Below are 144,179 nucleotides of genomic sequence, written 5' to 3'. Positions count from 1 at the left end.
CCTCTCAGAATTTTTAGCTGCTGAGGAAAAACTCTCTATATTCTTTGTTACACATCCAGGAACAGACTGAATAAGGCATATTCTGGATTCATATTTAGAAGTCTGGTTAATATCAATTGCAGTGACTATCACTTAGCAGTGTATTCATTAAAAAGATAAGTAACATCAGTAATCCCTCCCTTTGACCCATAGATATGTGTGTTACATGGGCACCAAGCATCATTGGTTGAGTCAATTGTATCATTGTAAATTTCTAACATAGTTTTAGAATTCTCAACATCAAGCTTAAATCCCTCCACAGCCCTAACCCTTCCTTACCTCCAAACACTCCTCCAACTCAACAGCCACGAGAAAAACTTATTGTCATGACAATGTATTACCGCCCTGAATTACATATAGATCCATTGAACTTTTAAATAAGACACATGTTTTTAAAACAAGGGCATCCAAGCAAAAACTGGCTGGAACTGCAAAGTAAGGACTTGCTAGAATTCCAATGTGGATTATACTCAGTCCCAGAGACAATGAAATGGCATACCCTGTCTCAAATAGCAACATTTCAAATGAATAGAGACAATCACAAACTGAACTGTAATTTCCTATGGAGACAATAGAAGCTGATTACCATCTCAGCAGAAATTATCTCCTGTGAGTTGTAGCCCAGACATGTTTGTTGTGTTCCCCTTCCAGGAATACACAAGAAAATGGGATAGTAGTCAACTGCACTTGATCTCCGTGTGCTAGTCTGGTGTTCTAGTCCTACCGCACTACAATGTGCTGTGAGAATCACAGCTGAGAAAACTCAACAAGGCATTCCTGCTGCAGATAAAGAGTCTCTCTCTCAGACTCCAGGAAGCAATTCAGCAAAGCAATAGTCAAAAAGGAAAGTAAAAACAACTCCTTTCAACTAACCTGCAGAACCAAGGATTTCCAAACTAACCGCTCAACTACTAAAGTCTGTGCCACGAGAATCACCCAACTTAATGGCCACAACGTTTCACCATAAGAACATAAGAACGTAAGAAATAGGAGCAGGAGTAGGCCATCTAGCCCTTGGAGCCTGCCCCACCATTCAATAAGATCATGGCTGATCTGAAGTGGATCAGTTCCACTTTCCCGCTCTCTCCCCATAACCCTTAATTCCCTTGTCTGTCAAAAGCCTATCTACCCGTGACTTAAATATATTTAGCGAGGTAGCCTCCACCAGTTCAACGGGCAGAGAATTCCAGAGATTCACCACCCTTTGAGTGAAGAAGTTCCTCCTCAACTCCAATCTAAACTGCACCCCCCCCCCCTTTTTCTTGAGGCTGTGCCTTCTAGTCCTGCTATCCTTTCTAAGCAGGAAGAATCTCTCTACCTCTACCCTATCCATCCCTTTCATTATCTTATACGTCTCTATAAGATCCCCCCTCATCCTTCTAAACTCCAACGAGTACAGACCCAGTTTATTTAGCCTCTCTTCATAGTCCAACCCCCTCATCTCCGGTATCAGCCTAGTGAAGCTTCTCTGCACTCCCTCCAAGGCCAAAATATCCTTGCGCAAGTACGGCGACCAAAACTGCACACAGTACTCCAGCTGTGGCCTCACCAGTACCTTGTACAGTTGCAGCAAGACCTCCCTGCTTTTATATTCTATCCCCCTCGCTATAAAGGCCAGCATTTGATTTGCCTTCTTGATCACCTGCTGCACCTGCAGACTGGGTTTTTGCGACTCGTGCACAAGGACCCCCAGGTCCCTCTGCACCGTAGCATGCTGCAGCTTTTCACTCTTTAAATAGTAATAAGAACATAAGAACATAAGAAATAGGAGCAGGAGTAGGCCATCTAGCCCTTTGAGCCTGCCCCGCCATTCAATAAGATCATGACAGATCTGTCGTGGCTCAGTTCCACATTCCCGCCCTCTCCCCATAACCCTTAATCCCCTCTCTTATCAAAAATCCATCAACCCGCATCTTAAAAATATTTAGCGAGGCAGCCTCCACTACTTCAACAAGCAGAGAATTCCAGAGATTCACCACCCTTTGAGTGAAGAAGTTCTTCCTCAACTCCATTCTAAACCGCCCCCCCTTTATCTTGAGGCTGTGCCCCCTAGTCCTACTGTCCTTTCTGAGCGGGAAGAGACTCTCCACCTCTATCATATCCATCCCATTCATCATCTTATACATCTCAATGAGATCTCCCCTCATTCTTCTAAACTCTAACGAGTACAAGCCTAGTTTATTCAGCCTCTCCTCATAGCTCAACCCCCTCAACTCCGGCATCAGCCTAGTAAACCTCCTCTGCACTCCCTCCAAGGCCAAAATATCCTTGCGTAAGTACGGCGCCCAAAACTGCACACAGTACTCCAGCTGCGGCCTCACCAATGCCCTATACAGCCGCAGCAAGACCTCCCTACTTTTATATTCAATCCCCCTCGCTATGAAGGCCAGCATCCCATTCGCCTTCCTGACCACCTGCTGCACCTGCAAGCTGGGTTTTTGCGACTCATGCACAAGGACCCCGAGGTCCCTCTGCACCGTCGCCTGCTGCAGTTTTTCGCCACGTAAGTAATAATCCTTCCTACCATTCTTCCTACCAAAGTGGACCACCTCGCACTTGCCAACATTAAATTCCATTTGCCAGTTCCTGGCCCATTCACCCAGCCTATCTAGATCCTTCTGCAGACTCTCCACACCCTCCGCACAATTTGCCATTCCACCAATCTTGGTGTCATCAGCAAATTTCGACACCATACACTCGGTTCCCTCCTCCAGATCATCTATATAAATGGTAAATAGCTGAGGCCCCAGCACTGACCTCTGGGGCACTCCACTAGTCACCATCCGCCAATCCGAATAGCACCCGTTGACCCCCACTCTCTGCCTCCTATTTGACAACCAATCCTCTATCCACGCTAACACCCTACCCCCAACTCCATGTCCCCTGACCTTCTGCAATAACCTCTTGTGAGGTACCTTGTCAAACGCCTTCTGAAAATCAAGAAAGACCACATCCACCGGCTCTCCTTTATCCACCGCCCTAGACACATAGAACATAGAACAGAGAACATAGAACATTACAGCGCAGAACAGGCCCTTCGGCCCACGATGTTGCGCCGACCAGTTACAAAACAATGACCCACTAACCTAAACCAATCCCTTCTCGTCCATAAACCTATCCACGGACCTCTTAAACGCCCCCAAACTAGGCGCATTTACAACTGCAGCAGGCAGGGCATTCCAATCCCTCACCACCCTCTGGGTAAAGAACCTACCCCTGACATCCATCTTATAACTACCCCCCCTTAATTTAAAGCCATGCCCCCTCGTGCTAGATTTCTCCATCAGAGGAAAAAGGCTATTACTATCCACCCTATCTAAACCTCTAATCATCTTATATGTTTCAATAAGATCCCCTCTTAGCCGCCTTCTTTCCAGCGAAAACAACCCCAAATCCCTCAGCCTCTCCTCATAGGACCTCCCCTCCATACCAGGCAACATCCTGGTAAACCTCCTCTGCACCCTCTCCAAAGCCTCCACATCCTTCCTGTAACGTGGGGACCAGAACTGCACACAGTACTCCAAGTGCAGCCGCACCAGAGTTGTGTACAGTTGCAACATGACGCTGCGACTCCTAAATTCAATCCCCCTTCCAATAAACGCCAAGACACCGTATGCCTTCTTAACAACCTTATCTACTTGACTCCCAACTTTCAGGGATCTATGTACACATACACCTAGATCCCTCTGCTCATCCACACTATTCAAAGTTCTCCCGTTAGCCCTATACTCAACACATCTGTTATTCCTACCAAAGTGAATTACCTCACACTTCTCCGCATTAAACTCCATCCGCCACCTCTCGGCCCAGCTCTGCAACCTGTCTAAGTCTTCCTGCAAACTATGACACCCTTCATCACTATCTACCACACCTCCGACTTTGGTGTCATCAGCAAACTTACTAATCCACCCAACTATACCCTCATCCAGATCATTAATAAAAATTACAAACAGCAGTGGCCCCAAAACAGATCCCTGAGGCACACCGCTCGAAACCGAACTCCATGATGAATATTTACCATCAACCACCACCCTCTGTCTCCTATCCGCTAGCCAATTCCTGATCCAATTCCCTAGATCACCCCCAATCCCATACATCTGCATTTTCTGCAGAAGCCTACCATGGTGAACCTTATCAAACGCCTTACTAAAATCCATATACACCACGTCCACTGCCTTACCCCCATCCACCTCTTTGGTCACTTTCTCAAAAAACTCAATAAGGTTAGTAAGGCATGACCTACCCGCCACAAAACCATGCTGACTATCTCCAATCAATTCTTTACTCAACAAATAACTATAAATCCTATCCCGAATAATTTTTTCTAAAACCTTGCCCACAACAGAAGTGAGACTCACCGGTCTATAATTCCCGGGGAAGTCTCTGTTCCCCTTCTTAAACAATGGGACAACATTCGCTAACCTCCAATCTTCCGGTACTATACCAGAGGCCAACGACGACCTGAAGATCAGAGCCAGAGGCTCTGCAATCACTTCTCTTGCCTCCCAGAGAATCCTGGGGTAAATCCCATCTGGACCAGGGGACTTATCTATTTTCAGACCCTCCAGAATATCTAGCACATCCTCCTTATCAACTGCAACACTGTCAATTCTACTCCCCTGCAACCCAGTGTCCTCCTCAGCTATATCCATGTCCCCTTGCGTGAACACCGAAGAGAAATATTGGTTCAATGCCGCTCCAATCTCCTCCGGTTCCACACATAACTTCCCTCTGCTGTCTATAACTGGCCCTAATCTTGCCCTAACCAACCTTCTGTTCTTAACATACCTATAGAACGCCTTAGGATTCTCCTTAATCCTATCAGCCAAAGTCTTCTCATGTCCTCATAGAACTCATAGAACTCCATCCTCATAGAACTCCAGCAAATTTGTCAGACACGACTTCCCTTTAACGAAACCGTGCTGCGTCTGCTCTATCAAGCAATTCCCCTCAAGATGCCTCGCTATTTCCTCCTTGATGACGGATTCTAACATTTTAATCCCTCCTACTATTATTTCTGCCAAAGTGGATAACCTCACACTTGCTAACATTATACTCCATCTGCCAGGTCCTTGCCCACTCGCTCAGCCTATCCAGATCGCTCTGCAGACTTTCCACACCCTCCACGCAATATGCTTTTCCACTCATCTTCATGTCATCAGCAAATTTCGTCACCCTACACTCAGCCCCCTCCTCCAGATCATCTATATAAATGGTAAATAGCTGAGGCCCCAGCACCGATCCCTGCGGCACTCCACTAGTCACCAACCGCCAACCAGAATAGCACCTGTTGATACCAACTCTCTGCCTCCTATTAGACAACCAATCCTCTATCCACGCTAACACCTTACCCCCAACTCCATGCACCCTAACCTTCTGAAGCAACCTTTTGTGAGGCCATCCCACTCCTCATCTACTCACCATCTACTCCTCATGGACAAGGCGGAGACTGATTTGTATATCTTTTCTAACTTTTATTTTTGGACTCACTTTTCATTCCTAAACTTGGAGTATGTGTGTTGCATTTCATTATTTTTAGTAACTAATTAACTCAATCTTTCTTAATTCGAGAAAGCCTCATTAAATTGGCTGCTTTTAAAATGTAAATACATTTGGACTGGAAAAAGGTGTCTGCGAGGGAAGGAATCTATTTTAGATTATTCTTGTAGCAACCAACCAAGGGGGGCCTGACCGACCATCCCCACCAGGAGCAGAAGAACGTGGAGATACCTGGACTAAAATCAGAACAAATCCTGGCACCTTGCTCAGGGCTCGATTGTAACAATAATAATAAAATGTAATAATAATAATTGAACTCTAATGTAACACCATGTCCCAAGGAGCTTCACAAGAATGTTATTAAACAATATTTGACACTGAGCCACTAGGCCAAGTCTGTAAAAATGCAGCTAAAGAGGTAAGTTTTGTGGACAATCTTCAAGGGAAAATGGGACCTAGACAGATGAAGGCACAGTTACAAATGGGAGAACAACTAAAGTCGTCCAGAGTCCAGAACTGGAGAAGTACAGATCCCTCTGTGGATTGTTGTTGTATGTCACTCTAGCTTTGGGATGATTACTGAGATGTTGGTACATTCAAACAGTAATTCATTTATTTTAAACAACTAAAAGGTTTAGTCCCAGATATCCATCGGCTCCTTTGAGGGGGAGAGATGACTGGTGGTGATTTAAGAACATAAGAACATAAGAAATAGGAGCAGGAGTAGGCCATCTAGCCCTTCAAGCCTGCCCCGCCATTCAATAGATCATGGCTGATCTGTCGTGGCTCAGTTCCACATTCCCGCCCTCTCCCCATAACCCTTAATCCCCTCTCTTATCAAAAACCCATCAACCCGTGTCTTAAAAATATTTAGCGAGGTAGCCTCCACTACTTCAACGGGCAGAGAATTCTAGAGATTCACCCCCCCTTTGAGTGAAGAAGTTCCTCCTCAACTCCGTTCTAAATCGCCCCCCCTTTATCTTGAGGCTGTGCCCCCTAGTCCTACTATCCTTTCTGAGCGGGAAGAGTCTCTCCACCTCTATCATATCCATCCCATTCATCATCTTATACGTCTCAATGAGATCTCCCCTCATTCTTCTAAACTCTAACGAGTACAAGCCTAATTTATTCAGCCTCTCCTCATAGCTCAACCCCCTCAACTCCGGCATCAGCCTAGTAAACCTCCTCTGCACTCCCTCCAAGGCCAAAATATCCTTGCGTAAGTATGGCGCCCAAAACTGCACACAGTACTCCAGCTGCGGCCTCACCAATGCCCTATACAGCTGCAGCAAGACCTCCCTACTTTTATATTCAATCCCCCTCGCTATGAAGGCCAGCATCCCATTCGCCTTCCTGACCACCTGCTGCACCTGCAAGCTGGGTTTTTGCGACTCATGCACAAGGACCCCGAGGTCCCTCTGCACCGTCGCCTGCTGCAGTTTTTCGCCACGTAAGTAATAATCCTTCCTACCATTCTTCCTACCAAAGTGGACCACCTCACACTTGCCAACATTAAATTCCATTTGCCAGTTCCTGGCCCATTCGCCCAGCCTATCTAGATCCTTCTGTAGACTCTCCACACCCTCCGCACAATTTGCCATTCCACCAATCTTGGTGTCATCAGCAAATTTCGACACCCTACACTCGGTTCCCTCCTCCAGATCATCTATATAAATGGTAAATAGCTGAGGTCCCAGCACCGAACCCTGGGGCACTCCACTGGTCACCATCCGCCAATCCGAATAGCACCTCTTGACCCCCACTCTCTGCCTCCTATTTGACAACCAATCCTCTATCCACGCTAACACCCTCCCCCCAACTCCATGTCCCCTGACCTTCTGCAATAACCTCTTGTGAGGTACCTTGTCAAACTAACCTGAGCATCGCCACACCTCAGGCAGGGGCAAGATTGAGAAGGCTGAACCTTCATTAATAACCTGAGCCAGTACAGGAATAGAACTCACACTGTTGGCGTCACTTTGAATCACAATCCAACCATCCAACCAGCTGAGCTAACTAGCCACCTACGTGCATCTGTTCATGATGAGGTGTTACATGGCTGAAGCCATGAGCATTCTCTTCTTCCTCGCCTAATCATATGTTCTCTTACATCACCATTATGGGAGGTGCTACTTCCCATACATTAACCTTTACAAACATCTCCCCGCAAGTCTCTAACATCACAGATTCAGTCTGGAGGCTTCACAAGTCTCCCCGATAGTGTCAGTTATCTCTCTCTCGAAACGCCTTTTACTTAACTTGGAAGGTCCTTATTTGGTTCTTTATAAACTTTTGACTCAACATCTGGTTGTCTGCTTCTCATTTTCAATGAATAGAAATGAGATTCTTTTGGTTTCCATGTAGAATATCTTGTGAAATGCAAAATAAATGTGATCTCAGTTGATTGTCATCTCTCTGGACTATTATCCTTTGTTCCTTCGGTTTAAATTCTCGATCTGGATTTGATCTGCTTCTTCTCCTTACTGTAATAGCTTTAAAAATTCATTAACAGGATGTGGGCAGCCTGGCTAGACCAGCATTTATTTCCCAGTTGCCCTTGAGAAGGAGGTGGTGAACTGCCTTCTTGAAACGCTGCAGTCCTTGTCTGAACCAAGGCTGTAATGAGGTCAGGAGCTGAGTGGTACTGGCAGAAATCCAAACTGAGTGTCAGTGAGTAGGTTATTGTTGTATAAATTCTGCTTGATAGCGTCGTCAATAACACTTTCCATCACTCTACAGATGTTCTAGAGTATATTGATATAATAATTGGCTAGATTGGACGTGTTCTGCTTTTCAAGGACAGGAGATATCTGAGCAATTTTCCACATTGTTGGGTAGATGCCAGTGTTGTAATTGTATTGGAAGAGCTTGGCTAGGGGAGCAGCAAGTTCTGGAGCACAAGTCTTCGGTACTATTGCCGGAATATTATCAGGGCCCATTGCCTTTGCAGTATACAGTGCCTCCAAACTGTTTTTGATATCACATGGAATGAATCGAATTGGCTGGAGACTGGCATCTGAGATGCTGGGGATCAGTGGAGGAGGCCGAGATGGATCATCCACTCGGCACTTCTGACTGAAGATTGCTGCAAAAACCTCAGACTTATCTTTTGCTCAGATGTTCTGGTCTCCCCCATCATTGAGGATGGAGATATTTGTGGAGTGTCCTCCTCCAGTGAGTTGTTTAATTGTCCACCACCAGCTGGATGTGGCACAACTGTAGAACTTGGATCTCATCCATTGATTGTGGGATGACTTAGTCTGTCTATCACTTGATGTTTTTGCCATTTGGTATGCAAGTAGTCCTGTTTTATAACTTTACCAGGTTGGCACCTCATTTTTAGGTATGCCTGGTGCTGCACTTGGCATGCCCGCCTGCACTCTCCATTGAACCAGTGTTGATCTCCCGGTTTGATGGTAATGGTTGAGTGGGGGATATGCTGGGCCATGACAATGCAGATTGTGCTCGTGTACAGTTCCGCTGCTGTTGGTGGCCCACAGCGCCTCATGGATGCCCAGTCTTGAAATGCTCGATCAGTTCACAGTCTCTTCCGTTTAGCACACTGGCAGTGCCACACAACACAATGGAGGTATCCTCAACATGATGATGGGTCTTTGTCCCCACAAAGACTGTCCCACCAATACAGTCAGGGACAGATGCATCTGCAGCAGGCTGGGGAGGAGGTCAAGTTTGTTTCCAGATGGCTTCTTCACCATGTGCTGCAGTCCCAGTCTAGCAGCTCTGTGCTTTAGAACCCAGCCACCTCAGTCTGAGGTGCATTACCAAGCCACCCATGCTGATGGGCATTGAAGCCTCCACCTGCTCTCTCCCCATAGCCCCACATCAATCCCCAAATAATCCCACTGCTCCACTCTCTCTCCATAGCCCTGTATTCATCCCCAAACTAATCCCACTGCCCCGCTCTCTTCCTTAACCTGTATCAATCCCCAAACTAATCCCATTGCCCCGCTCTCTCCCCTTAACCTGTATCAATCCCCAAACTAATCCCGCTGCCCCGCTCTCTCCCCATAGCCCTGTATCAATCTGCAAACTAATCCCATTGCTCCGTGCTGTCCCCATTATCCTGTATTCATCCCCAAACTAATCCCACTCCCCCACTCTCTCCCCATAGCTCTGCATCAATACCCAAACTAATCCCACTATCTCACTCTTTCCCCATAGTCCTGTCTCAATCCCCAAACCAATCCCACTGTCCCACTCTCTTCCCATAACCCTGTATCAATACCCAAACTAATCTCACTGCCTCACTGCCTCCCTAAAGTCCTGTATCAATCCCCAAACTAATCCCACTACCTCACTCTTTCCCCATAGTCCTGTATCAATCCCCAGACTAATCCCATTGTCCCGCTCTCTCCCCATAGCTCCATATCAATGCCCAAACTAATTCCACTGCCCCTCTCTCTCCCAATAGCCTGAATCAATCCCCAAACTAAACCCTCTGCCCAAACTAATCCCACTGGCCCCATTCTCTCCCCATAGCCACATATCAATCACCAAACTAATCCCACTGCCCTGCTCTCTCCCCATAGCCCCATATCAATCCACAAACTAATCCCACTCTTTTCATAGTTCCTGTATCAATCCCCAAATAAATCCCATGGCTCTGCTTTCTCTCATAGTCTTGTATCAAACCCAACTAATTCCACTGCCTGCTCTCTCCCCATAGCCCCGTATCAATCTCCAAACTAATCTCACTGTCCCACTCTTTCCATAGTCCTGCTTCAATTCCCAAATTTATCCCACTGTCCTGCTCTCTCCCCATAGCCCCGTATAAATCCGAAACCAATCCCACTACTCCGCATTCTCCCCGTAGTCCCGTATCAATCCCAAACTAATCCCACTGGCCTGCTCTCTCCCCAAAGCCCCATATCAATCCCAAACTAATCCCTCTGCCCCACTCTCTCCCCATAGCTCCCTATCAATCCCTAAACTAATCCCATGGCCCTGCTCTCTCCCCATAGCCCTGTATCAAGCCCAAACTAATCCCACTGCCCCGCTCTCTCCCCATAGCTTCCTATGAATCCCTAAACTAATCCCTTGGCCCAACTCTCTTCCTATTGGTAAAATTTCCCAAAAAGTATTGCTGAAAATCACCATATTAAGTTTGACATGGTTATATAAGGCGTTACTCAGAGAGGTAACAGTAACTCAGCCAGGGAGGCAGATTGCAACATGTGGGTTGTAGAGAAGAAGAGGTAAAATTAGAGAAAGGTTTTGGGAAGAAATTCCAAACACTCAGCTCTCATTCTGAGGAGGTAAAGCCAGGAAATGTGAAGCAAGAGAAATGGAGGAATGTACATGAGGCCAGAAAGAGTAAAAGGCAGACATCTTGGAGGGCTGTAGGGCTGGGGCTAGTTACTGAGATAGGGAGAAGTGTGGTCTTGTTGAGATTTGGCTACAGAATTGAATGGCTCTGTCAACTGCACTTCCCCGGAATTGTCAAAATTACATCCAAAGTAAGGTTTATTTATTTGTCACAAGTAGACTTACATTAACACTGCAATGAAGTTAGTGGAAAAATCCTGCAGTCACCACACTGCAGCATCTGTTTGGGTACACTGAGGGAGAATTTAGCACAGCCAATGCATCTAACCAGCATGTCCTTCAGACTGTGGGAGGAAACCAGACCACCCAGAGGAAACCCATGCAGACATGGGGACAACATGTAAACTCCACACTGACAGTGGCCCAAGCCAGGAATCGAACCCAGGTTCCTAGCACTGTGAGGCAGCAGTGCCAACCACTGTGCCACCGTGCTGCCTCTAATCTAGGTGATAAATTGAACATTTCCCCTTTGGAAGTCAAAGCAGATTGAAGCTCAGACAATCAAACTTTAATTACTCTAAATGACGTTAATACAAACACGGGATGGGTCCTCTCAGACTGGCTGCTCTACCAGGCTGGTATGAAATCTGAATTAAAATCACCTTAGAATCTCACTAGGCAGAGGAAGACAATTCACCTCATCCTTTCTGTGCTGCTTCTTTGAAAGAGCTTCTAACTCATCCCATCTCCCCATAGCACTGTGACCTTGTTTCTATTTTTAAGTATTCATCCAATTTCCTTTTGAAAGTTATGACTAAACCTGCTTGCTCTGTGCTTGCAGACAAGCTCAGTCCACATCACAATCACTCCCTGCACTCCCTTACCTTGCTTTCTTTACAGAATCCAGAATCCGAGATGGAAATGAGACAAAGTGACCATGAGGTGGCAGGAGCGAGCTGTTTATTGTGGAACCGCAGCAGAGACACACACACAGCAAACTGGGACAGCAACAGAGCTTTCTCAGACTGCTGGGCACTAAATGGCAGGTTTCACCAGATTGAGCCACAGATGAGCTATTCTTCATTGAGAGACAGCGGCTGTAATTCACCTCAGGGACTCAATGTGACACAGGCTGGAGCAATGGGGCTGTAGGAGAGACTGTGAGATATCAATATTCCCAAAGGCAACACCTGCGACAAGAGAAAGAGTTAACATTGGAGATCAGTGCCCTTCCATCAGAACAATTCTCACTAAAGCTCACTGGGAAGGAACATTGATCCGCTTACTCTCTCTACGGACGCTGCCAGACCTGCTGAGAACGTCCAACTTTCTCATTTTATTTCAGATTTCCAGTAGGCTGCTGTTGTGGCGTTGAGGGGGTGGGCGAGGGTGTGGGAGGTGGCAGAGGTAGTGTGGGGGGATTGGGGGAGAGGTGGGATGGGGGTGCTGGGACGTTGAGGAAGACGATGAAACTTATGGAAATCCCACATCATCAACAGCAGCAGGGGTTTTGTTTTGTGAGGATCAGCATCACCTGACTCAGGAGAAAACCACCGAAACATTGAAAATGCAGAATCTCCGGTATTGACAGGATGGGCTGAACGGTCTCCTTCTGTGCTGTATTATTTGATGCTTTAGTGCCACCTGGTGGTACTATGCAGCACCAGCATGATCCTGAGTTAAAATCGAATTGGAGCCTTAACCTATATCAGAGAAATTAAATACTTAAATATGAACAAGATTCGCTCATACTAAGAGGACATCATGGAGACTCCCCAAAACACTGGTAATTTTGGGCAGGCCACTGGTTTCTTTTTATTCATTCCTGGGACGTGGGCATCACTGGCTGGCCAGCATTTATTGCCTATCCCTAGTTGCCCAGAGAGCAATTGAAAGTCAACCATATTGCTGTGGCTCTGGAGTCGCATGTAGACCAGACCAGGTAAGGATGACAGATTTCTTTCCCTAAAGAACACTGGTGAACCAGATGGATTTTTCAGACGATCCGCAATAGTTTCATGGCCATCAGTAGATTCTTAATTCTAGATAGTTTTTATTGAATTCAAATTCCATTGGGAGATTCGAACTCAGGTCCCCAGAACATGAGCTAAATTTCTGGATTAATAGTCTGGCGATAATACCACTAGGCCATTGCCTCCCCCAGCACATCCATGTCAGAAAGTAAGAGAGGGCAGAGATGATGGGCACTGCACTGCGATGCAGAGTCGCAGCGGCTCCCTCCCCCCTACCCATACCAATTGCAATGCAGAGTGGCAGCAGGACCCCCTCACTACCCAGCCTGGCCCGGGCCCCAGACTGACCCCCCCTTCAGGTCCCACCCTGTAAGCCCCACTCACTTCAAGCCCAGAAACAAGTTGCCCACAAGTTAAGTGTGAAAGATCACAAGCTACCATCTACCATATCTCAATGGTGTTTGATTATGTGACTGAAACTGGTTCTCTGATACTAAAATCCTTTTATCCCAAAGCTCAGAAAAGACCCAGGGAAGTTTGCAGAATAACATCCACAAGGCCACTGCAGACAAAGGTGTGCAATCTTTTCCTTTTCAGAACCAAGAGGTTTAAAAGTCTTATCAAAAGCCTTCCAGCTTGATTCCAAATCTCAGACTTCAAAACAATTGGGCCTCTTGACACTTCAACTGTCTGACTTCATGACCTGCTGAGCATCATCACATTGAAGAAATCCTGATATTTGACCTCCAGCAATCTCAAATGATCACTACCATAATTCCAGAGTGGAAAATGCCTTCTTCTTCACTGGACTCACAGAGATGTGTGAACTGTTAACAATTCTTTTAGTTAGTATTTGTGGAAGGGAGCCATCTTCTTTAATCATATCTTTCTTGAGTTGGTGTTGTGTGATGGATGTAATGTTTAGATCTTTCAGGATGAGTGAATAAATAATCTCTTTTGTTTAAACCCATGAAGGACTGCTGCTGGTATTTTTAAATTAACCACACACTAATGAGATTATACAAAGGCATACATCTACTACTTCCAAAATAAAACCACGCTGAATGTAGACTGGATGGAAGGGAATTTCTCCTCCCTGCGATAACAGCCTTCCCTGCCTTACTGTACACAGGGGAGGAAGTTAACTGCTTGGTGAGTATCTGGTAAGTTGTTAAGATGTATTACATTCCTGACATTAAAATATTATACTGTCAAGAACCCCACCCACGTTAGATGTGAGAGTCTCCCAAAACCCAAAAACACAACTTGGTATGCTGGTTCTTAATCATTTGTCTTTCAATTTGATATAATGTGAGGAATGAGGAAACATCAAGACTTGTTGTAATCATTCAAACAAAATAATATCTATTAAACTGTAAAAAACATACAGTGAGAAAAGCAACAAAACAGAACAGAATTACAATTAACAATAATGGCTACACCCACAATATACCTGAATTAACCTATTCCCAAACTATCTACTTTCCTGGACTCTGAGAATATCTCTTTCCTAAGACAACACCCCAGAAGATTAACTCAATGAAGCAAATCCAGCAAATTATTACTGCATATGACCTGTATCTATATTTTTGGACTTTCTACTTCTGGGTAGTGTAAAACCTCTGCAGTTTAAAGCAGCAGTTTTCAATACAGAAGTTTGGTTTTGGAAGAATTCTGTTTCCAGCTGGATGCAGCTGGGATCCTGGTTGCTCATCAACAGTTCTTCTGCTCTACCAAACTCAGCCTCCTACGATATATGGCTTTGACTTTGATCTTGATCTAGCTAGACAATTAGTCCAAGAAACTGGACCAGATGCTGGGCAACACGACAGCTCAGTGACTATCACTGTTTGCTGTGCAGATACATGGATTTGGGCCGGTGTCTGTGGGAGTTTGCGCATTCTCCCCGTGCTTGCGTGGGTTTTCTCCGGGTGCTCCGGTTTCCTCCCACACCCCACAGATGTGCTCTTAGACTGATTGGTGTAACAAATTGTCCCTAAATTAGTCTTCCCTCAATGTGGAATGCCATAAGCATAGACAAGGGTCATGGGTGGAGAGGGGACTCATAATGTTAAAATGGCGGCACGGGCTCGTTGGGCCAAAGGGCCTGTTTCCTGTGCTGTGTTGTTCTTTGTTCTTTAAGAAGTCTTGCTTTTAGCATCTGTGTGCAACATGCATTCTTATTTCTCTAACTGAACTTCCACCCTTGATATTTTTAACTCCTGAAATTATATGTCCTATTGTTCTCCACTTCTATTATATGTGTTCACTTTGCAGCTAGGCTAATTAGCAGGTCAAAAGCTCTCAGTGTAACTGAACCATTCATCCAATTATTTAATCTTCATTTTATCCAAGGTGTTTGATAAAATTAACTGATGGTAAGAGAATAAGATGAAGAAAAGGAAAATAATTAATGAAATAAAATTATTAAATAGTTAATTAAAATGCATTCAGGATTGCAGGAAGGGTGATGTGTTGCAGCTACAGCAGGTGGGTATCCCTGAATGCTATTGTGATCCAGGGAAAACAGGTCTGCAGAAGTATCTTGGCTCAAGAAATTTCAGCTCAGTGTCATTAAGATAGAGGCTGAGCTGCAGGCTGAGATGCATCATTGAGGGGAGAAATTGCCTGGATACTTTGTACCAGAAGGTGGTCACACCCTTTAAGATAGGTTCCTCTGAATTGGGGGGTCAGTTATGAAGGACGGAAAGGTGTTAAGCGGATCAAAAGGGCAGGAATGCAAGAGTGTCAGCCTTTTCAATTGCCCAATAAGCCTGATGTTCTTTCAGCTTGTTTGGATAAGAGTGGGCTGCAGGATGGATAAGCTGACTGACCATGGTACTGTGGTAAAAGAAGCCATTTGAAAAGGAATGTAGTGACATGAGGGGGATTGACATTGTTCTCTGCAGCACAGAGCCAGAGTCCAAACAATTGTGTTGCCTGCCCAGTGCCAGCATCAAGGACATCAGCTCAGGGTTGTAGAGGATCTTGCAATGGAAGGCAAAGGTTCCAGTCATCATGGTCCATGCAGTGATCAATGACACAGGTAAATCTAGAAAAGACGTTCTGCATAGAGCGTATGGGGTTTACACTTCCCACTGTCTCTGAAAAGCAGCCAGAATGATTAAGGGCCCTACGCACCATGGACTTATTCTGTTAGGACGTTGACAGTGGGGGACTCAGTGATGGTAACTCCATTGACTGTCATGGGGTGGTGGTTTGAATATCTCTTATTGGTGATGGTCAATGCCTGGCATTTGTGTGGTGTGAATGTTACTTGCCACTTGTCAGCCCAAGTCTAGATATTGTCCACATCTTGTTGCATTTGAACATGGACTCCTTCAGTATCTGAGGAGTGCGAACGGTGCTGAACATTGAAAAATCATCGGTGAACATCCCCACTTCTGACCTTATGACAGAGGGAAGATCATTGATGAAGCAGCTGAAGATTGTTGGGCCTAGAACATTACCCTGAGGTACTCCTGCAGAGATGTTGTGGAGTTAAGATGACTGACCCTCCACAACCACAACCTGTGTATTGGGTATGACTCCAACCAGTGGAGAGTTTGCCCCCAATTCCCATTGACTCCAGTTTTGATAGGGCTCCTTGATGCCACACTCAATTGAATGCTCCCTTGGTGTCACGGGCAGTCATTCACGCCTGACCTCTGGAATTTAGCTTTTTCATCCATGTTTGAGCCAAGGCTGTAATGAGGTCAGCAGCTGAGTGTCCCTGGCGAAAGCCAAACTGGGCGTCACTGAGCAGGTTATTGCTGAGCAGGTGCTGCTTGATAGCAGTGTTGATGACCCCTTCCATCACTTTACTGATGATCGAGAGTAGACTGATTGGGTGGTAATTGGCCGGGTTGGATCTGTCCTGCTTTTTGTATACAGGACGTACCTGGGCAATTTTCCACATTGTTGGGTAGATGCCAGTGTGGTAACTATACTGGAAGAGCTTGGATAGGGGAGCAGCAAGTTCTGGACCACAGGTCTTCAGTACTTTTGCCGGGATGTTTCCAGGGCCCATTGCTTTTGCAGTATCCAATGACTCAAAAATTGAACTTCAGAAAAATTGTATGTTCATTTGCACTGTTAGAGGGTCAATACTGAGGAAATGCTGCAGTGTCAGAGGGTCAGTACTGAGGGAGTGCTGCATTATCAGAGGGTCAGTACTGAGAGAGTGCTGCACTGTCAGAGGGTCAGTACTGAGGGAGTGCTGCATTATCAGAGGGTCAGTACTGAGAGAGTGCTGCACTGCCAGAGGGTCAGTACTGAGGGAGCGCTGCACTGTCAGAGGGTCAGTACTGAGGGAGTGCTGCACTGTCAGAGGGTCAGTGCTGAGGGAGTGCTGCACTGTCAGAGGGTCAGTACTGAGGGAGTGCTGCACTGTCAGAGGGTCAGTATTGAGGGAGTGCTGCACTATCAGAGGGTCAGTACTGAGAGAGTGCTGCACTGCCAGAGGGTCAGTACTGAGAGAGTGCTGCACTGTCAGAGGATCAGTACTGAGAGAGTGCGGTACTGTCAGAGGGTCAGTACTGAGGGAGTGCCGCACTGTCAGAGGGTCAGTACTGAGGGAGTGCCGCACTGTCAGAGGGTCAGTACTGAGGGAGTGCCGCACTGTCAGAGGGTCATTACTGAGGGAGAAATGGCAGATGGAATTTAATGCAAGCAGCACAGGAAATTTCTGCAGCTAGAACAATTTTGTTGTGCTATGTACAATTTTGATGTCCCTTTTTTAGAAAGGATACAACTGTGTCGGAAACTATTCAGAGGCGGTTCATTTTAATGATTCCTGAGATGAGAGGGTTGTCTTCTGAGGAATAGTTGGACTGGTTGGGTCTGTGTCCATTGGGGTTTAGAAGGCTAAAAGAGAATGTTCTTGAAATATGTCAGATCTTGAGGAGACTCGACAGGGTGGACACTGAGAGGATGTTTCCCATTCTGGCAGGCTCTGGAACTCAGAGGCCACAGTTTAAAAATAAGATTTATTTTTTAGTTTATGGGATGTGGGTGTTGCTGGCTGGGCCAGCATTTATTGTCCATGTCTGAGGGCATGTAAGAGTCAACCACATTGCTGTAGATCTGGAGTCACGTGTAGGCCAGACCAGATCTAAAGGACATTAATGAACCAAATGGGTGTATCTGATAATCAACTCATGGTCATCAGTAGATGTTAATCGAATTCACCATCTGCCATGGTGAGATTCGAACCTGGGTCTACCAGAGCATTACTCTGGACTTCTGAATTACTTGTGCAGTGACAACACCAACACACCACAGCCTCACCACTCAGAGTGTTGTGTATCTTTGGAATTCTCTTCCCTGGAGAGCAGTGGGGTCTGCATCATTATATAATTTGAAGATAGATCCTTGGTTCGAGGGGGTCCATGAAACCATAAGACCACAAGACAGAGGAGCAGAATTAGGCCACTCAGCCCATCAAGTCTGCTCCACCATTCAATCATAGCTGATATTTTTCTCATCCCCATTTTCCTGCCTTTTCCCCATGACTCCTGATTCCCTTATTAATCAAGAAATGATCTGTCTCTGTCTTAAAGACGCTCAATGACCTGGCCTCCACAGTCTCCCGTGGCAACGAGTTCTGCAGATTCACCACTCTCTGACTGAAGAAATTCCTCCTCATCTCTTTTTTAAAGGATCATCTCTTTAGCCTGAGGTTGTGCCTTCTGGTTCTAGATTTTCATATTAGTGGAAACATCTTCTCCATGTCCACTCTATCCAGGACTCACAATATCCTGTAAGTTTCAATAAGATCCCCACTCATCCTTTTAAACTCCAATGAGTACAAACCCAAAGTCCTCAACCATTCCTCATACAAGCTCTTCATTCCAGGGATCATTCTTGTGAACCTCCTCCAGACCCTTTCCAAGGCCAGCACATCCTTCCTCAGATACAGGGCCCAAAACTGCTCACAACACTCCAAATGAGGTCTGACCAGAGTCTTATGCAGCCTGAGAAGTACATCCCTGCTCTTATATTCTAGCCCTCTCGACATGAATGCTAACATTGCATTTGCCTTTCTAACTGCGACTGAACCTGCACATTAACCTTAAGAGAATCTTGAACAATGACTCCCAAGCCCCTTTGTGCTTCTGATTTCCTAAGCATTTTCCCATTTAGAAAATAGTCTATGCCTCCATTCCTCCTTCAAAGTGCATAACCTCACACTTTTCCACATTGTAATCCATCTGCCACTTCTTTGCCCACTCTCCTAACCTATCCAGGTCCTTCTGAGCTCCTGCCCGCTTCCTCAATACTATCAGTCCCTCTACAAATCTTTATATCATCTGCAAACTTAGCAACAATGTCGTCAATTCCTTCCTCCAAATCGTTACTGTATATTGTGAGAAGTTGTGGTCCCAGTACTGACACCTGAAGCACACCACTGGTCACTGGCTGCCATCCTGAAAAAGATCCCTTTATCCACACTCTCTGCCTTTTGCCAGTCAGCCAATCTCCTATCCATGCCAGGATCTTACCCTCAACACCATGGGCACTTAACTTATTTAACAGTCTCCTGTGTGGCACCTTGTCAAAGGTCTTCTGGAAATCTAAATAAATCACGTAATAAAAGATTTTTTTTGGAGTAGCTTATGACAGAGCCTACTAGGGGAGCAGGAAATTCTGGATTTGATGATGTGCAATGAGGCAGACATCTTCCTTTGTCTAACTTCCTTGTTACCTCCTCAAAGAACTCTAGCAGACTTATCAGACATGACCTCCCCTTGACAAAGCCATGCTGACTCAGTCCTACTTTATCATGCACTTCCAAGTACTCTGAAATCTCATATTTAATAATGGACTCTAAAATCTTGTCAATGACTGAAGTCAGGCTAACTGGCCTATAATTTCCTATCTGCTGCCTCCCTTCCTTCTTAAACAGTGATGTTACATTAGCTACTTTCCAGTCCTCTGGGACCCTCCCTGTTTCCAGTGATTCATGAAAGATCACCACCAACGCCTCCACAATTTCCTCAGCCATCTCTTTTAGAACTGTGAGGTGTATTATATCTTGTCCAGGTGACTTATCCACCTTTAGATCTTTCAGTTTCCCCAGAATCTCCTTAGTGATGGCCATTACGCTCACCTGTGCCCCCTGATTCTCCTGGAGCTCTGGCATCCCACTGGTGTCTTCCACCATGAAGACTGATCTAAAGTAACTATTCAGTTACTCTGCCATTGCTTTGTTTCCTATTATTACTTCTCCAGCCTCATTTTCCAGTGGTCCAATGGCTATTTTTGCCTCGTCTTTTATATATTGAAAAAAAAACTCTTCCTATCTTCTTTTATATTACTAACTAGCTTACACTCATATTGCATCTTCTCCCCCTTTATTGCTATTTTAGTTGTTCTCTGCTTGCTTTTAAAGGCTTCCCAATCCTCTGGCTTCCCACTAATCCTTTGTACGCTTTTTCTTTTGCTTTTATGCTGTCCTTGATTTCCCGCTTCAGCCACGAATGCCTTATCCTTCCCTCAGCATGTTTCCTCCTCCTCGGGATGAATTTCTGCTGTGCCTCCCAAATAATCCCCAAAAACTCCTGCCACCCCTGTTCCACTGCCTTCTCTCATAGGCTCCCTTTCCAATCAACTCTGGCCAGCTCCTCCCTCATGTCTTTGTAGTTCCCTTTATTTAATCGTAATACCTTTATATCTGATTCCAGCTTCTCCCTCTCAAAATGCAGGGTAAATGCTATCATATTGTGGTCACTGCTCCCTAAGGGTTCCTTCACCTTAAGTTCCCTAATCAAGCCTGCCTCATTACACATCATCAAATCCAGAATTTCCTGTTCCCCTAGTAGGCTCTGTCATAAGCTGCTCCAAAAAAAACTTAAGACATTCCTCAGAGGGTCAGGAGGTGTCATGGGAGCAGGTAGGAATGTGACACTGAAGCCACTATCAGTGACTGGCAGAGCAGTCTGGAGGGGCTGAATGGCCTCCTCTTGCTGCTGATTGCTAGTTTGCTGTAAGAGTTTGGAGTTTGAAATGTGACAATGGGCGGATGGATGTTGTCATGTTTCCAGATTGGGTGGGAATGTATTTTGGGAAATGCAGATTTATTAATAAAAGCTGGTCAGGCGAACAGAGAATCTTTCAGATTTCATTTACAACCTGGAACTTGTTACTGATGTAAATCTGCTTTCAAATATCAGCTCTTTGAGATTCTTCATCTGAATTCATATCAAAACGGGAGTTAAATCAAGAATAATTTCAGACAGGATCTGCCTGAATCACATCTCAATTTCTCAGCAAATGGATGGGATTTCTTGGGGGTGAAACATATTGTTGCTGATGTTTTATATCCCGGACATTTCACAACAACCTTTGCGGGACTGGACTGACACCTTTTACATTCAAACCGGATGGAATTCAGAGCCGGTCCCAAACCCTTTCCTCGCCGCCACCCAACAAGCGTTCAGGAGGAAGATCAGAAGATTTGACACAGGAGGGAGAGCTGGCCATCTCTCCCCTCCCCAGCCTTGCTGCAGCTTCCCGGTTGCTGCAGGATCCGGCTGGGCAGCACTGGGATCGGGGCTGCCTCGGAAAGGGTCGCCAGTGGATCTGGAGTGGAGACGGATCTGGACAAGGGGGACCTGAAAATGCTGCAGGTAATTCGCATTTCACTGTGACCTCAGGCAGCACATTCTGTCTCACCCACCATTTCTCATTAAACCCGGTTCCAACTTTCCTCACCTCGTAATCTTCACAATTTGTGAAAGATTTCCACCTCCGGCTCCTTTGCTGACACCCAGCTGGGACCTTTGGTTCCGGCAGAAAAGCTCCGGCAATGTTTCAGCAGCTGGGAGGCATTTACAGATGTGCTGGTGGTGAGAGATCTATGGAGGGAGGGGGGAAAGAGGGGGTCCTTTATCCAGTTCTGGTGGGGGTTCAATAGGGGGAAAGGGGGCTGAGGGTCAGGTGTGTGGAGAGGAACAGTTGTGTAAGCAGCTCAGTAATTCAGCGTCAGTTGGGGGATTACACTACATTTGACAGCCAGCTTCAAAAGCAGATACAGGACCAGCGGAGCAAAAGGGTGATAGGTTTTCAAGAGCATCTTAAAGGAACAATAGGGAGCGACGGCAGACAACCTGCAGCCATGGAACAATCTGCCGTCCTGGGTCAACCTGCAGCCAGGGGTCGAACTACAGCCCGGGGACAACCAGCAGCCAGGGGTCAACCTACAGCCAGGGGTCAACCTGCAGCCAGGGGTCAACCTACAGCCCGGGGTCAACCAGCAGCCAGGGGTCAACCTACAGCCCGGGGTCAACCAGCAGCCAGGGGTCAACCTACAGCCCAGGTCAACCTGCAGCCAGGGGTCAACCTGCAGCTGGGGGTCAACCTACAGCTGGGGGTCAACCTGCATAGAGTCATTGAGGTTTACAGCGTGGAAACGGGCCCTTTGGCCCAACTTATCCATGCTGCCCCCCTTTTTTAAACCCCTAAACTAATCCCAATTGCCCACATTTGGCCCATATCCCTCTACATCCATCTTACCCATGTAACTATCTAAACACTTTTTAGAAGACAAAATCGTACCCACCTTTACTACTAGCAGCTTGTTCCAGACTCTCGCCATCTTCTGTGTGAAAAAATTGCCCCTCTGGACACTTTTGTATCTCTCCCCTCTCATCTTACACCTATGCTTTCTAGTTTTAGACTGCCCTACCTTTGGGAAAAGATCTGGACTATCTAGCTGATCTATGCCCCTCATTATTTTATAGACCTCTATAAGATCACCCCTCAGCCTCCTACACTCCAGTGCAAAATGTCCCAAGTCTATCCAGCCTCTCCTTATAATTCAAACCATCAAGTCTCGGTAGCATCCTAGTAATTTTTTTCTGCTCTCTTTTTTGTTTAATAATATTATTTCTATAATAAGGTGACCAGAATTGTACACAGTACTCCAAGTGTGGCCTTACCAATGTCTTGTACAACTTCAACAAGACGTCCCAACTCCTGCATTCAATGTTCTGACCAATGAAACCAAGCATGCTGAATGCCTTCTTCACCACCCTGTCCACCTGTGACTCCACCTTCAAGGAGCTATGAACATATACCCCTAGATCTCTTTGTTCTGTAATTCTCCCAAACACCCTACCATTAACCGAGTAAGTTCTGCCCTGGTTCAATCTACCAAAATGCATCATTTCGCATTTATCTAAACTAAACGCCATCTGCCATTCGTCAGCCTTCTGGCCCAATTGATCAAGATTCCGTTGTAATCGGAGATAACTTTCTTCACTGTCCACAATGCCACCAATCTTGGTGTCATCTGCAAACTTACTAATCATGCCTCCTATACTCTCATCCAAATCATTCATATAAATGACAAATAACAGTGGACTCAGCACCGATCCCTGAGGCACACCGCTGGTCACAGGCCTCCAGTTTAAAATACAACCCTCTATAACCATCCTCTGGCTTTTCTCAAGAAGCCAATTTTGCATCCATTTAGATACCTCACCCTGGATCCCATGACATTTAACCTTATGCAACAACCTACCACACGGTACCTTGTCAAAGACCTTACTAAAGTCCATGTGGACAACATCAACTGCACTGCCCTCATCTACTTTCTTGGTTACCCATTCAAATACTCAAACAAATTTGTGAGACATGATTTTCCACTCATGCTGACTGTCCCTTACATTTCTGAATGCCTGTAGATCCTGTCTCTCAAAATACCTTCCAACAACTTACCCACCACAGATGTGAGTCTCCCTGACCTGAAATTCCTCGACGTTTCCCTGCAGGCCTTTTTAAACAAAGGCACTATATTTGCCACCCTCCAATCTTCAGGCACCTCAGTCATGACTATCAATGATTCAAATATCTCTGCTAGGGGACCTGCAATTTCCTTCCTAACCTCTCACAATGTCTTGGGATACACTTCATCAGGTTCTGGGGATTTATCTACCTTGATGCACTTCAAGACTTCTAGCACCTCTTTCTCTGAAATATGAACATTCCTCAAGACATCACTATTTCCCCAAGTTCCCTAACATCCATGCTTTTCTCAACAGTAAATACTGATGAGAAATATTCATTTAGAATCTCATCCATCTCTTGTGGATCTGCACATAGATGACCTTGTTGATCCTGAAGAGGTCCTACTCTCTCCCTTGTTACTGTTTTGCCCTTTATGTAATTGTAGAAGCTCTTTGAATTCTCCTTTGTCTTATCTGCCAAAACAATCTCAAATCCCCTTTTTGCCCTCCTGATTTATCTCTTAACTCTATTACTACACCTGCTATACTCTTCGAGAGATTCACTTGATCCCAGCCGCCTATGTATGTCATGTGCCTCTTTCTTCTTCTTGACCAGGACCTCAATGTCCCGAGTCATCCAGGGTTCCCTACTTCTGCCAGCCTCGCCCTTCACTCTAAGAGGAATGTACTTACCCTAAATCCTGATTAAACCACTTTTGAAAGCTTCCCACTTGCCAGACGTCCCTTTGCCTTCCCACAGACACCCCCAATTTTTTGAAAGTTCCTGCCTGATACCATTCAAAATTAGCTTTGCCCCAATTTAGGATTTTAACTTTTTGGCCTAACCTATCATTCTCCATAGCTATCTTAAAACCAATGGAATTATGGTCACTGGTCCCAAAGTGATCCCTCATTAACACTTCTGTCACCTGTTCTTCCTTATTTCACAAAAGGGGGTCATGTTTTGCCCCCTGTCTAGTCAGGCCATCCACATACTGCTGCCCGGGATCAACCTGCAGCCAGGGATCATCCTACAGCCTGGAGTCAACCTGTCCACTGAAGTCAACCTGCAGCCCAGGGTCATCCTGCAGCCCAGCGTCACTCTGCAGCCTGGGGTTAACCTGCTGCTCAGGGTTAGTCTTCGGCCTGAAGTCAACTTGCAGCCTGGGGTCAACCTGCTGCCCAGGGTCACCCTGCCCGCTGGGGTCAACCTGCAGCCCCTGATCAACCTGCAATCTGGGGTCAACCTAAGGCCAGGGGTCAATTGCCACTCAGGGTCAACCTGCAGCCCACCAGAGTTCGGAGCAATTTGATTTGACTTGTTATTGTCACAAGTATTGGCATACAGTGAAAAGTATTGTTTCTTGAGTACTACACAGACAAAACATACCATTTATTGAGATGGGAAGGAGAGGATGCAGAATGTAGCTTTACAGTCATAGCTAGGGTGTAGAGAAATATCAGCTTAATGCAAGGTAGGTCCGTTCAAAAGTCTGGCAGCAGCAGGGAAGAAGCTACTCTTGAGTCAGTTGGTACGTCATTTGGGCAGTACAGTAATGTAGTGGTTAGTTCTGCTGTCTCAAAGCACCAGAAACCTGGGTTTGATTCCCAGCCCAGATCATTGTCTGTGTGAAGTCTGCATGTTCTCCCCATGTCTGAGTTTCCTCCCAGTGCTCCAGTTTCTTCCCACAGTCAGAAAGATGTGCTGGTAGTGCATTGACCTGAATAGGCACCAGACTGTGGTGACTAAGGGATTTCACAGTATCTTCATTTCAGTGTTAATGTGGCTTTACTTGTGGCTAATAAATAAATAAATTTTAATGTGTCCTCAGGCTTTTCTATCTTTTTCCCTGAAGGAAGAAGGTGGAAGAGAGAATGTCCAGGGTGTGTGGTGTCCTTAATTATGTTGGCTGTTTTGCCAAGGCAGCAGGAAGTGTCTAGACAGAGCCAACAGATGGGAGGTTGGTTTGTGTGATGGATTGAGCTACATTCACAACCTTTTGTAGACCCTTAGTGCATCTCACTCGCAGGGTTACCACATTCTGCTGGTTTCACTCCATGCACTTCTTTTCCTACAGGTATGTCTGAAGTGACTCGTATGTAAAGCAAGGGCAAGCAAAGTACTGATTGTTTATATTGACTGTGAGAGGCGTGCACTCCCTCCATGTCCAATGGAGCATAAATATTTCTTTTGTTTCTAACATTTGAAGTTGACAGTTGTATTAATACACAAATGATTAAGCATTTTCTATAACTTATGGACAAAAGGATGAGAATCTTAAAATTAAGGTGTTACTTATCTGGGAGTCAATATAGGTAAGCAAGCACAGGGCTTGGTGTAAATTAAGATACAAGCAGCAGAAGTTTGAATATACTCAAGTTTACGAAGGGCATCCCAACCAGTCAGACAGAGCGACATGAATACAAAATGAGCTGAAGAATAAGAAGCAAGGGGCAACAATCAATGGATATTTTTCAGGTTGGAGGAAGGTTTGTAGTGGAGTTCCCCAGGGAACTCTTGCTAATATATATTAATGATCTAGATCAATTTCAAAGTTTGCAGATGATACAAAACTTGGAAGCATTGTAAAGTGTGAGGAGAACGGTGTAGAACTTCAAAAGGATAGAGACAAGTTATGGGAGTGGGCAGATAGGCAGCAGATGAAGTTCAATATGGAGAAGTGTAAGGTGATGCATTTTGGAAGGAAGAACATGGAGAGACAATACAAAATAAGGGGTAAAATTCTTAAAGGGGGCAGGAGCAGAGGGAGCTGGGTGCATATATGCAGAGATCATTGAAGGTGGCAGTACAGGTGGAGACAGCAGTTAATAAAGTATATAGTACCCTGGGCTTTATTCATAGAGACGCACTGTACAAGAGCAAGGAGGTTATGCTGACCTTATACGAGACACCAGTTAGACCCCAGCTGGAATATTATGCACAGTTCTAGGCACCACACTGTAGGAAGGATGTGAACGCTTGGAGAAACTGCAGAAGAGGTTTACAAGAATGGTTCCAGGGATGAGAAACTTCAGTGATGAGGATACATTGGAGACGTTGGGACTGTTCTCCTTGGAGGAAGGATAAAAGGAAATTTGTTAGAGATGTTCAAAATCATGAGGGGGCTGGACAGAGTAGGTAGAGAGAAACTGTTCCCGCTCTTAAAAGGATCAAGAGTGAGAGGGCACAGATCTAAATGATTTGCAAAAGAAGCAAATGTGATGTGAGAAAAACCTTTTTCACCCAGTGAGGGGTTGGAGTCTGGAATGTTCTGCCTGGGAGTGTGGTGGAGACAGGTTCAGTCAAGGCATTCAAGAGGGCATTAGCTGATTATCTGAATAGAAACAATGTACGGGAGGACAGGGAAAAGGCAGGAGAATGGTACTATGACATGATGCTCATTTGGAGAGCCAGTGCAGAAACAACGGGCCAATTGGCCTCCTTCTTAGGAGCAAGAGAGTGGTTAGAGGGAAAATTGGTCCTCTTAGGGACAAAGGAGGGGAGCTATGTATCGAGTCTGAGGGAATGGGGGAGATCCTGAATGAATATTTTGCGTCGGTATTCACAAAGGAGAGGGGTTTGGTGTCGTGTAATGTCTTGGGGCTGTAGATCAGTGGAAGGAAATAGCCATTACGAGGGAGGAAGTGCTAAGGTTTTTAGGTAGCATAAAAACGTATAAAGCTCCAGGACCTGATGGTATTTATCCCAGGCTGCTTAGGGAGGTGAAAGATGAAATTGCTGGGCCTCTGACGCAAATTTTTGTCTCTTCCTTGGACACAGGTGAGGTCCCAGAAGACTGGAGGGTAGCTAATGTGGTACCGCTGTTGAAAAAGGGTAGTAGGGATAACCCTGGAAATTATAGACCAGTGAGTTTGACATCACTGGTAGGAAAATTATTGGAAAAAATTCTTAGGGATAGGATGTATGAGCATTTGGAGCATTGCGATCTGATTGGGGATACGCAACATGGCTTTGTTCGGGGGAGGTCTTGCCTTACGAATCTGGTAGAATTCTTTGAGGACGTGACAAAAACGGTTGACGATGGGCGAGCCGTTGATGTCATCTATATGGATTTCAGTAAGGTGTTTGACAAAGTCCCTCACGGTAGGCTGGTAGGAAAGGTTAAGGCACATGGGATACAAAGACAGGTAGCTAGATGGATTGAAAACTGGCTGGGCAATAGGAGACAGAGAGTAGTAGTGGAAGGGTCCTTTTCTGGCTGGAGGTCAGTCACCAGTGGTGTGCCGCAGGGCTCAGTACTGGGACCTCTCCTCTTTGTAGTATATATAAACGACTTGGAAGAGGGTGTACGTGGTGTGATCAGCAAGTTTGCGGATGACACCAAGATGGCAGGATTGGCAGATACTGAGGAGGACTGTCAGGTGACACAGCAGGGTATAGATAGGTTGGTATATTGGGCAGATAGATGGCAGATGGAATTTAATCCTGACAAATGCGAGGTGATGCATTTTGGAAGGAATAATGCTGGGCGGAGTTACGTGATAAAAGGTAGACCGATTAAGAGTATAGAAATACAGAGGGACCTGGGAGTGCAGGTGCACAAGTCTCTGAAGGTGTCAACACAGTAGAGAAGGTTGTGAGGAAAGCTTACGGAATGCTAGCCTTTATAGGAAGGGGTATAGAGTATAAGAGCTGCCGTCTAATGCTTCAGTTGTACAGAACGTTGGTTAGGCCGCATTTGGAGTACTGCGTCCAGTTCTGGTCACCTTACTACCGGAAGGACGTGGAGATCCTGGAGAAGGTGCAGAGGAGGTTTACCAGGTTTGCCTGGCATGGAAGGACTGAGTTACGAGGAAAGGTTGGAGAAACTGGGGCTCTTCTCCTTAGAAAGACAGAGATTAAGGGGGATCTGATAGAGGTGTATAAAATAATGAAGGGAATAGATAGAGTCAACAGTGGTAGGCTTTTCCCTAGATTGGGGACAGTTACGAGAGGTCACGATCTAAGGGTGAGGGGGGAGAAGTATAATTTGGATACGAGAGGAAGGTTTTTCACGCAGAGGGTCGTGGGGGTATGGAACGCGCTACCAAGTAAGGTGGTGGAGGCAGGCACGTTGGACTTGTTTAAGGTTTACTTAGATAGACACATGAGCGAAACAGGGATGGAGGGTTATAGTAGACGGTATTAAATAGGGTCAGAGCCTCGGGACGACACCGGAAATGTAGTATTACATGTTAATGTTTTGTCTTTTTTAATCCACAGGTGTCGGTCCACCTTGTTGTCAAACGAGGGGCATGCACACGGTGGGTCGTGCGTGGGCTGCTCTTGGAGGTTCCAAGAGTGGCCTAGTACTTCGTGTCGTTGTGTGTGCTTAGTCCTGGACCAGCAGACGGGCACCACAACAGCTCAGTGACTATCACTGCTAGCTGTGCGGATACATGGATTTGGGCCTGTGGCTGTGGGAGTTTGCACATTCTCCCTGTGGTTGCGTGGGTTTCCTCCGGGTGCTCCGGTTTCCTCCCACACCCCAAAGATGTGCTCTTAGGCTGATTGGTGTACCAAATTGACACTATTCTCCCCTGAATCTGGCTACATTAGGGGTACCATTCACATACACACAGGGCAGGGTAGGTGTAGGAAAATGCTTTGTTGAAGGGGCGGCATGGGCTCGTTGGGCCGAAGGGCCTGTTTCCTGTGCTGGGTTGTTCTTTGTTCTATAACAATTCTGAAAGAGCATTGTAATTGATAGGTCTAGAGGTATGGAATGCATGAATGAGAGTTAAAGCAGCAGAAGAGTCGATACAGGGTGGGATTGAGCAATGTTAAGAGGGAGCTGGATGTGATCCTTATGGCTAAAGGGATCAAGGGGTATGGAGAGAAAGTGGGAGAGATACTGAAAGTGCATGATCAACCATGATCACATTGAATGGTGGTGAGGTTCGAAGGGCCAAATGGCCCACTTCTGCACCCATTTTCTACGTTACAGAGGTGGATGCAGACATTCATCATGATGGTGTGGAATGTGGCTTCAGTTTTTGAGAGTGAGGTTAGTAGCGAGGCAATAACCTGATTGCTGTACCAAGTAGCCATGTAAAAACACAGAGTACACCCCCTCTCTATGGCTGGGGGCAGGTGGACTATGATGGTCACAAGTTTTGCAGCCTCATCTGGTCATCCAGTCCCTCCTACACACTGCTAACCACTCTCTTCAGCTTCTGGCTGCCTGTCTCCATCATGGTAGGCTGTTACTGCGTGGTGTTCAGGGCCGCTCGAAGGCAGAATGCTCTGGTTCACCCAACCCAACTCAACATCCAACTGGATGTGATAGGATCTGATTTGCTGATGTCAGCTCAGTAAGGAGTTGGTAATGTGATGTTGTGTGATTTCAGGTGACTCTGGAATTGATCAGCATAAACCCTAAGGAGCTGAAATGAGGAGAGAGACTTGGAGCAAGTCAGGATTCCCAAGATGAAAGGACAGCTTGAAAATCATCAACCTGCTCAGAGTTACTGGCACCAATTGAGGAAGGTGGAAGGGCTGGGAGTGAGAGGTCAGGGGGTTCCCAGATACTCAGGGACATGGCTGGACTCTCACTCCATGGTAACATCACTAACTCAACCCTTTGGGTTGGAACACAGAACCTCTCTACAGACGATTTGCTAAGGATCGTTCTGGTCTCCACCTTCCTTTGCACCTCACTCTTCGCCAACACAATGGTGCTGATGGTGTTTCAGAGGAAACCCCAGTTGCTACACGTGGCTAATCGTTTTATTTTTAACCTCCTGCTGGCTGACCTGCTGCAAACGGTCATAGTGATGCCACTGGTGATTGTAGGCAGTATCCCCTGGATCCAACCACTGAACAGAGGCCTTTGCAAGATGCTGGTTGTCTTGATGCATCTCTTTGCATTTGCTGGTGTCAATACCATAGTTGTGGTCTCTATTGACAGATATTTGGCTATCATCCATCCCCTGTCCTACCCCACCCGAATGACAACAAGAAGAGGCAATAACCTGATTGTTTTTACATGGCTGCTTGGTACAGCACAGAGTACACCCCCTCTCTATGGCTGGGGGCAGGTGGGCTATGATGGTCACAAGTTTTGCAGCCTCATCTGGTCATCCAGTCCCTCCTACACGCTGCTAACCACATTCTTCAGCTTCTGGCTGCCTGTCTCCATCATGCTGGGCTGTTACTGCGTGGTGTTCAGGGCCGCTCGAAGGCAGAATGCTCTGGTTCACCCAACCCAACTCAACATCCAACTGGATACGACTAACACTTCTATTTCACGTTTGGAGGCCAGAGCTCATCACCGGCGCTTTCATTGTCACTGCAAAGCTGCTCGAGTCGTCTTTGTCATCATGTCCTCCTATATCCTCAGCATGGGCCCATACAGCATCCTGAGCACTATGACTATCAGCAGGTCCAAGCCCCCAGCACCCTGGCTCACCACAGTGGCTCTGATCCTCTTCTACTGCCAGTGCTGCATCCACCCGTACATCTACGGTTACATGCACCGGAGTGTCAGGAGGGAGTTCTTCATCCTACTAAGCGGCTCTTGCTGTGCACAGCTGCAAGCCAGGAACTCTCAGCTGGACAGTGATTTTACCATGACAGACAGCAAGCTTTTCCACTCCCATTTTTCTACAGGAGTTTCTCGAGTCTGTGCCCTCAAATCTTGGGAAGAAGCAACTGTCTCTTCATTAACTCCCGCAGACATCCCCAAACCACAGAGTCCCAAAGATTATTGTAGGGAGACAGTATCAACTAGCTGTAGCTCAGAGAATGAACTGCAACTCCTGCCCAGCCAACCATCTGACAAAGGAATGAAATAAAAACTGATCTCCACGACCCCTCTTAATCTAAAGAACCAACCAATGGACACTATTTATTTGCACATATTGAATTTGTCTAAAATGTTAATGCAGTTATCTACAAAAAATATTGTAATACATAGTAGAATAACTTTTATATGGCTGGAAAAGCAGAATTTTCTAATTAATGCTGGAATATTTCAAAGTGTATAATGTTAAACCTTCTGAAATTTATGATCCTGGAAATTACAAAGTGGAATACCTGTATAGTGGTTCTTGATCAATAAGCGGTTATGAGAAAAACATCAGCCATGATTGAATGGCAGAGCAGATTTGATGGACCAAGTGGCCTAATTCTGCTCCTGTTTCTTATGGTCCTCATACAAATGTCCATAGATCCATGGATATCCACAAAACAATGTGAAATGTGAGATGAACAGCCAATGTGCAATGGTGAACAGGCTGGCTGTCTCACCCAGGGATGCAAGAAAATGCAGACTCTGCAGTAAAAAGCAGGAACATCCATGTCACAGATATCTGCAAGAAAACATCTCCTTAAAAGCATTATATAATTTAGATGGGGCTTGGTGATTACTAACCCATTTGTGAAAGGCTCCTTCCACCCAGGAAGTTTGAGAACCACTGGACTAGCATAAGATGACAGCAAATCTATTGTTTAACAATGAGTTTCAACACATTTAAAATATTTTTCCACCTTACACAATGGTAACACCTCAAAAAGTCAACCAGGAAAGGGCAATAAATGTGGCCTTGCCAACTTCTCAGATATATGTTTTAAAAAAGTTGTTGGGTTGAAAAATTTCAGAACAATAGGTTAACTGTCAATCCACCTCCTTACTTCCACATCCCATAGTCAGGGTTATTGATCATTGTTTCCTATAAACTGTCTGATCTCAGTGGCTCTGGAAAAAAATTTAAACGGGGTGCACTTCAGAGTCATAGAGGTTTACAGCATGGAAGCAGGCCCTTAAGCCCAACTTGTCCATGCTGCCCAGTTTTTACCATTAAGCTGGTTTCAATTGCCTGCATTTGGCCCATATCCCTCTATACCCATCTTACCCAATTAACTGTCTAAATGCTTTTTAAAAGACTTCACCGAATGGTTACAGGAACAGGAGGAAGCTATTCAGCCTATCATGTCTGCACCAACTCTCCCAAGGAGCAATTCACCTGCTTCCATTCCCCTCCTCCTTCCTGTAGCCCTGCACATATTTTCTTCTCAGATAATCCATTTCCCTCTTGAATACCTTGTTTGATCTTGCCTCCATCACACACTTAGGCCATACATTCCAGATGGCAACCACTCGCTGTGTGTAAAAGCTTCCCCTTATGTCTCCATTGCTAATTTTGCCATTTGGTTAGATTTGCACCCCCGGTTCTCAATTCTTCCACTACTTGGAACAGTTTCTCCCAATCTATTCTGCCCAGGCTTCACATCTGAATACCTCCATGAAATCTCCCCTCAAACCTTTACAAGTTTCCTTCTTCCTCCAGATATCATGCCCAAAAAGAGTTCATTGGCGACCATGGGCATCTATTGGATTGGCCCATGATTACACTTAGCAAAGTGCCAGGGTGCTTTTTCAAATCAAATCAAATCAAACCCACAGGGCAAGATTTTACAGCCACATTTGTCCTGAAATCATAAAATCCTGCCCATGGTCAATGGACCTTTCTATAGACCAGCCCTTGCCCACTCCAATTCCCATGGCGAACAGGGCAGTACAATTCTGACTTTAGATTCTAAAGAATAAATTTAGAAATGTCACAGCCAACCCACCAGGATCATCCTGGAATCTACACAGATTAAAAGAATAATCTATAGGAATATTGTTCCTGAGAAAAAAATGGCAGCATTGAAAACTTACACACAATCACTGAAGAATATTGTGGGTACAGTTAGCACTTTACGCCAGTGCTGAACTTGTATAAATTTGTTGTTACGCCTTAAACTTAGTGAAGTGGATCAAGACTCCCTCTGCCAGGGAATGTAGTAATGCTTTAGTTAAGTCATTTCAGAAAATACACTATATCTGTACTGTTAAAAATAAAATTTAACAAACTTTTGAGAAAAAAACTTAATTGTATGTTTACTTGTGACAGTTTTCCAGAGAACTGTGGCTTATTCCTGTGTCCAGAGACCTAGCAACTCCATTTCTGAAACTCAAAACACTTACCTGAGTTTCCTGACCAGTAGCTTTTGATCTTTTGCACATGTAGCCTTTGAGGTTTAGTGGCTGCTGTCTTTATTGCCTCTGTTTCTGCTGAAAGTCAGTAACTTGTGCGATATCCTTGTAACATCTTTGCCAAAAAGTGCACTCTTCCCAGAACCTGGCAATTGTCTCAGTTACTTGCTACCTGAGTTTTTGTTCATTTACATCCTCCCAACATAGTGTGACCACATCCTCATAACTCAGTTACTCCGTACGAATCTAGAATTCTCTCTCAGCAAAGGGCTGTGGATGTTTAAGACTGAGATAGACCAATTTATTTTTTCAGAGTAACAAGGGAATTACGGAGCTTCTGTGGGAAAAAAATTGAGTTGAGGTACAAAGCAGCCACAACCTAATTGAATCGCAGAGAAAAATCAAAAGACTGAGTGGTTTGCTTCTGATCCCAATGTCACTACTACATCTGAGACTTTATTCATGTTGTTACATTGAGCAGTTCCAAACCTCACATTTCATTGCTCTTGGCAGGTGTCTCTGAGCCATACAGTGCAGAAAAGACCCTTCAGCCCGTTGAGTCTGCACTGTCATTAACTACCACTAAAGGCACGCTAATCCTATTTTCCTGCATTTGTCCCAAATCCTTGACTTAATGTTTTTAAGTGCACATCCAAATAGTTTTTTGGAAGGTTTCTGGCCTTCACTACCTTGCCAGGCAGTGCATTCCAGATTTCCACCACTGTTTTTTCAAACTCCCTCAATCTCCGGTCCTTCACCCCATACCTGCCTTTATCCCAACTCTCTAAAAGCCCTTACTCAACAATAATTTATCAATCTCAATCCTGAAAAATTGAGTTGGTCTTTATTACCCACAGCCTTTAACAGAGGGAGTTACAAATTTTCAGTATTGTGTATGAATCCATAGAATCCAAGTGCCAAAGGAGGCCATTCGGCCCATCAAGACTGCACCGACCACAATCCCACACAGGCCCTGTTCCCATAACCCCACATATTTACCCTGTTAATCCCCCAATACTAGGGTCAATTTACGATAGCCAATCAACCTAACATGTGCATCTTTGGATGGAGAGCGAAAACCGGAGCACCACGAGGAAACCCACACAGACACGGGGAGAACGTGCAAACCCCAGTGACCCGAGGCCAGAATTGAACCTGGGTCCCTGACACTGAGGCGCAGCCACCATGCCATGTGTAAAAAATTGCTTTTATTTATAAATAGCCTAGCTTTGTTAAATTGTGCCTGAATTTTGTTAAGCATTAAATTCTGTGATTACAACGGGTATGTGTCTAATAAGTCCAGCAAGTTCAAATGGTGAAATTTGTAAGTGTAAAAGCACCCCGAACAGAATCTGAAACTATTCTTCCTTGCAAAAGGAAAAGGTGAAACATTTAGAATGAATCTTTAAGAAAGAAGCTGGGTAAAAAAAATGATTCATCTCAAGTTTATTGAACAAAAATTGGTATATTTTCAAGACATAATCAGGCACTGCGGATAGATAACAAAGCCACCAATCTGTGCTATTTACCAGACTTGTTAAACAACCCCTTGCTCAAATTAATGTGGATTTTGGGACTATTTACAAAATATCACAGTACATGAAAATACAGATCAAAGAACATCAAATTTGCCTCTTTTGGGGAAATGGGAACAAAGTAAAATCTAACTGGAAAAAGAATAGGAAGCATTAGTTAATGTTATGCCATATGTATTTACATTAGAAAGGAAAAAGCAATATGTACAATCAAGTGATATTATTGCAATTTTTAATACAGAAATTCCAAAATTCATTTCAGTAGAATTATTCAATTATTTATTTAAGCACAAGCTTTGGAACTGAGAAACACCAGGGCACAGTGACTGACATCTTTGGAATAAACACAGCAGCGGTCATTCCTCCATCTTGTGCCACCAGTGGGGAGCCTCGGCCGGCACAAGCGTGCCCTGGAAAAATCAGTGTGTGTTGTTGCAGCATATGGTACAGTGTTGGAAATCTGTGCCTACTTATCCATCATGCCTTCCTTTTGGGCAAGACTAACCCACCAGTGGCATGAAGCTAGAGAGCAAGCCCAAACATGCACTAAAACCAAAACGGAAAGGTCAAAACCAATGCAATGAATTAAAGTTTCTGAATTTACAATTGCCAGCCAAGCTTTTCCTGACCTGTTACTTCAACCATAAGTACATGATCGCAAATTGACAGTAACTGTGAACTAAACTATTTTTTATTACTATTATCCTAAATTTGTAATTAAAAGAGAATAATGTTCTCTAGAAAATTTTCAGGAATTTAAGCTATATGATAAATACTTTAAATGCAAAGGAAAAGAAAATGCACATCATAGTCTGTTCCACACGGAACCCATTATTAATCCACCTTCACGACACTATAGATCTTGTTGACGAACCAAAAACAGGCAAAAAATCCAATAGTCCCTGAAATAAAGAAAAACAGTTAGCAACAGGAAATTAATATTAGTCATGCATGATGGTAGTGCAGACAGAAACACAATCAATATCTTTATAATTCAATCACTTTGAGGCTTCAGTGGCAACAAATGACTTTTCTAGTCTAATTCTGGTCATTTCCTCAATTTGGTGTTACACTAAAGAATTTGCAGTGTTTTAATGAATATTAATTTAACACCACAAAAGTTACTGCTGTAATATATTGCAATACTTAAAATAAATAAAATATCTGAAGAAGAAATAATATCTGGGGGAAACAGCAGGATAGAATGCAGTAACATTGTGGTTATATTACCGGATTCATAATCCAGACTCCTGGATCGATAACCTTCCAGAGACTGAAGTTCAAGTCCAACCATAGCAGATAAGACATTCAAATTCAATAAACTGACTATAATAATGAAGTCAGCGTGGATTTCAAGAGGAAAAACATTGCTTGACCAACTTTGAATGTTTCAAAAAGATAACAGAGCAAAGCAGATGTAAATAATCTGAATTTTCAACACGTCTTGGATAAAGTGTCCCCTAACAGACTAATGAACAAAGTCAAAGAATGAGGAGTTAGATTAAATGGCAGAATGGAATCCTAAGTGGCTTCAAGACAGATAGCAGAGAGTGAGAGTAAAGGGTTGTCAGAGGGAACAGTCAATACTGAAGAGGACTGTAACAAGCTACAAGGACACTAACAAACTTACAGAATGGACAAACTGACAAATGAACAATGATAATAGGGTAGCATATTTAGATAGGAAGAATAGAAATATATCAGTTATTACTTAGAATTGGCACTTCATAGCCTTCCAGATATCAACATCAGAGTTGAACAATTTCAGATTAATACCTTTTCATTCATGGATCTTGTCGCTAATAGCAAGACCAGCCCTGTCCATACCTATTTGCCCTTGAGAAAGTGGTAGAGAGCTGCCTTCTTGAATACATCCAAGTGCTCGTTCAGCCACGTGGTCTGACATTTCACATCAGCCAGTGAGTGAGAACAAATTTGCTTCACTAAAGGACATTAGTGAAACAAACGGGTCTTTACCACAATCTGCTGGTTGCCTGGTTACTACCTGATTTTAATTTCACATTTAATTTAATTTACATTTCCCAGCTGCCATGGTTGGATTTGAATTTGTATTGCTGGATCATTCATCCAGGTTTCAGGGCTGTGTTACTAGCCCAGTAACACAGCCGCTATGCTACCTGCCCATTTCCCTATGCAAGCAATTTTGCAATACCCATTTTCTAAGTTTAAAGTTTATTTATTAGTGTCACAAATAGGCTTACATTAACACTGCAATGAAGTTGCTGTGAAAACCCCTAGTTGTCACACTCCGGTGCCTGTTCAGGAACACTGAGGGAGAATTTAGCATGGTCAATGCACCAAACCAGCACGTCTTTCAATTGTAGGAGGAAACTCTTGCAGACACAGGGAAAATGTGCAAATTCCACACAGACAGACAGTGACCCAAGCTGGAAATTGAATCGGGTCCCTGGTGCTGTAAGGCAGCAGCATTAATGATCGTGCCACCTTTTACACTCCACTTAATCCTCCTTTGGAAAGGTCTTTCTTTCCTTACTTGTCCTATTAACATCTCCTTTTGACTTGCATCATTATCCCTTTCGACAGTCAATCACTCCTGCCTTTCAACCCATCACTGTATTTCCCTTCTGTTCTTTCCTGCCCTCTCACTCTCCCTGCCTCTGTAATTGCCTGAAACTTGGTGCATCACAAAACATATTCCTGTTCTGAATGAAAAGTCTTTGATCTGAAATGTTGACTTTGTTACTCTGCCCACAGACCTGAGTACCTCCAATATAAACTGCTTCTACTGCAGAGAAAAACGTTTTTCTGCTTCAATAAAGAGTGAAGGAGGACATGGCAGGAGTAACACTAGGCATACCTAACCCTGGTGAAGCAAGAACACAGGGCTATATCACTTGCCCAGAGTAAGCAGCAAGTGATAGACAGAGCTAGATGACCCCACAACCAATGGATCAGATCTAAGCTCTGCAGTCCTGCCACATCCAACCCACTGAAGGAGGAGGCTCCACAAACATCCCCAATGATGGAGGAGGCCAGCTCATCAGTGCAAAAGCTACGACTGAAGTATTTGCAACAATCAACTAGAAGTGATCCATCTTGGCCTCCTCCAGTGCTCCCCAGCATCACAAATGCCAGCTGATTCATTCCACATGATATTAAGAAATGACAGAAGATACTTGGCTGCAAAGGCTATGGGCCCAGACAACGTTCCAGCAATAGTACTGAAGACTTGTGCTATCACTTGAGTTTCAAATCTTTCCATGGAATTGGGGAGCAGAGGTCATGAAGTATTTTAGCCCCACAACCCTCCAATTCTGGCCAACTATACATCCTCCCCAGATGGTGATCAAGCCTCAAGTTGTTGAGGTCCTAATTTCTGGAATTCCCTTTTTAAACCTCTCGACTTCTTCCCCATCTAAGGCACCTGATACAACCTTCCTTTCTGGCAAAGCTTGGTCACCTGTGGCCTGGTGTCAGTCTTGATAAGTACCTTGGGACATTGCAACTGTGTTGGAGGTGCAACACAAATGAAAGTTGTTGGAAGTTTACTTGGACACTTCAAGGGTGACTTAAACAAATTAGCGTTGCACTAGAGTAACAAGGTGGCCAGATTGTGTAAGGACAGCCATTTTTTCCATGAAGGGACATCTGTTTAAAGTTCATTTATTGTCACAAGTTGGCTTACATTAATACTGCAATGAAGTTACTGTGTAAATCGCCTAGCTGCCACACTTCGGTGCCTGTTCGGGTACATGGAGGGAGAATTCAGCATGGCCAGCATGTCTTTCAGACTGTGGGAGAAAACCAGAGTGCCCGGAGGAAACCCACAGAAACATGAGAATGTGTAGACTCCCCGCAGACAGTGACATAAGCTGGAATCAAACCCAGGTCCCTGGTGCTGTGAGGCAGCAGTGCTAACCACTGTGCCACCTAACTTTAAACCATTATATACAAGCTGATGAAAGTCTGATACAACCTGTCACAAGGTAAAAAGTCAAAATTTACAACTCCCCCTCCACGCCCCCCCCCCCGCCCTGCCGAAGTGAACTGCAAGACCACTTCTCAAAATTCCACAGCTGCCTCTGTCACAAGAGAGCTTTTCAAGCTTCATTTTTGATGGTAGCAGATTGTAATGCCAAGATGGAGTTGTAACTCATTCAGGACTCTGATGGCTCCAGGGCAGAAAGCAAAGTGGGAGGCAACAGAACAAAGCTAACGCTTGGAACTTAACATTTTGAGATTGAGTATTTGTTTAATTTGAGATATGACATGTGGTGTAGGAAGAGGTGATTTTGAATGTATGGTTCCCAATCCCATGTAGACTTTCTCACCTCATGTCTGGGTCAGTTGTAAATCACAGAGAGATGAATCACTGTGATTAGTCAATTACTCAGTTATTGTCATAACACACAAGTGCCAGGATGGTGGAAGGTGAACTCGATCAACTCTGTTCCCCAGCCCCATCTACCAATTCCTATGTCCCTCTTGCACAATAATAGATTCCTTAATTACTGAAGTCTTTAAATGCACACACTCCTATTTCTGTGAGCAAGGAGTTTATGCTTTTCATGAAAACAGATTTAAAATTTTAAGAACATTAGTAAAAATATAATTTTCTTTCATTTATTCTTCGAGATTGAAACAGTGATTAGCAACTGAAATGTATTTTAAAATTAATTTTTCTGGTATTTGTAAACTGCCAATTGGGAAACAGCTTTAACTCTGTACCTGCATATGTAAGAACTTGCATTTCTAAACAATGTTCTGCTTATCAAATGGTTATCATTTGAAGTTCTAAGTTGCCATAACAGCAGCAGCCAGCACTACAGATGCATCTATTATTCCCCATAGCAACTAAAATTATTTACCAACAATGCACATTGAAATTTCAGAATCAAAGACCCATTTTTCAGATGTGTTGCCTTTGAAGTTGCCCCTCCATGGAAGAGCCACCCCCACCTAACTCCCCAATGCAGAAAGAATATAGTTCTGACTGTCAGAGCTTGCTCTGATTGAAAATAGGAGCAGGCCATTCAGCCCACTGAGCCTACTCCACCATTCAATGCATCATGGCTGATCCTCTATCTCAACACCATACTCCTACACTTGCCCCATATCTTTGGCACTTTACTACCAAGAAATCCATCTACTGCTCTCTTAACTACCGTCAGTGACTTGGTCTCCACAACGTTCTGTGGTAGCAAATGCCACACGTTCACCATCCTACTGAAGTTTCTAAGTCCACATCTCAGTAGCACAGTGGTTAGCACTGCTGCCTTACAGTGCCAGGGCACTGACTTTGATTCCGACCTTGGGTAACTGACTGTGAAGTTTCCCAGTGTCTGTGTGGGTTTCCTCTGGATGCTTGAGGTTCTCGCACCATGCAAAAATGTGGAGGTGGTTAGGTGGAATAGCCCCGTGAAGGGGGAAGGCAGGGAGAAGATGAGTGGCCTACCAGAGAGTTGGTGCAGACTTGATGGGCTGAAAGGGAGCCTTAGGCTCCCTTTCAGCCCATGAGGGGATTCTCAAAGGTCCACTCTGTATCCTGAGATTCTTCTAGAAGCCCCCATCATCCCTACATTCAGCCTGTCCAGCCCTGTCAAGAACTTCATACCTTTCAATGAGATGCCCTCATTCTTTGAAACTCCAGCAAATACAAGCTCAGCCAACCCAATCTCTCCTCATGATAAGGACTCAGTTCTGCAGGTGAAGTGCCTTGGGTGCAGGTGCTCTCAGCCAGTTTCCTGATTGGAAGATGCACTTTCCAGAATGAATGATATTTTCTCAGCAATCTGTTGCACCTTGATTTTCCTCAAGTGGAAAACTGCAGTGAGAGCTGACCATTACTTTACTTTGTGGAAGTCCTCCCTAACTGGCAAACAATGATAGGAACATGGGGTGGTACCAGACCCAATCAGCGCTCTCCTCCATTTGAAGAGCAGGGGGCATCTCATCATATTAGTCGCAATTGCATGCTCTCTTCCATATATAACTGATAAAAATGAAGCCTCATTTGTCTTCTGCCAAATAATTACAGATTGATGCAGCACAGAATGTGGCCAGTCCATGGTACTAGCTGCCCGGTGTTGAGCTTTCCCCATACCAAGTAATTTTATTTCCATTTCCAATACATACAATTATTTTTCTGAACAGGACTATTAAATCTGTTTCCACCACCATTCTTGCAGCATTCCTCTCCAAATAATAACTACGTAAAAATAAATTTCCTTGAGTTGATCTTTTGCAAATCATCTCAAATCTGCCTCTCTGGTTACTGATATATCTGCCACTTCATTAAGTTGTAATGACATTTGGCCCATCGTGTCTGCACCAGCTCTTCAAATGAGTATTATGGCTTAGTATGATTCACCTGCCTTTTCCCCATATCACGGCACAGAATGCCCTCCCAAAACCCTCGCTTGAACCTGCCTCTACTACACTTCCAAGCTGTGCATTCCAGACTTAAACAACTTGTATGAAAAAGCTTTTTTCTCACATCATATTTGCTTTTTTTGCAAATCATTTTAAATCTATGCCCTCGCATCCTTGAGCCTTTCAGCCTGGGGAACAGTTTCTCCCTATTCCTTCTAGACCCCTTATGAAATTGAACTTCTCTATGAAGTCTCCTCTGAGGCGTCTTCTCTCCAAGGAGAACAGTCCCAACCTCTCCAATCTATCCTCATCACTGAAGTTTCTCATTCCTGGAACCATTCTTGTAAACCTCTTCTACATGCTCTCTAAAGTGGAGACATGCCCATAAATTAGAGATAGTATTAGGTTCAAAAAAAGCATACAAGAGACAGCAATGGACTTGAGGATTGGAAGCAGTTTAAATTTCAGCAAAGGAGGACCAAGGAATTGAGGGAAAAATAGAATATGAAAGTAAGCTAGCAGGGAACATAAAAACTGACTATAAGAGCTTCTACAGGTATATAAAGAGAAAAAGATTGACAAAGACAAATGTAGACACCTTATAGTCAGAAACAGGAGAACTCAATGGGATAACATGAAATGGCTGAGGAGCTAAATTTGTACTTTGCTTCAGTCTTCACAAAGGAAGACATGTATAATGTGCCAGATGTTCTCAAAGAACCGTGTTTTAGTGAGGAGCTGAAGGAATTCAGTATTGGAGATATGGTTTTGGGGAAATTGATGGGACTGAAGGTGGATAAATCTCCAGATCCTGATAATCTTCATCACAGAGTACTTAAGAAAGTGGCCCTGGAAATAGTAGATTTATTGGTGGTTATTGTCCAAAATTCTTTGGACTCTGAAATTGTTCCTACAGATTGGAGGTTAGCTAATATAAGCCCACTATTCAAAAAGCGAGATAAAGAGAAAACAGGGAACTATAGACCAGTGAGCCTAACATCAGCACTGGGGAAGGTGTTAGAGTCTATTATCAAGGATTATATAGCTCCGTATTTGGAAGGCAGTGGAATAATCAAAGTCAGCGTGGATTTACAAAAAGGGAAACCATGTTTGAAGAATCTATTAAAATTCTTTGAGGATATAACTAGTAGAGTTGACCAAGGAGAACCGGTGGATGTGGATTATTTAAATTTTCACAAGACTTTCATCAAGATCTTACATAACAGATTACGATGTAAAGCCAAAGCACGTGAGATTGCAGGTAATGTCCTGAGATGGAGAGAAAGGTTAGCAGATAGGAGGCAAAGAGTTGACATAAAATGGTTCTTTCCCCAAGCTGACCAGGTTTCCTAAACTGAACTAGTCTCATTCGCCTGCGTTTGGCCCATATCCCTCTCAACCTTCACTATCTACTTAGCTATCCAAATGTCTTGTAAATGCTTCCATTTTATTACAACTGGTTAATTATGATGACTACATTTTCCCTTCAATCTGACTTAATTGAAAATACTTGTATGAAATTGGTAATTACATAAACTGATTTTTGTTTCCCCTCACAGTAACGGATTATTCACTTTGATGGAGCAAACACAGCATAATCCCGTGCATCTGAAATCTGATGTGCACACTGTTAAAAATAGGCAGAAAATGATCGTTCACTCATAGCTGCTTCATTTTAATATCCCAACATCATCTTTAATTACAACTCCATATGTCAAGAATAACAACAGATGTTCACTTTAGAAATAAAATTGAAATATAGATAGTTAACATAAAGCAATCACAAATTTATTTTCATAAAAATTAGTGTTGCCGATTATTTTTGTAATATTGATGTGCCTGAATTTAACTATGATTCATTAAGCAGTTTCAGCATCAGAACTCAATTATAGTGACCATGGTTACAGAATGCAGAATTTAATGCAATTTCAAACTCAGCATCCTCTTTCTAGTGTTTCTTAATCAGGTAACTTTAAACGGGATTTTTGACTGACAAGTGAATCAGATTACTGGGAGCAATGTTTTGGCCTCAGCTGCTTTCAGTGATAGAAGTTCCGCAGGCTCACTACTCTGGGTCAAGAAATTTCTCCTAATCTCAGTCCTAACAGGTTTATCTCATATCCTCAGACTGTGACCCTGGTTTTGGACTCCCCCACCAATAGGGATATCCTTCCTGCATCTACCTGGTCTAATCCTGTAAGAATTTTATAGGTTCTATGAAATTCCAGCTAAACCCCAGCGAATATAATCCTCACCGTCTCAATCTCTCCTCATGACAGATCCTCCACCTTAGGAATCAGTCTGGTAAACCTTTGCTGCACCATCTTGTGAAAAAGAGCACCCTTCCTCAGAGAAGGAGACCAAACTCCGGAGCTGAGGGCCCAGTTCCAAGACTTCCTAACCCATCGATCGCAATCAATAAGGATAGGCAACAATACCTCAGTGATAATCCTCAACATCAATGTTCTGCAAGACTGAGTCCTTAACCCCCTACTATATTTCTTATACACCTACGACCACATGGCCAAATTCCACTTTCAAGTTTGCTGATGACACCACCATAGCAGATCAGATCTCAAACAGTGAAAGAGTGCAGGAATGAGATAGAGAATCTGGTGAAATGGTGTGATGACAATAATCTCTCCCTCAATGTCAATAAGATGTAGGAGATAGTCATTGACTGCAGGAAGCATAGTGGAGAACATGCCATTTACATCTGTAGGGATGAAGTGCAAATGGTTGCGAACTCCAAGGTTTTAGGTATCCAGATCACCAACCACCTTCCTGGTCCCTCCATGTCAATGAAACTGTTAAAGGAAGCCCACCAGTGCCTCTACTTTCTCGAGAAGTAAACTCAGCACGTCCACTATGACTATCACCAAATTTTACAGATGCACCACAGAAAACATCCTTTCCAAAGTATCACAACTAGCTATAGCTCCTGCTCTGACCAAGACCACAAGAAACTACAAAGTGTTGTGAACAAGTCCATCACACAAACCAGCCTCCCATCCACTGACTGTCTACGCTTTCCAATGCCACAAAAAAGCAGCCAACATAATCAAGAACCTCACACACCATGGACATACTCTGCATGCTTACTTTCAGTGACTGGTATATAAGGACACCCAGGTGTCCTGGGCGGCACGGCAGCACAGTGGTTAGCACTGCTGCTTCACAGCTCCAGGGACCTGGGTTCTATTCCCAGCTCGGGTCATTGTCTGTGGGGAGTTTGCACATTCTCCTCATGTCTGCGTGGTTTCCTCCGGGTGCTCCAGTTTCCTCTCAGTCTAAAGATGCGCAGGTTAGGTTAATTGGCCATGCTAAAAAAAAATTGCCCTTAGTGTCCTGAGATGCATAGGTTAGAGGGATTAGTGGGTAAGTACGTAGTGATATGGGGGTAGTTCCTGGGTGGAATTGTGGTCAGTGAAGACTTGATAGGCCGAATGGCCTCTGTCTGTAGTGTAGGGATGCTATGATTCAAGGTATCATTGGACATTCCTCTCTCCAAATCTATAGCTAATCAGATAATATGCCTGTGTTTGCTCACACTGGATAACTTCACATTTATCCACATCTGCCATCCATTTGCCCACTCAGCCTGTCCAAATCACACAAATGCCTGTGTCCTCCTCACAGCTCACCCTCCCATCCAGCTTGGAGCCATCTGCAAATTTGGAGATATTACATTTAGTTCCCTCATCTAAATTGTTCATATACACTGTAAATAGCTGGAGTCCTCACACTGATCCCCGAGAACCCCAGTAGTCACTGCCTGCCACTTGGAAAAAGGTCTGTTTATTCCCACTCTGTTTCCTGTATAGAAAACTGGCAAACATCTCAATACACTACCTTCAATCCCACGTGTGTTAATTTTACACACTAATTTCTCATGTGGGACTTCATCAGAAGTCCAAGTAAACCACATCCACTGGCTCCCTCTCATCAACTCCACTAGTTACATTCTCAAAGAATTCAGTGGATTTGTCAAGCATGATTTCTCCTTTGTAAATCCAACCTGACACTATCCTGCCACTGTTTTGAAAGCGCTTTGCTGTTAAATCCTTGATAATGAACTTGAACATTTTCCCCATTACCAACATCAGGTTGATTGGTCTATAATCCCTTTTCTCTCTACCTCCCTATAAATAGTGGGGTTACATTTGCTACCTTCTACCTGTAGAAACTGATACCATCACTGAATTCCCCCACACCCTAGCTCTGACTGTAACATCGCATTCTGCACACTCTGCTTTTCTTCTCTATGAACGGTATGCTGTATAGCGTGCAAGAAACAATACTTTTCACTCTATAATAATAGATGTAACAATAATAAATCCAATCGATAACTGTCAACATCACTGGGGTTACTATTGACCAGAAACTCAACTGGACTCACCATATAAACAATGGCTACAAGAGCAGATCAGAAGCTAGGAATACAGCGGCGAGTAACTCACGCCTGATTTCGCCAGAACCTATCCACCATCTACAAGGCACAATTCAGGAATGTGATGGAATACTCCCCACTTGTTTGGATGGGTGCAGCTCCAACAACACTCGAAGCTTGACACCATCTAGGACAAAGCAGCCCCTCTTGATTAGCACCACATGCACACATATCTACTTACTCTGCCACCAAATTTCAAAAATGCAGAGCAATTATACTTGATGCTTTAAACACATTTGTTGCAACACAGGAAGCCATTTGGCCCATTGTGTCTGCAGAACCTCTCCAAATAAGTAATTCATCTCATGTCTTGTCCCCATAAACCTGAACATTCTTCCTTCTCAAAGCAGTCCAATTCTTCAACCTGCCACTGCTGCACTCAGATTTAATCAAACTCAGCACATTAAACCTGTACCCATCCCTATTCTGTTGTAATACATTTTACACCAAGTGATGCACAGCCATCTTTAAAAAAAGTCAAAACAATGACTATCATGACCAACTTTATCTGAAATTTGACAGTGTTGTACAATCCTGTAATATGCTAACAGCAAAGAACAAATACTACAGTCAGTGAAAATAGTCCAATAGAACACATGCCAGTCCTAATTCAGTTCCTAGTGTCTATTTTTCAGCCTAAAGATTGCCCAGAGCTACTGCTGTCTATGTTCCCTTGCTTGTTCTTTATTTAAATTCAGCTCAGAAGGAACAGTGAGTCACACTGAAGCCATTTTCAACCAATCCGGAAAATAATAAAACCATAACAAATCGTTTCAAAATTTTCCTTGTAAGAAAAAAAGGAAAGATCCATGTTAAAGCCCTGACTTTAGCTCAACCACACACTTTCATTTCACTGTATGAACTCGTAGGGATTCTAAGCACGAGCAGCTGATTATAAGTCATGCAGAAGGACTCCAGGCCCAGCTGCCACAGGCTTCCTGAAGCTCACCATTTCCTCACAGTGGTGGGTGCTGCAGCAATCACCCAAGTACAAATAATATATATCCATAATAGACCAAAATCCCATTCTCACAAAAGGAATCACTCATGCAGCAATATAGAAGAGAACAAAATACTAATTTAGAAAGATTAGTTCCTGCCAGAAAATGGACTGCATTATGCATTGTTTGAAACAACAAACCTGCCAGAGTGCCACCTGGTTAATGAATGCCATGTTCGAATACCGAGGCTTGCACAAGCACGCAATTTATTTTTGAAAAATGCACATTAAAGAAAATTCAGTAAAAAGCTTTTTACATTATTCACTTTATTTCGAGTCAGTGACGTGCCATGGTTACAACCTGCCGTACGATCTCAATTTATTATTGGTTTTGCAATATAATTGATAGTGTCTTGTGAGCAAACAATTTGCATCAGATAAACAAATTTCTGGATGTTTCAGCATTCTGCAGCCTGGGACTCATCAGCACTGTGATGGATTTCTGTCAAAGTGACTAAAAGGAAATAGATTACACATCTTGTTTTGCTGTTAGACTCTTGCCTTATTGAGGTGATCAGGGCTGCTTTCCTGTCAGTTCAATACCTTACATCAGGGCAGGAGAAATATTGATATTAACGTGTCCACTTTGACCAACACCCCAACTGCAAAAGTTTAACTGAAATTCAGATGTTTACATGCATCAAATCAAGGAGAACGAAAAGCGTGCAAATGGAATAATACATTGCCGCATTACAAAGGATTAAACTTGCTCATTCATCACCGCCAACAGAACAAAAAAAAAAACAGCTATGCCTTACACTGAAAGCAGTATGGCAGCGTAGTGGTTATACTACAGGACAACATCAGGGTCATTAATCCAGAGAATGTCATTTCAAATCCTACCGTGGGCATTTTCAGAATGAGAACCCAGTTGTTAAACGCAGGTAATAGTAACATTGAGCATGAAGCTGTCAGATTGTTGCAAAAACCTGCCTGGTTCAGCCCTAGCCTGTTGTCCTTAGCTGGTCTGGCCTGCCAGTGTGTTTGATCCTTAACTATCCTCCCTCAAAAGTGGCCTGCAAGAGTTCAAAAACGTAGCCCACTGCCATCTTTGCAAAGCTGTTAGGAATGAGGAACAAATGCTTCAATAGCGACACCTACATCCAGTAACAAATTTTAAAAGCCACAATTATCAATACTGGCAAATCCATCTCCAGAAAACTACTGAAAATATTTTGGCACCACTGGTGAATCCTTTGGATGACATTTATCACTCAGCTTTATTTAAAAAGCAAAAATGCATTTCACCTGGGACAAGGCCAAAGGATAGGGAGTAGGTAGATAAATATCACAAAGTTCCATCCTACCTGTAAAGAGAAAAAAGATCAAGACCATAATGAGCGTGTATCCAAAGTATAGTATTGTGCTTGCAGCACCCGAGATCTGAAGCTTGGAGAAGAAGTAATGAACAGCATATACAAAGAAGTAAACAGCTGTAAAACCACTTGTGAGGAACGATCTCCACCACCAATGGTAATCCTGTAAAGCAATAAAATAGCATAACATTAGTTAAATAGAATCCGTTCCAAGAAAATGGAATGCTGCACAATGTCAAAGCATTGAAACACAGAAATACATTGCACGTTGTAGGATTTTGCCCTTTGGGTTGGGACCCTGACGTCAGGGTCAAATGAGTGTCCCTATCCTGCACTGTGTAGGGAAAACAGTCAACCTGAAATACTGGATGACTTCACATCCAGTAACCAGCTCAAAGTTGGGGGGGTACAGTGTGACCAGGCTGACAGGAAGAACCTCAAAAGTCTTCCTGAAGACTGACTTCCCAGTTTTCACCAGGCGTCGCACTGACGTGCGAATGAGGGGACAGGTGGGGTCCTGGAAATCAACCACACAACATTCCATTTGGCCAAAAGCCTCAAGTGACCTGCTGCCCCTATGCTAACCCGAGAATATGGCCTGAGGGCAGAATAATGACAACAGACCTCCCACCAGCCTGCAAAGGCACATTAAAACTTGCCCAATATCTTCACAGGCAAGATGATTAACATATTTGACAGATATTTTATTTAAATGTAAACACACAGATTTTTAGAACTCAAATTCAGAGCTGCTTTACAAAATATCAGCGAAAACAACCTATCATAGGGTGGAAACTAAGAAGGTGCTCAGCAAATCATCATTAACTGGATTACAGAGAAGCATACACCATAATAAAATGATTGTTTTCTTGAGTTCCCCTCTTGAAAGCAGATTCTTCACCAGGGTTCAGCTCCACTGGCACTAGGTACTCCCCTGGCTCAAGTGACCATGAACCTCGATGGTAAGCAGCAGACCATCACAAAGGATCTCAAAGCCAAATAATCTTGTCCTTGCCCAAAGACCCACACACGTTACCAGGAGCAATCACGAACAGGGACTCAGACCCATTTTCAGTCCTCCTGCAAATCGTTCAAACACCAAACTAGGTCAATATATTAACACCTCAAAGGGTCAGAGATATACAGCATGGAAACAGGCCCTTCGGCTCAACTTGTCCATGCTGCCCCCCCTTTTTTTTTTTTAAAAGCCCCGAAGCTAGTCCCAATCGCCCATATTCCGCTATACCATTGTAACTGTCCAAATGCTTTTTAAAAGAGAATTGTACCCACCTCTACTACTACCTCTGGCAGCTCGTTCCAAACACTTGCCACCCCATGTGAAAAAATTGCCTCTCTAGACACTTTTGTATCTCTCCCCTCTCACCTTAAATCTACGCCTTGTAGTTTTAGACTCCCCTATCTTTAGGAAAAGATACTATCTAGCTGATCTATGCCCCTCATTATTTAAGTCTTTAACTGAAAACCAGGCGCAAGGTTAACTACAAATCACAATACAAATTCACGGGCCTATTCAATAATTACCCTTCAAAAAGTCCCAGTAAATTGTCTATCAACATAAGTGGCAAATGTCAGTTTTGAATCTCCCCTACATCACCAGCATGTTATCTGGCCTGGCTGCAATTAGATACAGCATCACAGCATCACCTGGTCTTTGAAAGGCACATGAATGGAATGGAAGCTGCATGGAGCTCTGGGAAAGCTACCATACAGTCCTAGTAATGACCCAGAACCAACAAAGCAGAGATTTGCAAAAAGGTTTCAGAATCTCCAACGCTTCAATCCCATCACTTATAGAAGTGAATTTGGTGTCAACGCAATTTCCCCCCCTATTTACAGTGGATGCTGTAAATAAGAGAATTTCATCTCAAAACCACACCTAAAAGTGTCAACTAAATTTCCTTTTGGCCTTCTTTGCTTCATTGGGAACAGTGTCCTTCTTCTAATTACAGTTCCATATCCCTAGCATCTTCCAGTTGAATCTACACTATCCACTCTATGGCTTTATTGCTCTTTCTGTAACGGAGCATCTAAACTGCATCCAACGGTGGTCTAACCAATGCTTTGAATAAATCTGCCATTGTTTCTTTCATTAATTGTCTTCATTTATAAAACACAAATACTAGCTCTTCTTATAGTTTTAAAAAGCTGAAAAATTCAAAGACAAAGGCACTCTAATTGGTGATTTTAAATAATCTGCCTTGTTGTGATGCATTTAAAGTACAGGTAAATGGGTATGATCTAATTGCTGTTAGGAAACAAGGCTACAGGATGATCAAGACTGGGAAACGAAGGCCATTCAACATTTAGGAAGGAGAGTCACAAAGGAAAAGGAGAGGAATCAGTACATTAGTAAGTAGAATCTCAGATCAAAAGAACAAACTGTGGAATCTGAAATAAAAACAGAAAATGCTGGAAAAATTCAAAGGGTCTGTCAACATTTGTAAAGAACAGAATTACTTTCAAGTCTGTATAACTCTTCCTCAGAGCAGAGTGTGGAATGTGTTTGGGTGGAGCTAAGAACCAGCAACGGGCAGCAAATATTGCAAGGTGACAAACATCACCCCATAGAGTAGGCAGAGTGACAGAAAACAGAACTGCAGACCATTTACCCTTGATAGGGAAATGCTGGAATATCTTATAAACAACATGATAAATGGACATTTAGATAATAATGATCTGATTGGGCATAGTCAACATGAATTTATGAATGGGAAATCATGTTTGATGAACCTGGAGTTATTTGAGGATGTTGCTAACAAAATTTATCAATAAAGCAGTCCTCAACCTTTAAATTGGAAAGAGTAGAAATAAATCAATCTTTTAATCTCATTATAACATTTCACACTCACCCCTAAAGGCCAAACATGTAACAACCATGAATAAAACACATTTCAATTACAATAAACCCACTGACAGAGGGTGAACCTCTTTTTTTTTGTCGAACAGGAATAAAAGGAATGGGAAGACGTAAAACCGACAGCACATCACTGTCGCTGCTGCACTAGTGTTTCAGCATGAATTGCTGCTACATTATTGTAACAAATACCAAATAAAGCAGGAGATAATGAACTTGGGAGTACAAACCTCTGCGCAAAGGTGGAAGTAACAGAGCAGGATGGTGGCTTCTGAGCAAGTGATGAGTAGAATGATGAATACCAAGAAAAGGAAACCGAACATATAATACATCTGATGAGACCTAAAAATGGAGCATATAATTAATACAAGGTGAACATTGGAAAGTTGAATGAAAAGCCAATAAATACAAGTGATGTGTTGTTCAAAAAGCTTTCAGTTCACCCAGAAACAATGTCTTGTGTATTGAAACAACTGAAATAATTACATTTAAGTAGACTCAGAGTAAAGCTTTTGAACCAGTAAAAATAAGTTGCATACTTCCATATTGTTAAAAACCTTGCTGTAAAAGTATCGATCATCCAAGCTGACCATGGTACTGGTCAAAGCAGGGCAAGGGAGCTTTCCTGGTACCCCAGGAAATATTCTTCTTTTAACCACCAAAATATACATGAACTGATCATTCATCTCATTGTCACTTGTAACACCAGACTGCATGCAAAACGGTGACCGTATCTGCCAACACAACAAGCTCGCCGAAAAAAAGGAAGCTACCATTCAGAAAGGTGTTTTGATGTTTCTCACCAGTGACAAGATGCTATGCAACTGATTTTGATGAGCCTTGTACTGCATGGAAGTGCCTTTTCCTTCCAGCCATATATTTCCCATTTTCACCAAATTCCAGAGATTCAAAAGCAGTGTAATCTCTTCGGGATCTTTCCCAGCTTAGAAAACCAACAATCCTTTTGTGTCATTCAATTTAAATGCAGAGAGTATTACCTCACATTGTGCATGAATTTTGTTTTAAGGGATGAACATTCCAATCTGAAGGGTGTATTTACTCATGGCAGCTAGGCCAACCAAGGAATTCTGGTCAGCGATGAGTAAAATGTCAGAACAGAAGGTGAGAAATGTCAAACTGGAGTGAAGGGAAAAGTGACAGGTCAGAATAAAGCCGAGTGTCAGAGAGGAAAGTGGGAAACAAAATTCAGGCAAAATTCCAAGCAAATGTTTGTAAGTAAGCTGAGGAATCAGTCAAACGATGCGCAGGCACAAGTAACTAACATGAGTTTAACCAAAAGCATCATAGCAACACTGGCTGCAACTGAACTGAGTTAACTCGAGCTTAGTTGAAACATTTGCTCTGGACAAAGTGCAGAGGAGATTTACAAAAACATTGCCCGAGTTTAAAAACTGCAGCAATTAGGAGAGTAAATTGGATAGGGCTGTTTTCCTTCGAACAGAGAAGCCTAGGGGTTGACTTAGTTGAGGTATACGAAATTGAGGGGTCTCGATAAGAGAGTTGCTTCCCCTAGTTTCTGGGTCAATTACCAGAGAGCTCTGTTTTATGGTGATTGGTAGAAAGATTAGAGAGATGAGGAGGGAAAAACTTTTTAATCCAGAGGGTGGTAGGCATTTGGAATTCACTGCTTAGACTTATGGTTGAGGCTGAAATGTTCAACATATTTGAAAATTACCTGGATCTGCATCTGAAATGGTGTGATGTACAAGGATGTGGGTCAGGTGATGGAAAGTGGGATTAAAATGAGCTGCTAGTTTCTTTTTCCCTCCTTTTTGGCTGAGGCAGACACACTGGGCTGAATGGCTTCTTTTGCACCATAATCTTTCTACATTCAGACAGCACTACACATTATTGTAGGCATACTGTGTGTTTCTTTTTTTGCCCCATCACCATTCTCTTTAGCCCTAGAGGACTAACTCTTCTGTCTAATCTTTCCTGTATTGCACCCGATCTCATACTTTCCTTTGGTCACAAAAACAAAAAAGTACTGAAAAATTTCAGCAGGTCTGAGACAGAATAGAGCTCACGTTTTGAGTCTGCATGACCCTTTGTTGGAGCTTTGGTCCTCTGTCCATCCACTGCTTACTCAATCTATTGTATCTCTTAACTATCTATTGTATCTCTTAACAAGCTCAGGCTGTTTGGTCCCTCAAGCCGACTTTGCCATTTGATAAGATGATGGCTGATTTGTGGGTAAGATAATCCCACACACTTAACAACCCTCAGAAAAGACTTGTCACCTCTGCCTTAATAGGGAGAGCTCTTACTGTTAAACTGTGTCTCTGATTTCTAGTACCTCCCACAATGAGAAACATTCTTTCAGCATCCACCCACTCAGTCTTGATGTTTCAATAAGATCACTTCACAATCTTTTAAGTTTCAATGGAAGTGGGCCCAATCTGTCCAACTTTCTTCATAAAACAGCCTCTTCATTATAGGAATTAGCTGAGTGAACCCTCGCTGAACTGCTTCTAATGCAGTTGGATCTTTCCTTAAAGCTGCACGTGGTACTCCAGATATGGACTCACCAACACCCTGTACAATTGTAGCAAAATATGCCTACTTTTATATTCCACTCCCCACAATAAATGACAATACTCCATTTGCCACTTTGGCCGAGTTGATTTAGTTCAGTTAGTTGTACAGCTGGTTCATGATGCAAAGCAATGCCAACTGTAGTGGATTCAATTCCTGTATCGGCTGAGGCCATTCATAAAAGCCCTACTTTCTCAACCTTGCCTCTCACCTGAGGTGTAGTGACTCTCAGGTTAAATCACCACCAATCAGCCAATGGTCATCTGAGACTATGACGACATTACCATTACTTTATCTAGTCACTTGCTGTATTTGAACGCTAACCTTTTTTGATTCACATACCAGAACGCCCAGATCTCTCTGTACTGCACAGTTCTGCAATCTCTCCTCATTGTTTAGTAACAAATTGTTTTACTATTCTACCCACCCAAGTGGATAATCTCACATTTACCCACACTATAATCCATCTGCCAATTGCTTTTGTCCATTTACTTAGCCTAACTATATTCCCTTGCACCTTATGCCCTCCTCACAATTTACTTTCCAACCCACCTTTGGGTCATCAGCAAATTTAGCAACCATATACTCTGTCACTTCATTCAGTTTATTGATATAGGCTGTAAATAGTTGAGTTCCCAGTGTTGATCCCTGTGGCACTCCACTAGTTATAGCTTGCTAACCTGAAAATGACCCATTTATCCCTACTCTCCGCGTCCTGTTAATCAATCCTCTATCCATGCTAACATGTTACCCAGTACACCAGGATTTTGTGACAAAATGCCTTTAAGAAATCCAAGTATGCGGCATCTATAGGCTCCCCATTATCAATGTTGTTTGTTATTTACTCCAAGAACTCTAATGAATTGATCAACATTTCCTCGTCACAAATCAATGTCTGTTGTGTTAGGATTGAGTGCCTGCTGCAACCTCCTAACAATGAATTCTCACATCTTCCCTATGACAAACGTTATGCTAAGAGGCCTGCTTTCTGCCTCCTTCCTCCTCACATTAAGATGCTGCTTTCACTATTTTCCAACCTGATATCTCCAGATATTGGATGGAGCTTATTTGGAAAATTGTAATCAATGCATCTGCTATCTTAAAAGTCACGTTTTTTTTTTAAGGCCGCGGATGCAAGTCACTAAATCGTGGGGACTTGAATGGTCACTGAAATGTTAACTCTGTTTCTCTCTCCACAGACGCTACCTGACCTGCTGAGTATTACCACCATTTTCTCCTATTTTCAGTATTCTATTTTTCTATTGCTTCGTGGGAGTGCATTGTGTCGCTAACAGTCACAGAAAAGTAATACATCAAGACTTGGACAAAGATTTGACAAAGGATGATCTGGACTCAAAACATCAGCTCTTTTTTCTCCTTACAGATGCTGCCAGACCCACTGAGATTTTTCAGCATTTTCTCTTTTGGTAATACATTAAGGTGGCTCAGTATGTCAAACTCCAAATATTTACAGTCGAACAAGAGAATTTTTTCCACAGTTCAATTCATTTCAACTCACCAGATGCTGTTCAGAATAAAAAACAGCTGTATGAAAATGCACCCAAAGGGTAGGATGCCACCCATGATAATGCCTGGTAAAGGTTTTGTAAAGAATGACTGCTCTGGGATCTGGCGTGGAATTTGATTTGTCCGCACGGGATGATCAATGGGCTGAAAGAAAAATGGATAAAAATTAATCACATATCTACGATAACTACAATTCCTATTGTCGCTCACTATATTTTCTTGTTAGAAGAATGAAAACAGAAAACATGCATTTATTACCCAAAGAACAGAGTAAAACTCTGATTTATTATTTTTCTGAACATCAGTGCAGATTTAATTGATCATTAATGTGACTGAGTCTAGCAAAATCATGTTTTGTTTTGCATATTTATGACTTTTTTTGCTACCTCCTCTCTGTGCATCAAATCTTCTCACAGCTAAGTGCATTCTATAAAAATCTGCATCTAAATATTCGGAACACAAATTCTTAAAATAGAATCAGTTATCAGCATGGGCCAGAGTGAAGTGAGGGAAAAAGGCACTCAATGAATACAGCATCAATGATAATGAACGCGCTGCACATTAAAGCTTCACTTGCTTCATTTTGAAAGTAAAATACCGACTGCAGCATTTCAATTATGTGTCATGTCCCTCGCATAGAAAATGTCAACCTCTCGACAATTTACAACCCTATTCAATTGCAGCTTCTGATCTTCCCCCAGTGATTGATGTCTGCTAAAACTCACGAAAAAAATTCTTAGGATGTGAGCATTGCTAGCAAACTGGCATTTATTGCCCATCTATAATTGCCCCGTGAAGGTGGTGGTGAGCCAGCACCTTGAACTGCCATAATGTGAAGGTGTTAGATCCTGCAATGGTGAAGCAACAGCTACACATGTCCAAGTCAGGATAGCGTGCACCGTGAAGGTGACAGATGTTTTCATGTGGCCTTGTCCTTTAAGATAACAGAGGTTGAGAATTTGGGAGGTGTGGTCATGGAGGTCTTGGCGAGTTGCTACAATGCATTGATGGTGAATGTTTAGGATGGGAGACGGACTGTTTTGTTATGTGGTGACAAGCTTCTTGTGCTCCATAGGAAACAGAATCTCAACATTGCAGAAGGAGGCCATTCAGCCCATCAAGCTTACACCAACGACAATCCCACCTAAGCCCCATCTGCACAATTCCAAATATTTACCCTGTTGGTCCCAATGACACTAAAGACAACTCAGCATGGCCAATCAACCTAACCTGCACATTTTTGGACTGAAGGGGAAAACCAAAGCACCTGGAGGGAACTCACACAGTGACCCGAGGCCAGAATTGAATCCAGGTCCCTGGCACTGAGAGGCAGCAGTGTTAAACACTGTGCCACCCTCACCTCATCCAGCCTTATGACTTGGGAGGTGCCACAGAGACTGAAAGTCCCATACATTGTGCAGCACACAGTATAAATATATATTCTTCAAATCAAAAAATAAAGCAGTAATTGTAGTAATCCTAAGTAAAAACGATGACCTGCTTATGAGAAATAAGAGTGTACCAGGACAGGAGGAAAGTGAGTTAAACCATGGGGAAAACAGTCAACACAAATGATTAGGTTCATAATACACACAAATCGAATGGAATTGTCATCATGCATAAATTAAATTATTTCATGATCACTGAACTGAAATCATTGACGGTTTTCTCTCCGACGAACAATGGCGATTTGCCCAGGATACACAAGGATATGCAAAGCAAAGTATACATTTCCTCAAATCCCTGCACAATAGTGACAGAAGGAATGATGACTTGGAGGAGAGCTTCATGCATCCAACGTTTTCAGGGATGATTGCAAAAGGAGTGTTACATTCCGCAGAAGCTGAGAGGTCCACAGTTTAATAACTGTGGATAGACCCCGACTCAGTATCATTCATGGGCTTTTTGTCCATTCAGATTTACCTTTCTTTCTGTTTAGAAGAGATGCTCCAATGCACACAGATTCCATTTCCAAAAATCCTTAGAACCAATTTACCAGAACTTTGCAGGCATTCTTGTAATCTTTATCGTCACTTTTTCGGACAATTTGTTTACCATTCACACCAAGAATTAAAATGCACAGAGTTGTGTCACAAGATAGGTACTGAAAAAAATTGTCATTCAATCTTATTCTCTTGTTAAAGTACCCAAGCAGTGTTTGACAGTCCAATATCATAGTCTCAGTCATCCCTGTTGGTAACCTACGCCAGCCATGGGTCAACCTACGTGCAAAAAAATACATTCCAATGTTGTTCCAAAATTTTCCCTTCACAAGCCTGACCATATTCCTATTATCCTGACTCAAGTAAAAATAGTTTAGGATTATTTGTTCTGACGCATTCCGGCTAGAATTGATTTTCCCCAGTTTTGCATCTTCACGTACGTACATTGAATCAGCTTTCCAGTTTACAAGTGTGTGTGTACTGATCATTTTGCAAAACTCACCCTTTTCTTAAATCCAAAATAAGCACCAACAAAAGTCAATGGTACTGAAATTCCAAACCACATTGCCAAAATTGCCACTAGAGTTCCAAAGGGAATGGCAGCAGATGATCCTTCTACCCAAAGGATAAGGTTTGTGATGAAGAAATCAATGAAGACAATTCTGTGAATGGAAGCATCATTGTTAATTTCAAATGTAGTACTGCAGCATGATTCTATTAGACATTCTAAACCTGGCTTTGAAAATACATAAATTACGGCAATATTCTATTTACAGTGCTTCTACATTCGCCATCACTAGTGACTTATCCAGGAAAGTAGTCATCAAATTAGGCACCAACAGAGGAGAGACCAAACAACAACAAAATGTTTATCAATTTTAACTTTTACAAGTTCCAAATGTTAATTGTATATTCTTTATGCTTAATTGTGTGCAGATAATGGACATCAACTGGGGATTCACTTGTGCCCTAGACACAGATTTAAACTGGTTGTTGAGATAGGGAAGTGCATGCTTGCCATTTCTGTAATTAAATGCTAATAAGAGTGTGTAAACATTGACTCTGATCCTACCCTTAACCAAGTTTCTTTCTTTAACACTACACTTGATGGATGGCATGGTGGCACAGTGGTTAGCACCACTGCGTCACAGCACCAGGAACCTGGGCTCAATTCCCGGTTTGGGTCACTGTCTGTGTGAAGTTTGCACATTCCACCCACAGTCCAAAGATGTGCAGGTTAGGTGCATTGGCCATGCTAAATTCTCCCTCAGTATACCCCGAACAGGTGCTGCGGTATGGCAACTAGGGGATTTTCACAGTAGCTTCATTACAGTGTGAATGTAAGCCTACTTGTGACTAATAAATAAACTTTACTTTAAACATTACATTCAACTGCATTCATTACAGAAAAGGCTGCAACCTGGACTATTTTTTCATTCTTAAAAATAATACAAGAGTACTCGCTAAACAATCTCATCAGAATTTTGCTATATGGGGAGATGGTGGCATGAAGCCCAGAAGAATGCTCTGGGAACATGGACTCAAATTTCACCATAACAGATGGTGACATTTAAATTCAATAAATAAATCTGGAATTGAAAACTAGTCTCAGTAATGGTGACCAAACTATCACTGGTTGTTGTGGGAACACATCTGGTTTCACACCCAGAACGTGGTGAATCTGTGGAATTCATGACCACAGAAAGTAGCCGAGATCAAAATGTTTGATTTCAAGAAAGAATTAGATATAGCTGTTGAGGCTAAAGGGATCCAGGAGGGCCTGGATGAAATAAACTGGCAGAGTTGGTGCAGACTCAATAGGCTGAACGGCTTCTTCTGCACTATAGTGATTCTATGATTCCATGATGAAGAAAAACCATTATCACCCAGAAGATGGTGGGTGTCTGGACTTCACTGTCTGAGTTGCTTGCGCAGGCTGAAGCACTCATTTAAAAAGGTGCCTGGATCTCTACCTGAACAACTGTAACCTGCAAGGCTATGGTCCAGACATGGAAAAATGGGATTAAGATGAGTTTTTTTGGCTGGCATAGACACAATGGACTGAATGGCCTCTTTCTACACCAAAACTTTTCTAAAGCTTTCTCAAACTATCCATCATCCAATCCACTTCTCTTATAGACCACTCACGATCCAACCTAACCCTAACCAATATCCGACCAGTCCAACACTGTCCTGCACTCTGTATCACTTGGTCATTCTCTCAGTGATTTCTCTAAATATTGTTAGGAAATTGAAATAGTTCAAGTAATTTATATATATGTATTCTATTAGAAGTAAAGAACAAGTTAATGGTAGGGCATTGGGCAGAGTTATAGAACTGAGAGATCTAGCGGTACAGGTTCATAGCTCCTTGAAAGTGAAGTCACATGTGGACAGAGTGGTGAAGGAGGCATTCAGCATGCTTGGTTTCACTGGTCAGAATATTGAATATAGGTCATCTTGTTGAAGTTGTACAAGGCATTGGTAAGGCCACACGTGGGATATTGTGTACAGTTCTGGTCATTCTATTATAGAAAGGATATGATTAAACTAGAAAGAGTGCAGAAAAGATTTATTAGGATGCTACTGGGACTTGATAGTTTGAATTATAAGGAGAGGCTGGATAGACTGGGACATTTTTCTCTAGAGCATAGGAGGCTAATCAGTGATCTAATAGAGGTCTATAAAATAACGAGGGGCATAGATCAGCTTGTTAATACCTTTTCCCAAAGGTAGGTGAGTCTAAAACTACAGTGCATAGGTTTAAGGTGAAAAGGAAAAGATACAGAAGGGTCCACAGGCACATTTTTCCCCCCCCCCAACATAGTGGGTGGTGACTGTCTGGAACAGGCTGCTAGAGGTAGTAATAGAGGCAGTACAATTTTGTTTTTTAAAAAGCATTTAGACAGTTACATAGGTAAGATGGGTATAGAGGGATATGGGCCAAACACAGGCAATTGGGACTAGCTTAGAGGCTAAAAAGGGGCAGCATGGACAAGTTGGGCCGAAGGGCTTGTTTCCATACTGCAAACCTGTAAGATTCTATGACTAATTGTGTACTAAGAAAAGAATAAAACTTCAGTTTAGCTTCATGTTAAACAAAGATGCCTACAGGACTGCAGGTTTCGTTTCATTTTAAACCTTGCTTGCATCGTAATGAAGGTGTTACAATACAAAAGCAATCACCTAAAAAAAACTAAAAACTGTTGCTTGGCAACTGGAGGCCCACATTGAGAAAACAGAAGCAGTTAACAGTTGTGTGAATAAGCCACCTCAGAGGCAAGGAGCTTTCCACAGAAACTTCTACAACAGGCAGGATAATACAGAGGGACAGAAAGAAAATCTCAGAAACCAGGCAACAAGAGTTCCTGGAAGTTAAAGGAACAAAAAACAGAATATTGAAGAGAGGGTTCTATTAGTGGGATCAACAGACACTGTCAGTTAAAGACTTGTCTGCAAGGTACAGACTTGGAAAGGTTCGCCTGCGAGAAGCCAGACAACTGTGATGATCTTAAGGCTGGTGACACCTTAAGCAGCCTGCAAAATAGTGGTGTTCTGCTGGTGTGGTGGCTGCCTGAGAGATTGTGTGGAAGCTGGAATGCACACGGCAGAGGAATACTGAAAGGAGGCTGAAATCCTGGATGTGGATCCTTGGTAAAGATCGCCATGAGAAAGCACTGCTTGGGAGAAGAGTTCGTGTGTGTTCTTTGCGTGTGGAGTTTGGTAACCCTGATATGAAAGGCAGAGTTCCAGTGAGATCAGTTGGCTCACAATCTAAGAAGGTCTAACGAGGAATCCAAGGTAGTTGTTTTGGGTAACATCTATCACTTGCTTTCAGATTGCAATGAACATTTTGCTCATTGGTTTCCATGGGCTATGTACTTAGAGAACATTAGAGGATAACATTTTGTAACTTGTGCCAGCCTTACAAATGTGTATACATCTGCAAAGATAACCCTGGGATGAAGTAGTATAAATAAATACTCTTTTGTTAGAAGTTCATCAGCAGTCCCATGACTCTGTTCATCCATGTGTCTAAACAAAAACTAAAAGTTAGGATCTACCAAGTCATGTTCCACTCTGGGGCCTGACGTGTCCCAGTTGTATCAGCTGAGATCGTAACAATATTAACAAAGCTACAGAGCTGCAAGTTGTTGTCGGTGGATTTTTATTCAAGATTGAACAGAATTTAACTCTTGAGCAACAAGTCAATGAGCATATTAAGCTTTTCAATGCTTCATTTGCATACTATTTTCTATCTAAAAATGGCAAGATTAATTTCCACGCATGGCACAATAGACTAAGTGAGGTCAGTGGTTGGTTTTGCAGGGTGTGAGAAGGAAACCTAAAAAAACACTTTTTATTTGAAAGAAAAAATGATAATCAAACCTTTATTTTCTTTGACATTTGAAAAGATGTTAGAAATTTAGCCAGGCCTGTCATTTCCTTCAACAGAAAGTGGGAGGAGAGCTACTGAATAAGTGCAATCTTGCTGCTTTAATAAATGAGATACCACGCAATTTAAGAATCGATTTACATTGATGGAAAAGTATTCTGGCTGCAGTTACAGTTGTTTAAGGGCAGAGAGCAGAAAGAGGGGAGTGCAATGCAAGACCGATTTTAAGCAAATGTGTGACATAAAGGTACAAATTTAAGTGGTGAGAGTTTAGGATTGATGATCAGGAGGGACAATCTTCCAAGACAGGACTGTAATTCGGTTGTTTTTTAAACTTGCAATGTAAGCATTTTATAAATCAACACCTTTAATTTTTGTTTAGCAATACTCCTCTATTTCATGATTAAAACATGCAAACTAAGGTTGTCACCATCCAGCTTGAGGTCTTCCTGTTCAGTAAAACGATTTGAAGGAGTGGGCGAGAGTTTGCCACCAGATTAGGACACAAGTGGGAAAACGCTAAGCTTCAATGAATAAGACATCTGTGCCTTTCTATGATCACAGATGAATTCAACATGCAGGAAGTGACCTCGAACTGTCACTAGCTCTTGTGAAGGCACACTTAAAATGTTAATTATTAATAATATGCATCTTATTTAGAATGTAAACAACTACATGTTTACATGAAGGGTGCTCTGATAATTAAATTTCTCTCAGACCTGAATTTCAGTGAAGGGATATGGAGGTAGTGCAGGAAGATGAGACTGAGGAAGAAGATCAGCCTTGATTGGGAGGCATGCCTTATGAAGATAGGTTGAGGGAGCTGGGACTCTTCTCCCTGGAGAGACGAAGGTTGAGAGGCGACCTGATAGAGGTTTATAAAATGTTGAGAGGAATAGATAGGGTGGATTCTCAGAGGCTATTTCCCCGGGTTGAAATGGTCGCTACGAGGGGGCACAGATTTAAGGTGCGGGGAGGCAAGTACAGAAGTGATGTTAGGGGTAAGTTTTTCACTCAGAGGGTGGAGAGTGAATGGAATCAGCTGCCGTCAGTGGTGGTGGAGGCGAACTCACTGGGGTCTTTTAAAAGACTTCTGGATGAGTACATGGGATTTAGTGGGATTGGGGGTTATAGATAGGTCTATGGATTGGTAGGTGTTGATGTGATCGGCGCAACTCGTGGGCCGAAGGGCCTGTTTGTGCTGTAGTGTTCTATGCTGATTGTATTGCATGGCCAACCCAGGCTCAAGAGCCAAACAGCTTATGTCTGCTCCGATTATGTTCTCAAGTATTTAGTTATTTAAGGAAAATCAGAAAAATGAAATATTAATGGCACACATCAGAATTCTGCGCTTTAATTGGGTATTCATTACCCTACACTGCTCTGTTTCACCAAAATGTATTCATCTCGCTTTATCTGTACATAATATGACATTAACTCATGCAAATTATATGCATCACAAATACTACAGGAAAGCACAGATTCTATAACAAACAACAGAAATAAGTGACAAATACTAACCCAGGACATAGAAAAGAAGTCAACAGAACATTGGTCTTCCATTTCTCACCGCCAAAAGCTGTGGAAAGATTGGAACTGTTAAACAAACTACTCTCAAAGATGATAGTGAAAAATGTTATTGATCTAGTGAACCCAAGTACTAAAGCCCTTTCCAAACATCAAAACATGTATTGTCACTCTTAACTTGGCTAGTGTTTTAGGGTATGGGCCTCCATTATTTCAGTCATGGGCCAGTGCAGTACTAAAAGCAGATAGAGAATCCGTTCTCAAATTCATAATAATCACTGCACAGAGATGATTGGCTGCCTTTATGTGCAGCAAGCATTTGATGAACAAATGTATTATCCAAACATGATCACTGGTCAAAATTATTGAAAGTGCCTTTGTTTTTCCAATATGTTTCTTTCAAAAGGGACAAGATCCCTAAAAGATTTCCAAAATAGTTCTGCCAAACAGTCATTGCTCTGAAATGGTAACTGGTCTTTTTCCACAAATGCTGCTGAGACCTACTGAATATTTCCACAATTTCCTGTTTTTATTTCAGATTCCCAGCACCCAATTATTTTATTTTCTAAATTTGTTTCACTGGCTTATCCACAGTAAGAAGTCTCACAACACCAACTTAAAATTCAACAGGTTTACTTGGAATCACCAGCTTTCACAGCGCTGCTCTTTGCTCATTCACCTAAATGGAGGGACGCTCCAAAAGCTCGTGATTCCAAGTAAACCTGCTGGACTTCAACCTCGTGTGGTGAGGCTTCTTATGTGCCCACTCTAGTCCAATGCTGGCATTTCTACATCACGAGATATCAGTGGCATACAACAAAAGCCAGTGAAACCACCCTTATTTTGTTTTAAGGTGCTACTAGAACCCTTGGAGAGCAAAGCTACAAAAAAAAAAGTAACGGGACATGTTAATCTTTATCGGGTTCCTGTTAAGGGCAGTAAACTGTCAGTAAATGGATACCCCTAATACTTTTGTACTTAGCCACAAAAGTGAAACTTGGTACGTCAGAAAAAAGGTCGAAGTAAACAGTGATAACATTCTAAGTTTGTTTTTGCTCAAACCGTTCACGAAAGGACAGGTTAATCGGGTGAGATGAATTAAGGAGGGTAAAGACTGTTGTGGAGCATGAAGAATGATGCTGACCCCTTGAGTTCAATGCTGTATAATTCCTGATGCATGTTTTACTTTTCTCATTACAACACAATGATCATGTTTACTTCTGGTTGAACTTACATTAAGTCCACTTTCAATTTCCTTCACAGCAACACACAGAGGAGGCAAAACACAATAAAAGCCTAGGAATGGGAACAACAGTCACCAGGGATGACCTGAGACATTGGGACTATTTCCACTGAAACAACTGGGAAGGGATAGTGCAAGTTGTTTTCTTGAATTGAATAGTGTTTTGAAAGGCTAAAGCAAGAAAGACTATTCCTTTTGAATGACTAGTGTTGAAGTGTGCTTTCAATTTAAAGCACCAACACAAAAATGCAGAGTGGGATTAAGTTTCATCTCTCCAATTCCTGTTCATGCTGAAACCAGGTTTAAGGTGGTAGGTATGGAAGAAATGAATAAAATGAAGGGACAATAATACCTTTTTCGCCCAGTGTGGATATTAACACGAGTGCACAGAGGTCACATACAATATTTTATGCCAGTTTATTGATTGCAGCTACTTTAGGTTAATAACATTCCTGCAACATCATCTCAATCACCACTATCAACATCATTGATTTAACTTGATGCAAATATAGGTAATGATATAAAAAAAATCACGACACCATACGTCACTTACTCTTGTACATCCTGGCAGAAACGTATCCTGCAGGCGTTCCTAGCAAGACCCACAGAACAACAGCACAAGTCATCAACGCTCCTCGGTTAGCAGGTGAAAGGAACCCAAGACATGCCAGGACTACACAATGGGTGGAAAAAAAAATGAAATGTCTCAGAATGTATATCAAATATCATTTTTCCAGGTCTCATTTTCTCAGTTGAATGCAGCTTCTTCTCGGTACAGTACAATGAAGGCTGTGTATTTCTGTACTTTTCATAAGGTGCAAACTTCATTTAACTTTCCTCCCCATACACATCCAACTTGGAGAGCGGGCCAATATTAAACCTATAGAAATTAATTATCACCACTGTCGCATTTTTTCTTCTGCATTATAAAATTGAAAAAAGCAATTACAGATTTTTGCAATCTGCTCACACTACAATTGCAGCGTGACTGTGAAAGAATATGTGCAGAAACAGGGAGTTAACCATTCATGTCATCCCCTTGCTTTCATCAAAATTCTTCCTGTAAAATTAACTCCTCTGCTCCTGCACAGGTTTTCTCTCTTCTGTTATTTCCAACATTTATTTTTAATGTTACAAAAAAGCACAAATCTGACTGACAATGGCAGGTTTCAAGGTTTTTTAAAAACTGGATTCTCCCATACTCTCAGATTGAACAGAGTTTTATGTCTGAACCTCTTGACCCCAAGCTGAGCTTCTAACTGGAAATCTACTCATCAATAAATACCATTTCCCTCGAGAACAACAACTCAAGTGGCTTCTTATGTGAGCACATATTGAACCTCCTGATGTCTGCAGGGAATATACCCAATTCAAAGAATAACCAGCAACTAACAGCTAACGAGCTACTCTTGCCAACAAAGGGCCTCAAAAAAAAAAATCCATGCATTTGTCTGAAATCTTGTCAGCTCGCATGGAACATAATCCACACCTTATAAACTGATAATAGCCCCACCTCTCCACGGTGCAAACTTCATCAACCACAACATGACCTGAGAGATTAAGTCTCAGATTTTAATTTTCCACAAGGCCTCAATGACTTGAGGGTAGGCCAGGCAAGATATGGCCACTTGCTCCACAGGATGAACATGAGGGAAAAGCTCAAATTGTGACTAATTGCCATCCATATCAGATCATTGCCCAGATACAATACTCCTGCCCATAGAGATCCATTCGTGGTGGCATCACAACCATTCATACTACTTCAGCTGAAGCTGTTGAATGGAATATTAACCTTGACATCCCACTATAATAGTTTCCCCAACCAAACAAATGAAAAATAAACGTCCACGATATCATCTTCACCTTGCTCTCTTGAGCCCTCAAACACACTTGTTATTCATTACGATAGGTGAGCTGGCAATGTTCACCTCCTATTGCCCACAAGGTGGTGCTGGAGAGCTACACCGCCTAGATCCACCATAAACTAAGTGACTTGCAGCTTCAGCCTGCAGTTTTGTTTCAGCTAAGTGGCTCACTTGGTCATTTCACAGGGTGGTTAATAGTTATTGCTGGTCTACAGCCACATAGGGATGGACAGCCTGTTTCCTTCACTAACAGAAATTAGTAAACCTTGATATCAATCTGGTAGTTTCAAGGTCAGTAAAAAGTCTGACAACACCAGGTTTTAGTCCAACCTATTTATTTGATAATATTCTCACTAGCTTTCGAGGGGACAGCCTCTTCGTCAGGTGAATGGCTGACGAAGAGGCTGTCCCCTCGAAAGCTAGTGAGAATATTATCAAATAAATAGGTTGGACTAAAACCTGGTGTTGTCAGACTTTTTACTGTGTTTACGCCAGTCCAACGCCGGCATACCCAAATCATGACTAGTTTCAAGGTCACCATTATTGACACTGGCTATTAATCCCAGATTGATTTAAGCAAGCAAATTTCAATTCCACAGTTGTCATGGTACGACTTCAACTCAACTCAGGATTATTAATCTCGGCACTTGAACTGCTTCAAATACTCTATCATCCTCAACCTCCAAAGCTTTGTTACAAACTCCACAACCAACATCACCCCATTCTTACCAAGGTTGCCCATCTGTGCATCACCATTTCCTGCTGTACTCAAAACTGCCACATCTTTAAGCTGTCTTGGTGACATTTATTATTGAAACAGAATGTTTACTGAATCTACTGAAAGAGGCAACTTGGCCCATCACATCTGTGAATTGAAAAAAATAAACCATCCAGCTTAACTCCACTTTCCAGCATTTGGCCTGTCACTCTGCAGTGAGGTACATATCCAAATGTTGAGTCTCTCTGAATCTACTATCCCTTTAGGTAGCAAGTTCCAAACCCCCCAAAAGCTTCTGAGCGAAAACAAAGAACAGTGCAGCACAGGAACAGGCCCTTCAGCCCTCCAAGCCTGCACCAGTCACGTCATCCTATCTAGGCCAACCACCTGTATCCCTCTACTCCCCAACTGTTCATATGTCTATCTAGATAAGTCTAAAATGTTGCTGACATGTCTGCCTCAACCACCTTATTTGGCAGTGCATTCCAAGCCCCCACTATCCTCTGTGTAAAAAAAACTTTCCTCACACACATCCACTAAATCTTTTCCTCCCTAACCTTGAACTTGTGCCCCCTTCCAATTGTCATTTCTGCCCTGGGAAAAAGCTTTCCAACTGTTCATCCTATCCATATCCCTCAATATTATAAACTTCTTTCAGGTCACCCTTCAGCCTCCATCTTTCCAGGGAGAACAATCTCAGTTTATTCACTCTCTCCTCATTGCTAATATCCTCCATACCAGGCAACATCCTGGTAAAACTTTTCCCTACTCCATCCAAAGCCACCTTGTCTTTCTGGTAGTGTGGCGACCAGAATTGGACACAGTATTCTAAATGTGTGTTCCAAGATGGTGCCGGAGCGAGGCGACTTCTTGCAAGTTGTGCCCAGTACACTTTCTAATTCCATCTTTTACTCTCATTCTATGCTTCTAAAACTTCACTCTCTCTCTTTTAAACTCTCTAAATGCTTTAATTCAATTTACTTCTCTAAAACCTAGCTATGACTGCAACACTACATTCTGCACTTGCTTCCTTCTCTGAACGGTATGCTTTGTCTGTATAGCATGCAAGAAACAATACTTTTCACTGTATGCTGATATGTGAGATATAGTAAATCAAATCAAATGTGGCCTAACCAAATTTGCCAACTTTTATACTTGATGCCCTGGCCGATGAAGGCAAGCACGCCATATGCTTTCGTCACCATCTTTTCCATCTGCACTGCCACTTAAGGATCTGTGGACCTGTACTCCCAGACAGAACCGTGTCTGCTTCTGATGTTCTACCATTTATTTTATAGCTCCCATCTGAATTGGGTCTATCAAAATGCATCACCTTGCATTTGTCCACATTAAATTCCATCTGCCATTTCTCAGCCCAATTTTCCAGTCTACATCCTGCTGTATTCTCTATCACTATCTGCAACTCCGCCAACCTTAGTATCATCCACAAACTTGCTAATCAGAGCAGCTACATTCTCCGCCCCCTCCCCAAGTCATTTATATACATTACAAACAGCAGAGCTCCCAGCACTGATCCCTGCGGAACACCACAAGTCACAGATCTCCATTCAGAAAAACACCCTTCCACCACTACCCTCTATCTTCTATGGCCAAGCCGTAGAAAAGCTGTTTCCTCATCTCCCCCTTTCTACAAAATCACTTTAAATCTACGCCCTTAATCAGTGCCCTTTCTGCTAAAGTAAATAGGCTATCCCACTCTCCCCAGGACCCTCACATTTTTGTACATCTCAATCAATACTCCCCTTAGCCTTTTCTGTTCCACAACCAATTTCAGGAATCCAATCTTTCCTCAAAGCTGCAATTTCCAAATCCTGGACATAAGCTCGTAAATCTCCTCTGAACGCTCTCGAATGTAATTAAATCCTTTCTGTATTAAGATAAACAGAACTGCGTACAGTACTTAAGTTGTGGCTTAACTAATGTTCTTTTATAGTTCCATCATAACTTCCCTGCTCTTATATTCTATAAGATAGCTGTGACGTTAGCGTACCTTTAAAATTTTTTAAAATCATGTTCTCTGCAGCTACGTCAGCTTTGGTTTATCACTGTTTCCACACTGGCTGAGAAATCCTTTTATTGCCGTTTCAATTATTTAAATGGGAAAGAGTCAGAGTCATAGAGGTTTACAACATGGAAACAAGCCCTTTGGCCCAACTTGTCCATACTATCTCACTTTTACCAGTAAGCTGGTCTCAATTGTCTGCGCACCTGTGTGTGAAAAGATTGCCCCTCTGGGCTCTTGTCTCTTTTCTCTCACCTTAAACCTATGCCTTCTAATTTTACATTCCCCTACCTTTGGGAAAAGATGTAGACTGCCTTATTTATGCCCCTACTTATTTTAGGAGACTTCTATAAGATCACCGCTAAGCCTCCTTACACTCCAGGAAAAAAAGTCCCAGACAATCCAGCCTCTCCTTATAAGTCAAACCATCAAGTCCTGGTAACATCCATGTTTTGTTTATTTTTACTCTGGGTTGCTAAAAGCCCTTTCATTACTGCTTCAGTGGCTTAAATGGGGTTTTGTTCATTTTTACTCTGGGCCTCAGGTACTTTTGGGATCTTTAATGACCCTGTACTGTTAAGGATAGGTCTGGTGGGCAGGTCATGTGTTTTGGACATTTTTTTCTTCATGCGAGTTCAAGGTTTCACTTTTAATTTGGCAGCTAGCTGCAGTTTTAGTTTAGAAAGGGGTGGACATCAGACTGAAAGCAGTGTTTTCCTCCCCCCCCCTAGTATTAGAAATACTACTGGCTAGCTGGGGGCAAGGCTTCCTGCCTTCCTAGCGTGAAATTTCTGCTATCAGTGGGTTGCTAGTTATTACCAAGAGCCGTCTTCTCTCTTTCCCTGGGGTTTTGGGAAGCTGTTCTGACTTCAAGTTGGTCTGTGTATATCTAAGGGGCTGCCAGAAGTCAAAGGTTAGGAAGCCAGAGTTTCAATTCTCCATCCAAAAGACTAAGAACATAAACATAAGAACATAAGAAATAGGAGCAGGAGTAGGCCATCTAGCCCTTCGAGCCTGCCCCGCCATTCAATAAGATCATGGCTGATCTGTTGTGGCTCAGTTCCACTTTCCCGCCCTCTCCCCATAACCCTTAATCCCCTCTCTTATCAAAAACCCATCAACCCGCTTCTTAAAAATATTTAGCGAGGCAGCCTCCACCACTTCAACGGGCAGAGAATTCCAGAGATTCACCACCCTTTCAGTGAAGAAGTTCCTCCTCAACTCTGTTCTAAACCGCACCCCCTTTATCTTGAGGCTGTGCCCCCTAGTCCTAGTGTCTTTTTTGAGCGGGAAGAGTCTCTCCACCTCTATCCTATCCATCCCATTCATCATCTTATACGTCTCAATGAGATCTCCCCTCATTCTTCTAAACTCTAACGAGTACAAGCCTAGTTTATTCAGCCTCTCCTCATAGCTCAACCCCCTCAACTCCGGTATCAGCCTAGTAAACCTCCTCTGCACTCCCTCCAGGGCCAAAATATCCTTGCACAGGTGCGGCGCCCAAAACTGCACACAGTACTCCAGCTGCGGCCTCACCAATGCCCTATACAGCTGCAGCAAGACCTCCCTACTTTTATATTCAATCCCCTTCGCTATGAAGGCCAGCATCCCATTCGCCTTCCTGACCACCTGCTGCACCTGCAAGCTGGGTTTTTGCGACTCATGCACAAGGACCCCGAGGTCCCTCTGCACCGTCGCCTGCTGCAGTTTTTCGCCACGTAAGTAATAGTCCTTCCTACCATTCTTCCTACCAAAGTGGACCACCTCACACTTGCCAACATTAAATTCCATTTGCCATTTCCTGGCCCATTCGCCCAGCCTATCTAGATCCTTCTGCAGACTCTCCACACCCTCCGCACAATTTGCCTTTCCCCCAATCTTGGTGTCATCAGCAAATTTCGACACCCTGCACTCGGTTCCCTCCTCCAGATCATCTATATAAATGGTAAATAGCTGAGGCCCCAGCACCGACCCCTGGGGCACCCCACTAGTCACCAACCGCCAATCCGAATAGCACCCATTGACCCCCACTCTCTGCCTCCTATTTGACAACCAATCCTCTATCCACGCTAACACCCTACCCCCAACTCCATGTCCCCTGACCTTCTGCAATAACCTCTTGTGAGGTACCTTGTCAGCTCCAGCACCATGTGAACATTTGTATTTTCTGTGCTAAATCTATGGAAAAGGGTTTTGTATAGGTAAGTTCGTTTGGAACATTCCTTATATTCATTAAGGGTTATACAATATCATGGTTCGTTTGTAATTGGTAAAAAGTTATTGCTAATTTTCTTTCAATATGTGTTAACTGTATTCTTAAAATGTGTTTGCTAAAAGCTCCCCAGTGGTCATTTAAGTCATACCTCAAGTGAAGCATCTCATGCTTATTACAACCAAGTTCAAATTGCAAAACTTATGATCTGGGTGGACTTCATAAAACATTTGAGTTTCTAACCTGAATTATAATATGGCTAATAAATGAAAGGATTCCCTCTGCCTTCTTAACCACTTAACAACCTGTCCTGCTATCTTCAAGCATCTGTAGACATTTACGCCAAGAGCCCTCACAGCATCCTTCCATTTAATGTGCAATTCTTTGCCTTATTTGACCTCTCCAAATGCATCAAATTCTTTCATTTTCTGAACACCTTGCCACCTCACCTCTCACCTTTGAAAGCCCTTTACGAACACACTCATGCCTTATCTCAGTCATCCCAGGTTTCTCTCCTTGCACTGCTCTTGTTTATTGCCTTGAGGCACTGCCTTGTCTTTTAAAAAACATTTAGGCAGTTACTGAGGAAGATGGGTATAGAGGGATATGGGCCAAATGCAGGCTATTGGGACTAGATTAGTGGTTGAAAAAAAGGGCGGCATGGACAAGTTGGGCCAAAGGGCTTGTTTCCATGTGATAAACCTCTATGGCTATGTCAAGATGGCAAATACATGCAATCTGCGATGCTATTTTCAGAAAATTCAAAGACTAAAACATTGAACCTAAATTAGAAATCTGACTGCTCTCAATATCAAATAATACTTACAAAGAGTGATAAACATCATAATGAAGATCTGAGTTCCTTGTCCAAGGAAAACAGATAAAAGCATTCCCTTCCTGGGAGGCCGAAAGACATCGCCATGTACTAACTTCCAACCAAACTCTTCCTGGGCATCCTCCTATACAAAAATATAGTTAACATGTATCTGTATCAGAGCTGAGAGAAAAACCTCAGTGAAAAAACCATTAAATTCATCCACAAATAGAAAGATGGTTTAACAAAGCTTGCTGCAATGATGCATCCATTTTGTACCAATTGGGAAGTTCAGTGCAAATCCAGCCTGACCTAACCTGATACAAAAGCAATTCCACGAAGACAGTCTCAGTGGAATTGGGATTGAACCAATTCCAGACTGGTCCTACAACTTCAATGTTAGTGCAAAGCAAAGATACTCTGATACCAATGCCTCGAGTGCACTCAGAGCAGTCCTGAATAAATTCAAAATAAGTTTATTAGTAAGTTAATTAAGAAGAATATATCAGAAAAATTAATGTTTTGCAAGGATTTTAAAAATTGGGAAAGCAAAGTTAAGGACAGGGCATAATCCCACCAAGATACAGCAGTAATCTAAGTGTGGAAGATGCTAGATCTGGGCTCCAAAAACCTATTGGAGAAAAGTAGAGTTCCACTATTTTACTATCTGGAAAAGAAAGCAGTTGCAGCGTACTGTTGGTTTAACGTATCTAATACAGCCTTCTGCAGCTGGGGAAGCAGTCTGGAATGCTTGGAACACAGACTATTATCATCAGCAGAGTGAGAGAAGGAAGAGTTAGCAAACTCATGAGAAAGTTATTGGACTACAGAACAGATTAAACAATGCACAAGATATAGTAGGTGTTGGAAGCCTTGCTGTGTTTCATATAAAAGGAACCCACAACAACATTAATCAAGGCAATAAACTACAATAAACTAGCACATTCCACAATAGTACTTACTGCAGAATCAATTTGATTGTATCTAGCAATATCCTTGTGAAGGGTCCGAAGCATAATCATTGCCACCATTCCAGACAAGAAGAGGACAATCACCAGGGAATTCATTATACTGAGGAGAAAGAAAAGGGAAATAAGAACATTTATTTATGAGGAGTTAAAAATTACTTCATCAACTTCTTCCAAAACAGCAGGGCTGTTTTGAGGGACTAAAAAACTAATGATTTCAAATAATTTTTGAACGTGTAGGGGATGTGCGTGTGTTCGTGCTCACATCTGTGTGGAACAATGGGACAGGACCATAGTCTGAGGATATGCAGGCTATCACTTAGACTGTGATAAGGATGAACGCTTGACCCAAATGATCACGATACTTGGAATTCCCTACCTGAGGGCTGTGAATATGCAACCATTGGAAATATTCAACGTGGAGATAGACAGGTTTATGGAGCTGATGCAAGCATGATCTGAAAACTGCAGTCCCAGAGGATGACAGTGGATGCCACCTCAGGGTCTGCAGGGGAGGAAATGGGAAACCTGCTCATTGCCAATTAACAACCTCATAAGCAGCTTAAGAAGCTTGTCAGAGGGCCTGCCGAGAACCAAATGGAAACTGGATTTTTTTTTGGATTAACGTGAACAGTCTGGTGTGTGTTAGCGTACAACCATCAGGGTCACTGATGGCCAGAAGAAACTTCATTTTCATCTGAACTTTGAAAAATTTAGGAAGTTCTGTGGAACAAAGCGATCTTGGCACGTTTGTCCACAGATCTCTGACAGCAGAAGGGCATGTTGATAAGCTTCCTAAGGTGTTTATGGAGGCTATTAATTGGCATGAGCAGGTTTCCCATTTCCTCCTCTGCAGGCCCTCGGAAACTGTCCGAGGTGGCATCCAGTGTCATCCTCTGGAACTGCAGTTTTCAAATCACGGCCACAACTGTTCTTGTTCACACCGACTCCATAAACCTGTCTATCTCCACATTGAATATTTCCAATGGTTGCACATTCAGAACCCTCTGGGGTAGAGAATTCCAAGTATCATGATCCTTTGGGTCAAGAATTAATCCTAATCATAAAAAGGCACATGGGACACTTGTCTTCATCAGTTGGGGTATAGATTATAAAAGCAGAAAAGTCAGTATGGAGTTGTATAGAACTTTGGTAAGGCCACAGCTGGAGTACTGTGTGCAGCTCCTGGTCGCCACATAGGAAGGATGCGATCGTCCAGGAGGGGGTGCAGTGCAGATTCATCAGGATGCTGTCTGGGATAGAACATTTAAGTTATGAAGAGAGATTGGATAGGCTTGGATTGTTTTCATTGGAGCAGAGAAGACTGAGGAGTGATCTGATCGAGGTGTACAAGATTATGAGGGACAAGGAGCAGCCATTCCCCTTAGATGTGAAGTATCAGTCACAAGGAGATGCCAGTTCAAGATGAGGAGCAGGTGGTTGAAGGTCCAGATGCTGCCTGGGAGGATGGTAGCCTCACGTCCTTTAAAAATAACCTGGATGAGTACTTGGCATGTGATAACATTCAAGGCAACGGGCCAAGTGCTGGCAGATGGGATTAGGTGGGAGCTCAAGTGTCTCCAGCATGCTGCTGCAGGCTCGGTGGACCAAAGGACCTCTCCTCTGCTCACTGTATGATTCCATGAATATAGTTTTATGCCGGATTCTGGGATACATGGATTGGTTTTAGCACCACACTCAAAATTGACAAGGGAGGATGGCTGTACCTTATGACCTTAAGACAGTATTACTAGATGTCAAAGTTGCACAACTACTGATGTGGAGCCATCCAACTCCCTCACAATTAAAATATTCAATTCCGACTGCAAAGAGAAACAAGTATTAAAACATTCAACCTTGTGCATTAAATTAGTGCAGTTTGATGCTAATTTCCAGTCCTAGGCCCCTCCTCCCACTTATTATGAAACACTCTTCAATATTATGTCAATGAGTTATAAAATATTTTAAATCTTTTTTCCTGATCTTCTTGAATTCACCAGCTTGTATTTGTGTAACTCAGATTTCCCTGTTCCAGTCATGCCCAAGGCTAGGGGTGGCACAGTGGGAGGGTGATGTTAGAAATAATATCTTAACCACTGACTGCAATGGGGTGCAAAAGGCATAAGTGATAGGCTGGATTTTGCGGTCAGCAGCAAAGTAACGACACTCACACTGGCCTCAAGGAAAAGTGCACACAAAATCTAGCCATCTGTATTTGTATAATTCCCCTCTCCTACAAGGAAGTTTGAATCTGATGCCAAGTTTAGGGGATCTCCAGGATTCCAACAAAAATGGTATCAACAAGTTGGAGGAAGCAGTCATTGATTTATTTTCACAGGCAACAAACCAGGAATTAAAAGATTATCCTTCACTTCTAATTTAAGAAAAATAATGACGATTGATGTCTTAGCTTCGATCTTAATGTAGACAAGCTTTTTTAAAAAAAATATGGAATTTTATCTTTAACATTTAACAATTATAAAAGTTGGTATTTATCAGTATTTTTTAACTTAGTATGCTATTGAAATCTTCCTCTTGTTGAATGAGAAGAAACAATGTATTCCAAGCATCTCAGTGCATTAATTGTTTAAGTATTGCACTCTGGGGAAAACCTCAATAGCACCCTCTGGAGGAGTACACCAATACCAATAGAAACTTCTGGATTACTATGCTACCATGTGCATGCGTGGATTCACAACATTGCTGTCAGTCTGAATGGCAAACACTGACAGTTTGGCCATTATTGCCACAGCAAAAATTGGGCCATTATTTTGCAACAACTGCATTGTTCTTTTAGTGTCCCAATTTAAGATTACAGCACCGATCAATGAAGTTACAGCAGTGTGGTAAAACAATTATCCACAATCAGAATTTGATGCCAAGGGCAAAAGTGTATCATTTTGCTTTTCTAACATATAGCAAGTTGCAAAGAAATTCCAGCTGCAATGTTTAACAGAAGCTATTTTGCAACCTCACAAATGAAGTGAGCAAGATTTCCTGTGGTTACACATGCAATTTGTAAGGATTAAGGGCAGACAAAACATACCTAAACCATTGAATATTCGTGTGTGGCATGGATTCCAAAATGTAATCCCATCTAGATGCCCACTTTATTTTGTCATCCTCCTAGTGGAAAGAACAAAATGGTAATTTCATATTTATTACAAAGCTTGATTCTGCAAGACACTGCTAGTGCACACGTTCTGAGCAGGGACCATCACAATGAAATAACTCAATTTAAACCACATTCACGGACATTTATATTAAACCAATATTCACTTTAATGAACACAATTGAAAACTTACACTGGAAATGTTAACAGTTGATGGAACACAGTCAAGTTCTTTGACATTAATATCCAACTATTTATCTTACATTTTATTCTTTTTACTTGCAGGCACACGAGTACAAAGAGTCTTTCTGCAGGATACATATTATTGTTGACTGCATCAAAAACATAGCTACATGAAACTACTATTGGTTCCGAAAAGATTTGAGTTTTCAGCTACCACACAAAAACCAAAATATACCAACAAATCTTCAAATCTCAAATTTAAAAAGCCAATTTTCTATAGGTAGCAAATTTTTCTTTCTGTAGAAAGTATTTTGAAAAAGAGTGGAACGCCAAGATTTCAGTGTAAGGAAAGGATCTCTCTGAGTAGCAACGTGTGTAACAATTTGCAGCATGACTCCTTGTTGCAACAAAACGCAAAACAAGCCACAAATTCAGTCAGTCTCTCTGGTGAGTCCTCAACTCGAATATTGAGAGATTCTAGCCACCACATTTTACAACGAATACCAAGGCCTGGAAGTGGGTGCAGAGGAGATTTACTAGAACGGTACCAGGAAATGGGCTTTCAATTTTATGGAGACCAGAGCAGGTTAAGAGGGGATTTCGAACAAAGAACAGTACAGCACTGGAACAAGCCCTTTGGCCCACTGAGTTTTATTCTGTTTTATATTGAGTTTTATTTCTTAGTGAAGGCCCAAGAACCACTGGGCAAAGGCTTTCTTTAAAACATCAACTTACAGGTAAAGAATGAAATTCTACACAACTGGCAGTGATTATCATTATATATTTCAAGGATGAAATGCTGGACACTTTCAACAGACTTTACACTTCAGTGAAAGAAAAAGGATATTAATACATTCATCTTTTATTGCCGCTCCCAAGTTTACACCTTACATTTTTTAGACTTAAATGATTTGATTTTGCTAAGTCATTCATTCAGAATGCACTTGTTATCTGTGGATCCAGAATTACATGTTGCATGTAGACATCCAGTTTTCTACCTACCAGTTTTCATATAATTTTGGTAAAAGCAGAAGCTGGTCGTGGTATATTATACTGCCATCTCTCAAAAACAGACAGGAGAACTCTCTGCATTCAGATTTAAGCTCTGAAACTAAAATACAAGCTTCACAGCAATTGCTAGTGAGGTTTCTCAGATGGCCTTGCACCCAGTGCAAACTCTTGAGCAGTTTTTGGTTCGGCTGCACTTTGCATTGATTACTCTGAAGCCCGGATCAACTTGTAGTAACGGAAACTACTCTATAGCTACTTAATAAACATTCGCAAAGCCACTGAATTTTGCAACTTGAAGAATCTCAATTTAACACACCTCATTTGGAGTTTCTGGTCAGTGGGCTCCAGTTAAATCAGTGCTAGGGATGCAGGTTCAATTCAGGCTTGGGTGACAGTGTGGAGTTTGCACATTCTCCCAAATCTGCGTGGGTTTCCTCCGGATGCTCCAGTTTCCTCCTACAGTCCAAAGATGTGTGGGATAGGTAGATTGGCAATCCTAAATTGCCCCTTTGTGTCAGGGGGACTGGGAGGGTTAGGAGCTGGGTGGGATTGTTACATGGTTAGGAGCTGGGTGGGATTGTGGTCAGTGCAGAATCAATGGGCCAAATGGCCTCCTTCTGCACATAGAGTTCTACGATCCCAGACAACTAGGATAAAATGGGCATTAGGACCAAGGCTGTGCCCACACTGGACTACAGGAAAGGCAAATTCAAAGCCACTAACATTACTTACAGTAAATGTCACAGAATAAGTGTACACAATATTGATTTTCTTTTCCTTGTCTTCAGCAGGAATCTCCATTGGAGGACCGTCACAATTCAGATGGCTTAGGTCTGCATGGTTGTAACTGGATTTAAAAGTACAAATTTGAAGTGTCATTTTAAGGCTGTACAGAAAAATTGTTAATCTTTCATATATAGTCAAATAAGCTTCATTTTGGATTATCCATATATTTAGAGTCACTACCTGGCTGTGCTTTTTTTTAGACAAAAAAATGATTTTTCAACTTTTAACTGACAGGGAAGTTTGCAATTTAAGCTGAGCAAACTGCTTAAAAATGCAAAGCCACATTCTAAGGTGACAGGGAGAAAAACAAATCACCCTCAGGAGTGACAGCATACATTTGCTATAAACCAGGTACCCATCAAAACTTGTAACTGTCTATGGAAAGGACATTAAACATGCAAAGTACTGAACACTGAAACAATGAAACAGACACAACCACCCAAAATCTCTTGGAAATGCATTATGGGTGAAGTACTCAAGGGAAGGCTACCCAATAACAGTGTCAAGATAGTCTCCAGCAAAAAAAACAGGGCTGCTCTCTCGGGATAAGAGTGTTATCCAGTCCAAAAGGCCAGCTCTAAGAAAAGAACGAGTGAACCAAAACCTCAAATAATTGCAACATCTTCTATATAGAAGATATGGAGCAGGAGGCAGCCATTTGGCCTTTCATTATCATGGCTGATCATCCAACTCAATAGCCTAATCCTGCTTTTTCCACATAACCTTTGATCCCTTTCGCCCCCATCTGACCACATCCAAGAAACCAGCTACCTAAATCAGCCACAGTGATTAAACTCTACACCTTAAGAACAACAAAGGACTTTTAACCATATATTCTAATTGGATTCTCACTGTCTTTATTTCTGGCATCTGTGTTTGTGTGGGCCCAATGATTGCATGAGGATCAAATGCTTGATACCACATTATTATTTTTCATCCGGTTTAACGATTAACCAGTTTGTTCAGTGTCTAACCTATCAAGCCCCTTCAGAATATTATGTTTCAATGAGATAACCTCTCATTCTTCAAAACTTCAGAGAACATAATTTACTCAATCTCTCACCGTAGGACAATCCTCTCATCCAAGGAACCAATTTAGTGAACTATCATTGCACTGCCTTTAATGCAAGTATATCCTTCCTTAAATATGGAGACCAAAACTTGTGTCCTTGATGCGGTCTCAGCAATGTCCTGTACAACCGTAGCAAGACTTCTTTGTTTCTGTACTCCAAACCCCTTGCAATAAAGGCTATTCACCTTGCTCATTGATTGCTGTATCTGCACATTAACTTTATGCTCCTTGTACAAGACCATCCAAGTCGTTCCAAACAGCAAGATTTACAAGCATTATGCCTGCTAAAAGTATTCTGCTCTTCTTACTACCCAGATGAACAATCTCACACTTGCCCACATTAATGCATATGTTCCCTTGTTTCCCGTTCACTTAGCCTGTCTAACTCCCTCTGCAGCCTCTTTGCGCTTTCCTCACTGCTTATGGTGCCACCTGCTTTTGTATCAGCAAATTTAGATAAATTACTCTTTCATCCAAGATATTAATACAAATTGTTAATAACTGAGGATCCAGCACTGATCCTTGCAGCATCTCACCAATCAGCCTGCTAACTTGAAAATTCCCTACTCTCTTCTATCTGCATGGTTAAAAAGGGCAAGATAAGCCCAGTTAGTTTAACCTCAGTGGTGTGAAAGCTTCCAGAAACAGTAACTCTGGAAATAAATGATAGTTGCTTAAGCAAATGCAGGTTAATTGAGGAAGGCCAGCATGGATTTGTTAAGGGCAATTCATGTTTCATTATTTTACTGGACTTTTTTTGAAGAGTTAACCATGTTGGCTTCATCTGATCATATCATGATTTTCTATATGCACTGTTCAGGCTTTCATAATAGATCCGAATGCTTTCCTGTTGATTTATGCCAGACTGATCCTGGTTTCTCCCCTTCCCTTTCTTCCTGAATAACTGTTATATTTGCTAACTTCCAATCTGCTGGGGCTTTTTATTGAAACAATACTGATAAACACCAGAGAAATTTAAAGCCTTAGGCTTTCAGTTCTAATTACAAGGAAGTGTTGATTGAATTTAACTTATTTTGTTTGGCTTGCTGCTTGGAGCATGCCAGTAGCTGCCTACTCTCCAAACTACCAGTGACTCCCAGGATTATTTCCAAATTATGAACTCTGATTCTCACGCGTGGTAGAACATAGACCGTATATTCTAGATCGTTTCCGTAATGTTTTTCCATGCCTTTTTACAAACCTTTTACTCTCTGGAGTGGCAGATGTGAGCCAGATACATGCCTTTTTCATTTATATGTACATAATTTGTTCATTTTATTAAATCTAAAGAAATCGGTAGCGTGCCTTCTCCAGAAATAATCAGAATTTAAAAGTGAGTTTTAAAAACCGAGTTAAAGTCATTACACAGCAATGGTACAGACTCAAAACTAAAAGAAGATCACAGCATCCAATTAGTGGCAAAGCAAATTGTTGTCATCACACTCAGAATTCAAGAGAGAAATATACAACAGTAACCTTATTTCCCAACCACTGCAAGTAGGAAATATAAGAATTTTCTTCAATGTTCAATCTTGACCAACGTATCAGGGAGGAGAAATTGCTGATCGTAAGCAAGATAAAGGCACTGTTTCATAATGGCACACGTTATACCATTTTTATTACACAGGTTATGAAAAGCTGCTATGTTTCTCCAAGGCTCTAACAGCTGTAAATTCTAAAAGCAATTACAGATTAATGAATTATTGGGACAAGTTTTCAGATTGGGATGCATTAGATAAATTTGCAGCTCCAGATTGGCAACAACCACCGCAAAAATCGCTGTCTGCTTTCTGAAGTACCAGACGAAACTCTTATACATAGAAGGCAGTTAATAGCATAATCCAACTTTGACCAGCAGGCAACTTTTAATGATAACAATCTATTAATGAACAGAAAACATTCAACCCTGGAATTATCACAAAATAGCAAACACCGGCTCAATCATTCAGTTTAGAGGAAAAATTCCTTCCTCTGTTTCCTCATACACGAATGATCCTACCTTTTGGGGACTAATTTTGCAGCAACCAGTCTCGAACCTTCCCATTCCTTGTTCTTTCCACTGTGATACGTAATCGTGATATCCACATGGTTGAAGACATAGTAAGTGTTCTTCTTGTTGAATTCAGACTGCAACATAAAAAAAAAGGCAAAGAAGTTAACAAAATTTGAGACACTGGTGGCAAAATGCATCTAATTAGGATGCGCAACCCAGAAGTTTGACACTGCCTTTATCAGACATGTGCTTCATTGCTTTGTGTATGCTCAGTCTAAACACAATATCTCAAAGCCACAGTGTCACTGTTACATTGCAAACTGTCTCAGGCATATCTGTTTCAAACACAGTCAGACAATCACAAGTGATTCTAAGAGACACATTTTGGAGCTACTAAATAAAAGAGAAGAGCTGTCAACTGGTCAGACTCCGTTTATTTCAGGCAAAAGTTTGTTCCATTTAGTGGGGCAGGGACACGCAAACTCGTGGCCTCAACCACCTAAAAGGTGAGAGATTGCAGAGTTCTGAGATGCAAAGGAATCTGGGTGCTCTGGTGCACAGATTGCAAAAGTTAGTGTGCAGGTACAGTAGGTAATTAGGGAAGTTAACTGAATATCATTTATTGTGAAGGACCCGAAATACAAAAAGTATGTTTCAGTTATACAGGGCATTGCTGAGACCATATTTGAAGTACTATGTACAGTAATTAACCTCTTTATTCAAGAAAGGGTGTAAAGGCATAGGAAGTAGTCTAGAGAAGATGTGCCAAAATAATACCTGGAATGGTCAATTAGTCTTACAACGTTAGGCTTGTATATGCTAGAGTTCAGAAGAGCAAGAGGCAACTTGACTAAAACATACAGGGCTCTGAAAGGTCTTGACAGCACATGGAGAGAATGCTTTCCTCTTGTGCGAGCATCTACAACTAGGGGGGGGGGTCACAGTTTAAAAGTAAAGGATTGTCCATTTAAGACAGACGACAGGGTCAGTCCTTGGTAGTTTTCCTGGAAGCAGGGTCTTTGAACATTTTTTCTAAACCAGATTCTTGATAAACAAGGGGCTGGAAGGTTATCAGGGTTAGGCTCAAGGGGGCAAGTGGGCTTAATCCTGTTCCTGATTAATACGTTCATAAATCAATCTATCAAATAAACAATGACTTCAAATGTCTAGCCGTAGTCAAGGATACCGAGGATCCTTGGGAAAGAGGAGCCTAAATAGAATAAAGGGCATAAAAGGATATAGGGGAACTGTTACACAAATCACCAAAAACAACAATGCAAGTTAACAAATCTCTAAAGAAAATCAAAGTGCTGGGGTTCATTTCAAGAGGAATAGTATTTAAAAAAAAGCTAAGCTGCATTAAATTTGATAGAGCCTTGGTTAGGCCACATTTCAGAAGCATTTGGGCAAACACATATAGTTATGTAGGCTATGGACCAAATGCTGGTAATTGGGATTAATATAGATTAATATTTGATAGTCAGCATAAAATTCGTGGGCTGTAGGGCCTGTTTCTAATGCTGTATCACTACGAGCATAGTTCTAATCTCCATATTACAACAAAGGATGTGGAACCACAAGTGTGATTTCAAAAGAGTTACAAAAAACAGACAGGGTGCAGCTATCAAGGAAGAACAACTTGGGTTCTTTTGTCCAGAAAAGGCGAAGAAGTGATCTTTAAAATTAGGAAGGAGTTTTATAAGGAAGATATTTCCACTTGTTAGGAGAGTCAAAAACTAGGAGTCATAATTATAGGATCATCACTAATGAATCCAAACAGGAATACAGGAAAAGTATTAATGTAGGACTTACTATCATGAGTAGTTGAAGTGAATGTTATGGATGCATTTACAGGAAAGCTAGATAAGGAAAAGCTGATAGAAATAGAAGGATATCTTAGAAAGTTGAGATGATTAGGGGTGGGGATGTCTTATGTGGAGTACAAAGACTAATGGCTTTTTTGTGCTGTAAATTCTATGTAATTCTGCATAAGGGACTACATTTTAATCCAATTAACAGTGAATGACAATTTAAAAACATGGCAGATGCAACATTCTAATGCAAAGAGTTACTTAAGAAAGGCAACTTACATTGATGACACAGGCATCTTTTGGACGGCCATCCTGAGTAACAAAGCATCCTATTGGAAACCCGGGATTACAAAACTTCTGGCCATCTTCCACATCATAGCACCACGTCACAGGCATATTATCAATGATCCTACAAAATGGGCCACACCAAATATAATGCAACTTTTCAAATTACACAAGATTGTAAAAACTTTAATTCAAATACAGTATTTTTAAAGTTAAATCTGCAAAAATGAAGATCTTCATGTTAACATGTTACCACCAAATAATGCATTCTAATCAGTGTCACCAGCAGCCAAGTCTGGAAGTGGTTTATAACACAACAGTACTATATACTTTGGTCATAAATTATTAGAGCATTGCCCTACTGGAATGACAATGAGAACACCTAACTAATAAAGAACCTCTGCAAATTCGCCTCCGATATAATCTCTGGTTTAAAAAGACTGAGGGAACCATTTACCCTGAACCATTTACAAAATCCATGGAGAGATGAAAAACCCAAAAGTCCATCTAGTGTACATATGCACTACCATTCTGCTAATCAACAAGCTACCAATAGCACAGCTAAGTGTCATAACAATGAGGTGACTTGAATGCTCAAATAATGAAGAATATTTTCCCCACTTGAAGTTTTCTCAGAACTTGGTGTTAACAAATTATCCCTAAATTAGTCATCCCTCAATCCGGTTATGGTTCCTTTACTGTTGAGTCCAATAGGCATAGACAAAGGTCATAGGCAGAAGAGGGCACTCAATGTTAAAATGGCAGTGCGGGCTTGTTGGGCCGAAGGGCCTGTTTCCTGTGCTGTGTTGTTCTTTGTTCTCAACTCTTGCCCAAAATTTTGATGAAGGTAGACTATGGCAGGCACACAACAAAAGCTTATGGCATGCAGAGACCAGGGACAAATGGCTGACTGAATCATAAATTAACTAAAAAAGGCCATGACAGATTTCAAGACAAGGATGAGAATTTTAAAAATCGAGACGTTGTGTGATTGTGAGCCAATACAGAACAAGTACATGCAATACAGGACTTTGGGCAAGTTCAGAAACTGGCAAGAGGCTTGGATATCCTCAAGTTTAGTGGATAGAACATGGGAGACCAGACAAGATGGCGATGGAATAGTCAAGTCTAGAAGAGAGTCTTAAATGATGGTTTATGCACAAATGAGCTGATAAGCTGTACAAGTTAAATCCCCAAAGTGCAGAATAAGCCATTCGGCCTATCGAGTCTGAACCGACTCTCTGACGTTGCATCTTACCCAGACCCTCTCCCCGCCCTAACTCCATAAGCCCACATATTTACCTGGAATTGAAGCCTGGTCCCTGACACTGCGGTAGCAGTACTAATCACTGTGCTGCCCAGTTGTTGATATGCAGAAATATAAAGATGAAGCAAGTGGAACAAAAGATGACTAATGCTTACTTGTTGAGCCAAATGACCTGTTCTGTGCTGTATATGCTATCTAAAATTCTGAATTTAGTAAAATCTGGAAGCATTATAATTGTTCCATATTTTCCGGTGAAGTTCTTCGTGACATAAAAATCGAGTAAATAACTAAGCACCTACTATCGAGAAGTATTATCGCCATTCAATATACTTACCAGTGGTGTTGGTAATTCAGAAGAATTCCTTTCTTTATGAAAGACAGCTTGTCTGCACTCGGCTTCTCTTTTGGACTGTAGGATTTCATGCAAATCGATTGGCATTTTTCAGGTTTGTTGAATGTAAACTGTTGACGGGAGAAAACATCATTTTAGCTCATTAACCCAATTGTTAAATCACTCAGTTTTATCACAATAAAGTCGGTCCGAATGTAATCGGCTGTATACAAAATTTGTTTCTCACTTGAGAAGTTGGAAGTGTTGGGTGCCTTTCTTAAAATCGTAATATCGCTTGTACTTCTAGCTGAACATTTATCAATTGATGCTTTTCACCTATTAGTCCAAAGAACTCCCATGAAAAAATATTTTCAAGTCACTCTCCCAACTCGCTGCTCACAGTGAAGAGGACAAGCTGACTTGTAAAGACTGACATTTCAAAGCAAAGACATCATTATTTGGACGTGTCGGTTGAGGATCCAGTGACAATGTTCAAAGTAGTCAAAAGATTACACTGATGGGAAAAGGATGCCAGGAGGGTAGAGAAGAATATGGACAGATAACAAAGACCGGTTGACTAGGCATGAACTGCACCCAATTAAATGGACTGTTAGAGATGTACAGAGCCATGATTAACAAACTTCACAAGCCAGGACACAACATGAAGAGAGAGAGAGAGATATTATAGCCTTGTAACATTTGACACAATTCTATCTGGTCATTTATCCCATTGCGATGTACGGTGCTTACTGTTTATATAGTGGTTCCTACATTTCTGACAATTTCAAAAGTGATCAATTGGGCATGGAGCATTGTATAATGTACTATAAAGGTTGTCTGTGAACAATTTCACAGGACGTCTGCTCGCCTATACAAGTCTCAAGACGATTGGGACTAATTTTGTAATACACATTTTGTATGTAATACATTGGCATAGTGGTAATGTTGTTGGACTAGCAATCTAAAAAGCCTGGAACAATGACACAGAGACAAGTTCAATTTCTATCGTAGGGAATGTAAATTCAGTTAATTAAGTCACCTTGGAATTCAAAACCAGCTTTAGAAATGGGAACCATGAAATTACCAGATTGACATAAAAGCCCAGGAGGTAACACAGGTTTCCTTCCCCAGTCATGACTCCAGACCTACAGCAATGTGGTTGAATCCTAACTGGCTTGCCAAGCCAGGGCTGTATTTAAGGTAGTGGCTCAAGGGCAGCCAAGAGTAAGTAATAAACACCGACCTTGCCAGCAATGCCCTTATCTTGTGCATTAATAAAAATTGAAAATTTGTTAACTTTCCTATACCACACTGACGGCGGAACACTCAGCTCTGACAAAGACTCATCCTGACTCAATGTCTGCTTTGTTCTTTCTCCACAGATGCTGTCAGACTGGCTGAGATTTCCTAGCATTTTCTGTTTTTATTTCAGATTCCAGCATCCACAGCAGTTTGCTTTTATTTTAGCACTCAGTAAACATTGCCTCTTCAACAGTTTAGCTATCCCAAATCATGCAGTGGTATGTCGGCATAGACTTTGCATTTAAGTCTTTCCAGTGCATCTTCAACAAGTTTCTGACTGAGAAGCACATTTGCTCCTCACATAGCCACAATATTATGATTGTACTTCACATGTTACAACGAGGTGAGAAGGGCTGCTCTCAATTCAATCTCTTTGGCTCATCAGAACAAAATTGCCTCTTCCAAATCCAAATGTATTTAACTATTTAAACTGTGAGCGCTTAGGAGCCAAAATACGGTTTGAGTCAAAGAAAGAGCAAATTTATTAACCTCTAAACCAGAGGCAAAATGGTAAAGACAAAAAAATCACACACTCAAGTATCAGATAAGGGATGTTGGAGCCCACAAAAATTTGTCCTCAAGTGATGATTTTTAAACATTGTGGCCAATTTGGATCAGCTGGTTTCTTCAAGGTGGCCAGATGCAGGTGATTTACAATAATTACAAGATCTTGGTTTGCGTATAGATCGCCAATAACGTAGGCTTCTTAACCAGATTATGTATTTGTTGAAAACGAAAGAGAGGTGATGGCGGGGGGAGCAGGAGAGCCCAGATTTTATCCTGTTTTCTTAGCAGAAAACTTTTGTGGAAGTTCTTTGTGGCTGCAAGCTTGCCTGTTCTACTTCACCTATTGTGTACTTCCAAGAAATTTTGGGTGCCTCTGTGGCAGCCATTGTTTCAACATCCATCACTCAGCATTTTAATGTTTCTTCTCAAGACAGTGAATCTTGATGGGTCTTGGAATTATAAGAAATGTTGTTTTCTTCACACTCAAGGATAACTTGTTTCTTTTTCACCTTCACCTTGGAAGTTGGCATTGCATTTTATGTAGTTCTGCTCATTTCAAATTGCAAAATTTCCAGTCATTTGAAAGTTGAATGTCATATTTTCAAAACTAAAGGGGAAATGTCATGTGACATACAGTACAGCAATCCTATGCATTACAGGTGAGAAAAGTGATTTGTTGTGCTCAGCACAAATGATTTATCACAACTTTCCCACTCACTTTCATCTAGTCAAACCACTGACTAACTAAAAAAATTTTTAAAAAAAACTCAGAATTAACTCTCGACATAATAGATTTTAAGTTTAATTAAACAAAATAAAACATTGCTTATATTATCACTTATGTTAAAAAAAATATTTCGCAGGTAATCTAGTCTGGAGAAATGTAACCAACAGCATCAAAGTGACCTGGCAAATGTTTAAAAAAAATGTTAATCATCAATGCAAGAGAAACCCAGAAAGCAGGAAAGAAACCGATAAATTTAAAATGAAGCAATCACAGCCTGGATCCTGGGATCTAAAATGAGAAGTGTTTAAAAACAATGGACTAATAAAATTAAGAAAAATCAGTTAGATGGTGCATTTATATGATCTCTCTCCCTTCAGCAAATATGGTAATTCTGCCCCATAAAAGACCACCAGGCTTCTTTTGCAGAGATGTTTAAAGTCTGTTTTCATAGTAATACAAATGGCCTGCCTGTTCACCCCACTTGATTTTTTTTGGAATTCTCAATTACTACAGGCTTTCAATATGGTAAAACATTCAGAAACAAGCTAAATGAGCCAAAAGAATGATTTCGATAATGTCATCATTAGTTAACAGTATTTATATGCATCTTGCTGGTGGTTGAATATTGTTTGCAGCACTTTTAACATAGGAAATATCTCAAGGCTCTACACAGATGTTATCAAACAAAACCTGATGCCAAGCTATTTAAGGAAGTATTAAGACTGGTGACCAAAAGCTTGGTCGAATATTTAGCTTTTAAGTGTACATCATTGGAGTTTCTGGTCCAACTGAGCACTGCATTTAAGGCAAAGCTGCATAAACACCAGGTCGAAATGTATATAGAAAGATATGCTGATGGTGAGAGAAGGAGTAAGGTGGGAGGGGACTCCCTTGCCACATAAATACCTACATAGGCCAGTTGGGCCAAATGGCCTCTTTCTGTGCTATATGCTTTATTCAATACAAACTCCCTCTTTCACTGAGACCAGACTTTGATTGGATACCAATTTATTTTAATCTTTAATTGATATAAAAAGAGAAATGGTTTAGTCATTGCCAATCACACTTAAGAAATCTCGAAGTGCAGTACCTTGTACGGTGATGACTCGATCCTTTCTCCAAACAAAACCTGCCCCAAATTTTCAGAAGGTCGTTTCTCGGTTTCATTCTGACAAAAGTCAAACCTTTGAAAGGAAACTCGAAACTTTAATCGCACTATCACTCCAGCGTTAATTACAAGCAAAAACTTTATAATACAGGTGTGTCTGATAGCACTCAACAACATAATGAGACATTATGTTTTAGCTGTAATTTTGGGAAAAAAGTTTTTTTTAAAACTTTCTAACTTGAAAATTTGAAAAATGCAATGCAAAAATCAAACAACCATGCCTTCGTGAGTAATGTATAACCCCAAACCCACTGATCTATATGGAACTGCAGTAAGAAGTCTCAGAACACCATATTAAAGTCCAACAAGTTTATTTGATAGTAAATCCACAGGCTTTCAGGGTTTGCCCCTTCGTCAGGTGAGTGGAGAGTTCTGGTCACAAACAGATCTGACGAAGGGGCAAACCCCAAAAGCTTGTGGGTTTACTATCAAATAAACTTGTTGGACTTTAACCTGGTGTTTTGAGACTTAATACTTTGTTTACCCCAGTCCAATGCTGGCATCTCCACATCATGACTGTATGGAACTGGTCAGGGAGACTGGCTAGAGTAAATGCATGGGGTTATGTGGAGAGGGCCTGGATGAGATTGTGGTCAGTGCAGACCTGATGAACTGAATGGCCTCCATCTGCATTGTAGGATTCTATTTACCCTGCTAATCCCCCTAATCTATGTATCTTGGGACACGAAGGGACAATTTAGCATCACCAATCCACCTACCAAAACATCTTTTGGAATGTGGGAGAAAACCAGAGCACCAAGAGGAAACTCATGCAGACACAGGGAGAATGCGCAAACTCCACACAAACTCCACCTAAGCCAGGAATCAAATCCAGATCCATGGCACTGAGGCAGCAGTACTAATCACCGTGCTGTCGTGCTGCCCAAAGGGCTGGGTCGGGATCTGAACCCGGGACCTATCACAAACTTACTAATTGCAACACCCAAAGCAAAACTCATATCCCTAGACCAACAGCCACAAATACTTGGGATTACAGGGAACAGGTCTGGAAGTGATTGCCCCAAGGGGATTATGTGGCTTGACAAGGATAGAGCCTGTTGTCAGTGCAGACTTGATGGGCCTAATGGCCTCCTTCTGCACTGTAGGGATTCCTCAATTCATTCTTGTTGGCATGCATGACATAAGGTGCAGCCGTCAGTTTTGAAACAAACTTAAGATCAAAGGGTCTCAGGTGCGTGAATGTGAAATGAAGACCAGATGAATCCCAGTGTGATACCACATATAAACAGCTGAAGGATCGAACCTTTCCTGACACACAACAAAACCACTCACATTATCAAAACTTTCGAGAGCACTGAACAAGGGCCATTCACTCCAGCAAACCTATTCAGTGTACAATCGACCCAATCGTGGATTCTATCCAAAGTCCCAGAGAAGAATAACCCATATATGTTTCCAGGCATGAAGGCAAAAGCCAAAGGATATTTATCAGGTTTCTACTGACTGACCCAAGCCTTTCCTGAAAATCCAACCCTTCCTCCAAATCTTCCTCATCGCCTCTCAAAGCCCAAGAATCTCATTACCATAAGACATAGGAGCAGAATTGGGCCACTCAGCCTATCAAGTCTGTTCTGCCATTCAATCATGGCTGATATTTTTCTCATCCCCATTCTCCTGCTTTTTCCCCATAACCCCTGATCCCCTTATTAATCAAGAACATGTCTTAAAGACACTCAATGATCTGGCCTCCACAGCCTTCTGCACAGAGTTCCACACATTCACTGCTCTGGCTGAAGACATTCCTCATCTGTTTTAAAGGATTGTCGCTTTAGCCTGAGGTCGTACCCTCTGGATTTAGCTTTTCCTACTAGTGGAAACATCCTCTCCACACCCACGGCCTCACTGAATCCTAAGTTTCAATAAGATCCCCCCTCATCCTCCTAAATTCCAATGAGTACAGACCCAAAATCCTCAGCTGTTCCTCTTACGACAAACACTTGATGCCAGGGTCATTCTTGTGAACCTCCTCTGGACCTTTTCCAAGACCAGCACATCCTTCCTTAGCTATGGGGCCCAAAACTGCTCACATTGAATTCCACACTACCTAGCTTGTCATTCTGCTCTTCAATGGATTCAGAAACACAATCAACGATCCTTTGAGGTTCTGTTTTGTATACCTATTCAATGGGAAAACTATGTCTACCAGTCATGAAAACTCACCAGAGACATGTTATCTATGGACACCTTAGACCTCACTAACTTCAGTACGTTACCTAAATGTATGGTAGAGAGATTACATTACTGAACAAGTAATCCAGAGACCTACAACAATAATCCAAGGACCCCAAATTCAAATTCCACCATGATAGTTTGAGAATAAAAGCTGATTCTAGTAAAGCAAACATTAAAGCCATTGAACTCTGGTCAAAAACTCAGATTTCCGAATCTCCTTAATTATTTTGGCTGATATGCGACTTCAGCCCCAAATAGCATAGTTCATGCATGTAAAAGCGAAATACTGTGGATGCCAGAGATCTGAAATAAAACAAAGTGCTAGAATAACTCAGTAGGTCTGGCAATATTTGTGGGAACAGAAACATACTCAAGTCCAATGTGGCTCTTCTGCAGAATACTTACGGTTCATTCTTAATAGCCCACAAGAAAATTAGGAATGGGCAGTAAACCCAGACATGGCTGTTTATAGATCACATTGAGTGTTTTTTCTTTGATTGGGTGCTCTTTAGGCCAGAGAGTTGTGGATGCACCATTAAATGGATTTAGGATTGAGGTACATATTCAAGAAATCAAGGAATATGGGAAAAGAAAATGAAGTTGAAGTCCAAGATAAAATGTGATCATATGGAATGGCAGAGAAAACGCATCAGGCCATATGATCTACTCCTACTTCTCATATTCCACACCTTTATTTTCAACTAGATTTCAATTTCAAGGGTTTAATCATTCCTTAAGTTCCAAAAGGTTTATCTTTATAATTTTAAAATAAGGCATTACAAAAATAAACAAACTGTACTGACAGATTAGTCTCACTGGCTCAATTTATAATTAGCTGAATTCCATTTCTTTGTAATACCTGATCAATTATTTTTCAATAAATGTTACTTCTTTATGGACTTTGCACTCGAGAATATTGAAACATTGTGTGGCTGTATCAGTAATTTGATACCTGAACGTGTTTGGGCAATGTTCAGTCTGACAGAATAATGTACCCTGCAGACTTAGCACTACAGCTGGGGACCAGACGTCTGTGTCCCATCAGATAATCTTGCAAGCTACTGCATAGGGTGATGCAAGGTATACAGGCTGCAAGAACCTTTCTAGAATTAAACTGTACAACTTTAGCTATTTGAAGCACAGCATCAGTCCAGCACACATCTGTGGCTCTAAAGTCTTAGTCCCATCAATCTGTATCTGAGCCCCCAGGGACAACGTCAGACAGGCATGCCCCAGTGAACAGGCAGTATATGATCTAATACAGTAAACAAGGCAAGTGCACATCTTTCAGTGGCTTACTTCAGAATCTGAAACACAGACGGGTTATTAGATGTCACCACAAAACTATGACTTTTAATATGCAAATCATACAATGGTTAGAGCACTAACCAATCAGCACATCACATTGTACCATCTCTCAGGAGCTCCCCTACCCCATTCCAATACCTTTTCCATAGTGCCATGCAAATATTCTCTCTTCAGATAATTAATTCTCTTCTGAAGGCCTTGATTAAATCTGTCTCACAGAACCATCCGAGACAGCAGCAGAGTGAAATCATCTAAGACTTGTCATCTTCGGACTCAATTATTCCAACATATTCCTGATTTGTCTCTCATATTCTATGTTCCATACGTTTAAGGTAATCTAAAACTGTTGCTCCAACCTTAACTTGAACAGGACTGGACTGGACCACCAGATGGACCGAGGCACCAAACACAACAATGGCACAGCCGACGATGTCAACCTGCAAAATACTCATTCCTAACACGTGGGGCTTGCAACAAAACTGGGAGAGCTATCTGACAGACTAGTCGAACAATAGCTTCATATAGTCATTCTCACAGAATCATACCTTACGGACAGTGCCCCAGACAGCATGTCCTTTGGCATCAGTATGTCAAACCCACCTGAAGTGGCAGCACAATGGCACACCATCAGGAAGAGGTTGCCCCTGGATTCCTCAACGTTAACTCTAGGCCCTCAAATTTCATGACATTGGGTCAAACACGCAATGATTATCATTCTTCCCTACCCCCTCCTCCTGCCAAAAAATCAGTACTCCTCAGGTGGAAAACACTTGGAGGAAGCACTCAGGGTGGCAAGGGCACAGAATGTATTCTGGGTCAGGAACATGGAGATGTCCATCACTAAGAGTGGCTCAGTTGCACCACTACTGATAGCTGGCCAACTTCTGAGGGACAAAGTTGCTAGACAGGGTCTGCGAAAGATGCTGAGGTAACCAAGAGGGAGAAACCTATTTGACCTCATCCTCACCAATCCAACTGACAGTACCGGTAGGCATGACCACTGTACAAGTCCTGCCTTCACATTGTGATGTGGCACTATTATACGAAATGGGACAAATTCAGGACGGATCTAGCAATTCAAATCTGGGCTTCCATGAGGCCTTGAGAGTCATCAGCAACAACAAAATTGGATTCAACCATAATCTGTAACCCCAACTCTACCATTATTCTAGTTCAACGAAAAATGCAAAAGGGCATGCCAGGAGCAGCACCATGCATACCTAGATATATAAATGTCAATCCGGTGAAGCTAAACAGTATGAAATGCATGCCAAAGAGCAAAAACAGCATGCAGACAGACAGACTGTTTAGCAATCACCACAACCAAAGGGTAAAACCTAAGCTCTGCAAGTCCTGTCAGATCCAATCATGAATGGCGTTGGACAATTAAGAATATAAGAAATAGGAGCAGGAGTAGGCCATCTAGCCCTTCGAGCCTGCCCCGCCATTCAATAAGATCATGGCTGATCTGAAGTGGATCAGTTCCACTTTTCCGCTTTCTCCCCATCACCCTTCATTCCCTTGTCTATCAGAAATCTATCTACCCGTGACTTAAATATATTCAACGAGGTAGCCTCCACCACTTCAATGGGTAGTGAATTTCAGATATTCATCAACCTTTGAGTGAAGAAGTTCCTCCTCAAGACCGTCCTAAAGTGCCCCCCCCTCTTATTTTGAGACTGTGTCCTCTAGTTCTGTTTTCCTTTTTAAGTGGAAAGAGTCTCTCTACCTCTACCCTACCTAGCCCCTTCATTATCTTATATGTCTCAATAAGATCCCCCCTCAGCCTTCTAAACTCTAATGAGTACAGGCCCAGTCTATTCAATCTCTCCTCATAAGCTAACCCCCTCATTTCCGGTATCAGCCTGGTGAACCTTCTCTGCACTCCCTCCAAGGCCAATATATCCTTCCGCAAATAAGGGGACCAAAACTGCACACAGTGCTCCAGTTGCAGCAAGACCTCCCTGCTTTTATATTCTATCCCCCTCGCTATAAAGGCCAACATTCCATTCGCCTTCTTGATCACCTGCTGTACCTGCAGACTGAGTTTTTGCGATTCGTGCACAAGGACCCCCAGGTCCCTCTGCACTGTAGCATGCTGCAACTTTTCACCCTTTAAATAATCCCCCCTATTATTTCTACCAAAGTGGATAACCTCACATTTGCTAACATTATACTCCATCCGCCAGGTCCTCGCCCACTCACTCAGCCTATCCAGATCTCTCTGCAGACTTTCCACTCCCTCCTCACAATTTGCTTTTCCACTCATCTTCGTGTCATCAGCAACTCTGGTCATCCTACACTCGGTCCCCTCCTCCAGATTGTCTATGTAAATGGTAAACAGTTGAGGCCCCAGCACCGATCCCTGCGGCACTCCACTAGTCACCAACTGCCAACCAGAAAAGCACCCGTTGATTCCAACTCTCTGCTTCCTGTTAGATAACCAATCCTCAATCCACACTAACACTTTACCCCCAACTCCGTGCACCCTAACCTGCAACAACCTTTTGTGAGGCACCTTATCGAGCGCCTTCTGGAAATCTAAAAACACCACATCCATCTGTTCCCCTCTGTCTACCGCAATAGTCACATCCTCATAGAAATCCAATAAATTCATTAAACATGACTTCCCCTTCACGAATCCGCGCTGCGTCTGCTTGATCAAACCATTCTTTTCTAGGTGTCTTGCTATTTCTTCTTCGATGACAGATTCTAGCATTTTTCCAACTACAGACGTTAAGCTAACCGGCCTACAATTCCCTGCCTTTTGTCTGCTACCTTTTTTAAACAGCGGTGTAACATGAGCTGTTTTCCAATCCTCCGGCACTTCCCCAGAGTCCAGCGAATTTTGATAAATAATTACTAAGGCATCCGCTATTACTTCTGCCATTTTTTTCAGAACCCTGGGATGCATTCCATCCGGTCCCAGGGACTTGTCTACCTTCAGTCCCGTTAGTCTACCAATCACTACCTCTCTAGTAACAATAATTGCTTTAAGGACCTCATCTCCTACCATCCTTCTATCTTTAATATTCGGTAAGCTGTGTCCTCCGTGAAGACCAACACAAAAAAACTTACTTAAAGCCTCAGCCATTTCCTCGTTACTCACCGCTAAATCCCCCCTCTCATCCTCCAAGGGTCCAACATTCACTCTAGCCAGTCTCCTTTATATATCTGTAAAAACTTTCACTATCATTTTTTATATTTAGAGCTAGTTTAGCTTCATGCTCTATTTTTCCTTTCTTCATAGCTTTCTTATTCATCCTTTGTAGTTTTTTAAAATCTTTCCCAATCTTCTAATTCCCCACTATTTTTAGCCGCTCTGTACGCATCGACTTTTAATTTAATACTCTCCTTTATTTCCTTCGATATCCACGGCTGGTTATCCCTTCTCTTACAGTCCTTCTTTACCAGAATATATTTCTGCTGAGTACCGAAAAAGATCTCCTTAAAAGTCCTCCACTGTTCCTCAGCTGTCCTACCAACCAATCTGCGCCCCCAATCTACATTCGCCAATTCCACCCTTATCATACTTCCCTCTGTTCAAACAGAGGACACTGGTTTGGGACTCTACTTTCTCCTCCTCCAACTGCATCAGAAGTTCAACCATACTATGATCACTCAACCCAAGAAGATCCCTCACAAGAAGATCCGTAATTCTACCTGCCTCGTTACACAGTACCAGATCTAAGATAACTCGCTCCCTCGTAGGTTCCATTACATACTGTTCAAGGAAACTCTCTCGACAGCATTCCAAGAACTCTTGTTCAAGCTCACCGCATCTGACTTGAGTCAACCAACATGCAGGTTAAAATCCCCCATAATTATCGCCGTTCCGTTTCTGCACGCACCAATTATTTGCTTGTTTATAGCCTGTCCCACCTCAAAATTATTTGGGGGCCTCTAGACCACACCCACCACTGTCTTTCTCCCCTTACTATTCCTTATCTCCACCCACAACAATTCCATGTTTTACTCTTTGGATCCTATATCTTCACTTACTACCGTCCTGATATTATCCTTTATCAGAGCTACCCCACCTTTTTCCTCCTGTCTATCCTTCCTAGATGTCTGATACCCCTGGATATTCAGATCACAGTCCCAGTCACCCTGCAACCACGTTTCTGTAATGGCCACTAGATCATACCCATTTGTGCCATCAGCTCGTTCACTTTGTTCCGAATGCTTCGTGCATTCAGGTAAAGTGGCTTTATACCAGCCTTTATCTGGACCCGATTTTGTAGAAACTCTCGTGCCCCCTATTCCTTTAATTAGTGGAACATCCTCAACATTAACCTGTTCACGTACCCTCTCCTTTATTTTAGATTTTGTAATTTCCCCCACCCCTGCACCCTACCCTCCTTTAATTAGTTTAAAGCCCTATCTACATGATTCACCAGGACTCTGGTCCCAGCACAAATTGTATAACTAACTGTTGGAGGCAGCTCCACAAATATCCCCATCCTCAACGATGGAGCAGCTCAATGTAAGAGTGCAAAGGACAAGCCAGAGGAAATTGTAACAATCTTCAGCTAGACATGCCAGGTGGTCTATCCCTGCGTTACACCACCTTCAGCCAAGTTGATCCATTTCATGCAATACCAAGAAACAGCTTTAGGAATTGGATGCTGAAGAGGCCATGCATCCCAACAATACTCTAACATAATGCTAAAGGTTTGAGCTCCAGAAGTAACTGTGTCCAAAGTCAAGCTGTACCCATACATCAACAACACTGTCATGTGGAACATTGTATTTGTCCTATTTTTGATGTACAGGCTGTAGCTGTACATCAAAAATAGGACAAATACAATCTGGTTAATCGCTAAGTTATCAGCTCTCCCTCAGTCAGCAAAGTAATTGGTGACAGTGCTTTCAACACTTACTCAGCATTAACCTGCTCAATAATGTTCAGTTTGGGTTCTGCCAGGGGCACTTAGGCCTGACCTCATTATAGCCTTGGTTCAAACAAGGACAAAAGAGAGTTGAGTGTGACTGTCCTTGACAGCAATGCAGCATTTGATCAAATGCTGCTTGAATGAGCCCGAGCAAAACTGGAGTCAATGGAAATTAGGGGGTAACTTCACTGGTTGGAATCGTGCCTGGCATAAAAGACGACAGTTGTGGTTGTTGGAAGTCAATCTCAGTCCCATGTCACTGTTGCAAAATTTCAAGTTAGTGTCCAAGGGCCAACCATCTTCAGCTGCTTCAATGATCTTCCCTCCATAATAAGGTCAGATGTAGCTATGTTCGCTGATGATTGCACAGCACTCAGCACCATTCAAGGATCGTCAAATACAGTCCGTGTACAAATGCAAAGACCTGGACAACATTCAGGTTTGAATCAGTGGCAAATAACATTCGTACCACACAAGTGCCATGCATGGCCAGAATATAACCATCTCCACTTGACAGTCATTCACATTAATATTGCTGAATCCCCCCATGACCAACATAATTCTGGGTTACCACTAACCAAGACCTCCTGATGCCGATAGCCTCTCCACCGTTTATAAGGCACAAGTCAGGAGTCTAACGAAATACTCTCCACTTGCCTAACCAAGCATGGCTCCAGCAACACTCAAGAAGCTCAACACCATCCAAGACAAAACAGCCCGTTTCCAACAACTTCCATATTCGCTCTGTCCATTACCGATGCACAATGACAGTAATTTGAACTACGGAGAAGGTGCAGCAACTTGCCAAGGCAAGCAAAACCCTCCAAAACCGTTACCTCTACCATCTAGATGGACTCGAGCAGCAGACACAAGGGAACAAATTCCCTTGAAGTCAATCACCATCCTGACGTGGAAATGTATTGCCTTTCCTTCACTGTTGCCTGGTCAAAATCCTGGAACTCCCCTTCCAGCAGCACTGTGTACTCTGCATCAGGTGGACTGCAGTAATTCAAGACAGCAGCTCACTACCACCTTTTTGAAGGCAATTAGAGACGGGCAATAGCAAAGTTCACGTCATGATTAATAAACAACACTCGAGCAATGCATTCCAGATCGAAACCACTCATTGCACAAAAAAGATTGCATCATGCCATCATCATTTCTTTTACCAATCACCTGAAGTGTGCGCGCTCTGGTTCTCGGTCCTTCTACCGATAAGAGTTCCCCCCTCCCTACTCTGTCCCTCAATTCTGAGCACCTCGATCAAATCTCTTCATAACTTTCCCTTCAAGGACAACAGCACAAGAAACTACAAAAGACCATAAATGAAGCCAGTCCATCACACAAACCAGCCTCCCATCCATTGACTCTGTCTACACTTTGCACTGCCTCAGAAAAGCAACCAGCATAATCACAGACTCCACACACCAGGACATTCTCTCTTCCTGCTTCTTCCATTGGGAAAAAATACAAAAGTCTGAAAACATGTAGCAACCGACTTAAAAACACCTTCTTCCATACTGCCAGAGTTTTGAATGGACTTGCATTAGGTTGATCTTTTCTATACCCTAGCTATGACTGTAATTCTACATTCGGCACTCTCTCATTTCCTTGTTTATGGACAATATGCTTTGTCTGTATAGCACACAAAAAAACAATACTTCCCACCTTATGCCATCACGGTAGCACAGTGGTTAGCACTGCTGTCCCATAATGTCAGGGACCCAGGTTCAATTCCCAGCTTGGGTCACTGTGTGGAGTTTGCACGTTCTTCCCGTGTCTGTAAGGATTTCCCCCGGTTGCTCTGTTTTCCTCCCACGTTCTGAAAGACGTGCTGGTTAGGTATATTGAACAGGCACTGGACTGTGGCGATTAGGGGAATTTCACAGTAACTTTACTGCAGTGTTAATGTAAGCCTTACTTGTGACTGATAAATAAACTTTAATACATGTGATTATAAAACCAAATCAACTTCTTCAATGTATCCAATAACTGAGGTTCCTCATTCCTAGACCATTCTTGTGAATCTTTTCAGCACCCTCTCTAATGCCTTCACATCCTTCTAAATTATGGCACCCAGAATGGGACAATATTTCAGGTGAGCACAAACGCTGTGTTTTCTGCAAGTTCATACAATACCTTTGCTTTTGTACTCTACGTCCCTATTTTACTCAAAGCCCAGGAACCAATATGCATTACTAACTAGCTTTGCAACCTGCTGTTACCGTCAATGATTGCAGTTAATAAGTCAGTCATTTCTGATGAGCCATAAAAGCAATTCCTGAACCTTATTTACAGTGCCATAGTACGATAGATAAACAAACCTGCTAACAGTATGTGGAATGCCAAATCTAAATATAGATGGTGACAGAAAGTGGAAATAAAGCCAGAAAATGCTGGAAATACTCGGAAGGCCAGGCAGAATTGGGTGAAAAGAGAAACATTTCTAATATAAGATAGCAGACTTGAAAAGTTAAAGATGTAATACATTTTGAGCGGGCGTTGGGTGCTGGAGAGAGAGAAGAAAGAAAAAAGGTCTTAATAGAGTGGACAGCAGGATGGATTAAATAGTAAACTATTTCCTGATACAAATGGGACAAGTGAAGAAACAAATGGCGTATACTCAAATGAGGTGTGCCCGGTAGAATAGCAAGTGTCAGGCCTCAAAGGAAAGGGATTAAGGGACAGTTAAACAACTCCACAATTTGTGGAGACTCCATCTTCAATAATTTAAGTCAAACATGGGCAAGAAATCCTCCTGCTGATTGGACAGTGGTAATCAGTATTCCTCCAAGTTCAACAGCAGGCATTGGACCGAGGTGGGCACAGTAAGACTTACAACACCACTGAAGTCCAACAGGTTTATTTGGCTAAACAAGCTTTTGTAGCACTGCTCCTTCATCAGATGAGTCACTTGATGAAGGAATAGTGCTACAAAAGCTTGTGCTACCAAATAAACCTGTTGGACTTTAACCTGGTGTTGTGAGACTTCTTACTGTTGAACAGCACTTGGAGCAATCAAAAGGATGGCAAGCCACACAATGTACTCTGGCTGTTTAGCCAACATAGAATCCCAACAGTACAGAAGGCCATTTGGCCCATGGAGTCTGCAACGGCAACAATCCCACCCAGGCCCTATCCCTGTAAATCAAAGTATTTAATCTGCTAATCCCTCTGACAGTAAAGGTAATTTAACACAGCCAATCAACTTAACTCTCACATCTTTGGACTGTGGGAGGAAACCAGAGCACCCAAGAGGAAACCCATGCAGACATGGGGAGAACATGCAAACTCTGTACAGACAGTGACCCAAACTGGGAATTGAACCCATGTTCCTGGCCCTGGAGGATTTCAATGTCCATCAGCAAGAGTGGCTCAGTAGCACCATTACTGACCAAGTCCTGAAGGACAAAGCTGTTCAACTGGGTCTGTGGCAGGTGGTGAGGGAATCAACAGGAAATAAAAACTTGCTTTACCTTGCTCTCACCTATTCATCTGTCACAAATGCATCTGTCCTATTTCAATTATTTAATGAGTCAAAGGTGCCTGTGGCAATGCCAGCTTTTGCTGCACATCCCTAATTATCCTTGATGAATGGCTTGCTTAGCCTATTCAGAGAGCAGTTAAGAGTCAAACATGTCGCTGAGAGTCTGGTGTCACCTGCAGGCCACATTAGGTAAACATGGCAGATTTCCTTTCCTACAGGATATTAGTGAACCAAACGAATTTTCACAACAATTGGCAATGGTTTCATGATCACTATTAGACTTTGAACTCCAAATTTTCTTTTTGTAGCAAGGAAATCCTCATAACACCAAAGCTGCACACAATACTTAAGGTGTGGCCTCACCAACACCCTATACAATTGCAACAAAACATCCCTATCCTCACATCATCTCATTGTGAAGGTCAACATAACATTTGCCCTCTTTCCTGCCTCCTGTACCTACATGCTTACTTTCAGTGAGTGATGCATGAGGACACCAAGGTCTCACTGAGTTTCCACTTCTCTCAATTTACACTCATTCAAGTAATAATCTTTCTTCCTATTGTTGCCACCAAAATGGATAAACCTCACTGCATCTGTCATGCAGATACTCACACACAGCCTGTCCAAATTGCGCTGAATTATAGAATCCCTGCAGTGCGGAAGGAGGCCATTTGGCCCATCAAGTCTGCACTGACCACAATCCTACCCAGGCCCTATCACCATAACTCCACATATTTACTTGGCTAATGGCACCAAGGATCAATTTAGCATGGCCAATCCACCTATCTTTGGAGTATGGGACGAAACTGGAGCACCTGGGAGGAAACCCACACAGACATGGAGAGAATGTGCAAATTCCACAGAGACAGTCACCTGAGGCAGTAATTGAACCCAGGTCCCTGGACTGTGAGGCAACAGTGTTAACCACTGTGCCACCATGCCGTCCCTGAAGCATCTCTGCATCCTCCCCACAGCTCACCCTCCCACCCAATTTTGTATAATCTGGAAATTTGGAGAAATTACGTTCAGTTTCCTCTTCCACATCATTAATATATAACGTGAACAGTTGGGATCCTAGTATAGATCCCTGTACTACTCTATAGCATCCAACACAAAATACGCCAATCGCACATTTAAATTATGGCAGTTCACAGAAACATTATACTTTAACGTTGACACAGATAGTACTGCAGAATCAAATTATGATTGTCAAACTGAAGATTTCTTCATGAAAGACTTTGTGATTTCAAAAGTTTCAATTTCATCAAGTTAAAAACAGCCATTAGTGAGTAAAAGTGACTTATAAAAAGTAACATAAAATTCTCTACGGTTCACATTTAAACTAAATCCTGTCCCTCTTAGAATCTAACTTCAAAAAGGTTCATGAAATGAAATGCTATGAAATTTATTTTGTGGAAACATGCGGCAGAACCCCCAAATAAACATGGATGAAAAATGTAATATTCTCCATTTGGGAAGAGAAATTTCCAAGAAACAAGTTTCAATAAACATTTATGTCTAAGGATTTGGCTCAATTACGAGGCAAAAATTTGAGACAAATTCATCCGACTATTGGTTTGAACAGATTGAACAGCATGTGTAAAACTCAAATAATTATAGAATCAGTTCTGTGCAGGAAGCCATTCGGCCCATCAAGCCTGCACCAACAACAGGCTGTATCCCTATAACCCCATGTATTTACTTGCTAGTCCCCTGACACCAAGACGTGATTTATTATGACCAATCCACCTAACCTGCACATCTTTGGACTGTGGGAGGAAACCGAAGCATCTGGAGGAAAGCCACGCAGACAGGGAGAATGTGCAAACTCCACACAGACAGTGACCCGAGACCAGAATTAAACACTGGTCCCTGGTGCTTTGAGGCAACAGTGCTAACCACTATGCCACCGTCCTGCCCCAAAATAAAAACATTAATTTTATCAAAATACAGGACAAGAAAACAAATGAACTTTAATGGAATAACGAATCAATATTTTTCATAAAGGACAATACTCTTTTGATTATATTTTCACAGATTGAATCATCAACCATTGAACACATGGAAAATCACCAAAAATTGTACAATGTCAAGAACACTGAGAAAATGGAATTGTACTGCGGTCCACTGCAAATATGTAACTCCAATGTCATTTCATGGGGCGACACCGTAGCACAGTGGTTAGCACTGCTCTTTCACAGTGTCAGGGACCTGGGTTTGATTCCTGGCTTGGGTCACTGTCTGTGTGGAGTTTGCATGTTCTCCCCGTGTCTGCATGGGTTTCCTCCAGATGCTCCAATTTCCTCCCACATTCTGAAAGAGGTGCTGGTCAGGTGCATTGACCCAAACAGGCAGCGGACTGTGGCAACTTGAGGCATTTCACAGTAACTTTTTTGCAAGCTTAATGTAAGCCTTACTTGTGACTAATAAATAAACTTTAAAAGCACCATTACCTCCAGCTTCCTAAATCTTATGTACAGATTTCCCATGGGTTTCTAGTGCTTGCATTCTTTTTTCCAGTATTTCTTCCGTGTCAATAGCAATGCTTTAGTAATTCTATCACTTCTCTCCACAGTTTTCAGTGCTGTTGGACCAACATGCCTTTGATTTTTAAATTTGATTTATTACTGTCACATGCATTGGCATAGAGTGAACAAAAGTGTCGTTTCTTGCACACTTCTCAGACAAAGTATACTGTTCATAGAGAAGGAAAAGAGGGTGCAGAATGTAGTGTTACAATCACAGCTAGGGTGTAGGTAAAGATCAACTTAATGCAAGATAGGTCCATTCAAAAGTCTGATGGCAGCAGGGAAGAAGCTGTTCTCTGTTGGTACGTGTCCTCAGACTTTGTATTCTATTTTTACCCTTCTCAGACAAGGATCTATCCTTTAATGTTTTCTCTTTGCATCGCATTGAGATATTGGCTTCTGAGTGGAGTGTTCCTGATCATCCATGTACATTTTAGATTTTGATGTACCTCATCTTCCTCCTTTTTACGCTATTTATTGCTCAATTTGTTTCTGGGATAAACCGCTTAAGTGGTCTGAAAAAATTCCCGTTTTACTTTTCATGCCATTCCTCCGTAATAGAGAACTCCAATTTCTCAGTTGTTTTATCATTTGCTTTATCTTTATTTTAACCTTAAAATTAGCAACTTTATAACTTTATCTCCAATGTTCCTTCCAATGTGACTTTCACTTATCAGTTAGCAACGGTAGCCCTTGCCATTGCAAGTTCCTGCACCTGTTGTCAAAAAACTAAAATCCCACATGACTGCAATTCAGGTTTCAGCACTCATTTTGTTTTCTGGACTCATCCCCAACGGCAGAATTTTCTAGTGCTTCAAACATATTGTCAACAAGAACATTTTCCATAGTTCATCCACGGACTCAGCACCAATCCCCAATTTCTCCCTCTTAGTAACTTATCATTCTGCTTTGATGAATTGTATTACCCTGGTTGCTTTATTTCTAACTTCATCCTTCCTAAAAGGAGTCATAAGACCATTAGAAATAAGAATAGGAGCAGGCCATTTGACCCCTCAAACCTGCTCTGCTTTTCAATAGGATCGTGACTGATTCAACATTCCTCATGTCCATTTTCCTGCCCTTTCCCCAGAACCTTTGATTCCCTTCCTGATCAGAAATCTATCTAGCTCAATCTTAAATATACACCAGGATTCTGCCCCCAAAGCTTTCTGTGGCAACAAGTTCCAAAGACTCAACCCTCACAGAAGAACTTCCTTATCTCAGTCTTAAATTGTTACCCCGTGCAGAGGGACCTCGGGGTCCTTGTGCATGAGTCGCAAAAACCCAGCCTGCAGGTGCAGCAGGTGGTCAGGAAGGCTAATGGGATGCTGGCCTTCATAGCGAGGGGGATTGAATATAAAAGTAGGGAGGTCTTGCTGCAGCTGTATAGGGCACTGGTGAGGCCGCAGCTGGAGTACTGTGTGCAGTTTTGGTCGCCGCACTTACGCAAGGATATTTTGGCCTTGGAGGGAGTGCAGAGGAGGTTTACTAGGCTGATACCGGAGTTGAGGGGGTTGAGCTATGAGGAGAGACTGAATAAACTAGGCTTGTACTCGTTAGAGTTTAGAAGAATGAGGGGAGATCTCATTGAGACGTATAAGATGATGAATGGGATGGATAGGATAGAGGTGGAGAGACTCTTCCCGCTCAGAAAGGACAGTAGGATTAGGGGGCACAGCCTCAAGATGGGGGGGGGGGGGTTAGAACGGAGTTGAGGAGGAACTTCTTCACTCAAAGGGTGGTGAATCTCTGGAATTCTGTGCCCGTTGAAGTGATGGAGGCTGCCTCACTAAATATTTTAAAGACACGGGTTGATGGGTTTTTGATAAGCAAGGGGATTAAGGGTTATGGGGAGAGGGCGGGAATGCGGAACTGAGCCACGACAGATCAGCCATGATCTTATTGAATGGCAGGGCAGGCTCGAAGGGCTAGATGGCCTACTCCTGCTCCTATTTCTTATGTTCTTAATTCTGGAAGTGTCTCCTCTGGCCCTACACTCTCATTAGGGGAAACATCCTCTCAGCATTTCCCTGTCAAGCCCTTTAAGAATCCTGGATGTTTCTGTGAGATCACCCTTCATCCTTCTAAATTACAATAAGTAGAGGCCCAACCTGTTTAACCTTTCTCCATTAAGCAATCCCTCCATACTGTGGATCATCCTAGTGAACTTCTCTGAACTGCCTCCAATGAAATAATATCTTTCCTTAAGATAAGGGGATCAAAACTGCTCAGTCCTCCAGTTGTGGTCTCACCAGAATCTTATACCGTTGCAAAGTTCCCTGCTCTGATACTCCAACCCCGTTGAAATAAGAGCCAATATTCATTTAGCCTACCCAATCACCTGCTGCACCTGTCTGCTGGCTTTGTGTTTTGCACACAAGTACCCCTTTTGTGTTGCAGCTTTCTGCAGTTTTTCTCCATTTTCCCTTTTGTTCCCCTTTCCAAAAATCACCTTCCTCTATCAGACTTCAGCTATTATAACAATAATTAACTGGTAATTCTTAAATATACTTACGCATCATATTCATATGGTAGGACAGATTCCACAGAGTCCAATCTGTTTACAAATACTTCAATGTTTGACTGAAAAATAGAAAAAAAACTTAAGTATTTGCATTTCAAATAAACTTTTAAACTGTAACTTCATTGCTATATTAAAAACATGAAAAATTTATTGAAGTGTCCAAGTTTTCCACTAAGCAAAGCTGTCAATTTACTAAAGGTATTAGAATTCACCCCACACTTTTTTGCACACATGCTAGAGAGCATCTGTAAATTTATTGATGTAAATAACCTTGAGAACAATTTTATTGAATTAATTATAAAGCTCCAAATGCATCAAGACATAACATTATAATGATTCTTTCATGGGTTTCCTCAAAAACTTAACAGCATACAGGATATTGTTCAGCAAATAGAAACTAAATTGTTGCAAGAAGATATATTTCTCTTTGCAGATTACCCTGGTGCAAACAATGAGGGAGTGGCCTTGCAACTCAATGAGTCGGTCAAGTTACAACCAACATTGGCAAGGCTGCATGCTCTGTTATACTGGAACAACTCCACAAAGTTAAGGCTGCATGATATAATATGCACATTTCTGGTAAAATGCTTTATTCTTTCAACTTGTTGCCAATAAAGAAAGTAAACATTTCCTGAATGCATTCTGTTTCTACTGTAAATACCAAAAATGTTATATTCAAAGACTGTGTGCTACCATGTGCATGCTACAATACTTTTGAAACCGGCATTTTAACAACAGATAAGATGTCTAAAACAGTGAGAGATAAAACTGTTGTGATAAATATTTCAGTGCAAGCTCAACCCTTCATGAAGGGTTTTGATAAAGTAATTCAGGAGAAATTGTTTCAACTAGCAAGAAGATTAGTAACCAAAGGGAAGGCGATAGCATACTGGTATTATCACTAGACTATTAATCCAGAAACTCAGCTAATGTTCTGGGGATCTGGATTCGAATCCCACCATGGCAGATGGTGGAATTTCAATTCAATAAAAAAAGTCTGGAACTAAGAATCTACTAATGACCAAGAAACCACTGTCCAAAACACCCTCAACTATCTCTACCCCAAATGATTTCCTATTTGTATAGTCCAAAGCTTTCTTCTAGTTTACCCGAAATATAATTTACCGTGGACCTTATAAGAGCCATTGAAAGCACAGCTTTAAATGTGTACTGCCTTTACTCCCGCCTACAAGCCTTTTGTAAAATAAATTACTTGAATTGGTTTTCCAGGAAGCAGAAATACAAGGATGCACTTTAGGCTAATAAAATATTGGTTAATGATTGTCAAATTTCCTGTGCCATTCAGATTGGGTAGAGAAAAACATACTGGAACATTTAAGAAATTGTTTCTCTATCATGGCATTCAACAATCAAAACTCTCTGGCTCTACATTCAAAAGGTCACCAGACTCATGACAAGAGAAGTACAAAATCACAATGGTAAATTTTACATACCTGCCCTCCCCACATTGTTTATTGATCATACAGCTTGATTAAACATTGAATAGAAATGGTCCAAAGTCTATTATTTAGTATCACAAGTAGACTTGCATTAACACTGCAATGAAATTACTGTGAAATTCCCCAGTTGCCACACTCTGGCACCTGTTCAGATACAGAGGGAGAACTTACCCAAAGCACCTAACCAGCACATCTTTCGGAATGTGGGTGGAAACCAGAGCACCCCGAGGAAACCCACGTAGACACGGGGAGAAAGTGCAAACTCCACACAGTGAGCAACCCGAGCCAGGAATCAAACCCGGATCCCTGGTGCTGTGAGGCAGTAGTGCTAACCACTGTGTCACTGTGCTGCTTATGTCCAGTGATGTTTTCAAGCATACCGGCAGGGCACCGCAAGATCATCAGGTGCAATGACTGAAAGAGCAGCAAACGGCTACTTACCATGTCTCTCAAACAGTTGGCTTAGCCATGGCCAGGAGCAAATCGACTGGGAGATCCTTCTACCAGCTTGCACTCATGCCAAATACACAATATGACCAAAGGTAAAGAAGGTGGCATAAAAGAGGAACTCTTTCAGTTAATGAAAAAGGTGCAATCTGCAGTGTAAATACTGTGATCTTGAGGGCTATGAAGGAATCCACATGGGTGCTTGAGGCTACATTGTGCAATACACTCATCCCATATGGTTCAAGAGAAGATCCCAAAATGCAAGACTTTTCCCTGGGGAGTCTGGCCAACATCAGCCAGCACATTTGCCCCTTGCTTGTGATCCCCCTGTTTGGCACAGGAAGCAGAGAGAATAACACAGAAAATAAGTGCAGGAGTGGGCCATTCAGCCCTTTCAGCCTGCACAACCATGCAACGTGATCATGGACTTTCAGCATCCCACAGCTTTCTCTCCTCACCCCTTGATCCCTTTAACCACAAAGGCCATATCCAGCTCTCTCTTGAATATATCTAATGAACTAACCCCAGCAGCTTTTTGTTGAGAATTCTACAGGTTCACAACTCTGAGTGAAGAAGTTCTTCCTCATTTCATCTGAATGGCTGACCCCTTATTCTTAGACTATGACCTAGAGTTCTGCACTTCCTCAACACTGGGAACATTCTTTCTGCATCTAACCTATCCAGTCCCATCAACATTTTATGTGTGTCTATGCGATCCTATCTCATTCCTCTAAATTCCACTGGGGACAAGCCCAATTGATCCAGTCTCTCTTCATATGTTAGTCTTGCCATTCCAGGAATCAGTCTGGTGAACCTTCACTGGACTCCCTCAATAGCAAGAACGTCCTTCCTCAGACTAGGAGACCAAAACTGCACACATTACTCAAGGTGTGGCCTCATCAAGACCCTGTGTAGCTGCAGCAAGACAAAATTACTCATACTCAAATTCTCTTGCTATGAAGGCCATTATGCCATTAGTTTTCCTCACTATCTGCTGTATCTGCATGCCAACCTTCAGTGACTCCGAAGTCACACTGCACTTCCTCTTTTTCTCTACTGCCACTATTCAGATAATGATTTTCCTTCCTGTTTTTGCTAAAGTGGATAAACTCACATTTATCCACATGATATTGCATTTGCCAAGTATTTGCTCATTCAGCCACACTGTCCAAGTCCCCCTGCAACTTCTTAGCATCCTCCTCACAGCATACATTGCCACCTAGCCAGTGTCATGTACACATTTGGAGATATTGCATTCAATTCCTTGTCCAAATTATTAATGTATATTGCGAATAGCCAGGGTCCCATCACTGAACCCTGAAGTATCCCACTAGTCACTGTCTGCCATTCTGAAAAGGACTCGTTCTCGCTCTCTGCTTCCCGTCTGCCAGCCAGTTTTCTATCCACATCAATATATTACCTCCAATACCATGAGATTTAATCTTGCTCACTATTCTCATGTGGGACTTGTCAAAAGCCTTTTGAAAGCCCGGATACACACATACGTTGGTTCATCCTTGTCCTCTCTATTGATCACATCCTTAGAACATTCTGAAGATTTGTCAAGCATAATTTCCCTTTAGTGAATCCTTACTGACTGGAACCAATCCCATAACCATTTTCCAAATGCTCAGTTATTATATTCTTGATAATTGATTCCAGCATTTTTCCCACCACCGATGTCAGGCTAACCAGTCTATAATTCCCTGTTTGAAAAAGGAGGGAGAGGCAAAAAAGTGGAAATACATTAGCTACCCTCCAATTCACTGTAACCCTTTCAGTCTATACAATACTGGAAAATCACCAATACATCAGCATGGCTTTGTCAAGGGGAGGTCCTGTCTGACAAACGAGTTCTTTGAGGAGGTAGCAAGGAAGTTAGATGAAGGAGAACCAGTGGACGTGATTCATTTAGATTTCCAGAAGGCCTTTGACAAGGTGCTGCATAAAAGACTGTTACAGAAATTAAGCACCCATGGTGTTAAGGGTAAGATCCTGCCATGGATAGAAGATTGGCTGACTGGCAAAAGGCAGAGTGTGGACAAAGGGGTATTTTTCAGAATGGCAGCTGGTGACTAGTGGTATGCCACAGGGGTGAGTGCTGGGACCACAACTTCTCACAATATACGTTAATGATTTGGAACCATAGAAAATTACAGCTCAGAAACAGGCCTTTTGGCCCTTCTTGTCTGTGCCGAACCATTTTTTGCCTAGTCCCACTGACCTGCACTTGGACTATATCCCTCCACATCCTTCTCATCCATGAACCTGTCCAAGCTTTTCTTAAATGTTAAAAGTGACCCCGTATTTACCACTTTATCCGGCAGCTTATTCCATACTCCCACCACTCTTTGCGTGAAGAAGCCCCCCCTAATATTCCCTTTAAACTTTTCTCCTTTCACCCTTAACTCATGCCCTCTGTTTTTTTTCTCCCCTAGCCTCAGTGGAATTTGGAGGAAGGAACTGAAGGCACTGTTGCTAAGTTTGCAAATGATACAAACATGTGGGTGGGAAGAGAGAGAGAGAGATAGTATTGAGGAAACAGGGGAGCTGCAGAAAAGGACTTGGGCAGATAAGTGGTAGATGGAATACAATGTGGAAAATTGTGAGGTTATGCACTTGAGGAGGAATGGAGGCATGGACTATTTTCTAAATGGGGAAATGCTTAGGAAATCAGAAAGACAAAGGGACTTGGGAGCCATTGTTCAAGATTCTCTTAAGGTTAATGTGCAGGTTCAGTCGACAGATAGGAAGGCAAATGCAATGTTAGCATTCATGTAGAGAGGGCTAGAATATAAGACCAGGGATGTACTTCTGAGGCTGTATAAGACTCTGGTCAGACCCCATTTGGAGTACTGCGAGTAGTTTTGGGCCCCATATCTAAGGAAGGATATGCTGGCCTTGAAAAGATTCTAGAGGAAGCTCACAAGAACGATCCCTGGAATGAAGAGCTTGTCATATGAGGAACGGTGGAGGACTCTGGGTCTGTACTCATTGGCGTTTAGAAGCGACAGGATACTGCGAGGCCTGGATAGAGTCGATGTGGAGAGGATATTTCCACTCGTACGAAAAACTGGAACCAGACAGCACAATCTCAGGCTGAAGGGACGATGCTTTAAAACAGAGACGAAGAGGTATGTTTTCAGCCACAGCGTGGTGAATTTGTGGAGGCCAGAGCATTGAATGTCTTTAAGACAGAAATGGATAGCTTCTTGATTGATAAGGGGATCAGAGGTTACGGGGAAAAGGCAAGAGGATGGGGATGAGAAAGATATCAGCCAAGATTGAATGGCACAGCAGGCTCGTTGGACTGAGTGGCCTAATTCTGCTTCTCTGTCTTACAGTCAAAGTGACTGCAACTTTACCTTCCAATCTAAGGTCCCTTTGCAGAGGGGAAATCTGCATTTTAGTCTTTTAATGAAGGAGGTCTTTTGCACTTAAGAAACAGAATAGCACACTATTGTATTGTTCTGCACTCAGACAATGGATTGCTTTTTTGTATCACAAAAGGAATGTCCACACAGCCTTACAATGATATTAACTGAAATCAAAATAATGCTTCCATTTTTAAAATCTACTTAATTGGAACTGCTTAAAAGAAAAAGAATTTCAAATCAACTAGTTAGTTTCTAATTAGCTGAAATCTCACTTCAGGTCTTACCCCCTCTTTCAAATCTGTTATTATCAGCCCTCTCTCCCCAACATCCTGCAAACCTTCCAACCTTTCTTCAAAGAAAGCAAAATACCACAGATGCTGGAGATCTGAAATAAAAACAGATGGCTGGGAATATTCAGCAGGTGCAGCAGTATCGCTGGAGACAGAAACAACAGTAAATGTCCATCCGAAGATCACTCCTTTTCAGTTTTTCTCCAAACCTGCTGAGTCTTACCAGCACTTAGGTTTTTCTTCTGACCTCCCTAATCTTTGTCCATCTTTTTTGGAACTCCACGTTTAAATCTTTCTAAACATGTTTCTGGCCCTGCCGTAATACTAAAATGGCTATCAAACTCACAAGTGACATTCTGATTGTGAGGGGGGTAAAGATTCCCTCATTAACATTCTCAAACTATCTACAGTTTTGACCCACACCGCCTTCTGCCACCAGCTAAATGGAACTATCACCTGGTTCCATTCTTACCGATGCCATCATAACCAGAATATTGCCTGCAATGCCCTCTCTTCCAGCTCCCTCACTGTTACCTCTGGTGTTCCCAGTACACAAGTTTGACTCCTTTCTGTTCCTCATCTACATTTTGGCTGTTGGCAACATTATCTGTAACAGCAATTGATCTGGTATGACTATGAAAAACACCCCACCACCCTCCCCACACCTGTTGCCCCCAGTCCAGCCCACCCCACCAACTGCCCCCAGCCGCCCTTGCCCACCTCCCCATTTCACCCCTCCCCAACCTTACATCTGCCCCCCCCTCCCCACACCCCCAACGCAGATTCCCAAGAAATGTCTGGTTTCAAAAGCTGTCTCCCCGACAAGGCGCTGTCTCTCTCTCACACCCCAGGCCCTATTTCTGTCTCCACTCTTCCTCTCTCTCTCCCCGCCCCCCGTCAAAGGGCCCTGTCCCTACTCTCTCACTGGGCCCTGTCTCTACTCTCTCTCTCCCCTGGCCCTGTCTGTCTCTGCTCTCTCCTCGGGCTCTGCTCTCTCTCTCTCTCCCCGGGCTCTGTTCCCCTCTCTCCCCGGGCTCTGTTCCCCTCTCTCCCCGGGTTCTTACCTTGCAAGTCTCGGTCTCCGCGTCTTTGGGGCAGAAGCTAACGGGCGCCAGGCCGGGCAGGTAGAAGGCGGAGGCAAGGGGTAGGAGCAGGACGGTGAGCAGCAGAGCCCGCAGTCCGGGATTGAGGCCGGGCCTGGTCCTGGGGCTCGGGTTGTAGCTGGGCCGGGCCCTAAGGCGGCCTAGGCCTGAGCGCGCTCTTGGTGCCGACATGGAGCGGGAGCAGGGCCTTGTGGGAGGGTGCGGCCAGACCCGCCCCCTGCCGGCGCCATAGCAACTGGGCCCATAGCAACCGGGCTCCCTGGCAACTGGGCTCCTTAGCAACTGGACTCATAGCAACCGGGCTCCCTGGCAACTGGGCCCATAGCAACCGGGTTCCCTGCAACCGGGCTCATAGCAGCGGGGCTCGTCGGCAACTGGGCTCCTTGGCAACTGGGCCCAAAGCAACCGGGCTCCCTGGCAACCGACCTCCCTAGCAACTGGGCTCCCAGCAACTGGGCTCATAGCATCCGGGTTCACTGGCAGCTGGGCTCATGGCAACTCGGCTCATGGCAACTGGGCTCACTGGCAACCGGGCTCCCTGGCATCTGGACCCATAGCAACCAGACTCCCTAGCAACTGGGCTCATGGCAATCGGCCTCATGACAACCAGGGTCCCTGGCAACCAGCTCATAGCATCTGGGCTCATGACAACTGGGCTCACCTGGCAACCGGGCTCATGGCAACCAGGTTTCCTGGCAATCAAGCCTGTAGCAACTGGCCTCCCTGGCAACAAGACCCATAGCAAGTTGGCCCCAGGCAACCAGGCTGCCTGGTAACTGGGCTTATGGCAATCACACCCATAGCAACAGAGCTCCCTGACAACCAGGACATTTCACAATCAACCGCCATGGCAACCGGGCTCATGACAACCAGGCTCATTGGCAACCAAGACCATTGCAATGGGGCTCCCTGGCAACTGGGCTCCATTGCATCCGAGCCTGAGTGAATGGACACCCTTGCGGTGAAGGATCCTCTTGGAGAGAGTGATCATTGCATGGTGGAGTTTCTGTTGCAGATGGAGGAGGAGAAAGTGGGTTCCCGGACACGCGTCCTTTGTTTGAATAGAGGGGAGTATGGTAGGATGAGAGAAGAATTGGCGAATGTGGACTGGGGGAGCGCGTTGGAAGGTAGGTCTGCTGAGGAGCAGTGGAGGATCTTTAAGGAGATCTTTCTTGGTGCTCAGCAGAAATTTATTCCGATGGTCAAAAAGGACAGTAGGAGGAGAGGTAATAAGCCGTGGATAACGAAGGAGGTGAAGGAAAGTGTTAAATTAAAAGCGGAGGAATCTAGAGTAGCTAAGAGCAGTGGGCGAGAAGAGGATTGGGAAAGGTTTAAATGTCAACAAAGATTGACAAAGAAGTTGATAAAGGAGGGTAGGAGAAGCTATGAAGCTGGGCTAGCACTTAATATAAAAAAGGATAGCAAGAGTTTTTATAAATATATAAAAAGGAAGAGGCTGGCTAGGGTGAACGTTGGTCCTTTAGAGGATGAGAAAGGGGACCTAGTGGTAGGGGATGGGGATATGGCTAAGGTCTTGAATAACTTTTTTGTTTCTGTCTTCACGGAGGAGGACGTGAATAATTTGCCAGGTGTTAGCGATGGAAAGGTGGTAGGACTGGAGGGTCTTAATGACATTACTGTTACTAGAGAGGCGGTGCTCGACAGACTGGAGGGGCTGATTGTGGACAAGTCCCCAGGATTGGATGGAATGCATCCGAGGGTTCTGAAAGAAATGGCGGAGGTTATAGTGGATGCCTTGGTGGTTATTTTCCAGACGTCGCTGGATTCCGGGGAAGTGCCGGAAGATTGGAAAACGGCTAATGTTACGCCGTTGTTTAAGAAGGGTGCCAGGCAAAAGGCGGGGAATTATAGGCCGGTTAGTTTAACGCCTGTGGTAGGTAAAATGTTAGAATCCGTCATTAAGGAGGAAATTGCGAGGCATCTTGAAGGGAATTGCTTGATAGGGCAGATGCAACACGGTTTCATTAAAGGGAAGTTGTGTCTGACAAATTTACTGGAGTTCTATGAGGATGTGTCTAGGGCAGTGGATAGAGGAGAGCCGGTGGATGTGGTCTTTCTGGATTTTCAGAAGGCGTTTGACAAGGTACCTCACAAGAGGTTATTGCAGAAGGTCAGGGGACGTGGAGTTGGGGGTAGGGTGTTAGCGTGGATAGAGGATTGGTTGTCAAATAGGAGGCAGAGAGTGGGGGTCAATGGGTGCTATTCGGATTGGCGGTTGGTGACTAGTGGGGTGCCCCGGGGTCGGTGCTGGGGCCTCAGCTATTTACCATTCATATAGATGATCTGGAGGAGGGAACCGAGTGCAGGGTGTCGAAATTTGCTGATGACACCAAGATTGGGGGAACGGCAAATTGTGCGGAGGGTGCGGAGAGTCTGCAGAAGGATCTAGATAGGCTGGGCGAATGGGCCAGGAAATGGCAAATGGAATTTAATGTTGGCAAGTGTGAGGTGGTCCACTTTGGTAGGAAGAATGGTAGGAAGGACTATTACTTACGTGGCGAAAAACTGCAGCAGGCGACGGTGCAGAGGGACCTCGAGGTCCTTGTGCATGAGTCGCAAAAACCCAGCTTGCAGGTGCAGCAGGTGGTCAGGAAGGCGAATGGGATGCTGGCCTTCATAGCGAGGGGGATTGAATATAAAAGTAGGGAGGTCTTGCTGCAGCTGTATAGGGCATTGGTGAGGCCGCAGCTGGAGTACTGTGTGCAGTTTTGGGCGCCGCACCTGCGCAAGGATATTTTGGCCCTGGAGGGAGTGCAGAGGAGGTTTACTAGGCTGATACCGGAGTTGAGGGGATTGAGCTATGAGGAGAGGCTGAATAAACTAGGCTTGTACTCGTTAGAGTTTAGAAGAATGAGGGGAGATCTCATTGAGACGTATAAGATGATGAATGGGATGGATAGGATAGAGGTGGAGAGACTCTTCCCGCTCAAAAAAGACAGTAGGACTAGGGGGCACAGCCTCAAGATAAAGGGGAGGCAGTTTAGAACGGAGTTGAGGAGGAACTTCTTCACTCAAAGGGTGGTGAATCTCTGGAATTCTCTGCCTGTTGAAGTGGTGGAGGCTATCTCGCTAAATATTTTTAAGAAGCGGGTTGATGGGTTCTTGATAAGAGAGGGGATTAAGGGTTATGGGGAGAGGGCGGGAAAGTGGAACTGAGCCACGACAGATCAGCCATGATGTTATTGAATGGCGGGGCAGGCTCGAAGGGCTAGATGGCCTACTCCTGCTCCTATTTCTTATGTTCTTATGTTCTGACAAACAGGCTCCATGGAACCAGGAGCGCTAGCATCCTGTACCCCAGAAACTGCTGATGGTCAGCAGACCTTCTCATTTGGACAGATATGCTATGCCAAGCATAGAAGACTTGTATACAAAACTGGCTGGGGGTCATATATTTTCCAAATTGGATCTGAGCCACATCAACCTCCAACTGGAGCCTGAGGTGTCATCCAGGAAATACGTCATCATAAATACTCACAAAGGACTGTATGAATACAAGCAGAGTACCTCCATGTCTACTCGATACAACAGTGGTCCGGTCTCAGAGACAATAATTCTGGGGATCTAAATTGATCCATGACCGTAGTTTCAGATTATCTACTTGACATGGTTTATTTATGATGCAGTGGTGATTACTGATGAGATCTTAAGGTTTGTGTATTTAAACTTTCACTGGTAAGCTTCAACCAGTTCCAAATATGGCCTTACTGCTTGCTAAGTTCAGTTCTAGATTGTTCCCTGACCATTTGACTACATACATCGCTCCATGGCTGGTGCCACTCTCCTGTCCCACATTAATCCTTGCTCTGGTGAGCAAGGCGGAGAGGAGTTCAGCTGCGAGTGGGCCACTCGGCAACCAATTCAAAACGCTGCAAAAAATGGCTGATCAACTAACAGAAGAGCAAATTGCTGAATTCAAAGAGACCTTTCCACTCTTTGACAAAGATGGGGATGATACCATAACAACAAAGGAACTTGGAACAGTTATGAGATCACTAGGCTAGAACCCAACTGAGGCGGAACTACAAGATACGATCAATGAGGTTGATGCTGATGGAAATGGAACAATTGACTTTCCAGAATTTCTGACAATGATGGCAAGAAAAATGAAAGATACAGATAGTGAGGAAAAAAATCAGAGAAGCATTCTGACTGTTTGATAAGGATGGTAATGGTTAAATCAGTGCTGCAGAACTTCATCATGTAATGACAAACCTTGGAGAAAAATCGACAGATCAGGAAGTTGATGAAATGATCAGAGAAGCAGATATTGATGGTGATGGTCAAGTGAACTATGAAGATAACTGCAAAATGAAGATCTTGTACAGAAAACCTTTTAATTTTCTTGTAAAAAAGCATTGTTTATTTGCCTTTCCTTTGTTTGTCATTTCTGTAATGTTTCTCTCTTGCCCCAACTGTCTAAAACATATGCTTGTATAGTGGGTAGAGTTAGAGTCCATGTTATTTTCCTTCAATATCCTCTTGTCATTATTTTCTTTCACATTTGAGACAAGACTTTGGTGTAACAAAAGTTGCACGTGGCTTTATCTTGAAGTGCATCCAAGCTCTTCTACACATTCAAAGCTATGCAAGGACTTGTGGTTTAATGAGGGATCGTCTGGGTATGCTGCTGTGAGGAAATGGCTGATGATATCAGTATGTATTGCATTGCTGTTTAAATGCAGAGTTATTACTCTGCATGGAGTAAGGACAGAGCCTAAAATTTCTCAGCATTACACTACAGCAAAACAGGTGTATCATCCAGGTACTCGTATACTAAACCTTTTTGTATTTGCTGTTCCATACAAGGAAGCATTCTTGTTTTCTTACTGTGCTCTTCCAAAATTTTGTTTAGCCACTTAGTTCTTTCTGAAATCTGCTTTGGCACTGACATGCCTGAAATCCATTCCAAATTGTATGTTTCTTTTCCAGTAAAACTATAATGCACAAAGACACATACCATCACAATACAACAAAGTCATACGTTCCAACAGTTCTTTCACAATCTCACTCGGTCACATGTGAACAAATGATTGTGGAACTTTCTGGTACTGAGGCCATGTGTTAAAGTTTCTTCTCTTTCCAGCATTTCAATTCAGCATCTTTTCCTTTGACAATTCTACCATTTGGTCCTTGTATTTTTCCATTCAGGTGACCATTTCAGCATTCTTGTTCTGGGGGGGAAGCTCTTTGGGGAGCAATCTTGTTATGGGATGTAATCTCAGTTTCTTTTTCTGTCTGAATTGCTGATTCCACTGTTAATTTAATGTTTTGTGTCTTCAGTTAATTTCTCATTACCAGGCTTCCTTCTTTAAACTCTTAATCTCCTGATTCAACTCATCACTGAATTTGTTCTTATTTCCTAGCTGCTTTTTCGTGGCGTTAAGATTATTCTACATTATCTCATTAAGTTCTCCTTCTTAACTTCATTTCCCATAACCACAGTATTTATTTGGCTGGTCCAGTTCATCTTCTGGTCAATGGTAACTCCCAGGATGTTGATTGTATGGGAAACAATGATGGTAGTGAATTGAATGTCAATGGGCAGTGGTTACAACCTCTCTTGTTGGTGATGGTCATTGCCTGGCACTCCTGTGACGCAAATGTTACCTGCCACATATCAGCCAAGCCTGGATATTGTCCAGATCTTGCTGCATTTGGTCATGGACTGCTTCAGTATCTGAGGAGTCATGAATGGTGCTGAACATCATGTAGTCATTGGTGAACATCCCCACTTCTAACCTTATGATGGAGGGAAGGTCATTGATGAAGCAGCTGAAGATGGTTGTGCCTGGGATACTATCCTGAGGAATTCCTGCAGTGACATCCTGGAGCTAGGATGATAGACCTCCAACCATCACAATCATCTTGTTTGTGCCAGGTTTGACTCCAACCAGTGAGTATTTGTCCCCTGATACCCATTCTAGTTTTGCTAGGGCTCCTTGATGCCACACTCGGTTGAATGCAGCCTTGATGTTAAGGGCAGTCACTCTCACTTCACCTCTGAATTCAGCTCATGTTTGAACCAAGGCTGTAATGAAGCCAGGAGCTGAGTGACCCTGGCAAAACCCAAACTGAGCTTCACTGAGCAGGTTATTGCTGAGTAGGTGCTCCTTGATAGCACTGTTGATGACCCCTTCCATCACTTCACTAATAATCGAAGGCTGACTGATGGGATGTTAAATGGCCAGGTTGGATTTGTCCTGTTTTTTGTGCACAGGACATACTTGGGCAATTTTCCACATTGTTTAAAGTTTTAAAGTTGAAAGTTTATTTATTAGTGTCACAAGTAGACATTGTGCAGAATGAAGCAGGCAGGACAGAATGCATGAAGAAAAACGACAGTTCAATTCCATTAAAGCTGGCTGAGGAGCCCAACAATGGATCCAAATTATACAATTATATTTAAACCAGCTCCAACTCAAGTTGCTGTCAGACTCTATTTATTGATTATAGCTCAGCCTTCAACACTATTATTCTCAAGAACTCACCTCCAAACTCTGTGGCCTGGGCCTCGGCAACTCCCTTTGCGACTGGATCCTGAACTTCCTAACTCACAGACCACAGGATAGGCAATTAATACCTCATCCATGATCATCCTCAGCACTAGTGTCCCACAAGGCTGTGTTCTCGGTCCCCTTCTATACTCCTTATACACCTGTGACTGTGCGGCTAAATTCCCCTCCAATTCGATTTTGAAGTTTGATGACGACGCCAATGTAGTGGTTCGGATCTCAAACAATGACGAGACAGAGTACAGGAATGAGATAGAGAATCTGATTAACTTGTGCGGCAACCATAATCTCTCCCTCAATGTCAACAAAACAAAGGAGATTGCCCACTACAAAGCTCACCAATTTTTACAGAGGCACCGTAGAAAACATCCTTTCCGGATGTACCACAGCTTGGTATAACTCCTGCTATGACCAAGACGGCAAGAAATTACAAAGGGGTTGTGAATGTATCCCAGTCCATCATGCAAACCAGCCTTCCATCCACTGTCTTTTCCACAATGGCGGGCAGTGACCATTGGAGTCCCTCAGGGATCAGTGCTGGGACCCTGACAACTCACTATATCAATAATTTTGATGAGGGAACCAAAGGTAATATTTCTAAGTTTGTTGACGACACGAAACTTGGTGGAAATGTGAGTGGTGAGGAGGATGTTAAGAGGCTTCAAGATGATTTGAACGACTTGAGTGAGTGGGCAAATACGTAGATAAATGTGATGTTGCCCAATTTGGATTGAGAAAGAGAATGGCTGAATCTTATTTAAATGGTGATAGATTGTGAAATGTTGATGTACAAAGGGATCTTGATGTCCTTGTATGCCAGTCACTGAAAGCAAGCATATGATGTCTTATTATTGTCACATGTATTAACATAGTGAAAAGTATTGTTTCTTGCATGCTATCAGACAAAACATACCGTTCATAGAGAAGGAAACAAGACAGTGCAGAATCTAGTATTAAAGTCATAGCTAGGGTGTAGAGAAAGATCAACTGAATGCAAGATAAGTCCATTCAAAAATCTGACAGCAGTAGGGAAGAAGCTGTTCTTGAGTCAGTTGGTATGTGATCTCAGATTTTTATATCTTATTCCCAAAGAAAGAAGGTGGTAGAGAGAATGTCCGGAGAGCATGGGGTCCTTAATTTTATTGGCTGCTTTGCCGAGGCAGCAGGAAATGTAGATAGAGTCAATGGATGAGAGGCTGGTTTGCATGATGGATTGAGCTACATTCACGACCTTTTGTAGTTCTTTGCGGTTTTGGACAGAGCAGGAGCCATACCAAGGTGTAATACAACCAAAAAGAATACTTTCTATGGTGTGTCTCTAAAAGTTGGTGAGAGTTGTAGCTGACATACCAAATTTCCTTAATCTTCTGAGAAAGTAGAGGTGTTGGTGGGCTTTTTTAACTATAGTGTCAGCATTGGGACCAGGACAGATTGTTGGTGATCTGGACACCTAAAAACTTGAAGCTCTGGACCTTTCTACTTCATCTCCACTGCTGTAGACAGGGGCATGTTCTCCTTTACACTTCCTGAAGTCGATGACAATCTCCTTTGTTTTGTTGACATTGAGCAAGAGATTATTGTTGCCTCACCATTCACCAGATTCTCTATCTCATTCCCGACTCTCTCGTCATTGTTTGAGATCTGACCCGCTATGGTGGCATCGGCAGCAAACTTGAAAATCGAATTGGAGGGGACTTTGGCCACACAGTCATAGGTGTATAAGGAGTATAGTTGAGGGCTGAGAACACAGCCATGTGGGGCACCAGTGTTGAGGATGATCATGGAGGAAGTGTTGTTGCCTATCCTTACTGATTGTGGTCTATGAGTTAGGAAGTTCAGGATCCAGTCACAAAGGGAGTTGCCAAGGCCCAGGCCACAGAATTTAGAGACGAGTTTCGTGGAATAATAGTGTTGAAGGCTAAGCTGCAGTCAATAAATAGGAGTCTGCAGCTACAGCAAGCACTTAGGAAGACAAATGATATAAAAGCAAAATACTGCGGATGCTGAAATCTGAAACAAAAACAGCCAATAAGAAAGCATCTATAGAGAGAGAAAGAGCCAATGTTTACAGTCTAAATGTTGTTATCAGACCTGCTGAGATTTTCCAGCATTTTCTGTTTTTGCAAATTGGTATACTGGCCTTCATTGCAAGAGGTCTTGAGTACAGGTGCAAGGATGTCTACTGCAGCTGTACAGGACTTGGTGGAGACTACATCTGGAGGATTGTGTGTGCAGTTTTGGTCTCCTTATCTAAGAAAGGATATACTTACCGTAGAGGGAGTACAGCTAAGATTTACCGGACTGATTCCTGGGATGGCAGGATTGTTGTATGCAGAGAGTTTGAGTCGACTGGGCCTGGATTCTCTAGAATTTAGAAAATGAGAGGAAATCGAATTGAAATGTATAAAATTCTTACGATGTGGGAGAAACTGGATGTGGGAATGTTGTTTCTTCTGGCTGGGGGAGGGTCTAGGACAAGGATATGGGTATGCCATTTCGGACTGAGACGAGGAGAAATTTCTTCACTCAGAGCTTGTTGAACCTGTGGAAATCTCCACCACAGAAGGCTTTGGGAGGCCAAATCACAATGTTTTTAGGAAAGAAACAGATGAGTATCAAGGGGTTTGGGGAGAGCGCTGGATATGGTGTTGAGATGGAGGATCAGCCACGATCACATTGAATGTCGGAGCAGATTTGAAGGGCCAAATGGCCTTTTTTTCTTAAACATTCATGGGACATGGTCATCGCTGGCTGGCCAGCATTTGTTGCCCATCCTTTATTGCCTACTCCTGCTACTTTTTTCTATGCTTCTATAAGTCATTGTGAAGCCCTTGAGCTGTCCTCATTCTAGACGTTCCATCTCTAGATCCTCCCTTGCAGCGTCACATGGCCTTAAGGATGACTAGAAGTTGGACATACCCCCCAAGGCCACTGCCTACCAAACACCCTAGGCTTTTCAGTGCTTTCACATTGGAAATATATGGGTGTAGCCAGGTGCTATCAGCTCAGTCAAGGTTCTGCCTCCTTACTGCTACCATCTCGACCTCTAACCATTGAGGGTGTGAAGCCTGAATCTCTCAGCCATAATGTATCGTGGTCTTTGGAGCTTGCTGTATCTGTTCTTTAGCTATTGCCTCTTTACAGTTGGAGCCTTCTGACTGTTGCACATTCCGTTGCAACAGGTCCACGGCAGACACCATCTCCCTGGCCCTGCACTCAACTCTGTAACACCTGGATAACAAAGACACCTATGTTAGACTCCTATTCATAGACTGCAACTCAGCCTTCAATACCATTATTCCAACGAACCTCATCTCCAAACTCTATGGCCTGGGGCTCGGCTCCTCCCTCTGTGACTGGATCCTGAACGTCCTAACCTACAGACTGCAATCAGCAAGGATAGACCCCTCCCACAAGCCATCATCTCACTCCCATGGTAATTATCACCCCAGGTCAATTTTCAATTGGGTTATCCCATTGCTGTCAAAATGGTGCTGCTCCATTTCTATTGTGAGTGCAGGAATTCGAGGGTTATGAGTGGCATGGTGGCACAGTGGTTAGCACTGTTGCCTCAGAGCACCAGGGACCCAGGTTTACTAATCAGTAATCTCTAAACTGTCTGTGCTTTATATGCTCTGTCTAAGGCCAGAACTCTCCATTCACCTGACGAAGAGGCAGTCCCCTCGAAAGCTTGTGAGTATTATCAAATAAATCGGTTGGACTAAAACCTGGTGTTGTCAGACTTTTTACTCAGTCTGCGTTGACAGGCCAGTCGACCTTGTCTCAGTATCTGTCCGGTCTGAATGACGAAACCAAAGAGAAAAAATGCAGGAAAATCTCAGCTGGTTCGGCAGCATCCGTAAGGACAGAAAACAGCTGACGTTTCGAGTCCACATGACACTGTCAAGGGTAAAAGGCACAGAAAGTGTGAACTGTTTATACTCACACTACATATTGGTAGAATGAAAGATGAATCATTGCCACAAAAACTGCTAATGGCAATCCATAGAGAGAATAAAGGGTGTGAATGGCCAAACGGCGGAGGAGCTGAAATCAGAGGGTAAACTTGACAGATGAAGATGTGGGGGGGGGGGGGGGGGGGGAGAAGGGCGGGAGCGGATGGGGAAGAAAAGGTAAACAAAGGAGGATAAAATAGGGAGAAACAGTGGGGGAAAGACAAATAAAAACAATAAAGAAATAAAAGGTAGGGAACAGTTAAAAATGAAATAAAATGAAAACAAAGGAGTCGAAGTGGGGTAAAGTAATGATCTGAAAATGTTGAGACCGGAAGGCTGTAACAAGCCTAACCGGATCTTCTTTCCAATCTGGATGACTCTGGGTCCGATGACTCTGGTCTCGTTTAACTCGGGCTGGATGACTTTGGGTTCGATGGCATTGGTCTCGATTACCCCCTGCTGGATGACTCTGGTCTCGATTGTCCGCAGCTGGATGAATCTGGGTTCGATGACCCTGGTTTCGATTATCCCTGGCTGGATGACTCTGCCGGTGGAGCTGCTGATGACGCTAACATCCGGGCCACAGCCTCGCTCTGGCTCCGCGGCGGCTCTATAAAAGGCGCGCTGGCAACTGGCGCCCATTTGCTTTTGTGTCGCAGGCAGAGGAGCGCTTGGTGGGTGTGGGCTGTGGGGAATGGGCTGAGTGTTAGTGAGTGGGCCGGGCTGCGGGCTCGGCCGGTGGGCGGCTGTATGAATGAGGCACTACATCCTGACTGTGAGGCTGGCGGCCGGTGGGTGGGTTTTGATCGGGGGCCGGCTGGGGAATTGGGTGGTAGTGTTTTGTGTGTGTGTGTGTGAGGGGCGAGAGCGGGCGCCATGTTGTGAGCGGGGATGGCGGGCTCTGAGGGTGATCCGCCGGCGGGAGTGTGAATTGCTGGGAGGGGGTGCTTCGGGTCGGTTTTGGCCGGCGGGAGTGTGGGTAGAGACCGGGGTGTTGCGGCGCTGGGTCTGTGCCGCCCGCTGCCGGGCTGCTATTACCAGGGTGCCGCCACTGCTGCGCTCCGGCCGCCATTTTGTGCAGCCGGCCGGCTGGAGGCGGAGGGGGTGGGGGGGAATGAGGCGCGTGCTGGGTTTGAATAACGGCCGCCCGCGCGCGCCTGAGCCCTGCACTGTGCACGCGCTTCGGTGGGGGTGGGGTGGGGTGGGGTGGGGGGGTGGCGGGGGAGAGAGAACTATTCCTCTCACTCACCGTCCCACTTTACAAAACTGTGTCCCTGACGATCAGAGCCTGCCTCTCTCAACAGTAGAGTCCGCACTGAGGCAGGCCCATTGTGTGCACGACCATCCGGCCCCTCCACCCAGCCTATCCCTATGCCCCAGCCCGCTATCACTCACTGCCTATCCTTGTCTGCTCTGCCAGCCGGGTAGAGTGATGGCCACTCGTCCATGAACTCCAGAAACTCGAGCTCATGTTCTGGGGACCTGGTTCGAATTACAGGAGATGGTGAAATTTGAATTGAATAAAAAGTATTTGGAGTTAATCTACTGAATGCTATGAAACCATTGTTGATTGTCTGATGAATCAGATGAGGTTCTCCACGTTTTTTTGGGAAGGAAATTTACCCTGCTTAACAAGCTTAATCTACATGTGATTCCAGAACCACAGCAGTGTTCATTTGCCCTCAGAACAAGGGCATCTAGGGCTGTGTAATAAATGCTGGCCAGTGATGTCCATGATCCACAGATGAATATTGAAGTTTCAAATGCTCATCCTGTGTAAATGTTGTGTTCCTGCCTCTAGCACCCTTTTCAGATAGTGTTACCTCAGTTCTGTCACCTTCTAGGTGGAAAGGCTTTTTCTACTGCACCTAAATCTCCTACCTCATCATTGTATCTATGACTTGTGGTTAATGAGCCCCTTTTTAAGGGGAAAAGGTCCCATGTATGTCCCTTATTTGATTACAATTCAGTTCTACCTCTACTGTAAGGAAAACAACCCCAGCAATGTTCTGGTAAATTTCCTTTGATGTGAGGGCATCTCCCTCCTGACTGCATTGTGCTGTCACCTGGATTGTTTTGCAGCTGGTGGTGTCTGGCCTGAGTATAGGCTGTTGGTATGGAGAGCTTTGCAAGTCCAACAAGAACTCATATCATCCCTTCTGCCTGGTTTTCTTAGAATTTTGCTTCTTTTAAGGATGACGAATGAATGATTTTATGAATCGGGTATTTGACAAATTCTGATTTTTTTTTTTATTGACTTTAAATTTCACCATCTGCTGTGGTGGATTTTGCACCTGGGTCTCTGGATTGCTTGTCTAGTGCCAATACTGCTACATGTGGGCTCCTCTTGTACACTTCAGAATTTTATTTTCGAGATCATAAGAACATAAGAAATAAGAGCAGGAGTAGGCCATCTAGCCCTTCGAGCCTGCCCCGCCATTCAATAAGATCATGGCTGATCTGTCTTGGCTCAGTTCTACATTCCCGCCCTCTCCCCATAACCCTTAATCCCCTCGCTTATCAAAAACCCATCAACCCGCGTCTTAAAAATATTTAGCGAGGCAGCCTCCACCACTTCAACGGGCAGAGAATTCCAGAGATTCACCACCCTTTGAGTGAAGAAGTTCCTCCTCAACTCCGTTCTAAACCGCCCCCCCTTTATCTTGAGGCTGTGCCCCCTAGTCCTATCTTTTCTGAGCAGGAAGAGTCTCTCCACCTCTATCCTATCCATCCCATTCATCATCTTATACGTCTCAATGCGATCTCCCCTCATTCTTCTAAACTCTAACGAGTACAAGCCTAATTTATTCAGCCTCTCCTCATAGCTCAACCCCCTCAAATCCGGCATCAGCCTAGTAAACCTCCTCTGCACTCCCTCCAAGGCCAAAATATCCTTGCGTAAGTACGGCGCCCTCAACTCCCATTGTTAATGCCAAAGATTGACCTTTTGTAGAATCGTTCACTCAAACCAAGAATTAGTTTATTTATAAGTAGGCTTATATGACTGCAGTGAAGTTAATGCAGGAATTAATTTGAATCTTGGCTTCATGGGATTCCAGATCCATAAGTGGTTAACTCTTAAATGCTATCTGAAATGGCCTAGCAAGCCACTCAGTTTACCAGTTGGGTCGTTGGTTGCATTTAACTGACAGCGGTGCAATGGTTTGACAATGCATTTTTAACTTCTGTAGGTGGTCATCAAAATGGTGGAAGCAGATCGTCCTGGAAAACTCTTCATTGGTGGTCTGAATACTGAAACAAATGAAAAGGCACTTGAAGCAGTGTTTGGCAAATATGGAAGGATAGTAGAAGGTATGTGATGCAGAAGGCTTAAGTTGGCATTCCCCCTTGAGTATTTTGCCAATCTGGCAAGAGACTAGTGAAGCTAAATGCTGTACTAGAAATAGCCAGGTACTAAAGTTGGCATGAAGAAATTATGGACATTGTAGAGGGAGCATTACAGAAGCAAATAATTTTCCTTGAGCTCTGTCGTAAGAAATTGTGCTTTCTTTAATTATACTGAAAATGCAATTGTGGAACATGTGGTAACTTCTTAATCTCCTTTGTTAGTTCTGCTGATGAAAGATCGAGAAACAAATAAGTCGAGGGGTTTTGCATTTGTTACTTTTGAAAGTCCAGGAGATGCGAGGGATGCAGCCAGGGATATGAATGGAAAGGTGAGATGTTAAAAAACATGCACTTCAAATTTGACTGAAATAGTTTTGATGTGGCAAGAAATATTTGGGCAGCTAATTGGAAGTTGCTCTGCACAAAAACTTTGGTCGGTCTTTATCTCTGACAACAGAACCCAGAAGGAATTTTTGCTATACCAAAAAAAAACTGGTGTATATGGTTTGTTTGAGTTTTATTTCTACCCCATTGCTTTTCATTAACAAATGGAGATCATTTATTTCATCTTCAACTTTTTTTTCTTGGTCAAACACTAAAAATGAGGGTGGACAGCGCATTTCTGGGCCTGTGGCTGAATTGGGTGCTAGTAAATATGTTCTGGCCTTCAGTATGTCTATCATGCTTGGCTGAGACTTGATAGTGTAGTCATTGAGTCTTTGTTTTGGTGTAAATAGTTTTGTCTTAGACTGCTTTGGAATGCTGTTTATTATCAGTTCCACTACATGTGTGCTGGAATGTTTACTTTAGCACCCCAATGTTTTTAACCTCAAGTTTATGGAACTATGCTTTGCAGCATGCCTTGTGTATAAAGTTTAAGCAATGATGACTTCACTGGCACTGATAATCAGAAATGATATTGCCTTTCCTCTAAGAAGTTCTGAGCTTGGTTTCACTCGAGTTACATCAGCAAAGGTTTTGTCACAAGTTTTGATTGCAGTAAATAACTTGTAGGACTGCAGCTATTTAAGTCCAGTAAACTCTTGCACTTGCAGAAATCTACTGCATGCCTTTACTATAGTGCAGCTCTTAATACAATTATTCTAGTGCCTTTCTCTATTGAGAAGAGGACAGATCAGGTTTGCAATATCTTAGGGATTTGCAGTGAGGGTCACTGAATATACTTTGCCTCATCCATAAATTGTGATGACCGTTGGTGTTTTGAAACGCTTGTGGTGCTGTATGCCATCACGATCACCTGGCACAAAACTGAACAGGAATGTATGTCTCAGATCCTGTTGAAACACATTATGGTTTTGAAGCAAAAGGCAGGGCTACTTGGATGTTGGTATAATTTGTGGTTTGTGCTTCCTGATCACAACTGACCATATACCCTTGTAGAACCCTCCCATTGAATCCAGTCAAGTGCACTACAAACATTTTTATTACTCCCTCAATTTTTTTTTAAGTCTTTGGATGGAAAACCCATTAAAGTAGAGCAAGCTACTAAGCCAGCATTTGAAAATAGTGGACGACGTGGACCACCCCCACCCCCAAGAAGCCGTGGTCCTCCTAGGGGGATTCGAGGTGGAAGAGGAGGTAGTGGAGGAATGAGAGGTCCACCTCAAAAAGGTAAATGTCTGAAACAACGATCTGTTTATAATTTGAAGAGGAAAGTAGCAAATCTATTGCTCTCCTGTCTGGACAGTCACAGTAACTAACTTAATGGGTGAATCTGTCTAAAATTATATTGAAGGAGAGAAATATAAATCAATCTAAATTTTGGATCCTTGAAAAATTTGAGTTAAGGGTAGGGAAGTGGAGAATAAAACAAGTAACACTGGTTTACTTATGGTCAGTCCCACACGCTTGGAGGACTTGGACGCAAGAGATTTGAGAGTAGCCAGATGAAACTAAAACTTCTACCTTAAACGTAGCCCTTTTAAGTTTAAGTAATTTTTATTGTCAATACTTAACCTCTTAAAACACGTCTTTGGGACCCAAGGTAAATGTAGGTTTGCAGCCATATGTGTAACTGATGCACTACGTATCAGTGTAAAAGTGAAATAAGTTGTATATCTTGCATTTTAATTATTTCATCTAGAACTTAGAGTTCTGGAAGAAATGAAACCAGTCCAAAAATACAGGTTACTGATATCTCCACGATCCTTGCCGACGCAATTCAAATAACTCACATTGGAGTGTATCTTACCTGTTTGGTCATGTTCCGTTGTAATGTCTACAGCATCTGCTGTTTCAGTATATGCTATGTTTACAAAATTGCAATAATTGCATTGTTGATGGCACAAGTAGATTTTGCCACGCAGGTGAGCACGGTGAATGGATTCAGGAGATAGAACAGTGCTACCTTAAGAGGAATGTACATTTCTTTAGGAGTCCTGACCCGCGTGATGATATGGGAGCATACACTGGTAAGTTTGATAACATAGCTTTAGCAGTGTTGTCCAATATGTTAGCCATGTGGTGTATTCGGATCTGGATGTGGTAAATTGAAGTAACAATAGCTGGTCATTGGGTGTGTTTAATTAACTATTTTTCGTACAATAGTAAAATTGGAACATGAAAGTGTTTTGAGTGCTTTTGCTACTAAATGCAAGTTGATGTGCAAGTAAATATGCATGAATGTATTTAACTGTAATGTACACTGAGTTTTTAAAATAAAATTAGCACATGTGGCTAGAATGACCCGTGGCTAGTCAGTGATTTTTGTATTGGACAACACAGCATTAGTATCACTGGAAATGTACCTGTAAAGCATTGGAAGCAAATTTATTTTTTTGGATCAAATATTTGACCAGATATGGCCATGGTCTATTTGTATGTTGATTATGATACTATATATACAATTGAAATTAAATCATAAATAACTGTTAACTGATTTTAGCAGAAAATGAAGTTGCCTAATTTCAAACACATTATAGCAATGCATTTTATTTAAAGTACACTTCCAATGTGGAAAATATGCTATTTTGTGTTTGTCTTTAAAGCATGTTTTTAAATCTATAATATATATATATCAAAGATCAAATATTTTCTAGATTTGGAGTTTTGAATGTCATGTTCTTTCCTAATTAAGCTGCAATTGGGCCTGTTCCCAAAAGCAGGAAATGTGAAGTATTGACTAACTTAACTATATGGATTTAACAATATTTTCAAGACTCCTTTTTAAAAATCATACCTATTGTGTATTTGAAAAGTTTGTTTTCAAAATGTAAAACAAATGCAAACAAATATCTACAAGTACTTTCTTCATTAAAAGTCTCCTCCAGAGGGCCACCAATGAAAAGGGGTCCCCCAGGACGTGCAAATGGACCACCACCTAAAAGGCCCCTTCCTTCAGGGCCAATGCGAAGTGGGGGAATGGGTGGAAGAGGAAGTGGCTCAAGAGGTAAGAATTATTCCATTGGATAACATATTTGACTTTGCAATCTTAAGTGTTGGAATTTTGGTGACCCCAAGTTTTTCTTCCTAGGGCCTCCCTCACGTGAAAGGGATAGTTATGGTTCGCCTCCATCCCGCAGAGATATGATGCCGTCCAGGCGGGATGATTATATACAAAGAGAGGATTACTACAACAGCAGAGACAGGTAAAGTCGTTACAGTCTCTGGGGACGCAGATCATTTGAAGGAGGAGGGAAGGTCTGGTTTTATATTGTAGAAGTACCATCTTTTGCCACCATGCAAATAACCCATTCTTGAGTTGTTTACCTTGCTTGAATTTACACATATCAGAACTAACATGGTAGCAAAAATTGTAATAGATTGTGTGCCCCCTGCAACAGCTTGATAATGGATTTCCTGTGCATGGTCCAGGAGCACTTGACTTCATAAACTAAGCTTGCAAGCAATTTATTATAGCAGTGTTGTTAATTTAGTTCTGCTTACTATTAGAATGTTGGGTGCTGAAGTAAATAGATAAAGCTATACTATTGCAACATCCACTTGCTGTAAGTTTTAAGCTGTGATGACTTCATTGGCAATGATTATCAAGCTGATATAGCCACTTTTCCTCTAAGAAGTTCTGAGCTTTGCATAACTGGATTTTTTTAATCATGTGGAACCTAGCTTTTGTTGCAGAAGCAACTGATTTTGAATGCTGTAAACTTCTGTAGTTGCAACTTCTAGCTGTTAGTTTAATAGCTATCTTGTGTGTGCATAGATCTGTGGTGCTGGGCAAAAGCAGTCAATCCATGTGCATTTTCACCAGACTGGCTTAAAGCTTAAGTGACTAGTTTGGATGTATTGTTATTGTATAAGTAAACGTTGACTTGACCAAGTTTATTGAACAAAACTCATCAGATTTTAACTTGCTGATCCCAAAGTAGTCGCCATGGCTCATTGAAGATGAGTGCCACCAACTTGGAGCTAGTTGAGTCCTGCTCCAGAGACTTCTGTACATAAGCAGAGAAAGACCAAGAAGAAATATGATAATTATGAAGGATTTAGTTACAGAATAGCAAAATAATTTCCAGTGACTGAAGGATCAATAGCTAGACAACACAGATACGCATTGGTAAACGAGCCAGAAGTGACATGAAAATCCTGGTTAGGATCTGGATTGCACTATCTGGCATGGTGGATGCCAGTTCAGTAGCCTTTGAAAGATAATAGGATAACTAATTGAGTGAGAAAACCATTGTAGGGCCAGGAGGAAAGTCGTAATTTTGAATTTCTTCCTAGATGTAAATGCCTCCAGCTTAGCCATTGTCTGTGACATGGCACTAAAACTCCCCCTTGGCACGAAAACATTCTCAAACTTGTACAGATTTTAAGTTTTGAAATTTGTTATCTTACTAGTGTGCCTTGACTCCTTAGACTGTGCCAATGATATCTTACAGCCTCTGATTTCTTTTTCATCCTTTCCATGCTAGCAATTTCCAATTAACGGTCATCTTTTACCTTGTAGTTATTCTAGCAGAGATTATCCAAGTTCCAGAGATACAAGAGATTATGGTCCACCGCCAAGGGACTCCTATAGTTCTCGTGAATATTCTCATTCTGGTCGTGATGATTATGGATCACGAGGATACAGGTAGGGGCTGGTTTTGAACTAGCAGATATGAAAACAATTGATTATCGTGAACCATTTCAAATGGATGATTTCTATTTTAGTGATCGAGATGGATACGGGGGTGGACGTGAGCCACGTGATTATTACAATGATCGCCCAAGTGGTGGTGGTTCCTACAGAGATTCCTATGATGGCTATGGTAAGATGGCAACTGATTGTGTAGTGTCAGCTAGTATATAAAATTGTAGGAATATATTTTTGACTTGGGCAACTGTAATAAGGGTGTAATTGTTTTAATTTGGATGGTTTTGTCTTGCATAAACTGTTCAGTGAAATGTCTTTTGAACCTCCAGCAGTTTATCTCTACAGTGATAAAACCCAGTTCAAAGCACAGTTGAAATCCACAGCAAAACAAATGAACTTCAAAGAGTACAAGCTTGCTGACTAGCAATGTCCGTCAAACAAAATGCCTAGCCACTTAAGAAAATGCATATTCAACTTTATAATCAAATAAAATCAGTAACATGTGCACACCAAAACCTAAAGGCTGGAAATATTTCTGCATAATCTCCCCATTCGTTGCTGGAAGAATGACAATGTGAGACACTACCAAAATGAGTTAAGTCTTGCATTTCAAAAACTTCATTCATTTGCCAAATAACCCCTGGCGATGGGAGCATCTCATTGCTGCATCTCTCAATGTTGCAAGTACAATCAGTTTTTAAAAATGCAAATTTCAACAAAGCTGCAGTAAGTGAGTAGATCTTATAAAATGTAAGGAATATTTCAAACGTTTCCATATGACCTGACCATTGACCCTGCAGGTAACTCGCGTGGTGCTCCACCTGCACGAGGGCCCCCACCATCTTACAGTGGAAGTGGTCGTTATGATGACTACAGCACCAGCTCTCGGGATGGATATGGTGGAGGCCGTGATAACTACAGAAGTGATACTTACTCAAGTAGCCGCAATGATCGTGTTGGTAGGCAAGATAGAGGCCCAGCTCTTCCAATGGAAAGAGGCTATCCCCCGCGTGACTCCTATAACAGCTCGAGCCGTGGAGGAAATCGTGGATCAGGGCGCGGCGGAAACCGCTACGACAGGGGCAGTGGTCGAAGCAGATACTAAAACTGAACTTGATGTAACCATGGACCAAAAAAAAAGCCCTTGCTCATAGTGCTGTTTTTCCTGACTGAAACACAACAAAAAAAAATTGAGGTGAAAGGACTGTCAAGTGCTTTCCATGCAAGCAGATTTTGAAATTTTAATTTTGGTTTGCTGTTTCATGTTAGTTTCTTGTTTTTTTAAAAAAAGTCAGTTTGTACATTCTAGTGGGAATGGTGCAGAGACTGGTTAAACATGAAAAAAAGTTAAATGTTATAACAGTGCTGCTGTCTGTGGCTTTTCCATACATAAATATGGATATATAGAACTAGATCTTGCTTTGTTGCACCAGTGATATTGTGAAATAAAGACTGAAACTTTTTTCAGTGAAACATGTATGTTTTTTAACCAACTCCTGGGTGGGAAACAAAGGCAAAATAAATTAGCCTGGTTTTTACAAATGGGAAGCAAAAACAGCTCGATTCACCAAACAGCAAGCAATGGCGATGAACCATTCATTAACTGCCCAATTTTGCAATTTCAAAATATACCAGTTATATTTCAGTCTCCTACAGTTCCAGATCAACATTCAACCTCAAAAGCTCCAGTCACAGCTGACTCTGAAGCAAGCTGGTTTTTTAAAAAAATCAATCGTCAGCAGTGAGTATCTTTAACAGTGATTTGTTTTTAAGTTCTGGCTTAAAATGGATACAAATCTTAAATTTCCCAAATGTCATTAAAACACTTTTATGACTCAATTTTCTGCAAGTGTAGTGTCTCACCTTAAAAGGAATTTGCTATGGTTTTAAGAATTGAGCATCAAGATCTGCACTGGCCTGTCACTGTTCAAAAGCTGGAGACTTAGGAAAGACAATTGAATCTAGGACATTCTCAGCCGATTCAAAGGGCCATTTTAATGTGAAAAGAGCAACTCCGGTAAGCAACGCAAACCTTATTTTATGTTACCTACTAAATGAAACCTGTGGTTACATAAGGAAGCACATCGTTCACCAATTATAACTCCATGTTGAAATTAAACAAAAAGTGGAATTGTGTAGGTAATCAACAAACCATTTTAAATGGCCTACTAAATGAAACCCGATTACATAAGGAAGCACATCGTTCACGAAACATAACTCCATGTTCAGTTTAAACAAAACGGAATTGTGTAGGTGAGCAGCGAGATCCTTTTAAGTTACCTACTAAATGAAACCTGTTTCCATAAGGAAGCCCATCGATCACCAAATATAGCCATTCTCCTGTTCGATTTTAAAATGAAACGGAGTTCTGTATGGTTCGCAAAACTCAGATCTGCAAAGCAAATTTTCTGAACCACGTTGGACAAATATTCAGCAGCATCAGTGGACTGGATGGCCTATGGAAAGTGTAAATTGTGACTTTTGTCAATGATTTTTATAGTCTACATTTTAATGTAGAAGTAATTGAATTGTAGCAGATTAGCAGTGTGATGAATTTATCATGCAACTCAAACTAATAGGAATATTTTTTCACAGGATGAGGATATAAAACCAATATTTTTGGAAATATTGGTATGTGGAATTCCATGCCAGTTGGAGATTTGTTCTCCTCAGCATGAAAACCTGAAGTCACAGCTAACCAGGTACTTGGCTTTCTTTTTTTATCATGGCTTGACTTGCAATGTTGGTATCAAAGGGGAAAAACCTCTGTGCTCTAATTCTGTGCAAGTCAATTGAGTGCATTGTTAAAAGCAGAAACTGATAGCCAAGTTCAGCACACATGAGGGTCTCAAACAGGATCTTGGGTTCATGTCACTACCTATATCCTCCACGACTTGCCTGGGCTTGTAAAATCTTACTAACTGCCCTGGCTTGAGATTCACACCTCTTTAACCTATGCTTAGCCCTCTTTCCACTCACCATTGTCAGTACCTATAAAGACTTGATTATCTGCTAAGACTTGCATTCCAAACATTATTTTGTATTTGAGTTTGTCTATATATGCCCTGTTTGTGAATCAGACACTCCACTCACCTGATGTAGGGGTGATACTTCAAAAGTTTGTGCTACCAAATAAACCTGTTGGACTTTAACCTGGTGTTCTGAGACTACTTACTATGCCTACCCCAGTCCAACGCCAGCAACTCCACATTGTTAAAAGCAAAATACCGCAGACGCTGGAATCTGAAACAAGAACAGAAAATGCTGGAAAATCTCAGCAGATCTGACAGCATCAGTAGGGAGAGAATAGAGCCAATGTTTCGAGTCTAGATGGCCCTCAGAATGGTGTAATAATATATCCTGGTTTACTGACAGTAATAAGAAAGCTAGGTTGAAAAATCAAGTTCAGAATGACATGGGAGTTGCTAACTAATAGGCTCTGCTTTGGGCCATTACTTGTTCCTGAAAACCTTTTCCAAAAGGATTCCTTGTTCTCCAATTAACGAATGGGCACAGCATTTCCTTGGCAATCTTATCTAAACCTGTTGTCTGAGTGTACAATTCTATCAAATTTCACTAACTACTTTATTCGAAGGAAGACAGCTCCCCATTTAAAGAACCTTGTAGTTAAAATCCTGTAACACCAGAATCATTCCAATAAATCCATTCTGCATTCAAGAACCCTGAAATGTGGCCATCAGAACAATAGCCTTGTGACCTAATTGGAGCTATTCAAAAGTTCAGCATGACTTCCCAGCTTTTGTATTCAGTGCCTCTTGAAGCCCAAGATCCTGTATGCTCTAATTGTGCTCTCCATATATCCTTCAAAGAAAGCACCCCATACTTTTTTGAATTGTACCATTAAATAGTCTCTCTGTAATCCTTCTGTTAAAGTGCCTTGCTTCATACTTGTGCAGACATTCTACCCATTCTAATAGTTTATCCTCCATTTAGTCAACTGGTATCTTGTTTATTTGTCACATTTGCAGGATTGGTATTATTGACAAATCTTAATTCTGGTATCCAAGTCATATGTGTAACAACCTCAGATCTCAGGCATTTCTTTAACTATGAATTGCTGTTTTCAAACAATTTTTTAATGCATATTAGCAGTAAACTCCCATTCAAAGTTCCTAATTCTCTGTTAAACCATGTTCCTGTTGCTGCTGCTGCTACATAGTTTTACATGGCTATTTGCACATGTAGTTCACCATTTTATTCACAATGTTTGGTTCTGCATTCATTCTTCCTGTTTTTGTGTTCCTTATAGATTTTAATCTCCTTTTTTGTATTGCTATCCAATGTGACCCTGCACCCTTTTTTCTACTTCCATATACTTGTGTCCATCTATTGTCCAGTTTAATTTAAACCTACCCTTACCACACCATAAACATTCCCATGTTAGCATTTGTACCTGATCAGAACTGGGATGCTGTCACTTGACTAGATGATTTGGTCTCACTGGAGTATTGTCCAATTCTAGGCTCCATACTTAAGGTAGTGAAGGCATTAGAGAAAATCATAGAAGCCTTACAGGTAAGGCCATTTGATGCATCAAGCCTGCACTGACAATTGCACTCAGACCCTATCCCCTTAGCCACATGTAGTTATACTGCTAAATCACTTGAGGCTAGGATCAATTTACCATGGCCAGTCAACCTAACCTGCACATCTTTGGACTGTGGGATGAAACTCAGCATCCTGAAGAAACCCACGCAGACACTGGGAGAACATGCAAACTCCACACAGTGACCCAAGGTGGCAGTTGAACTTGGTTCACTGGTGCTGAGGCAGCAGTGCTAACCATTATGCCACTGCCACCCACAATGCAGAAGGGATTTAGAAAAATATGGATGAAGGATTTCAGTTACGTGGATGGATTAGACAAGTTGAGCTTCTTTCAGAAGAGAAAAGGAGAGGAGTGATTGAACAGAGATTTAACCCTAAGATGAAGAGAAACTATTCCCATTGGATCAAAAGCCAGGGGAGAAATGCTTGGTGATATGAACCCCGAGGCAATACAAAGAACAAAAGAAAACTACAGCACAGGAAGAGGCCCTCCAAGCCTGCATTGACCATGTTGCCTGTCTGAACCAAAATCCCCTAACTTTTCAAAGACCATATCCCTCTATTCCCATCCTATTCATGTATTTGTTCAGATGCCCCTTAAAATTCTCTCGTATTCACTTCTATTACCTCCCCCAGCAGTGAGTTCTAGGCACCCACTACCCTCTGTTTAAAGGAGATGCACAAGGCAAGTTTTTCTTTAAACCTTGCCCTCGTGCACCTTAAACCTGTGCCTCCTAGTAATTGACCCTTCCGCTTGGGGGGGGAGTGCTTCAAACAATCCACTCTGACCATGCACCTCAATCTTGCAGACTTCTCAGGTTGCTTCTCCACCTCTCTTCCAGTGAGAACAAACCAAGTTTCTCCAACCTCTCCTGATAGCTAATGCCCTCCATACCAGGCAATATCTTGGCAAATCTTTTCTGTACTTTCAAGCCTCCACGTCTTTCTGGTAATGTGGCGACCAGAATTGGAACACTGTATTCCAAGTGCGGCCTCACTAAGGTTCTATTGAACTGCAACATGACTTGCCAATTTTTAAACTCAGTTCCCTGGCTGATGAAGGCAAGCATGCTGTATGCTTCCTTGACTACTTTCTCTACCTGTGTTGCCACTTTCAATGACCTGTGTACCTGTACACCCAGATCCTTCTGCCTATCAATAGGTTCTGCCATTTACTGCATGTTTCTCATCTGTATTAGACTCTCCCAAATGCATTACCTCAGACTTGTCTAGATTAAATTCCATTTCTCTACCCAAGTCTACAACTGATCTATATCCTGCTGTATCCTCTGGTCCTCATCACTTCCTGCAATTCTACAATAAGTCCGCAAACTTATCAAACCAGTTACATTTTCCTCCAAATCACTTATATTACAAACAGCAAAGATCCCAGTACTAATCCCTGAAGAACACCACTAGTCACAGCCCTTCATTCAGAAATGCATCCTTCCACTGTTACCCTCTGTCTTCGAGGACCAAACCAGCTCTAACCATCTTGCCAGCTCACCTTTTAATCCTATTTGACTTCACCTTCAGCACTAGTCCATGTAGATAACTTCCACTGCCCTATCCTCATCAATCAATGTTCTCAAAACTTGATCAAGTTAGTGAGACATGACCTCTTCACAAAACTGTTGCCTCTTGCTAATTCACCTGCTCATTTTCAAGGGGGAAAAAGTTCTTTCTTGAAGAATCCTTTCCGATGATTTCCTTCCCACTGACGTATGACTCGCAGGCCTGTAATTACCTGGATTATCTTTGCCACCATTAAACAAAGGAACAATATTGGTTATTCTCCAATCCTCTGGGACCTTACCTGTAAAGTCTGACAACACCAGGTTGTCCACATCATGACCTTACCTGTAATCAGAGAAGATAAAAAGATTTCTCTTGTCCCCAGCAATCTCTTCTATTGGCCCTCTATTCAGGCCCTGGTGGGAAATGCCCAGGGTCTTGTCTACCTTCAGCTTTTACACAGCAAGATTCAGGATGCATAGAATCTGCTTCCACCATAGACTGTGATGGAATTGGAGAATTGTACAATTATCTTGAACAATTAGTAGGACTATGGGGAAAAGTGAGGGTGTTGAATTAGCTGAGGTTGGAGAGCCAGCTATCACATACAAAAACACAATTTTGTTTATGCCAATGTGTGAATGAGGATTGGCAGTTTGATCCTGTTGTGCCAATCAAATGTCTTACCTGTACTATACCCCCATTTATCTGCTTTTGCCCCAGCACCCTCAATGCCATACCTCATGTAAAGTCATGAACATGGATGACATCTGCAGTGACTTGGGATAAGTGGTTCACATCAAATGACAAATTGGTGAAAATCATCTAAATATGAATATGGATGCTGAAATTTCTGTTTTGGTGGAAAATTATGAAGGGATTTGGGGTAAATAGGTTCTGTTGGAAGGATGAACGTCAAATGGGAAAAGGGCCCATTGGGAAATTAAAAACCATCTGCCTTGTATTATTGTATATAATTTTCTTAAGACAAATGCATTTCAGAATGCAGAGGCATGGCAGGTTGGCCTTCTATGGAGTGAATTGACCTCTGTTGTGGGCTCCATTGTATGGCAAATCAGATTTGCTGCAGGTGTCATTTGTAAGGTCTTAACAGGTTCTATTGAACTTGTTGGGAAGCTGTGGCCATTTATTTTTGCTACCATGCAGCAGAGGAAGTGACACCTCTCACCCTCAGCTTATGGGTGATGCAGAGGGTTGAAGTGCAAAAGATTCAAACCAATGTCTATGCTGTTAGCTGATCTCAGCAGGGCCAGAAGTAGGCGTGCTATAATTGGCTTCATTCCCACTTGATGTGGGAGAAAACCTGGCTGCGTTCTGCTTCTGGCAGGTATTTCTGGCTGGCTGTGTGAAATGTTTGGCACAGTTGAAATTGGTTTTGAGTGGCACCCATAATTGCATAGAAAATCAAAGCAGGGGTAGGCCCTTCAGCCCTTCAAACCTGCTCTGTCATTCAAACCAATCGTGGCTGATCTGTTCAATACCATACTCCTATTCCCTTGATACCTTTAGTCTAAAGATTTATCTATTTTCTTAAATACATTGTGTCTTGGCCTCCACAGCCTTCAGCAGTGGTCTTCTGAATGTTGTGACCATGTAATAGGGCATGTATCCAGTCCATATAACCATCACCCAATGAAAGATGGTGGTAAAGGAGGCAGAAAGCCATTACATCAGAATGTTACATATTTATTTGAGGTTATTGTGTTGTGTGGAGTCTAGTCACATGTATAGTTTGTGATATCAGCTGCTTTGTGAGTTTTGCCTCTGTCTATTGAGCTTTTGTAGAGCCAACAACTAATCAAATCTGTGTCCAACTCCACATGTTATTACTTAATGTTCCTTTATCCAACAAGTGCAGTCCATAACACAAGTCCATTCTGTGCACAGTATAAATAAACTTAAGGTCCCTGCAGGATAATGAGTTGTGATTCATGGAAATGCTTTGACTGCTAGTACTTAAACTAATTTGTTTTATTGCAGATCAAAGTGGTACCTGGATTGAAATGATGTGGTTGTCAAAAGAATGTTGAAGGGAAGCATTGGACCAGCATGCATGGAGTTTTGAATGTTGAATAAAACTAGAAGCATAAACGTTATCTTTGGAAACAATGTACTATTCTGTTACATTCTAGTCATTGAGTTTGTTATAGCACTGAGCATAGTATGTTCAGAATGGGCAACAAATTAGTCAGCTGCAATGAAAGAAATAACTCAGCAGAGGCACCATTTTATGGGGAGGACCAGAAACTTGAGATTTTTGCCAACCTGTGGATAGACTAGAAATACTTAGTCCATTTGTCTGAAAGGTTTTCAGCATTGACCCTGAAGGGTTGATTTGGGATCCTTGTTTTTCTTTGTATATTAATGCCTTAGTTCTTGCTATTCGGGGCACAATTTCAAAATGTGCAGATACAAAACTCAGTGTTGCAAACGGAGGATAGTGTAGAACTTCAAAAGGACAAGCAAACGGTGCGATTCAATGTGAAGAAATGAGTGATTCATTTGGTAGGAAAAATGCAGAAAGACAACATAGGGTATAACACTGAAGGAAATGCAGGACAACAACCTGGATGTATGTCTGCTTTAGTCATTGAAAGTGGCAGGACAGTTTGTGTGGCTAATGAAGCATGTAGTACCTTAAGCTTTATTAAGGAGGTTATGTTGAATTTGTACAAGGCATTGACTGCAGCTGAAATACTCATTTCAGGGTGCCATATTTTAAGAAAAATGGGAATGCATTGGAGTGTTGAAGAAAATTCTCTAACTTCAATTATCAAGATAAATTGTCCCAGCTTCTCCAATCTTCCTTTGAGGAAAAAAATGACAGATGATTTGGTGGAGGTGTTCAAAATCCATGAGGGTTCTAAACAGACCAGATGGGAAGAAACTTCTCACTTGTGAAATGATCAAGAATGCGCAGGACACACAAATGTAAATGTAATTGGTTATGGTGTGGAATGCACTGCCTTGAGTGCAGCAAGGTTCAACTGGATTATTGGAAAAGGAAGAAAGTGGGGTTACGGAAACAAGGCAGGAATGGCATTACGTGAATTGCTCATTTAAAGATCAGATGCAGATAATTGGGCTAAATGGCCTGTACTGTAACCAGTGTGATTTCATGATCATCTGTTAGATTCTGAAACTGGCTGTATATTTGAACAGCTGCCATTCCCTAACAGAAGGTTCAGTTGATGTGTAAATGGCACACCTCAGTGGTCTGGCTAAAGCTGAGCATGGCAAGTGAAATTATTGCCTGTGCCACTTGGCAATGGGAATAAATGTGTAGGCCTGCTGCATCTGAGGACTGATTTTGCTGTCTGTCAGAATGTGCAGGATTTGGTGTACAGCTATGTTATTGGTCACCTTACTTGAACGGTATAATCGCATTAGTGAATAATGGTGATTCTTTGAATTGATTCTTGAAATAAGAAGGCAGTCTGAGAAATTGAGTAGTGGGCATGAGGTGAAAGGTAAAATCTTGCTAGACCAGTCTAAATTCAAAGTAGACAGTGATACTGCAGTAGATGTAATTTAAGGTCTTCACGTGCCTCTCAATCTATATCATCAGACTAGAGTTGGGATAAATGGCGGAATAGATTGCTGGCTGACTTCAAGACAGTGGCATTATAGGTCATTTCACAATTTGTTAATATTTTGACTTTGGAATCAAAAACACAATTTATAGGTGACATCAAATGGGTTGATGGTCCAAACTGAGACTGCAACAAATTGGAGGACATTAACTTGTAGAAAGGACAAATGAAGTTGACTATAAACATGAGGTAAGTTTTTAATATGACTAATAGGTGATTTAACAGGATATCTAGTATGGAAGACATTAGCTATGAGGAGATGTTGAAACTTGGTTTGTTCTTTCTGGAACAATGGAGGTTGAAGGGTGACCTGATGGATGTCTACAGGATTGAGGGGCATGGACAGGGTGGATAATCAGAAGCTTTTTCCCAGGGTGGAAGAGTCAATTACTAGGGGGCACAGGTTTAAGGTGCGAGGGGCAAGGATTAAAGGGGATGTACAAGGCAAGTTTATTTTACACAGATGGCGAGTGCCTGGTATTGGCACTAGGGGAGGTAGTGGAAGCAGATATGATAGTGACTTAAGGTGCGTCTTGACGAATGCATGAATAGGATGGGAATGGAGGAATATAGCCCCCAGAAGGGTTTAGGGTTTTAGTTCAGTCAGGTTGCATGGTTAGCACAGGCTTAGAGGGATGGTGGGCTTGTTCCTGTACTGTAATTTTCTTTGACTTAATGTATGATGCCAGTCTATCTAGGGTAGTGGAATGGGGCAACTGAATGCCACCAAAACAGCCACTGATTTAGTAGCACAATTTCTTTAAAGCAAGTATAATCAAACTGGAGATGTTAGTTGAACTTGCATAGAGTGTACTGTGGGTAGTTACAAAGAATGTAGTGGCACTGGAGATTTACAAGAATGACACCAGATATGTAAAGGAGCACCAACATTTGAGTGGGTATAGAGATTCTTCTAGGGAAGAATGTAACTGAACTTCATAATGTGAGTTTGGTAAAATAGTCAGAAATTTGGGGCATTTTGAACAAACTTCTTTACCCAAAGAGATGTGGTTGAAATGAATAGTACGAGTCCTTTTAAGGAAAACCAAGAGAAGCACGAGGGAGAAGGGAAATAGAGGGTGGTTATTTCTGAGGAAAGTGGGAGGATGCTCAAGTAGAGCATTTAATACTAGCATGGATGGGTTGGGCCAAATTGCCTGTTTGTGTTGTATATATTGTGTGAAAATGAAGATTGTAGGTTTGGGGTAGATGCTGATTTACTCTAGTCTCAAATCAAGGGTTGACATTAGGACTGAGAATTTCTGTCCTTCCCAAGACCCAGTAACTGATTATATTCAAGACTGAAACAGTAGGAAAGTGGAGCTGATGTAGTTCAGCTCTGGTTTTGGATGATAGTGCAGACTCACTATATGTTATACTCCTGTAATTTCTTGTGTTCTACTGATGGGATGCTCCATCAGGATGACAAGACCATGTCAGTGGGAATTTACTCAGCTAACTCTAACTTGGCATTTTAAGGAGCTCAGCATACAAATTGCTACTGGGCTAGGAGGATCTTCAAAATGGACCATAATTGACAAGTATATTCATTTATGGGATGTGGATGTCACTTATTGTCCATCCCTGAGGGCATTTAAGAGTCAACCACAATCTGAGCTCATACATAGGCTGATCAGCTAACAACAGGTTTATTTTTCTAAAGGACATTAATGAACCATATGGGTTTTTCTGACAATTAACAATTATATGGACTTGAATTCTGGATATTGATTGAATTTCACCATCTGCTGTGGTGGGATTTGAACTCTGTCCCCACAGCATTATCCTGTGTCTCTGGATTACTGGTCAAGTGATAATACCATTATGCCACTACCTCCCCAAGTGTTGCAGGAACACTCAGTGCTGATAGAGAGTGTTCCAGGATTTTGACCCAGTGACATCGAAGGAACAGTGATGTATTTCTGAGTCAATGGTAAGCGACTAGGAGAGCAACCTAAATATCTGTTGCTCTCATCCTTGATGGTAGTGGTCATGGATTGGAGGATGCTGCCCTAGCAAAATTGAATCTTTGGGGAATTAGCATGTAACACTCCCAGCTGGACCTAACACAAAAGATGGTTGGGTTAGGGTTTTATCCCAGGATTTCTTGTCACATAACAGGGCTGTGGCCAAGTGCTGGTAGGAGTAGTTCAGGGCTTTCTTGGGCTGGTGCAGATTTGATGGGCCAAAGGGCCACTTCATTATGATTTTGATTTCTTAAGCAGCATCCCAAATCCAATCGCCTTCAACTGTCTCCCTACATCTTATCAGAAGTTGCAATATTTGCTGAATTGCAACTGTTTGGACCCCAAAGCATCTGTGACTAACATTCAGGCAATGACCATCTCCCAGCAAGAAGTTTTAAAAACAACACGTTGACAATGCTATTCAGTCATTGTGAAATGCTGCTACTAAGAACATCCTGTGACTGATGGCCTGAAACTTGCTAGCCAAGCTACATAAAATAGCAAAGCTTATGGTCTTTGTTAATGGAGGCATTGAGTACAAAAACAGGGAAGTTATTTGAATCATTATACAGCTCAAGTTGGGCCACAATGCTGCTGGGTGGAGTGTTCTTTCAGAGTCGGATGGTCTTTTGGAAAGTTGGTGCAGATAGTAGTCATTGGGGATGTGAAGGAGTGGCCTGTGCAGCAGTGTCTGCAGTTCAAAGCTGAGGAGTTGAGATTCAAGTTGGATGCTACCACCACACTGGCTGTAATTGCTGCTTTCTAATAGCAGATACAGTAATGCATAATAGTTTGATACAACAATAGAATAGAAGCATTTGTGTAAAAACTGGAGTTAAAATTTGAGAAGGAATCTTGGAATGAAAGAAGTTTCTTAAATGAAAGCTAAATTAATATGAAAAGGTATTGGTGACTCATGGGTGAAAGCCTCTTGATTGCAACTCAACTTTCAAAGAATCTGGCCTTCTGTTGGAAAATACAAACTGGCCATCTTTTATGTTGCATTTTGGTTTTGACCAGAATTCAAAATGTACATCCTGTACTATTTCAAATTAAATGCTTGTGAAGGTTGTGTATTTTTTTAAGTTCATGTTTTTTGCAATAAATTTGATTTGAAGTGAACATTGTTTTTTGAGGCTGTTTTCTAACAAGTATTTGTGGTATTCCACATATGGGGGGACAAAAAAGAGTTGGCTGTTGAATGTGCTCAAAAATGGAACCTCCACAACTGAGGCAGGGAATGCTAAAGATGACCAACCTCTGAGTGAAGAGATGCCTCTTTATTCTGAGAATCCATCCACTGGTTCCACCTTGCCAAGGGAAACATCCTGTACCAACACTGAACTACAAAAATTTTATCCAGCTAATAAAAGGCCTAATCTATTTAACATTGCTGCATTAGACAATCTCTCCAGCACAGGAATTAGTTTGAAACTTAAGAGTCCCTACAATGCAGTGTGCAGAAAAAGATGATTTGTCCAATTTGAGTTTGCACTGACTCCAAAAGCATCCCACTCCTATGACCCTGTGTATTCACCATGGTTTATCCATCTAACCTACACACTTGGACTGAGAGAGGAAACAGCATCAGCTGGAAGGCATAAGTCAGAAGTGTG

The 144,179-nt window shown here is 42.5% G+C and overlaps 3 protein-coding genes, 2 non-coding genes and 1 pseudogene across 7 annotated transcripts; 5 read left to right on the top strand and 1 right to left on the bottom strand.

Moving 5' to 3' along the window:
* The first annotated feature begins 30,067 nt into the window (after positions 1-30,067).
* gpr101 (G protein-coupled receptor 101) lies at positions 30,068-31,493 on the top strand. Its single transcript, XM_080188025.1, has one exon. The coding sequence runs from the start codon at positions 30,068-30,070 to the stop codon at positions 31,322-31,324; it is 1,257 nt and encodes a 418-aa protein (XP_080044151.1). The 3' UTR covers positions 31,325-31,493.
* Positions 31,494-34,939: 3,446 nt separating this feature from the next.
* On the bottom strand, positions 34,940-112,212 carry LOC145342314 (transmembrane 9 superfamily member 2-like). The gene is made up of 17 exons (XM_080187790.1): positions 111,964-112,212; positions 105,317-105,384; positions 88,310-88,403; positions 84,687-84,814; positions 83,080-83,209; positions 80,996-81,123; positions 77,871-77,985; positions 75,879-75,958; positions 72,827-72,935; positions 71,877-72,009; positions 64,786-64,905; positions 62,984-63,041; positions 57,569-57,728; positions 55,116-55,267; positions 51,271-51,382; positions 48,157-48,328; positions 34,940-35,947 (listed from the first exon to the last, which is right to left on the bottom strand). The coding sequence occupies exons 1-17, from the start codon at positions 112,171-112,173 to the stop codon at positions 35,880-35,882; spliced, it is 2,037 nt and encodes a 678-aa protein (XP_080043916.1). The 5' UTR covers positions 112,174-112,212; the 3' UTR covers positions 34,940-35,879.
* A 3,668-nt stretch (positions 112,213-115,880) lies between these two features.
* LOC145342461 (calmodulin-alpha-like) lies at positions 115,881-116,463 on the top strand (annotated as a pseudogene).
* A 6,627-nt stretch (positions 116,464-123,090) lies between these two features.
* On the top strand, positions 123,091-143,685 carry rbmx (RNA binding motif protein X-linked). 3 transcript variants are annotated; one of them, XR_013886533.1, is made up of 11 exons: positions 123,091-123,168; positions 125,686-125,806; positions 126,065-126,171; positions 127,312-127,474; positions 128,170-128,274; positions 129,123-129,251; positions 129,336-129,450; positions 130,770-130,895; positions 130,976-131,073; positions 133,494-133,600; positions 138,984-143,685. XR_013886533.1 is itself a non-coding variant. In XM_080187788.1 (10 exons), exons 2-10 carry the CDS (start codon positions 125,698-125,700, stop codon positions 132,001-132,003), a joined length of 1,257 nt encoding a protein of 418 aa, XP_080043914.1. In that variant the 5' UTR covers positions 123,091-123,168; positions 125,686-125,697; the 3' UTR covers positions 132,004-132,371. The 3 variants fall into 3 exon arrangements, 2 of the variants coding, with proteins under 2 accessions (XP_080043914.1, XP_080043915.1); XM_080187788.1 differs by lacking the exons at positions 133,494-133,600; positions 138,984-143,685 and adding an exon at positions 131,699-132,371; XM_080187789.1 differs by lacking the exons at positions 128,170-128,274; positions 133,494-133,600; positions 138,984-143,685 and adding an exon at positions 131,699-132,371.
* On the top strand, positions 126,722-126,790 carry LOC145342763 (small nucleolar RNA SNORD61). The gene has a single exon (XR_013886618.1). It is a non-coding gene; the product is annotated as a small nucleolar RNA SNORD61 (small nucleolar RNA).
* LOC145342764 (small nucleolar RNA SNORD61) lies at positions 129,822-129,892 on the top strand. The gene has a single exon (XR_013886619.1). It is a non-coding gene; the product is annotated as a small nucleolar RNA SNORD61 (small nucleolar RNA).
* Positions 143,686-144,179: the final 494 nt, after the last annotated feature.

Source organism: Carcharhinus amblyrhynchos, chromosome 4 (assembly GCF_965287045.1).
Source record: "Carcharhinus amblyrhynchos chromosome 4, sCarAmb.v2.hapA, whole genome shotgun sequence".
Classification (NCBI taxonomy): Eukaryota; Metazoa; Chordata; class Chondrichthyes; order Carcharhiniformes; family Carcharhinidae; genus Carcharhinus; species Carcharhinus amblyrhynchos.
This window is presented reverse-complemented; position numbering and strand designations above follow the sequence as displayed.

Bases quoted from the DNA above. Each gene is read 5' to 3' on its own strand.
- LOC145342314 (XM_080187790.1), bottom strand. From the start codon at position 112,173: ATGTCGGCACCAAGAGCGCGCTCAGGCCTAGGCCGCCTTAGGGCCCGG. The intron at 64,906-71,876 runs GTAAGTATTATT...CCCATTGTGTAG, and splicing joins TATGATGTTTATCACTCTTT to TCCTGGCATGTCTTGGGTTC. The intron at 63,042-64,785 runs GTAAGTGACGTA...ATCTTTCCACAG, and splicing joins TTCTGCCAGGATGTACAAGA to CTTTTGGCGGTGAGAAATGG.
- gpr101 (XM_080188025.1), top strand. From the start codon at position 30,068: ATGGCTGGACTCTCACTCCATGGTAACATCACTAACTCAACCCTTTGG.
- rbmx (XM_080187788.1), top strand. From the start codon at position 125,698: ATGGTGGAAGCAGATCGTCCTGGAAAACTCTTCATTGGTGGTCTGAAT. The intron at 125,807-126,064 runs GTATGTGATGCA...CTCCTTTGTTAG, and splicing joins ATATGGAAGGATAGTAGAAG to TTCTGCTGATGAAAGATCGA. The intron at 130,896-130,975 runs GTAGGGGCTGGT...TTTCTATTTTAG, and splicing joins TATGGATCACGAGGATACAG to TGATCGAGATGGATACGGGG.